Source organism: Neomonachus schauinslandi, chromosome 5 (assembly GCF_002201575.2).
Source record: "Neomonachus schauinslandi chromosome 5, ASM220157v2, whole genome shotgun sequence".
In the NCBI taxonomy this organism is placed as follows: domain Eukaryota; kingdom Metazoa; phylum Chordata; class Mammalia; order Carnivora; family Phocidae; genus Neomonachus; species Neomonachus schauinslandi.
In genome coordinates, this window is record NC_058407.1 from 89,313,350 (window position 1) to 89,457,528 (window position 144,179).

General features: G+C 40.0%; 1 protein-coding gene across 1 annotated transcript; it reads right to left on the reverse strand.

The window, feature by feature from the left end:
• Positions 1 to 4,532: 4,532 nt before the first annotated feature.
• PTPRO (protein tyrosine phosphatase receptor type O) lies at positions 4,533 to 119,339 on the reverse strand. The gene is made up of 26 exons (XM_021690456.1): positions 119,319 to 119,339; positions 108,681 to 108,954; positions 92,040 to 92,198; positions 90,098 to 90,250; positions 87,786 to 88,229; positions 85,768 to 85,929; positions 82,014 to 82,210; positions 74,954 to 75,074; positions 74,413 to 74,606; positions 73,145 to 73,256; positions 68,627 to 68,778; positions 66,811 to 66,931; positions 50,163 to 50,302; positions 46,992 to 47,124; positions 44,964 to 45,084; positions 40,756 to 40,824; positions 38,308 to 38,391; positions 32,176 to 32,211; positions 28,646 to 28,727; positions 19,417 to 19,507; positions 18,242 to 18,318; positions 17,532 to 17,666; positions 17,184 to 17,306; positions 12,252 to 12,406; positions 11,038 to 11,173; positions 4,533 to 4,637 (listed from the first exon to the last, which is right to left on the reverse strand). The coding sequence occupies exons 1-26, from the start codon at positions 119,337 to 119,339 to the stop codon at positions 4,533 to 4,535; spliced, it is 3,597 nt and encodes a 1,198-aa protein (XP_021546131.1).
• Between the last annotated feature and the right edge of the window lie 24,840 nt (positions 119,340 to 144,179).

Below are 144,179 nucleotides of genomic sequence, written 5' to 3' on the forward strand. Positions count from 1 at the left end.
TACACATCACACTCCGTCTTTCATCGAGTGAACCCACCAGGATCAGGCCTGGCCATAGCATTGGCTGAAACCGAAAGCGAAACTTGCTGTTCTGAAGGACCAGGTGTCCGAGATACCATAGCTCACGTTTTTTGTTTTGTTTTTTTTTTTTCCAAATGCATACGAATGGGGCTGTGAAAAACTAGGGGTAGAAATCTGCATGTGTTCTGTTTTTGTTGCTTTTTACCCTTTTGGCCAAAGGAGACGTTCTATTTAGTCCCCGGGCATGGCCTCTGCACTTGGGGCCTGCGCCAAGTACCCGGCTAGAAAGCTGTGAGCCAGGAAGCGAGCCAGCTCGTTTGAAGCACATTATATCAGACATTTCCTGAGGTGGAAAGGAAGGCCTGCTTGCTAGAAAGCGGGGAGGATTTTGGCTCTTAGAGATTGGATTCAGTAACTTTAACTCCTTGGCTAAGGGCCAATCCTCCAGCAAGCAGCTATCATATGGTCTGTAAAAAAATTCAGATCCAACGTCTCCAGCCCCTGCCTTCTGTGTTGACACCACAGCCTTCTTTGAGAGATGTATCGCCTTTTGGGGTGGGGTGCGGGGGGGGTGGGAGGGGAAGCTTTTAGAACAGGAGAGACATTAGAAAATCCGATTAAAGATTTTATAAGAGATTAAAATAATCTTACTAACTTCTCTCAATTTGAGGGGTCACGTTGACTTTGTAGTGGCAAATGATAAGCCTTGAATTAAAATGCTGTCCAAAAAAATGTTGTCATCCATCACTTTTTTTTTCCCTTTTCAAGTTAAATAAAATCATATAATGTGTAGTGAGGGATATATTGGTATTAAATATTAAATTTATAAATTAGGCCCTCATGGTAGTTTCTCAATTAACTTTAGAAATTGACTTTTGCAGTGAAGAAATTGGATCTCCACACACTGAAAGTTAAATATTTTGTGATTCCAAAGTCTTCCTCTCTTTCCATGCACCATGTAGGCTGTATGTGCCAGCACCTCTGAGTTCAGAACATTGTAGCACGACTCAGATGATTAAACCAACAACAACAACGACAATAACCTTATTAATAATACAGAGGCCCTGGCAACCTCCCCTCTGAATGCTCACATTGAGTCCTGGAGTGGAAGTGGTTTTAGGGTACATGAGAGGACAAGATGCGAAGCACCTTTGGGTGAATTGTCATACTGATACTCTTCATATCTGAAAAATCTGGAGCTATGGTAAGACATTCTACAGTTCGTGAATGGAGACTCAGGAGAGAGAAGTCCCAAAGGCATCTGTTGGGATGAAAATCCAAGCCTTCTGACAGATGGATGCTTTCCTCACTATAAATTCTACAGCCTCAGGAGCACCCGTGTCCCAGTGAACAAAGTGACTGCTCTGGAGACCCCTGAAGGAAGGATCTGGTAGAATGCTTTTGTGGGAACTTTCTGTGGTCTCAGCTCGGAGCCTTCAGTCTAAACTCTGGATACTTTATCTTCTCTTTTGGGAAAACTGATCTGGTACCATTTGATCCCGACATTGAAGGGGGTGCTCAAGAAAAAACATGAAATATTTACGAAGTGCTTTAAGTTTCAGGGGAAGTAATAGTCCAGTCTGCGAAGCCAAAACGAATTCCACCTTACCCACTCCATCTTATCGGCCCCTTCCGAGGTTGCCCGTGTCCCTCCTGACCTGTCCTTGTGTGAAAATCTAAGAATGTCACACAACCCTTTGCCACCTTTCTTTAGCCCCGTGTGTTCCTGAGAATGGAGTGATACCTTATGAACATGTCCAAGAAGGGAAATGGAACAGGTAGGGGTGAGAAGAGGAGGTGGCAGCAGGGAGGCGAGAAGGGGAGGAAGGGAGGTGAGTGAGAACTCACAACGCCTGAGGAGCCCAAGCTGTTAAGCCACAGGGTCTGGGTGTCCTCTGCCATTCCCCCTGCAAGGTGAACCTGAGACTCACTGACCAGCTCTTGCAGAGACCTGTGCCAAGGTCCGCTGTGGCCAAGCCTTCTCAGTGGCAGGAGACGGCGGGGTGCGGAGCTGTTCGCTTGGCATCCTTTGCCACCACTAAGGTCACTGATAAATTATTAAGCTGCTCCTAGGTACATGGCTTCGTGAAGATGATCAGGAGTGAAGGGAAGCCAGGGCAAGGGGTGATGATCAGATACACAGAGAAGAGCAAAGCCTGCGGAAGCACACACGGGAAGGCGGGACAGCCACATTGCCACAGTGAAGCAGTCAGCTTGTGTTTACTCTCAGCTCCAAATGTTTTCCTTTGTATCTCCATACCATCACCTCTTATTTTTAAGGAAGTGACACAAAGTAACAGGCTTCACGATGCTGTCAGAGTCCATCTTGACAGCATGAAGGTCACAATACACAATCACGTACTGTAATTATACAAAATCCGAAGAAGAAAATGTTACTAGTTACACTGGTTAAAATGAAACCGACAACCCGAAAGAAAACAAAACCAAAAGAAACCTCTGTTGGAATCCATAGAGACGCTTGACAATAGCCAAATTATCGTCCTAGCATGCTGCAGTTCGTTGCCATAACTTCATAAATCCCCAGCTCTTTGGGGGAAAGAAAGTGCGTTTTTCACAGCCTATATAGTTCTCAAAGAAATAGCTTTCACATGTATGCAGATCCACAGAAAAAGGAATGCAAAGTCTAGGCACCAAGGTTGCTCAGACAGCAATGGAGTCTTAAAAGTCCTTCTTCAAACTGTTCCGAACCAGATCTGGTTTGGTGAAAAAAGAATCTGGACAGTGACATTAGTTCAAGAGGGCCCAGGAAAAAACAACACTTAACTGTTAATAAGGAAGAAAACCATCAAGAACTAGAACAATAAGACTTAAATATTTTTTCTACTCTACTTTGCAGCTGGATTACAGCTTTTCATATTTGGAAAACATATGCAGTTGATCTGTGGGTAGAACCCTTCTCTCTTCCCCCCGCCCCCTCCGCCCACCCCACTCCTGATCCAGCAGCTTAATGTTGGAGGACAGATATCGCTAGTTCAGTTTCCTTGGAGCGGAATTAACATTTCCTCATGTGTGACCAGGCCACTTTTTAACAACGAGGTATAATTTGATACTAACCATTCCTGTTCCCTCTTGGGCTACGGGCTTGGTCGGTCGTGTGGGTAAAAACAATTCAACTTCCTGATAAAATCACACATACAAAAATTATTGCACTTAAAAACAACAACAACAAAAAACTCAGCCCAACCAGCCAAGGGCCAAGGAAACTGTTCGGAAGTGCTGTGCTTCCTGCCCTTTGCAGAGCGTCTGGACCTTTGTGGTGTTCAGTTGAATTTGGTCCGTTATTAAATGTCCAGAAGTAAAGGAGTCCAAAAGACACTGTAGGCTCTTTAAGGCTAAGTCTTCCCGGTGCTTCGGTGAGATAGATTATCTCCTTGGCCACAGACTACAAAGCAGGGGCCCTTCTTAGCAAAATGGCCAGCAGGGCCCCTGAAAAACTCTGGAAGCAAGGGAGGCATGTCCTGTCCTGTGGATGAAAGAGAGAGAGAGAGAGGGAGACAGTAAGCAGCTTGGCAGGGACAAGGCACACACTGACAGGTCGGGGGCTAGAAGTAGAGCATCTTCCTCCCGATTCCACTACTTGCTCTCTTCACACTCAACCCCATAGCCCATGTGGACACAGGCTTATCTGTGCATCTTTTCCCCTTGAAGTCCCTTTTGTGGATCTAAATATCTTTCCCTCTTTGGCAAATTTTTTTCTTAGTCTTTACCCTTCCTGCCTCCTTGGGCTTTCTATGTTTTGATAGATATAGAGGCAGAATACTAATCCTATCCTGCTATCCACTTATCCATATGCTATTTATCCTTCCATATGAATCCTACAATGCACCCCTGTCCTCTCCCAACACTGCGTATGGTCCCCCCACCCCCATTTCACACTGTTTACTGACTTGAATTGGCATATTGTTACTTCGGCTAAGAGTATAACACCTCCAAAATCAGATCTCCTGGTCGAAGTTGAGCACAAGGCATTGAATATGTTACTAATGTTTTCAGGAAGCTCTCAACTAAGTGTTCCCATAAGGGGCGGAAGCAAGGCATTCCTTGACTTCACCATTCCGAGACTAGTGTTAATATTGTTTCTCTTCTTTGGGGTGTGTACTCCAGCTCATATCTCCTTTGTAACCCCTTGTATGACCCTTGTAATCCATAAAATATTTGCACAAAATATTGAGATAAACAGAGTGGGAGGGTGGCATCCTGCTATCTCAGGCACAGATCCAATATCAGAACAATTGAAAGTTCTGGATGCAGGGAAGGAAGGTCAAATCATAATGAGTTGCCGAAGCTCCTGCCTGTCATCCCCCAGCCAAGGAGCACTGAAGCTCTAAGATCTGTATGGTATTACTGTCTCCCTATAACCACATTTGGGGGGTCAGAATCAATACAACTGGTGACTGCTGCCTTCTGTTGTATCCCATCACGTCCCCTTCCATGGTTCGAAGACAGAGTGCCCACGATGGCCTCGTCTACTTACTGCTCTGGATCCTGAACTAGGACTTGCTAACATTTTCATAGATGACATCGCTGATGCAGAACTGCTGCTTCTTCTTCATCCACATCAGTTGCACACACTGATGGATAAAAATGTACTGCTCCTGGAGCAAAAGACCAAAGCAAGGTTCAGAGCAAGGTATTGTGCAAACACATGCCAAGATTTAGTATTTTCATACTACGGCAGGATTAGATACTATGATCTGATGTCAAAGGAAACAATATCCATTATTCATGAGATAATTTTATAACTAGAAAATCCAAGAGAATCGACTGTAAAAATACTTTGATTAATAATAGAGCTTAGGTCACCACAATGTAACGCTAAAGGCAATGACTATCCAATCAATAAATCATGGGCCTATTTTGAAAAAAAAAAAATAGTGTATCATCTCATAATACACCAAAATGAATTCTGGGAAGTTTAACAAATTAAGCCATAAAATGGGGGAGGAGGGAAATACAGGTGAGTTTTTCTCTGACTACTTTTAGGAAGGACTTTCTAAACTTCAAAGCAATGTAATCACAAATGAAAATTTCAAACTACCGTTTTTAAAACAAAGTAAAATGAATAAAATCAAGGGTAAATTGGAAAATGGGAGGGAAAATTATTTTCTAAAATTATGACAAAATGTTGATACCACTTAAAAAAATTTATTCAGTATCAAGATCAGACTATCACCTTTAGAAATCAACAGCATGGGTACAAAGAAAGAAAAAAGTCTACATTAAAACCCCTTGTTGGGATGCTTTACACTTTCCACAGAACAGAAACTAAAATAACCTGTTATACAATTAGTCACAAATCCAGTCCTCGAGTTTTTTGCCCATGCATGTGAGTATTGTCTAAAACGTGTCTTCTGTGTAGCAGCTCAGCCCTGCCACCACTGTGCTTGGCTGAGGTAACAAATCTGTTGTAACCTGTAGCTTCCCTGTCACGTCTCTGGCTCTCCGCTCCTGCTAAGCCTTGTTTCCTGGCAGTCATGAAAACCATCGCTTCTGCTGCTGCCGTAGCTACTGCTGCTGCTGGAACCGCCACAGCCACCTGAGGGGTTTGGTGAAGTACTGGCCCCCACCACCAAGGGGCCAGAGCATCAGCCTCCAAAATTTCCTCCTTTCATGGGTCCAAAATTTGAAGATTGACTGTTGTAGGTGTCCAAATCATGATAGCTTCTGCCTCCTCCAAAACTGCTTCCATCATTATCAATCCATGATAGCCATCCTCACCACCACCATATCCACCACCACCACCAAAGCCACCTCACCGGTTTCCTCGTGACCAAAGCTGTCATTCCCACCAAAACCACCTCCACAACCACCACCAAAGTTTCCAGCCCTCTCTTGCTTAGCTAGGGCTTTCCTTACTTCACAGATGTGGACATTCATGGTACGGGATTTTTTTTTTTTTTAAAGATTTTATTTATTTATTTGAGACAGAGAGAATGAGAGACAGCACGAGAGGGAAGAGGGCAGAGGGCAGAGGGAGAAGCAGACCCCCTGCTGAGCAGGGAGCCCGATGCGGGACTCGATCCCGGGACTCCAGGATCATGACCTGAGCCGAAGGCAGTCGCCTAACCAACTGAGCCACCCAGGCGCCCCGGTACGGGATTTTTGAATGACAATCTTGTCTACAGAATCATGGTCATCAAATGTTACAAAAGCAAAGCCTCTCTTTTTGCCACTGTCTCGGTCAGTCATGATTTCAACCGCTTCAATTTTCCCATACTGTTCGAAGTAATCTCTTAGATGATGTTCTTCGGAGTCTTCTTTAATGCCACCAACAAAAATCCTTTTCACAATTAAGTGGGCACCAGGTCTTTGAGAATCTTCTCTTGAGACAGCCCTCTTTGGTTGCACAACTCTTCCATCCACTTTGTGTGGCCTTGCATTCATGGCTGCATCCACTCCTCCACAGGGGCATACGTGACAAACCCAGAGCCTCTGGAGCGCTTGGTGTTTGGATCTCTCATGACCACACAGCCCGTGAGCTCATTTCTCATTGCTCAAAATGGCTCCTCAGACTCTCATCAGTTGTTTCAAAGCTCAAACCTCCAATGAAGAGCTTCCGCCCCTGTTCAGGCTCTTGGGAAACTGACTTAGATATAATGGCGGTGGGAAGGGAGACTTTAATGACGCTTACTCGGTGGGCATCCACGGGCAGGAAGGAGTAACCTAACGAATGCATCTCAATACCTTTATTTTTGTTTAAAATTCCTCCAGTCAGTAACACACACACTTAAATTGGCCAATAAAATATATCGGCAATTAGACCAAATATTCCCAGAAGGCAGGGACTATATCTTTTTATTCCTCATGCCTAGCACTCAGTTTGTGCTTATGAAAGGTTTTCTGAAGTAAACTGAGGAAATATTAAAACAGACGCAAAAGATGGTGACATAATAAAAAATGTAAGTTGAAACAATTGTGTTTCATCCATGATATGAGCAAAGCTAAAGGAAAATGGTAACGCTCGAAGATGAGTTTGTTGAAGCTGTCATTTTTATCTGTTTTGGGTGGAGGTATTATTACTAAGGTGCTAGTAAATGACCTTGTGTACACAGATAGTAAACAAGTGGAAAAGGATCCAATTTAATGTTCTATAAAAAGTAGAATGGTTTAAATAAGGCACAGCAGATCTATACTGAAATATTAGTGTCTTTAAAATGAGATTTATAGAGTTTTGGACGATTTGGGATGATATGTATAGCAAACTGTTAAGTGGAAAATTACAGTGTAAAGTTAGTATATGTACATATAGCATGTAAGCATAATAGTATAAAAGTTATACTTGAATGAAGATGGAGATGAAATACATCAAAATATTGAGGAAGCTGTCTTGGTGCCATGAAATCCAAGTAACTTCATGATCTTTCACCTTTTTTCTTTATTTCCTAGAGCCTCTCTGTAATACCATTAGAAATAAACTTGACACAAAATCCAGTCATGATAGTCAAAGGATTTAAGGGGTCTTTTGTATGACAACTTTATAAAGGTTAGGTTAATACTTAAAGGTTGATACCTCAGCCTAATCTGTATTTTTCAACAAGCTCTGAAGAAAATATATTCCCTTATTTTGTGATAGTATCACATCCGTAACTGACTACCTCTTCTCATTATCACACATCACTCCATTGTTTCTGGTGTTATCAAGCACCGAGCACGGTTCAGGCCAGAGAGTGCCTTGTTTTTCAATTCAGAACGACTCGGTGGCCAAACTTTGTGTCACAAAGAAAAAAAAAGTAGCTGAACCACAGGAAAAGTAAATGAGAGACTATTTACAGACATATCCTTGAGAGCCCCTGAGAAGTCTAAGCTGCTGATCAGGATGAGGGCTGCTCAAAGCAAAGCCCTAACTGACCTCCAGGGAAAGCCTATTAGAGGAAAACTAAACAAAACATTTGATAGAAATAGAAGAGAGCCCAGAAGAGGTGAATGCCACCCATATAGAGCGCTGTATGGTTTCAAAGTGTACAGAGGCCATAAGTGATACAGGCCGACTCACAGCGTCTGGCCTGCGGACCCGGACTCTCTAACTACCCCTTGCTGCTCCTCTGGAGAGGTTCATACCATGTGCCAGTCAGTTGAGAAAAGGGAAGAGAACATGTCAAAATGCAGCCCATGCAGTGTGTTGCTGTGACCCGAAATGTGCATCTCAGGACAGGCTGTTTTAATCAGTTAGTCCTGCTATTTCTAGACTGGGGCAGGGTGGTAGAATTGAGATGGCGGGTGGTAGAATCGAGGAGGTAGGAAAATTAGAAAACCAGCCATGGGAGGGGACCTGGTCCACAGCACACAGGTGGTTTATATAGAGAATCGGAAGTCAGCTGGAGAATCACTCTGGCCTCTTGAAAATCATTAGTGTCAAAGGAGTACTGTGGGATGAAAAAGCTGAAGAAAATAATTTGTTTATTCCGCTCCTTACTTGTTAACATCAGTAAGGTCAAAGGCAGCAGGACTGGGGTATTATGATTGGGCTCGAGGAGGATGTTAGGAAAACCCTAACATTCAGAATCCAGGTTGAACCATGAAAAGCACAGGAACCAGGAAAATACGAAGGTAAACGGACAAGATGTTCCAGACATAACTAACAAAACAGACATAAATAAATAACTCGAGCTAGAGAGCCTCCACTGCAGAATCCCGAGGGAACTCAAGAGTGAAGCTGGAACGGTTGGAAAAAAATCAGTAACCTGTGGTGACCTCCGCCTCTTTTGCTGACTTTGAGTTTTCCCACCAGAGTTCAGAGAAGGGATATTGTACTTTAAAAAGACTGTTTCCCTGGAGATGGAAACTTAAAAATGCTGCCATAAACAAAGAAGCCAAACAACCAAAATTTGGGACCAGAAAGTTAGGGAGAACACAAAACACTTCCTCAGCTCTTCTGAGAGGCACACGGTGGCTGCTGTAGTTTGGTGTGATTACCACACTTGAGGAGAGATAATGGTGTTGAAAATTGGACGGAGGGTCTGCCATGTGTAGGTAGTTTTTTGTTTTTTTGTTTTTTTTAAGATTGTATTCATCCATTTGACAGAGAGAGAGAGCACAAGTAGGGGGAGTGGGAGAAGGAGAAGCAGGCTCCCGCTGAGCAAGGAGCCCCACTCAGGGCTTGATCCCAGGACCCTGGGACCACGACCTGAGCAGAAGGCAGACACGCTTAACGACTGAGCCACCCAGGCGCCCCGTGTAGGTAGTTTTTAAAAAAAGGCATTAGGGGGGCGCCTGGGTGGCTCAGTTGGTTAAGCGACTGCCTTCGGCTCAGGTCATGATTCTGGAGTCCCGGGATCGAGTCCCACATCGGGCTCCCTGCTCAGCGGGGGGTCTGCTTCTCCCTCTGACCCTCTCCCCTCTCGTGCTCTCTGTCTCCCATTCTCTCTCTCAGATAAATAAATAAAATCTTAAAAAAAAAAAAAAAGGCATTAGGATTCTGTAATTGGGAAAGCCAAAGGCAACCAGGCTATAATCAAAGTCCATAAAGTTATAAGAGGCATAAATTAAGTCAGTGGGGCAGACAATTCATCACATCCAAAATAATTAAAATAAGGAGAAGCCCTTTGAAGGCTGGGGATTAATAGACATAATGGGGAGTTTTAACCACATATTAGGATGTCAGTTTACGGCAGTGAAAATCAAAAATATGGACTGATTCATAAAGCACTGTTTAATCACTAGGTAGTGGGCTTCTCTGGGAAAGCAGAACATTTTGAGCTTACGCGAATGAGGTCATGTTAACGTCCCCACCGCCGTAATTCCAAGGCAGTAGGGCTGGGATGTGAGTGGGCTCCAGGAAGTGAGCAAACAAACACATCATCAATGGGACACCTGCATGTGAATGGGTCACTCTTTCCAAAGTGGTATGATCTTGCTGGAGCGCAGAAATAAATCCCTTGGGCTGGCTGTGTGGAGCCTTGGTCAGAGGGGAGTGGGGAAGCAGGAGAGAAAAGTAAAGGGGCGGGGGAGGGGGAACCGGAAGCGCAAACAGATAGCAGCCATTACTGCAGGCTCTTTGAGTTATACTGACACCTAGTGGCGCTTAGTAGGAAAAGCATGGGGAAGACGAAGGCAGCATTTAATCTCCTGGAAATTGAGTAAGAGGACAGCCTAGGTTGTTTTCTACTCTACAAGCGTTCCTCCCACACACACTCCTTGAGCAAAAAGGATTACTGTACGCTCGAAGCTGAGAAGTCGCAGTAGGGCATGGTGACGAGGATTATGAGCCAGCTATTGTGCGTAGGTTTAGGGGCTCACCCAGGTGCCCACCCGCTGCTGCTCAGAGGCGGTGTGATGCTGTGTGTGGGCAGCAAGCAGCCCAGGGCTAACCACTCTGGCAGGAGTGCATTCTGAGGCTTCCAGGCAGGAGAGGACTCGGTGGGAGAGGAGGAAGAGGGAGCACATAACACTGGTGGATATTTCTGGGGATGCTCCCATGTTGTTACAGTGATAATCCCATTCCTTTAGATCAAGGGCACTGGCAGCACTGCCTGGATGGGAGCTGGAAATCCGTAAAATCATAAGGGGGACAGAAAGCATAAATCCAACCCCTGATCATCATCCAAAGTGCGTTGGGACAGAGAATCACATGGAGGACGAACTAATGCCAAACTTATTGAATCAAATCTAGCATTTCAAATATAAATTAAATCACATCAGTTCCACAGTCTCCACTTGGTGGCATTTACCCAGATTGGCTGTCACCTTCACCGAACTCTCAGTCTGTTCAAAGAGGTTTTATTCTATTATAGATAATATAGATACATCCATGTGCTCTGGATTACTAAAGGACATATGAAACCACAGTGCAAGCGCTATACACTGAATGGATTTCTAGAGGCTAAGATCTATTTTTTTTAATACCTTGAAGCAGTTTGAACATGCACACTGAGAAACTGGGAAGAGCAGAGGCAGAAAAATAAAAATTGAGACAACTGTTTTGAAACATGAGACTGAATCATGGGAAGTTTCTCAGTCCAGGGCATATTTGAAAATACATTTTGATTCCGTTCCTACCTCGGTCTGCACCATAGACATCCGGTAGGATCGCATTTCAGACACCAGCCCTAAGATGTCGACAAACTCATGATCCCGAATGTGCTGCAAGAGCCTGTCCAGGGCAATGAATGTTCCCGTCCGGCCGACTCCGGCACTGCAAAAGAGTGTTTGGACAGCATATTCCTCAGACAGTCCTTTTACACGGTTGCAAACACATCGGCCGCTAGAAAAGCCCCAAACTACAGGTAGCACCACTCAGAAAAAAAGAAGAAATACTCCTGACAATATTTTCCTGATTTTGAAGTACATGATTGTGGTTGGTATTTTTTTTTCGTTTTTAAAGATTTTATTTATTTATTTATTTGAGAGTGAGAACACGAGTGGGGAGGGCCAGAGGCAGAGGGAGAAGCAGACTCCCCGCTGAGCAGGGAGCCTGATGCGGGTTCAATCCCGCGACTCCAGGATCATGACCTGAGCCGAAGACAGACCCTTAACCGACTGAGTCTTTCAGTGTCACATTTCTGACTCACCCTGCTGCCTCCCTCAAAGAGGTGCACGGGTGCACAGCCTTAGCCCCACCCCGGTCCAGCTACAGGGCACCCTGCTTCCTGAGGAAGGTAAGGATTCCAGAGGGAGCCGGCTGGAGAGTCGCTTCCTGCTCTCAGCGGATACACAGAAAACAAATCCAGTTTTCTGTGTAGCCTCAGAGTTCGGTGCACACCCCCTGCTGGAAAGTCGGCTTGAGAGGCCACACACTAGTTCTAGCTCTGGGGCTGCAGCCATTTGCAGGCGGGCAATAATATTTATATTATTCAGGGCTGTGATGAGCTATTTTTAATCTGACTTTGTATTTGGCCATGTTATAAGCCACTCAGAATCACTGAGAGGCTAGGGTACTATCCCACAGCACCTAAAGGCAAGGATTTGAGCCCTAATCCCTCCCCATGCTAGCTGCCTGAATTTGTGTGAATCCCTTTACCTCCCCTCTTCTCAGTTTGTTTTTCATCTGAAAATGAGAATAATAACATCTACCTCATAGGCTATGGGAGATAAGAAAAGCCATAATATAAGTAAATCATGTATCAGGTAAGATATCAATTGTAAATTTTAAAAAAAGGCATAGTTTACATAATGGCAAATTCAGTGTGACAGGGAATATGGAACGGTGGGCTCTTTGCTTGGTAAAGCAGAGCCCGTGGGACCCTAACAGAAGATAAGGCTGATGAGGTTACCTGCAGTGCACGATCATGGGGCCTTTGCTCTTGGTAGCTTGCTGTCGAACCACGTGTACAAACTGCAGGATGCTCTCCGCAGCATTTGCCGTGGGCACCCCGTGATCAGGCCACGCCGTGTAGTTGAAATGCATCACATCCTGCATCTCATCAGCCTTTAGGGGAAAAAGCCAACACAAGCATGAGTGTCTCAGTGCGCCGGCCCGATGGCCTAGGCCTCCACGGCAGCTCACAGGTTAATGGCTTCAAAAGTTCAAGCCACGTTCCCCTCCTGGCCAGTCCCCTTCCCTTCCCAGCTCTGAGGATGGTGTCTGGCCCAAAGCAGGCCCTGAAAAAAAAAATACTAATTGTGTAAAACTTCGAAGAGTAGGATAAATAGGCAAATCTATGCCTTTGTAGAGATAAGAGCTCAAGCCGATCAGGGTGTGCCTCCTGGCTCGGCCACTTGGCAGTTACATCAGCGTTGGTCCAAGAATCCCGTGGAAGGTGCTATTGGTTCCTGCCTGCCCCTGGGTCCCCTTTGCCAGGCTGATGCACCCCCTTTCCAGCGGCTGCTAACAGCATATGGCTGTGTCCTCCTCATAGCTGTCCTCCACAGAGGGAACTGCCTGCCTTTCTGGAGCGTGCCCGAGGGGATGTGTTCTCCTGATGAGGGCAGTGCATAGCTAAGGAATGACGGATACTGGGGTACAAATGCCTGCCCCCTTACGTCAGGGGGCACAGCTAACAGCACAGTGCCATTCACTGCCCTGGCCATCTCCGTGGGACCCAGCCGAGGCCAGAATTCAGCGGAACCCACAGCTGTGTGTAGCTCCTTCCCTGCCCTGGCCTATCCTGATTCCCTTGTTCCCTTAGAGATTTGACCCAAGACTGTACTTTCAAAAAGTCACCAATATGACAATCCCTGTCTTGTGCTCTGACCCAAGACAAACTTGCTGAACATGTTTTCTCATGCTTAAAATGAGCCCTTTTAAATGTTATAGGATAAAATAACCCATCACAAGGGTGGTTGTGAGGACTCAGTGTGCTCATGTCTGTGAAGGATGGGACCTGGTAGATATGGTCATCACTACTACCTAATTACCACCACTCTCTCCCAGCTCAGTGCAGGCTTATGGTTGGTTCTGGGAATCCCCGTGGGTCGGTATGTTTTGTATATTTATCTCATTCATATTAACGCATATGTCAAATGTGTTCTTGTCCCCTCTGAACTGAGAATTATCAGTTAGGGTGTGGGCCTTCAAGATTCACCCTTTTTTTCTTTCTTCTTTCTTTCTTTCTTTTTTTTTTTTTTAAGATTTATTTATTTGAGAGAACGTAAGGGAGAGGGGCAGGGAGAAGGAGAGTCTCAAGCAGACGCCACACTGAGCACAGAGCCCCATGCGGGGCTCGATCTCACGGCCCTGAGGTCATGACCTGAGCCAAAACCAAGAGTCGGATGCTTAACCAACTGCACCACCCAGGCGCCCCAAGACTCACTCTTTTTAGTCTCTACTAATTTGTAAGCATAAAGATTTATTCTGTTCTTATTATCAACTATCAGAAATAGTCCAAATCCAGGCCTCACAAAGATCTAATTCATCCCCTCCCCTCAAACTTGCTAAGAGCCTAGGATGTGCTTGGTGAATGGAATACTGTATCATAATTTGGAAGAATTTGGCCTGGTTATGAAACTAAAGCCAGGTTCAGGTATTGAAGAGAAATGAATTCCAAAGAGCCAGTGGCCGTGGGTGGAGTAAAATTTGTATAAATGTAAGTAAAGCATATACGTAAATACCTAATAAGATACATAATAAGATCTGTGTAAACATAAGTAAATCAGCACTTCGACTGGACCCCCTGTCCCCTAGGCACTCAAGGCTATCCACCCCCAGCCACACGCAGTGCCTCCCTCACTGCCTTCAAGGGCTCTTTCTTAGACACATGGAGCATGGGTGCAAAAGTCTGCAAAGATGCTGGCGACTCTCACTGCTGTGTTCAGGAAGTATGGCAAGGAAGTAACCCAAGCATAATAAATTGTGCAGAATGACTCCATTACTCAGCACCATGAGGATTTAAGCATACTCAATCACTAGATAACTTCGGTTGCCCAGAAAAGCTCACAAAAAATGTTAACTCTTTTCCAAGGCTGATTACAGGCTTTGCTCAAAGACTTGTACATGGTAGGCAATACATATGTGTGTATAGATATATATACATATATATAATTGATCTGAAAATGTATCCAGCTAAAATATGCAAAGTGGTTCAAAACTGGGAAACACTTAAATTGTCATTAGTCTCTATCAGGGTGATCCCTGTCAGCTGAATAGTAAGGCACGCGTCGATGGGAACAAACACATTTTTGCTGGTTTCAATCTCCAGTTCCTACGCAGTTCAGGCCAAGTTTTCAAGCCCTGGAAGGTGGCAAATTATGTGTTATGGTCATTTTCCTCCTTTCTTATTAAATGAGAAAACCATCCTTGTTCATCTTAGCCATTTCAAAATTTCTCTTACCCCGATGTCCTCATTCATGTACTTTTATCTGGTTGTACTCTGAAAGCTCCCATATATCAATATGGAAGGAATAAAGAAGAGTGTGAGCAAAAATTGAAACAAATAGAAAAACATGCGCATGAGCACAGCACAATATTCTTTCGCAATACAACCTTCATCCAGGAAGCATAAAACTTAGATTCGGTTTATGGCCAAAAGGGGGCACTCTAGGACCGAATGCTTGTGACTACTGAATAGGCATCTTACCAGAACATACTATTATTCAATGTTTTATTTCAGTGTTTCGAGCCCTTGACACGATTATCATTGAAAGATAGGTCACGGGCGCCTGGGTGGCTCAGTTGGTTAAGCGACTGCCTTTGGCTCAGGTCATGATCCCGGAGTCCCGGGATCGAGTCCCGCATCGGGCTCCCTGCTCAGTGGGGGGGGTCTGCTTCTCCCTCTGACCCTCCCCCACTCATGTGCGCTCTCTCTCTCTCTCTCTCTCTCATTCTCGCTCTCTCAAATAAATAAATAAATCTTAAAAAAAAAAAAAAGAAAGAAAGAAAGAAAGAAAGATAGGTCAGCATTTAAGACCAAGGACGAGAAGCATAGGACTGACCAGACACTGCTCTATGTGACTCTTCTCTGTCAAGGAAACAGGCGTGGAACAGACCCTATTTTGTGCTCCGCAGTCTCTTTTCTCCTGAATGCAAACTCAGGGAATTATTTGTTCTACGTTTACCCAGCAGTTTACACTGGCTTTCCGGCTGAAACAGCCAAGAAACAAAGCCGGATTCAAACGGCATTCGGGCTGTCAAATATTTTCCCTGAGGAACGTCTGTGAGATTTCCAAGTGTTTTATTATTTTTGAAATCGTTCATTCATTCACTCATTTATTCATCCCACAAAGATTTTATAAATGGCAAAGGGTTGTGATTACAAAGCTTATTACAACAGGGTACGTGCTTCCCAAACTCACAGCACGCTGGGGGAAGAGGACATGAAGAGAGACAGTTATAAGCATCTCTGGTGTCCCGTGATAGAATAATCTAGATGAGACTAGAGCAGAGGGGGAAGGAATAAAGCTGTCTGGAGACTAGGGAAAGCTTAACAAAGGAGGTGACCTTTGAATTGAAACTCTGAGGGGGAAGTGTTTAGGGAACAGGCAGACATGGCCATTTCAAAAGTATGGAACAGTCTGCTAAGGATTTGCCTAAATTCCCCTGTAGCAAAAGCCGTTTTGTTAACTACCAGTGATTAAGAAGTGATTAAACTTGCAAATATCAATAAATATCAATAAATGACGAATTAATGAGTACTTCTGCTGTATTGATACGGACAATCTTTGTTTCCATTGTCCACATTAAGGGTCAGCAGATGTTTTCTGTGAAGGGCAGACAGTAAATATTTTAGGTGTTATGGGTCATAGGGTCTCTGTTGCAACTACTAGAGCTTGATGTAGCACAAAAATGCTCATCGGTAACATGTAAGCAAATGTGTGTGTGGCTCTGTCTCAATAAAATGGTATTTGTGAACACTGAAATGTGAATTTCATATGATTTCCATATTTTGTGAGAAATATTATTTTTCTTTTTTTTTTCCACCCACTTAAAAATTAAAACTCATTCTTGGCTCACAGGCTTTACAAAACAAGCAGTGGTCCATCGGTCCACAGCCCAGTCTACCATCCCCTGACCTATACGTTTAGGAAGTGCTGTTTCTAAGCAGAGAACATTGCAATGAGAATGTTCCTATTCAATGTTGTCCTCAACAGAGAGCATGTTCAAGTGACTACTAGTAAAAATGCCCTCCCCTCTTCTGGGACTGCCATGTGTGAAGAAGGCAACAGGGTGACTGGTTGTTGTCAGCCCCTAAGCAGCACATAAACATTCAGCATAAGCTCAAAGGCTAATCATCAGAGAGGTAGCAGGTCCGGGAAAAGGAGACTTTTCCTGGACATGCTAATATTCAGAAATCAATAGCATTTTAAAAGAGGTATGGAACCATGGTTAAAAAGGCCTGAAGTAGCTTTGACATAGTAAAAACCAAACCAGAACAAAAGTAAGGAAAAAAGCCAAACAAAACCAAACCCAAACTACTAAGTTATGGTCTAAGTGTTTAAAGTTTAAGTGTGTCTTATATATCCTAATTATTCGCACATGGAATTTAGTATAAGTACTGAGAACTTCTCTCCTCAGTCATAACTGGTGAGCGGGTGATTCCCCGAGTCTCCTCTTGCCCTGGGCTAAACTGAGATGGAACCATGAGGACTTTTCATCCCATCTCTTCGGGCTCTCCAAATACATTCAGAAAGTGGGATTTATCTTTTTATCTCTTGAAGAAAGCACTGTTGCAAAGCCCGAAGAGCTCACAGTCTGAGGTGACGGTGGGTTGGCCTCTGACACGTGGGTGTCCCCTCAGCATGAGGACCTGAAAATGTGCTTCGTGACTTACATAGTTGATCCGGAAGTGTCTGCAGGCCCAGTCATCCCTCTCTTCCTCCGAGATCATCTCCACGGTGATGTCTCCGTAAGCTATGGGTTCTTCCGTGAACGGCCAGTAATGGTCACATTTCACCTGAGGGGACAATGGCATAACCTTTTAAAACAAACAGGCTATGGAAGAAAGTCTGTGCTCACTTAGGGAAAACAGAAGTCCTTGCCTCTGAAGAACCGTATCGTACTATTGTGAGGAGGAAAAATGGAGCAAGTGGAAGTTTCTGGTATACAGTAAGCACTCAAGCCATGACCACGGCTAGTACAGGTTGTGCTGCCAGTGGGGACAGCCCCCTTGGGCACTTACCCTTCTTTTCTCGTTACACTGCGTGAGCATGACAATGATCTGGGACTTCTGTTGTAGAACCATCTTCCAAAAGTCATTTCTGGTCTCAGGCAGTGGTCCCTGTGTGGCAATATACTCCTGGGGTGAGTTGTATCCCTGAAAGATGAAGTCACCAAGTTGTCACCTAAGGAGCCCCAGTCAACACCAAATGCTGGTCCACACGAAAGAGGAAAACCTGAGAATTTACTGGGGGATGAGCCTGGCAAAGGATCACATACCTGGGTCGTGTTCTTTCCCTTTTACATCAAAGAGGTAGTCAGAGTAATGGACCCGTGTAGGTCAGCGTGATTGTAAGCCTTGTTCTCACACCTTTTTAATGAGAACAGCCACTATTTTTAAAGAACAGGGGCTCAGGTGGAGCCCTTTGAGTTGAGTTGCCGAAACTGAAAGCTAAACCCGACACAGATGATCTTTAGTGTAATTATTTACTTTCACTTTCACCAGCTTTTACAAAGAAATCCGAACATTACTCATCTAGGGGCTTTTCCCCCCATTCCTTATTCTGAAGAGGAATAATGGGAAGTGTTCCTGAGAGTCGGGTGGCTAGGTGGAGAATGGCTCTCTTTACAACTGTTGGATGCATCCCCGGAGCCTGAATTGTCCTCCTCTGGCTGAGCTAGAATTTGGATGCCTGGTTAAAAAAATTTTTTTTTTTACTGTGTTTTACTCACAGGAATGTAGTTGGCATTGATATAGTCCGTGCCTTCCTCTTCATTCATGGAGACTAATCTCACTCGGCTAAAGTCATCTGTAAAGAACGAGAAGAAAAGAAATATTAAAAATGTGAGCAGAAAGAATTGTCTTGACCTTCTCTAACCAAACAGCAAGTCAGATCAGCCCGTGACAGAGTAGGTCGAGTTTATTTTAGCCTGATATTTCAGCCACACCTCAATCTTTGTTTCTTGTTTAAATAAATATAGAAACACATCTCAATCACTGTTTCCTCTCCATCAGCTCCCCTGTGCTTGTCTCAAGCTTGTGGGGTCATTGTCCAGGACATTTAGAGGAACTAAAGTATCTGGTGGGTTGTATGGAAGGCTAGAGGATATAGCCTAAATCCATGAATTCCATGTCACCTAGCACATCCAGAAAATCCACTACCTTTGGGAAATCTAGAGAAGATGGAGTTGCACAGACTTTGTGTAAACAGATTTCAGATGAGAAAAGTACATTCTGGAACGTGTACAGATGAAAAGTGTTATAATGATGACACTATGCAGTTTTATTAAGAAGGCCGATCAAGGAGAAAGTTCTCCTTCTAGAGCTTTTTCAGCTCCCCTCCTCCCCCTTCTCCATTTCTCCCAGCCCTACCCGCCCCCCCGACCTCTATCCACTGTGGCAGAGAAGAAAGTTAAATTTATATTGGAATGTATTTTATTTGTCCGTTAAATGCTTCATGTTACTTTTTTCTCGAATGTTGCTTTTATTACAAAATGCTAAGCAACAAGAGAACCTACCAGAGGTAAGAAAGAGGAGGCATTTTAGTACATTGCACTCCTTCCCTTGTCAGGGAGTTGACTGAAAATAGTTTATGAAGAGCTCAGATTATCTTATCCTAATTTGGCTAAGATTTCTGATCTCTGAAGAGCCAAATGGTCAGTCTTTCCTGATCACCAGACACAATTCAGTTGAAAGCAAAGAAGTTCAGTATTCCTACATAGGATGGTATCCTATGTTATTTAAAAACATCAAAGCATGAATGGGACCAATGCAATAGCAGAGATGGCCTTGAGGATCCAGACCGCAGCTGGGCTTGGCCAGAGATTGGGGAAAATGATGAATCTGCAGTAACAGTCTGTCAGCCTTTGAGAGACGTGAACAGGATAGGCTCTAGTGAGAATCTTACACGGTAGAATGTTTGTGTAACGATTTTTACATCGGTTCAGTGGAAGGTCTGCCGCAAAGTGTGGGATGTCCAGTCCAATCAATTTCAACTCCTGTAAATGACAAGAGAATAGAGTTGAGATTTCGGTAGTTGGTGTGGATTGGATTATTGTTCACACTGTATTTTTTCCTCACTCCCTGCCTGTAATAGAATTATCACACCCCATCTTCCACACGATGTTCCCGTTGCTCCCTTTTGGGACAGAGTGCACTTCTCCACTCCACTCTTCTCAACTTTCTTTGGCCAATGAACTTGGGTAGCAATCATTCCGATCAGAAGCTTTAAGTGTGCTTGCTCAGTTTGGTTTTCCTTTCATCTGCCATGAAAAGAACATGCCCAGGGAGGCTGCTGGCTCCAGAATGAGGAGATGCTTAGAACAGACCTGACTCTGTCCTACAGACCCTTGAAGGAGGAAAATAAATAAATGTTGTTGCTGCTCATTGAGATTTTGAGATTAACCCTATAGGATGCTTCTATAGCATTATTGCAGGAATAGGGCTAATATAATACATAAATACCCTGGATAGCTTAGTGATCACATGGAGAAGGTAAGAATTATGTGTATCACTCAAGGTATGGAAAATTTGAAAACAGAGACACATTTCAGATTTTTGGAGGTATATGTTAACTGAAATGTACGCAATATGTGTAAACATTTCTATTCTATGGGGAAATGTAGGTGTTTGTCCTCTAGGCAATAGGCCTTAGAGAAAGTAGTAAGAGAGTGAGGAACAAGTGGGGAATATTCCCCATGTTACAAGAAGTAAGATCCACAGGCACTAAGTATCTGGTAATAAATTGGAGAGTGAAGATGAATCAGTAGTGGGCAGGCAAACCTTTCAGTGAAAATAGGAACAACCAAATATCTGCCTGTATGTACATATCAGTACTCCTATAAAACCTATAATCCAATTGCATTGGTAGGGCAATTTTTATATAAACAGACAACCATCACACTTCAACAAGATTATGTGATGGGCTAGGGGGGCTTCTAAGTGTTCATCTCATGTGTCTTCTAGGAAACAAGCTGGTACGGTCAGGCCACCTGGATTTCCCAGGAGGTATCATTGATGGTGTGGTCGGTGTGAATAGCTCCCTGGAGTTGGGCAGTGCACAACCAGTGCAGCAGATCTGGTTATGTTCCTGTACAAAGTTCAGGGAAATATTAGTAAACAGCATATACAGCCATCTACAGATGGAATGATCTATATAGTATGCACTTCTCTGTGAGACTACTAGCTGAGGCTGTAATTGTTTTTACTCAGATAGGACATTAATGTTGTGCACACACTTTACTCTTCATAATTCCTCCCAATTTTTACTCCATCGAATCATAATCGAGAGGAATACATAGCTGGGGGTAGAGTTTGGGAGCATCTTTGAAAGACTTTTGAAGGGGGCTGGAGACATTGGTGATGTTTTGAGAGACCAAACAGGCACATCTCTTTCATGGCCTTTCTATCTTGATATAAGCATTCTTTGCAAAGCATATGCTTTAAAGAGACCAAGTTCTTGAGTCTTCTCTTGTTTCCACATAGAAGTTCCTTGACAACTAACTGGGATGCAACACTGTGGTCCACACGGATGGACTCACTTGAATCACTCAGATCTCTCTCCTCCTTCCGTTCTGCAACACTTTGGGCTTTTTAAGATCATGAAATCCCAAGCTCTGGGGCCCAAGTGGAAGCCAACCTTAAAGACAAGCTATGCTGACTTTGATCCTCAATTCACAAAGGGAGTTTTTCTGTTTCAGGCAAAATCCTTGCTTGCTAAATGCCTTTAACCAGAAGCATGTCACTGTCACTTTATAAGTGGTTTTTTCGTTTTAAAGGGTTTTCAAAGACTACATTGTTCTTATAAGTAACAAAGTTTATTTTTAGCAAACTTCAACCAAATCAGTGTTATTTTTAGGTTAGTTCCTCTCGGAAGCTAGAAGCTAATTTAAATGATGCTCCCATTGCTTAAAATATTTTGTAAGTCTACCTCCTTTAGAGAGTGTCTTTAGAGATAGTTGGTCAAAACATCTGGCTTCTTTTGGTGTACCACTCCTTAACTGTAGGGTCTTGGAAAAGTAGTTCAACTCTTGGTAACATCAGTTTAGTTATCTGTAAGATAAGGCTAACAACATTTCCATCCCTCAGTCACGTATAGTGACTCTCCAAGGGAACGACTAAACTCAACAAATATGAATACAGCACTATTGATAATGGCGATGAAATGCTTCTGTTCGGATTCTTTGTTTTGCTTTGCCTGGATGCATCACTTCTCCGTCTTCTGCCATTGGCACTAACAGACCGACAACTTGCCCCACAAATCCCCCGCTTTGAGGACAGACTGAGGAGCCACAGGAAGAGGCCTCGGTGACGAAAGAAAAGTGTGGAAACAGATTGGAGCTGGGAGCTGGAGCACATATGGAAGCTGACTAACTGACAGAACTTTAATTGTGTGTTGCCTCCCTGCTGTAAATGCCCTAAGTTGATAAGAGAGGTTTAATTGGCTGAACACTGTACATGTAACTTGCCAAGGCTGAACCACGGCAGAGCGGGAACGGCGGGTGTACACAAAATGCTCTGCAATCTTTTGTAATTTAGCCTGTCACTCAGTGGAAAATCAAATACTAAGTTTCCGGATCAGTAGCTTTGCAGTTGTTCTCTTTGCAGCCATATGGAAACTCCAGAGGCTTAAATCTTCATAAAGGCAAAGGACGAGGTGATGGCCTGAAACTGACATAAATCATTTTTGAATTTTCAGTGTTGTTTCTATTATGATTTATCACTCTCTGTGTTTTTCCCTGGGCCACGGAGTCATCCACAGCGGGTTGAGTGGTGGCTCCCCAAAAGATGTGTCCACATGCTAACCCGCAGAACCTGTGAATGTGGCCTTATTAAAAAAGAGGCTGTGCAGATGTAATTAAGTTAAGGATCATAAGATGAGATTATTCTGTATTATCTGGGTGGGTCCTGTATCTAAGAACAAGTGTCTTTCTAAGAGAGAGAAGAGAAGGCCATATAAAGACAGAGAAATAGATTGGAGTCATGCAGCTGTAAGCCAGGAGCACCTGGAGCCTCCAGAAGCTGGAGGAAGCAAAGAAGGATTCTCCCCTAGAGCCTTCAAAGCAAACATGGCCCTGATAACACTGATTTTGGACTTCCGGGCTCTAGAATTCTGAGAGAATAAATTTCTGTTGTTTTAAGTGACCAAGACTGTGGTAATTTGTTTCGGCAGCCCTAGAAATCTAATACAGTCCCCAAAGCCCAGTGGCAGTCTACGTTGGGCTGGCTGAGTTTGAAGCACGCAAGTCGGGGAAAGCAAAGCACAAACATATGCACTGCGTCGGTCTGTTCAGGCTGCCATTGCAAAACTCCATAGACTGGGTGGTTTAAACAATGGAAATGTATTCCTCACAGCTGTGGAGGCTGGGCAGGCTAAGATCAACGTGCTGACAAGGTAGACGTCATTCTGGGGCTTCTCTTGGCCTGCCTGTGACCATCGTCTTGCTGTGTGCTCACGTGACCTTTCTTGTCTAGCCCTACTTACCTTCCCAAGCCTCCATCTCATCAGCATACCAATTTTGGGAGGACACAGGCAGCCCATAACATGCACAGTCATCTTCTGAGAAGAGTGCAAACTCTAATCTGGCTCTAGAGTCTGTAACAATGTCAGCAGGGGCTAAGTATTTGGGACAGGTTGGACATCAGAGTCAGGCGGGTTCGATTACTAGACCACGGAACAAGTGAGGAGACACGACGTCACCAGTGGTGTTGACAGTAGAGATGCCAAATGTGGCAGGGTACAAGACTCGGTGGAATTGGGCCAGGTCTGGCTCGTTTTCAGGAAAACCCTAAAGGAGATGGGATTTAGAAGAGGTGTTTAGTGAGGCTCTGTATTCATTTCTGAGGGCTGCCGTAACAAAGTACCACAAGCTCGGGGGCTTCGAGCAACAGAAATTCATTGTCTTATAGTTCTGGAGGCTATATGTCTGAAATTGAGGTGCTAGCAGGGACTTCTGACGTCTGTCACTTATAGAGGAATATTAGGGCATCCTTCCCGCCTCTTCCCAGCGTCTGTGGTTTGCTGGCAACCTCTGGTATTCCGTCACTTGCAGCTCTATAACTCCGATCTCTGCCTTTGTCACCACATGGTGTTCTCCCTGTTCGTCTCTGTGTCTTCGCACAGCTGTGTTTCCATAGGGACACCAGTCAGACTCAGAGCCCACACCACTCCAGTATGACCTCATCTTCACTAATTACATCTGCAATGACCCTGTTTCCAAATAAGGTCATATTCTGAGGTACTGAGTGCTTAGGGCTTCAACATATCTTTTGAGGGATACAATTCAACCCAGGACAGGTACTCTAAAGGAAGAATGGGGTGCAGTAATAATGGGCATCTTGGGGAGGTGATGGAGGACTGGAGGAGAAGGACACCAACCTCAGGGGAGTCTAGCAGGGGCTGGCAGGGCCCTGGCCCACTAGGACGGGATTGAGGGGCCACACTCCAGCTGCTGGACAGATCGCTAGTATAGACACCTAGAAACAGAGACCCAAACTAGAAGAGGAGGGAAAACTCAGGTCTGGGAACCAAGCAAGACCCCCGGAGTAAGCACTGCTGGAGAGAGTTCAAGGTGACTTATTTCAACAAAGGCTGCAGGTAGGTCTCCAGTGAACTGGACCGGAACACAAGTAAAAAGAGCTGTCAATGGGAGCTACTAGCAGAAATCAAGGCTCATCTCTCATGAACTACGTGGCAAGGAATACAGTCCGTTTTGGCATTTGCAGCCACATTTCTGAACAAAGATGGTGAGAGCTTTCATTAGCCTCCTGATCAAACAAATACAAAACACAGAAATTAACGGCAGAATGAGCAATATATGGTATATCTCGTGGGCTCTCCAATTTCAAGCTCTAAAGTCTGGCTCTTCAAAACCTTTCCATACGAGACATACAAAACGAGGAACTGAATCTAATCCCTGAGTCCCAAACCTCCTTAAGAAAAGATGCACATTTTCATCAGAAGGATAATCAATCTTTCCAGCAGATCCAAAATCAGATGCAGAGTGAAAAAGGAATGTATTTAGTGAGTGCAAATTAGCAAGTCATAGAGCTTCATGTATGACTTACAGCTGTATTGGTAATATATGTAAATCCAGACATTAGTTTCAATTTGCATAATGCTTATAAATGATGTAATGTCTCAGTATGAGTGTGATCTTTCAATGTCAGTATCAAAATGAATACAAGTATTAAGCATTCATACAAACAGAACAAATAACTGTTCAGCTACTGAATTTAGCTAGACCAGCTGATTGGGCCATTTTAATACCCTCTTGGGTTCTTATTAGAGCAGGAAACCTTTTTTTTTTTTCCCCTTAAGTTTTGATTAATTACCAACTTCAGGAAAATTTGATGGCTGCCATGTGAAAGGTCTGACATACATCATAAAATCAGGTATGAGTATGAGTCTTTGAAAACAGATGAGGGTACCGGGACATGGAACCTGAGGGAGTGGAGGCAGGGGGTCGGGGGTGTTGTTGGAGGCTGGTGGTGCCTGAGGGCTGGTGAACAAAAAAGGAAGTGAGTCACACCCATGGGTCACTGCTTGGGCAAATGTTAAAAAATACAGTCTGAGCCTATGACTTAAAGCAGACTTCTGGAGAATAATTTATATTTTCTCACCAGAGCAAGGATACAGTATCAGGACTCGGCACCAAATAAATTACATACAGGATCAACAATGTTCTAAGAACAAAGATAGAGAAGAAAAGCTTCAGAATAAATAAAGATACTAAATGCTCCTTCAAATCATGGTGTGATGGGTAATTTTATGTGTCAGCCTGGTGAGCCTAGATAGTGCTTAGTCAAACATCAGTCTAGATGTTGCAAGAAGGGTTTATTTTTTAGATGTGATTAACAAAGCAGATTACTCTCCATAATGTTGGTGGGCCTGATCCATCAGGTGAAGACCCTAAGAGAAATGACTGAGGTGCCCTGAGGAGGAAGACATTCTGCTTCCTGGTTGCTTTTGGATTGAGCAGCAACATCATTTTTTCCCTGGGTCCAGAGTCTGCCCTGCAGTTTTCAGACTTGTGAGCTCTCACGACTGTGTGAGCTCGTTCCTTAAAATAAGACTGTCTCTTGGGTGCCTGGGTGGCTCAGTCGTTAAGCGTCTGCCTTCGGCTCAGGTCATGATCCCAGGGTCCTGGGATCGAGTCCCACATCGGGCTCCCTGCTCGGCAGGAAGCCCGCTTCTCCCTCTCCTACTCCCCCTGCTTGTGTTCCTGCTCTCGCTATCTCTCTGTCAAATAAATAAATAAAATCTAAAAAAAAAAATAATAATAATAAATAAGACTGTCTCTTTATATATATATATTTCTTCAATTATATTATAGTATATAGGCTATGCATCTTATAATAATTACATAAGAATTCTATAATTATATAAGAAATATATAATGTAATGAACTTATGGATGAATTATATGATTACATTATATTGTATTAGTGTTTATACATGTATATATTTCCTATTGGTCTGTTTCTCTGGAGAACTCTAATACACGTGAGTTAGAAAGCTTGGATGTACCCTCGTCCCACATTTAGTCCAGGGTCTCTCAATGGAATACTATTGGCCTGGAACAATTCTTTATTGTGCAGGACTGTCCTACTCATCACAGAACATTTCTCATCCCTGTCCCTTTCTCCGTTGAATATCACTAGCAGCTTCTTCCCAAGGCATTATGAGAACCAAAAATACTCCCACACACTCCCAAACTCTCCCTAGGGGACTTCCTGGTCCTGGCCCAGTTGAGAACTACTGATTTAGTTCAGCCTACTCATCGGATGAACAAATTGAGGGGATGAGAAATTGTGGCTTTTTTTCAATATTGATTAAAGGCAAAATGGTCATGATAACTAAGGGTTTGGGATCTGTTCTCAAAGACTCATACCCATACCTGATTTTAGGATGTATGTCAGACCTTTAGTACAATCCTACCTCCTTTATAATTCTTTTGGAATAAGCCTGAATGTGTTCATTTATATATTGAATGTACAAAAGCTTTCAACATGCTATAAATTAAACATTTAGCACATAGAATTTATTACCCTACATTTCATATTTTTGAAGCATCTGAAGCTTCAAATCATTTATTGTTAGGTTCTCCAGTATCCTTCCTTTTTTTGGGGAATAGTGCTCCCCATTGATTTAGCCAAGCGGTTCTAGTAAGAACTGTCCTGTTCCTATGTGAGTCTGCTCTCTCGGGCTGCAGTTGGCTTCAGAGGATGTCACAACGCAGGCCTGCAATCAGTATCCTGTCCTGTTAATTTTTAAACTCTGAATAAGAAAGAGAGTCAACAGTTCCCTTTGGAAACTGTGGAAACTCTCAGATGTGATGCTTGGGGGTTGCGCGTGGTAGTGTTTTCCACTGTGAGAAAGAGGTTGGTTTGCAGCGAAAGAGAGAGAGAGGCCAAGACAGAGAGAGAAGCAGAAATGAGAGAAAAAAAAAAAGAGCGGGTCTCTGCAGGGGTGTGGCCCCTGGTTCCAATCATTCCTGACACTGAGCTGCTCCCTTTCCTCCCTCTGGTTTAGCTCTGATTATAAGATTCCTTTGGTTAGATGAGATATCTCAGCATCCTTTGAACAAATGCCCTCTCTCTTTGGTCTAAACTAGTCTGAATGGTGTGTCATTGACAACTAAAATCATCTTCTCTTTTTACCAAAAAATGGCTCACTGAATTTTCTTTATGATGATGCACTTCAGAAGCACAGTAATAATCACACTGGGGCTTGATGGAATAAGCTGGGAGGTACTCCTAACCTTCCCAGCGAGGGCAATGATGCTAACTGTGTCACCAATGAATTTGTAAGTGTATGTACATCATAATTTTCATCACCATTATCAGAGTTATCCAGACATTTATTTTCTGCCTGAGTTTTGGTTTATGTGTTCTTAAAGAAAATCTCCTTTGTTTTTTTCTTCCTGAAATGCCATCCTTGTCATAGATCTCCAGTTCACACCAAAGTTCTATTCTTTGAGGTATAGTATTTGGTGTCACATCTACAACTTCTTGCACACTTGCATGCAATGGATAACAGAGCCGGCTCTGTGTGGAATTTCTCATGACCACAGGTGGGTAGTATTAGGGGGCCTTGTATTTGATCATGAGTAAAGTTCTTCTCATCCTTAAATTCCCTCTTAGATATGCACACCAGGACTCCTGCTGCTTCTTGCAGACCTAAGATATCCTCAGCTGATGAGGGGAAAGAAGAAATGAATATGAATAATGAGGGCAAAGCGGCTACATTCGACAACCTGGTGTTTCACACGAAAGAGCTCCTAAGACCTTTAAGAAAACATTGCCATATTTAGAAGAGTCACTTGATCTCTTTCTTTTCCCTGGTTTCCTTGAATCATGGACCACCCGAGCCTTGCTGTAGGAACCTCAAGGATGAGGCCACCCAGACTGTCTGAGCTGTGAAATATATGGGAAGAAAACCTGAGGACCAGTTACACTGCTGAGATCTGAGGCTGACTCATTTCCGCCTACTCTGACACGTGGTCTTGGACTCAAAGGATACGCGTACTTCAGAGAAAGGAGGTGTTGCCATTTTTTTTTCCCTCCTTCCACATGAACCAGGTATAACTCTCTCCCTAATTCCCCCCCCCAAAAAGTAAGGAAATTGCACAAGGAAATATGAAGCAGAATGCCAGGAGTCCTACAGCTGTAAGAGCCCACCCCCACGCCACCCAGGCTCTTCTGTGTCCAGAAGAGAAAGGGGACCTGTTTCATCCACCACCCCCTTGTTGTGGCCTCAGTGACATAAGGACACACTAAAAATTCCCTGAAAGTGAAATTCTTTTCCGACCTAAATCCTCACCTTGCTTTCTTCCCCACACACTCGATTGCATTGATGTTCAGTGATGGTTTCTCCTGGGACTGTGTTTGTTCACCCCCCTACCCGCATTTGTTCTCTCTTTTCCTCCAGTGGAGCCACCCTAGTCCTGACCGGCAAAGGGTGCACATCCTCACTCTGCATCAGCTGATGAGACATCCCCATCACAGTTACCACACTGCCCATTATGAACCGTATCGCAAGCCCTGCCCAGTGAGCAGGGAAATGACACCAGTCCCAGTCTGGCAAGTCCCATGCCTCATCTACCACAGAAGGTAGGAAATACTTGATCTACGCACCTCAAATTGAAGAGAAAATTTATAGTCAGAGTCTTTGGCCATATCCTTGGTGTAGGCGTCAAAGTCATCCAGTTGAACTGGGCTTTACCAAACACAAAGAAATGTATGTTTCAGAAATCTGGTTGACAGGTATCTATACTGTTTAATGTCATAGTTTTCAAACATGAATGATTTTCTTGGAGAAAAAAGCAAGCTTTACTGCTCCAGGGTCAGCATTCATCTTTTTGTTGTTGTTGTTGTTGTTAAAGTTATCAGTCCCTAATATGTTGTGATTAAAAAGAGGGCCTTATGTATTATACTTCCTTGAGATGGGAGAGAGCTCTAGGTTTTCAGTCAGCTCTTACTCTAGCAATAGAATATTATATACATGGGACGCCTGAGTGGCTCAGTCGGTCCAGCGTCTGCCTTCGGCTCAGGCCATGATCTCAGGGTCCTGGGATCAAGTCCCACATCAGGCTCCTTGCTCAGTGGGGAGCCTGCTTCTCCCTCTGCCTGCCGCTCCCCCTGCTTGTGCTCAGTCTCTTTGACAAATAAATAAAATCTTAAAAAAATATTATATATATATGCATGCTTACATACATACATGTATATATGTTGTTTCTGGAAAATTCTGATTTATGGGAAAGAACAAAGGATTAGAGTCTGAAGAACTGTTTGAGATACGGTTTTATTTTATTTACTGTGTGATCATGGGAAATTGCTCTAACTCTTGTGAGATTCAACATTGTCATCTATAAAATATTATGGTCATACTAGTCTACATACATACATGCTAGCTACACTGTCTCCTCAGAGCAGAGGCAGGGTTGGTGTGATGAAGCACATACCCAGAAAGCTTCTAGAGCCTCACTCTTAAAGAGCCATGTTTGTGTATCTATAAAAGTATCAAAAAGTTTCAAAGGTACAATCAAGTAACGCATCTGAGCTTATGTTTCTGTATCTATACCCGAAGTTCTCACCTCTTTCCTTCTTCTTCTTTTCATGAATAAGAATTATATTTTAGGGTGCCCGGGTGGCCAGTTGGTTAAGCGTCTGCCTTCAGCTCAGTATCATGATCCCAGGGTCCTGGGATCGAGTCCCAAGTCAGACTTCCTGCTCAGTGGGGAGTCTGTTTCCCCCTCCACCCCTCCCCCCTGCTGATGATCTCCCTCCCTCCCTCCCTCCCTCTCTCTCTCTCTCTCGGATAAATAAATAAAATCTTAAAAAAATTATATTTTATTTCCTACAGTTTTCTGTAGCTGCTTATCCTTCCCAGAGTTTACCTATACCAACCTGCTCCCTAAGCTTCTACAAGATGCTCTGCTCTGGCATCTAATCCAAGCCTTTCCACTTTGGCAGGATCCACACAGTGACCTTTCCCTTAGTCTTGCTACAAATTACTCAGCTTATATCATCTACCTGTGGTCTTATGTCCTATTAGCAAATACATAGTATTATTAATAGTTACTTGTTTAAAGTTGTTGATTAGCCAATCCCATAGATTCTGTTAAGATTTTAGTAGAATTTAAAGGGCATTATACCTCCCAGAGGTACACTTGAATTCTAATGGTTTCACTTAATAGCATTAATGACTCATATCCATAAAACACACTGCAGTGCATACATATTCGCATATGTTATATTGCTCGGTTGATCCCTGAAGTAGACCCGGGCAACATCAACCCCATGCTTCAAGTGAGACAGCCAAGGCTAAGAGTCCATTGAATAGTCCAAGATTACGTGGCTACTCAGCAGTAGAATGATGACGAGCACCTGGGAGAATGATTTCTGGTTAAAAGCTATTCCCTGGGTGCCTGGTGGCTCAGTTGGTTAAGCGACTGCCTTCAGCTCAGGTCATGATCCCGGAGTCCTGGGATCGAGTCCCGCATCGGGCTCCCTGCTCGGCGGGGAGTCTGCTTCTCCCTCTCCTGCTCCCCCCTCTTGTGCTCTCTCTCTCTCTCACTCTCTCTCAAATAAATAAATAAAATCTTTAAAAAAAAAATAAAAGCTATTCCCACATCAAACTTGCCATCCTTCCAAAAGAATGGCTAAACGTGGGGCTCCTATCCTAGAAGGAACTCCGTTAGACCTGCCCTCTCCGGCTGTTGTCTCTGAGCAGGGCATTGACCTTAACATTGGATTGAATGATTCCAGTTTTCATCCCATTACCAGAAGAAAGGAAGCACGAATAGGAAAGGCAATCTGAGAAAATATTTATGGGTTAGAAAAAGCAAAAGGAAAAGAGAGACAGAGGAAGGGCCAGGAAACAGAAGAATGAACATCAGGGAGAGGAGGAGGATGGTAAGGAGTAGCAAAAGCAAGCTGGGAGGGAGTAAAGATCGAGAGGATAAAGGTTTAGAGGGAAAAGGGAGAAGAGAAGGTGGAGCAAACGAGGGGTGAAATGAGAATAGGTACAGATAGGAAAGGGGAGCCACGGGGACACGGTGCGGAGTGGGAGGGGGCAGCTTTGGGAGGTAAAGAGAAAGAGTAAAGAGAAAGCAAATGGAAATGTGGGCAGGGGAGCCCCTCAAGAACTGGCTTTTAGAGAAGGAAGGAGAATTAGAAAGAAAACGAGAAGGAAAGAGGAAGCTGGTTTCTTAGTGGTCTCTGCCACCCATATGTGTAAACACACCCACACATAATAGTTTAGCTGTTGAAATATACACCTGCTCTCTTTTTTAAGTTTTATTTATTTATTTATTTATTTTTAAATATTTTATTTATTTATTTGACAGAGAGCGAGAGAGGGAACACAAGCTGGGGGAGTGGGAGAGGGAGAAGCAGGTTTCCTGCTGAGCAGGGAGCCCGATGTGGGACTTGATCCCAGGACCCTGGAATCATGACCTGAGCCGAAGGCAGATGCTTAACAACTGAGCCACCCAGGCGCCCCTAAGTTTTATTTATTTAAGTAATCTCTACACCCAACGTGGGGCTTGAACTCATGACCCTGAGATCAAGAGTCTCATGCTCCTCCGACTGAGCCAGCCAGGTGCCCCTACATTTGCCTCTTTCTTAAGCATCCCTTCCATTTGAAAACAAGCAATCTTTTTTTTTTTTAAGATTATTTATTTATTTATTTATTTGAGAGAGAGAGAATGAGAGAGAGCACATGAGAGGGGGGAGGGTCAGAGGGAGAAGCAGACTCCCTGCCGAGCAGGGAGCCCGATGCGGGACTCGATCCCGGGACTCCAGGATCATGACCTGAGCCGAAGGCAGTCGCTTAACCAACTGAGCCACCCAGGCGCCCAACAAGCAATCATTTTAATAGGCAAAGTGAAGATCATTATGAAGAACTTTTTTTAAATCAAACATTTAAAAAAGAAATATAAGAAAAACTTTCTGTGTTATATACTTCAAAGTTTCTAAGACTAATCTTTAATATTTTCACCACAAAAAGAAACAATAATTATGTGACAGGATAGAGTTGTTGCCTAAGTGTTATGGTGGGAATCATACTGCATTATATCAGTGTATTAAATCAACACATTGCACACCTTAAACTTACACAATGTTATAGGTCAGTTATATCTCAACAATAAAAAACAACTTACTTAGTCAGTTTCCTCTTCTTTAAACCATTTTTACTCCTGAGAATTAAAAAAAAAAAAAAAAGAAAGACAGCTTTATCTGGGCAGAAGAATCGATTGACATAATGATGAAACTTGAAGAGCTTTAAATAATTACATCAGGCACCTCAATTTTATTTAATTTTCATTAACCATACCTCCAGTTTGTTTAATTACTTTTCCTTAAATGAGAAGATAATGGTAATAATTTCAGATACACTTCTTAAAAAGTCTATTAGCTTACAAGAACATACTTGTACTTTACATTTTGGATTTGCCAAATACTAAATTCTAGAAATATAATCTCTTGCTACTAGTGGTTAAGCTGCTGAAGTATTTTATAAATATACAGAAATATCTGTTGCCTGAAAACTCTAGGATCTATAGGCAAGAAGGAAAGATTTGGGGAATAAAAGGGGAGAACGAAGTATCTGGGAGGGTGGATATGTTGGTTGTCAAAGACTCGAAGACTCAAAGCATCTTCTCTGGGAATGTGAGTTTGTGCTAAGAGTGTTGGCATGTATCTTTTTTTTTTTAAGATTTTATTTATTTATTTGACAGAGAGAGAGCCAGAGCGCACAAGCATGGGAAACAGTAAAGGGAGCGGGAGAAGCACGATCCCTAATGAGCAGGGAGCCCGGATGCCGGACTTGATCCCAGGACCCTGGGATCATGACCCGAGCTGAAGGCAGACGCTGAACCAACTGAGCCACCCAGGTGCCCCTCTTTTTTTTTTTTTTTAAGATTTATTTATTTATTTGAGAGAGAGAGAGTATTGCAAGCAGGAGGGGCAGAGGGAGAGGCAGAGAAAATCTCAAGCAGGCTCTGTGCTGAGCACAGAGCCCAATGCGGGGCTCGATCTCATAATCCTAAGATCATGACCTGAGTTGAAACCAAGAGTTGGATGCTTAACTGACGGCGCCACCCAGGTGCCCTGGTGTGTGTCTTATAGAATTCTATTATGGCATTGTTCTTATTCAATTTTGAACTAGTTTTTTAAGCTATCTGAAGAATTATACCTATTACTAGTTCTTAATTCATTACTATTCTGTAAGCTCGAACACATGTAATGCTAATATATGTTACAGTTAATTACATTTTTAGGGGGTATTTAGGGTAATTGTTTTCAACCAACAAATAAGGTAACTGACCTAAGTTAGTGAATGAGAATATGCTCTCTGCTGAAACACTTCATTACTGTATTTTTATTGTTTTATATAAATGATAAATATTGATACGATTGTAAGTGACAATTTTTACAAATAGTTTCCCAAAGTCTTTAAATATTGATGGAAGCACACAAACTTTCAGAAAATAAACCATCTGTAGTAAATAACCAGTGTGATCTGAGTGCTCTCATGTGCCAGAATATTTATTTATATTAAAAATTGTGGAGGCGACTGGGTGGCTCAGTCGCTTAAGGCACTCAACTCTTGCTTTCGGCTCAGGTTGTGATCTCAGGGTCATAGGATCAAGCCCCCATTTGGGCTCCGTGCTCAGCTCAGTCTGCTTGAGAGTCTCTCCCCCCAACCCCCGCTTGCGCTCGTTCTCTCTAAATAAATAAATAAAATCTTTAAAAAAAATAAAAATTAGAATTGTGAATATCCGGGTACCTTCATTTCTAGAAAGGCTGTAGCAGAATGAAGCACTGCTTCCTCTGTGCTCTCGTAGCACTTTGTTCATGGAATGTTTCTCCTGGTATCCATCAGTTGCTTCTGTGCTCCTTGCTACACAGTCCTTCCCCCCCCCCCACCCCAGAGCTGAGCATAGTTAATAGGACACATGGTGGTGCTCAATAAATGCTTAGTGAATTGGGTTGAAACAAACACGTTTGCCATGTTGCCCCCACAATTTTACTTAATGATTCAATGAGGAGTTTGATACTAGACTCAGGAAGTGGAACTGGTGGATGGACAGGAAGTTACGAGGGCAGGGAATACAGGGAAATATCCATTAAGGCAAGAGGTGTTTCGGTTTTCATTTCCTGGTTTCAGTTTTTACTTCAGTTTTACTTCTTCCTACTTCTGAGTGATGACAGTTCACTCAATAGCTCCCTTCTTATTTGTTCTCCCTCATCCTCTGTCCTCCATGTTTGAGATTTAGAGGGAATAGACATTCCGGTTTTTACTTTGCTTCTCCCTCACCCCCTCAAAACACCACTGTAATGTTGGACAGGGCTGTATCATCTAGGCATTTGGGAATCTAAAAGAACATCTTTTGAATAATTTTTACTCAGCTCTTGTGGGGGTAATGTAGTTAACTTTAGGAATTCCACATTCACTTTGTATCGTGGGAGCTGATGATGGTGCTTTATGACAGAGGAATGTTCGCTGAGATAACAGTTTGGTGAAGTCAGGAGGCTGCCAACATATTTTGTGATTGGGAGTGGGGAAAAAAAAAAAAAAAAAAAAACCAAATCTTTCCTATCCAAACAGACTTTGAGGGAAACTGGGAAGAAACAAATGTATGTGGGAGAGTAACACTGAATAAATTCAGTGTTGAAATATTAAGCTGCTACTATTCAACAGCTGTGTAGAAACCTGATTACTGGAAGACAGGCACTTTTTTTCTTTCATTCTCATTCATTGATTGAATGAACTTTACATAGAATGTAAAATTCCACCACATGTTTTCAATGACTTATTGCCAAAAGTGTATGTTTAAGTGTATGTCTTCATGATTTGTATACAACCTTTATGTTCTGCTAGATTTTGCAGAATTGATTCCAAGGGGTTCTCACATCTGTAGGCTGTGGGACAAGGACAGGACTGAATTATGAGACTCCACAGCCACACGGATGGAATTTTCCTACGTTTTCAATTGCTGTACTAATTCTAAGACGAAAATCAGGGGACATTTCACTTTTAAACATGTAAGTGGAGGTTCCGCCAGCCCTTTGGTTGTCAGTGCATTATGGAAAGAGCTAGTGTGTGCGCCTGTTACCATGAACATTTGAGGTGATGTGTAGGGTGTCATCTTGTCATTGCAAAAGATTTTTTCAGTAATTGATAACACTCATCAGACAAACAGTATATATGCATACATGATCATGCACATCTTCCAATTTTCTCTTTTACTTATATCAGTTAGGTAAGGTTCAAAATCCTAATGACTTCAAGAAGTTAAGATGCATAAGTTCTTCATGGTTGTGAGATCTTGGGAAGCCAGCCAGACTGGAATTCATTGTGAAAAGGAACATGAAAAGAGGCAATGGCAGAAGCATGGGATTTACAAAGACTAAAAACAAACAAACCCCCCCTGAAACAACCCCCAATACTCTAAATGTCCCCAATTTCATAAGCGCCACTTACTCTTTCATGAGCTAGCTGGAGATCATCCCAAATCTTAAAAAGGCGTTTAGAGTTATATCATCCTCTGAATAAAATATGCAATAACCAGGAGGAAAGCTGAGCAGTTTAAACTAAATGTTGCTTCATGCTTAAAATGACAACTCTTGCAGATTTCGAGCAGGCAGATGAATACTTGAGCAGAGCATGAGGTGAGTACGGTGTTAATAAAAAGAGTAGTAACAATGAATCCAGATAGAGCTGGTCCGAATGAAATGGTTTTCTCTGATTAGGAAACCTGATCTGAGATGATGGTAACCAGAAATCCTGGCAGAATACCATCTTGAGACTAAGCCACCTGGGCACTGGTGATCGGCTCTGGTTTTGCTATCGTCCTGGGAGAAGATTCGAGCAACACTATGAGAGAGAAAGAGTCTCCTGGTTTCCACACGAACCACTCACCAGGAAGATTTTACAAAATTAAGGGGAACATCTATTCGCCTGAACTTGGCAATTCAGAGAAGAAACCAGGCCGTGTGTGAGGAAGGAGGTAGGGTGGGCGGCTCTGTTATTTCTAGTGGTTGTTAACAGACTAGGTGAACTATGAAGACAAACACATCTGGAGGAGGATTAAAAATGGCTATCTGCAAATGAAAGCAGGGGAGAACATCCACGAGTTACTAGATGAAGAGAAAAGTAGCAAACAGTAGGGACCTCGGGTGGCTTTGTGAGTGCTAAGCTAGCTGTACCTGAAAAAAAGCAAGGATCATGTATTTTACTTCTGTTATATCTGACCTAGCACAAGCCTAGGGCGGAAAACAGAGTTTATGTTCAGTCTATTCTCATTGGTTGATAAGTGTATGGTTTACCGAAAGTGACAGAAAGCCTGGGGCTCTATGTTTTGCCTTCTCTTCTCAGCTGGAGATAACCATTTACATCTCAAGACAATTCTTCTAAAAAAGACTGAAGCGTTTTTAAAAACAAACAAACAAACAAAACCCCGAAACAAAAAACAAACAAACACAACTACTGAAGGGTTTTTTCCCCCCTGACTTGGGTCTCATGCTATTTGATCAATACTATAAATAGCAGACCTTGAAGGAGTTGTTGGAATTTGAAGATGTGTTCATCAGGGGGACCCAGTAAGAAATACATGCAAAAAAAGCACAGCCCTGATATAAGCTTAGAAACCAAACTGTGGGAAAGTCAGAGAATTAAGCAGAAAAATTAATACGATACTATATGTATCTTTCTTTCTTCTGTTTGAATTGAGATCTATGGTGGGTACTTGAAGGGTATTGGGTACAAGTATTCTGATGATAGGTAGAATACTTGAGAATGATTAGTAGATGTTGAGTGAAAAGTGATGCATATTTGGAAGGTCAAAATGGAATATATATGCACTACTCATACCTGAATACTATCTGATGTTAAATACTTAAAATATTGTGTTGGCTATGGTGAAGCCCTATACTCAAAACTGTTATTAAAACCAACTTGGAATAACAGCGAATGGGTCCTTATCATCCGAGACATTCTTGTGGGTTCATTACTTAACACCTCAGTGTCTACCATGTTTCAACAGTTTTCCTCTAGTCTTTCTTTAAAACAAACAAACAAACAAACAAACAAACAAAAAACCCCCAAACAACCCCATTGCTGGTATTAATCTCTACTGGTATTAATGCTGGTATTAATCTCTACTGTGAGAAAGTCCTTTCTGGTATTTCTTCCATTGCAACTTGAAGTCCTAACCTTGCCAACTGTATTTATTCTGTCCTTGGAGGAGCTGAAGAACATTTGATCAACTGTCTTTTTGAATAAATAACTCTACAGATTGCTTTTCGTCTTTCACTCTTCCCCTCACAAAAAAGCGCCATTTTTCCAGTTCATGAACTATCTTTATTGTTTTTTCTGAGTTCTGAAGTTGTCCATGTATCTGAATCTGTCTGTACATAATTTAGTACCTAAACACCTTGGATTTTTCAGGACAATGATGTTTTGTTTTTGGTCAGGAAACCACTACCTTTTTTCCTGCTGCTCAGGAAAGGAAATAGTCCTTCTAGATATGTTAGTCCCAGATTTCAAAATTATTGTTATTAGATTTTATACAAGCTGAAAAGGATACTCTCTGAGATTTGATTATTAAAATGATTTAAAAGTTAAGAAAAGGAGAATTTAAAGGAAGCTGCTTTTTACAGAGGAAAGAATAGATTTTGGAGACACCTGGGGTTGGAACCTGGATTTTCTATAGAGTAGTATGATGTTAATATAATCTCCTTAAGCCTCTATTTCCATGTCTCTAGGATGGGGCTCTGCAGAGTTGTGGGGACAATTAAATAAGATAATTATACAAAGAGGCTTGCACTTAGTTGTTCAATATTGATTGAGTTAGCATTACTGTGAAAACACTAACACCTCAAACACAGAGTACAGTATTCTGGGCTTCTCTACCTGAAAGCATTTCTTCTTTCTTGGAAATATGGAGCTCTCTAATGGATGGAGATAGTAAGGAAAATGGGAAGCATCATTTACAAAGATGAGAAGCCAATGCATTGACTGAATGAAGAAACAAATGACTAGTAATTCATGGAAGAAAAGCTTGCCAAGAACATCCCAAGAAGAAAATTTTAATTGGAAAAACATTATACTTAGTTAGCATCTTGGTACCATGAACTATTTTAATCCATTTCAATACCTGATCAATAATTTTAGAGGTTGCCCAAACACATCAGATAATTAAAGAGAATTTTTCCTTTTGGTTTTACTTCTGGAGAGCTAACCTTATAGACTTTTTGTTAGGTAAACAGTAAAAAAAAAAATCACTTACCAAGGATTAATATAAAATGCCAAAAGATAATCAGTCCAAAGACATGAGGGTAGCAGGGTTAAGAAAGCAAATATACTCCTACGCCTGTGAGCATTAATAGATATAACAGATGTAAAGATGAAAAAGTGGCAAGAGTTAGTAACATAAACTGTGAACGGATATCAGTAAATTACCTACTGGGATCAATTAAAATGACAAGCATCTTAATTACAATTACATATTATTCCATTCTGTGAAATTGAAACGCGAAGGCTTACGTGCTATCATATTGCCAACACCAGTTTTATTCGCACACATACATATTGTAATCAGATATATTCCTTTCAACTTATTTTGTGTCGATTAGTCTGCTATTAAGTGATTACATTTTACATTCAGTTAAATGAGGCTCTTAAATGCCTCATTAGTTGTCTCTTATTCTTGGATATTATTACCTTTGCCACGCTTGAACCTATTTTAAGGAACCATTATAACATCATTCGATCGCCAACAGCGGCTTGTGTGAGGCAATATCAACCAATGGTCAATTTCTGCCTATACCAATTCTGGTAGAGACCCCAAGCTTCTGGGATGCATTCTTACAAAGCTGCACTCCTAGGTGTGACTTTCTATATTACTTCTAGTTTAAGTTCATACACCATCGCTGAAAAATAACCCTTAAAACAGAGCTACGGAAGGACGCTCAGGTATCAATGATTCAAGACAAGTAGCTCATGAAACTGCCTGGTCCATAATCTGATTAATACTGACCTGAGTGGGAGCAAAATTATTGCGTTGTACTTTACTTCTAATTCAGTCTGCTGATTTAAAAAGCGTGGTGTGAATGCAATTTCAGGTATTTAAACCACGTGCAAAATAGAACGTTCATTAACGAAGATTTTAACATGTCCTATGGCTGTGTCTGTAGCTACACTGAGAACTAGGAGGGGAAATGCTGTCGCCTTGTCACTTTAATTACTACAGTTTCCCAGGGATGTATCTGTTCTGTCAGCCAGTACATGCCGGTACTGGCAAAACCATCTTTGCCAAGAGCAGGAGGAGAATTTTCTAGATTTTTCTAGAAAATTCCTGAAGTGAATTCTCTTTTGCCTTAGCTCTCCCATAACTGACGTCCCATATTCTATCAGTTGTGACTGATTGTGCAGTTAGTCAATACATAGCTGCCCTGAGTCCCAGGTATAATTGGATCAATTCCTAGATGGGCTATTCTTCACTGTTTTGTGACTGGGCCTTTTTAAAGGGTGAGCCAGACAAGAAACAAAGATCAGTGAATTAGTCTCTTAATCTTGGCAAGAGTGTTAATATATCTGAACAAACCTAGAAATGTTTACTAACTTTCCACCGTCAAGGGGTTATGGGTTTTCTTTCTTCACAGTTGGATTAATTGTAGTTTAATAGCAAAATTCCATTCAGGCTAAAATTTAAAAATAGTACAACATCTGTCTTATTGAAAAGAATCCTATTTCAACTAGACTTCCCACTGCTAGATGCCCATTCAGGGAAGCCGAAGTTATATTCCAATTAAAGCCCTCCCTCCCTCATTGATTCTGTAAAGTTTCTAGTCTCACCTATCTATTTCTTGAAGATCACCATTTTGGGGGATTAGGAAAACAAGAAGAAGAAAAAAAGACCATTTACCAAGGATTAACATGAAATGTATACATTTAAATAAATGTGCTTTGCATTGTGGCCTGCAAAAGAAACAAACCTGATCATGTAAGCAGTGCCAGCTTTGTATTAAATGGTTACTTCATTAGCAATTTTGTTGGGTCTCCATTGTAGCTGATAGCATTGTTAATTCTCATGTATCAGTGTTAAGGTATAATGTCAAACAATTTAATCTCCTGACAATGCTTTCTCAATTCTCCAAATACCTCCTCCCTCTAGGTCCTTAAGATTCAAGCATGGGGAAAAAAATAAGGCCAGGTTTTCCCATGGGACCTCACTGCCTTTGATATTTATTTACCCATAAGTGTAAGAGCTGAGAGGCCTGGGCTGAATACGTCTACTCGATTCTGACCAGAAGTGGGGCTCATATTCTCAGGCACTGAAATGTCAGTTTGAAATAGAGATGCTTCTCTCTCTCCTGTTGCTTTGCTGGGGTCTGTCCTGTGCCTTCGCCACCACTTACGCGTTCAGTGTGACTCCTGCACTGAAGCCCTTCTTCAGCACGGTTTGGGGCTACATCCATGCCTGTGTTAGTCCTTTGGTTAATATAGTAACAACTCAGCCGACTAAGACATTTTCTCTACTTCGTAACTGCAGTAAACCTATATAAACTAATACATTCAGGGAAGAAAATCTAACCTTGGAAAGTCCACTCTCACCAAAATTGTGAAAGGACAATCAGACAAAACCATGTATCCCCCAAAAAGAGTAAAATAAAGTTTGGAGCACACACACAGCATAGATAAGCTCTCTAGAGCCTTGTTGCAAAGTAATGCTCACCAGTTGTATGGAAGCTTTCCATCCCTCTCCAAAGAAGCAAAATTGACAAAAGTTCCTGCTCCACATTCCCTGTTTGAAAGGAACCACAAAATCAAGGTTACTGCTTGATGGAGCACTCTTTTACCTTGATATAAAAGAAAGCCTTTACTGGCTTATCATCACAGCATTAAATTAAAAGAAAAAAAGCTAATATAAGTTCCACGTGTTCCTCTTTCACATGCAATACAAAATAGAAAAATAAAAAAGTTTTTCATAAGGTTGCACATGCTCTAATCAAGTTATTTGAAGCCAAGAGGATTTGGCTTACAATCCTTTCCAAAGGGCACTCGTGATCCTAACATAAATCTTTGAACTATTGGGGGTATAGTATTTTTCACAAAGCCTCCTAGCCTGAGGGTTTTCTGTTTTTAGCACCTATTCTTTGTGGGGTTGTTTTTAAAGCATTTTGATTTCCTCTCTAAAATGATGGTGGATCAATTTGGATTATTTTCTTCCTCCAAAGTTTTCCCCTCATGTCGGGATGCCCATGTGATTTATCACTTGAGATAAGAGTAAAAAGAGTGAGACATATGGAAACAGATTGGCTTAGCAGTGCCTCTTATCCAAAAGGTTGCCTATTAATCTGTCAGTGGAAAATATTGTTGAAGTTTTTTTTTTTCCAGAAGTGGAAGACAAAGGTAAACATATTCCCATGCCTTCTCCACCTTTACCTAATGTCATGGATAAACAACACAGCTCATGGGGGTTCATGCATCTCATTTCCCCCCTAGATGAAATTGATGGACTTACTCAGAATTGAAGCAGAGATTTTGACATTAATTGGCACATCTGCTAATAACTTTGGTGATCTCCCTGTTCTTATTACTGTGTTCTAAGAACAGTTTTCTTCTTTCAAAAATGCACTAATACATTGTTATGTCACGCTGTGTTATAAATTACACATCATCAATTAATTTTCCTCTGTCAATTTCCCATATATAGGATTTATTTTATCCTGTAATTCAAGGGTTCTTACCTGGGGCTCAAGGATAGAATTTAGAGCTCCGTGAACACAGTGGGGGGAAAGTACTCTTGTTTTCACAACCTCTAACTGAAATTTAGCAATTTTTAAAATTATTAAAGTAGGCAACAAGCCAAAATAATATCATCAGTACTGGCAAGATTGCTAACCACAGAAACTGCAGATGTTTTTCTATAATGAACCTGCTGCAGATATGGAAGTATTGTTCCTATTCATTACTCTGATGAAATTATGAGAGTTATTAGACACCCTACTAAATATTATCTAAATATATTAATAAAGGAGGATGTAATGCATTTGTTTTTTAAATACTCTGATTACCATGTTTTCATATAATTCATTTCTTTTTAATCTTATGTATTTTATTTTTTGCACTTAAAAAGAAAGCATTATTCTTGGGAGAGATCCACAGGCTTAATCAGATTGCCAGAAAGGATCATGGCACAAAAAATGTGAAGAATCTCTGCTCTAATGGTCAGCTGGCTGAAGTAGAACCACTTCTCCTAAGCATCTTGCTGTATGCACCACAGAGAATGCTCCTGGAATTGTACCCATTACCACACCTGCTACCACCCCCTCCACCATTACTATTATGAGCTAACATTTATTGCATGCTTCCCAATTATGGCATTATTGCTCCTAACCAGCCACTAATGTAGGGGCTAGTCTCATCTCTTCTCGATATACATTCTTTCCCTTGCTTCCAGGCTACACACTTTCTTAGTTTTTCTTGCACTCCACTGGATGCCTCTGGCCAGTTTCCTTTGCTCTTATCTTTTTTTTCCTCCCTGAAAATCTTAATATTAGATTGTTCTGGTGCTTAGTGCAGGGCCCTCTTCTCTCATTTACTCACACTCCCTCTGGTAAAGGAGAATTTCATCCAGTCTATTGCTTTAATACCACGTATATGCTAACAACTCCCAAACTTATATCTTCAGTCCAGACTTCGCTCCTGAACATCAGACTTTTATATTCAATTGCCTACTCCACACCTGCGCTTGCAGTCATCTCAAACATAACATTTCCAAGACTGAAGTCTTGACGCTTCCCCAACTCTGAAATCTTCACCTGGAATCCTATTTCTGTTGATGGCAACTCCATCCTTTCAGTTGCTAGGACCAAAACCCTTGGAGTCATCTGTGGCCCTTACTCATTTCCATTTCAAGTGCGATCTGTTAGCAAATCCCCTCAGCAAATGCCTCTGTTTTCAAAATATATCCAGAATCTGATCATTTCTCCCCACCTTTATTGCTGTGACCTTGGACTAAACCACTACCATCTCTAGCCTGGGTTACTGTAATGGCTGCCCGCATTAATACGCCTGCTTTGCCTCAATACAGACTGTTTTCTAGTGTAAGTCGGCTCTTTTGCCCCAAGTCCTTCAATGGCTTGACTCAGAATAAAAGCAAGAAGTCTTTACAATGGCTTACAAAGCTCTATGTGATCTGACATCATCTCCTGCTGCTCCTCCCTCTGTTTCCTCTGTGTTAGCTGCACTAACCTTCCTGCTACTGTTTGAACATGTTCCTGCCTCAGGGCCTTTGCACTGGCTCTTCCCGCTACTGGGCATACTCTTCTGCCAGAAAACAAATGGCTAGCTCCATCATATCCTTCACATCTTTTCTCAAGTATTATCCTTTCAGTGAGATCTATCCACCTCCCAGAGCTCCTGTCCGTATAATCCGCACACCTGTACTGCTAATTTCCCTTACTCTGCTCTATTGTTTTTCTCTTACTGTCTGCTCACATACAACACGGTTTTTATTGTCTATCTCCTCCGCTAGAATACGAGCTCCATGAAGGCAGAAATTCTTGTCTATTTTATATACTATCATATCTCAAGCATCTGGAAGAGTCTGACACATAGCAGGTGTCTATTAATATTTATCAAAATATCCACTAATATTTATTCAAACTACTGAATGAAGTTTCAGTAAACTGCACAAAGTTACATAGATTACAAGTTAGGATCTGATCCCAAGGAGTGTAATTTCAGAGATCTCTATGCTAGCCACAATGTGGTGCCACCTTCCTCCCTATCCTTCTAAGATTTGTTTAAATGCCAACAGTCATAAAGCTTGATTTTTATATTCAGAACTAATCTCTTTTCTCTACATTCATGGATTCTCATTTTTATCTCCTTTCCGGGGCAGGTCAGTTTATACCTTTAAATATATTTCTTTATGTGCATATCTCCAGCTACGTTCTAGTTTCCTAGTGGACAGCTTGGGTATCTGATTTTTATTTAATTGTGCCAGATAAGACACTGATTAGATCACTATTGGATGGATAAATTTATTTATGACTAGGCAACTGAGAGAACTCTGAGAAAGAAGAAGGATGTTGATTGACAATTCAGCAGGCTAACGTTGGGTAAATATAATTTGAGCCAAATTTCCCAAACCCAACAGTATTCAACGAGGCAACAATTTTAAAGAGAATTGATGGATTGTTCTGATAATATAGGGGACCACTGAAAGTACTTGAGAATGTGCTTTGATAAAAAATGCATCAGTGGTCAAAGGAATAGGGAGTCACCAAAATCATAAATCAAAAGTCTTTTCTAGCTGCAAGAAAAATGAAAACTGCCTGAACTCTGAGTAGTAGAAACAAAACTAATACGAGACTTCAAATGGACCTAATCATAAACTCTTCAAATGTTTTCTGATAAAACAGCTTTGGCAGAACTGATGAGGAGAGGGACTTTTTTTCTTTCTTGTGGTCTCTCCATACATTCACTCCTTTCATTAATCATAGTGAGTAGCCAGAAATCTTTATTTTACTCCAAAGTATGCTTGAAAGTATCCAAATGTCATTAATGGATTCCTTTGTGTGGGTTTCTTAAAATGACAAGACTGATAGTAAGAGGTCTGGATTTGTGTAAACCATCCTTTGCTTTGTCATTTCAATGGTCATGTTTTCTAAAATAACATTTAGAAGTCTACTTAGAAAACACACAAAACAGACACTGAAAACTGAAATCAAACTTACGGCTATACAATTTAGATATTAAATTAAAACATTTTAATATTATTAAAATAATTATAAATTACATTTACAAATTAAAGTATAAATTAAAATACTTTAAAAGCCCTGCTATACTATTTCGATCTGCAAAAGCAGACCTATAGGATAAATTAAAATATTTTAAAGCCCTTGGGTAAAAGGTCAACCAAACTGAACTTACCTTGCCATCTGGAGGTGCTTTTTCCTCAGAATGATAAGGGTCACGAGCAGCAGTCCAATTAACAGTGTACTGAGGATGGCCAGTACCGAGATGACTACCACATTGGGGTTCATCTCTGTAACTGAAGAGAAAAGCCATGCATTTTCATTATAACTTCCATTACACAAAACTAACAGAACCACTCATCATTTTCCATTGATTTTTAACAGCACTGAACGTATAATGATGACAATAACAGCAACAATAATGTTTCTCCTAGCCGACAATGACCTCCTGCTGGTCAAATACAACCTAGTAAAGCAGATTGATAAATGGCGTTCAGGTACCTAGCAGAGTTGTGTCCATCATGAGGGCTTACATTCAGAATGCTCTTAGCCAGGAGAACTATACACTGAATAAATCAAAGCCTGGACCATGGTTTAAATTCCTTTGAAAATTAAAAAAATCTAGAGGTCATCTTATTACTGTTTAAGGTTTTCAGAAGTTTAGAGAGAGAGTGGCAGGTTTTCATTTTACGCCCATGACTTTAAAGTCAGAAACCACAACTGTGTATTTCGCTCACAACTAATATCGTATATGAAAAAGGCATTAGCAAGCTACCATCTGCTGCAGCACTTAACACGTCTCTACAAGCAGGCGTTCTGATGATCTGTAACCATATGTCGAGTGGTTTTCCATCTGCACAACTCAAGAGATTAAACCTATTAATAAGTCGTGGGCCCTTTAAGAACAGCGGCTGTGTCCCTTCCCTATACTTTATATGGGGACTGCTCTGGCACATGCACACTAAAAGTGGGAATACATATATCAAATGTTTTTATGAAACTCTTAACCAGAGACCGACTAGAGCAGGGGAGAATGACACACCATCCTCCGCTTTGATCATAAAATCACAGAACTGGCCGGCGCGTTCCATCCCTAAGACGCTGTGCGTTTGCCACTTCCCACTGGGGCCAGCATGACTCCTACTCATGGGCAGAGTGACTGAACAGAAAGAACATTAGACTTAGGGTCAGGAGACCTTCAGTTTCGTTTGACTACTAACTGCCATTCGGAGAAGCTATTTTATCTGTCTCTCTGGGCTTCATTTTCCTCACTTGTAAATAAGTTGAATGCTATACCTGTTTTCACCAGGTTGCCGTAGCTATGACAAGGAATAGTGAACAGGAAAGGCTGCTTGGAATGGTGTACAGGCCATAGAACTGAGAGACCATTAATATACTTTGCGGGTCCATCTTTGGTGCCCTCTTCCGGAAAAATAAAAATTTAAAACAGAAAACAAACAAAAGGCCACTCTAGTCAACACCGAATAGAGCGGCTGCATATACGATGAATGCAACAGAAATGAAAATGCCCCCAGTAAAGGGATCATGTGACACTGCGAGCGGCTGTATTACAGGTGGCTTCGTGGCGGGTCTCAGACCGCAGGATCAGCCTCCAACAAACAGGGCAGTAACACATATAACTCAGAAGGAAAAAAAAAAAAAAAAAAGAAAGCACCATTATTCTAGAGCTTCCATTAATTTCTAATTTCCCCCCTTATAGTTTGGCTTCATTGGGAACTTCCCCGCTTTGACCCAGGAATTTAGTGTTGTCATTGCTTGACCAGGGACGGCTAAGGGCCAAGGCGACAACAGACGACCCGAGTGGATCAGGGTACTGTGGCCATCGCTGGGGAGGAGGATGAGGCCGGTGGCGTGGACAGGAGCCACTATGACTCATACGGCGTGTGTTAGGGCTTTAGGCACTTCATTTCCATGCCTCATTACAGCTCAACAGGGGACATATATTACGATTCCAGTTTTGCAGATGAGAAAACAGAGGTTCAGAGATGGTAAATGTCTTTCCCTCAATCACACAGCTAGTAAGCGCAGTGAAGGGCCCCCCTGCCCCCAGAGCCTGGAATGTTTCCGTGGAACATGGTTCTATTAAAAGGATAGAGTACCTATATTTGAAAGGAAAACAGAAGGAGAATCGAGAGTGCTAAAACCTCCAAAGACAGCGGATTCCACGAACGCAAGTAATTACCCATTGTTGAGACGGCTATGAACGCGGGGACGCTGGGGCTGTCGTGGCTGAAGCTGGTGACGCTACAGTTGTAGGCAGTGGCGGGAAGGAGGCTGGAGATGGTCACAACGTGAGAGGAAACAGAAATCGGCTCCTGGAGACGCAGAACATAAGACAGGCGTCATAGTATCTTCATCTGTTTTGTGTTTTTTTTAGGCTGTTTTTCAGAGTTGAGTGGGGAATACACAAACAGAGTAAAACATTTAAAAGATGCGAGAGGGTAACAGTGAAAAATAAGTTTCCTTCTTTCCCTACTTTCTATCTACCCAGTTCTCTTCCACGGAAGGAGCCGTTGTTGTCAGGGATTTTTCTTTTTTTCCTTCCGATCTGTATTTTATGGATGTGAAAACGTAAGATACAGCTAAGCGAAACTTAAGTGATAAAGTGGCTTACACATCATGCTGCTTATGTTTTACTTGGTTATCAGTATATTTTGGTGCTCTTCTTATATCAGCACAGAAAAAGCTGATTTATTCTTCCTAAGGGCTGTGTAGAAATTCACTGAAAGGACCTACTTTTTTTTTTTTTTTAAGATTTTTATTTATTTATGTGACAGAGAGAGAGACAGCGAGAGCAGGAACACAAGCAGGGGGAGAGGGAGAGGGAGAAGCAGGCTTCCCGCGGAGCAGGGAGCCCGATGCGGGGCTCGATCCCAGGACCCTGGGACGGTGACCTGAGCCGAAGGCAGACGCTTAATGACCGAGCCACCCAGGCGCCCCTGTTGCCTCTGATTTTTTGCTATTGTGAACAGTGCTACAGCGAACAAAATTTTAAATTATGGGAACAAACATATATGGACAGACACTCACTTAACACATGGATGTGTGTATGCATGTATACACATACGTACTTATACACAAAACCTGTGTGTGTGTATTCATATGTGTGAATGTACATGCATATATGGATACTCATATTTCCAGCAGCTGAATGGTGGGTCCAAAAGTGGAATATTTTTCAAAATTTTGAAAGTGACTGACAAATTGTCTTCTTTTAGATTTTTCCTTTTTTAAAGATTTTATTTGTTTATTTGAGAGAGAGAAAGAGAGCATGACTGGTGGGGGGAGAGGCAGAGGGAGAGGGAGAGGCAGGTTCCCCACTGAGCAGGGACCCCCCGAAGGGGGGCTCAATCCCAGGAACCCGGGATCATGACTTGAGCCAAAGGCAGACACTTAATCCACCGAGTCACCCAGGTCCCCCAACAAATTGTCTTCCATAGACATTTTCCAAGTTATCCTGCTGCTCTCAGTGTGTGACAACATCTCTTCTCCTACACTCCTTCCAATCCAATATATTTGTAAACTCTTTGAGTTTTTCCAGTCTTATTAATGGAAATTGCACCTCATTGTAGATTCATTTTGCATTTCTTTTACTGTGAGTGAACTTGATCATCTTTTCATATGTTTAAGTGTCTTTTGTGTATATTTTTATTTATTTATTTTTAAAGATTTTATTTATTTACTTGCCAGAGAGAGAGAGAGAGAGTATAAGCAGGGGGAGTGGCAAGGAGAGGGAGAAGTAGACTCCCTGCTGAAGAAGGAGCCTGATGCGGGGCTCGATCCCAGGATCCTGGGGGTGTGACCGGAGCCGAAGGCAGACACTTAAGTATCTGAGCCACCCAGGTGTCCCTTGTGTTTATTTTCTATGAAATATTTGTTTTGGGCTATTGGTCTTCATTCTTTTCTATTTGTAGTTGTTCTTTGTATATTAAGGACACTACCCCCTTTGTCTGCATTCTCAGCTTTTAAATCACATCCACCCAAGGCACAGCAACTTTGTGTTCTCACAAACATTTAACATTAACCTATCCTTGAGTAGAACAAATTGTTAATTTGGTGGGCCAGTGGTTAGACCAGTGGCAAGTACCACAGTACAATATAAAAATATGAGCCAGCATAACATTCTTTTTCAAAACAGGTATCTGAAACACTCCTGCCTAAAGAGATGAGAGCCGTCAGCACTTATTTGCAATTCCACCTCTTTCACTGTTCTATAAAAGAATGGTTCTAAGGAAAGACTTCTGCTAGCAAGACTGTTACAGTAAGTGGCTGCATAACCATTGTTTTCTTAAGGGGGGGGGGTTTACTATAGGTGCAGAGAAGAAAATCCACTACCTGCAAAATAGTTATTTCCAAAAAGGATTCTTAGAAGAGAAAAAGAAAAAGATGAGCTCTTCAGTATAAATCAAAAAGAGATACGTTTGTACGAGAGAATATCAAAAGGAGAAAGAAATCAAAGCAAATTATCTTAACACTCATATGAAAAGATTCCCACTCCCAGAAATCCTTTCTTCTTTTCAATCTCATGAACTGCATTATTTAAAAAGCATCAATTATTCATGTGCATAGAATTAGTCTGTACACTGCATTTTGTGGCATCCCTCACAAACCTGACCTTTCCCTTCCATGTCTGGCTGTAATATATTTCTTTTCTTGTGGTTTTGTTACCCTTGGAGCTACTGGTTCATCTCCCTCCTTCCCTTCGGTTTGACCCGGTGAATAACTCAGCAGTCACTCTACCTGCTATTTGCGATTCTAAAGCTTTAATAATCTCCTCTCTCAACCTTCATTTTCCCAAGCAAAATTGTCCTCCTTACTAACTAGAAATAGTCCCTTCTTTAAATTCTCTTAGTAGAATGGATCTCTCTATGGCACCTGCGTTTCACCTTAGTTATCTCTAGACGGATGCAATATCCATAACTACATGAAAACAATTTTAAAGGCAAGTATTGATTCTAACATTTGTATCACACACAGAACCTTCCACATAGCTGGCAATCAGTTCATATTTGTTAAGTTATATTTTATATGACAGTGTCTATCCCTTTGATCGATCTAATGGCAATAGGAAAAATGAACCCCTTCCAGTCCTCAGTATGACCCAGGGTGACTAAGGATTAGGGACAAAAGATACATGCAAAGATGAAAATCAACTTGGCAATTTGGCAAATTGGTTCTTATATTTACGGCTTGCCCTAAGCCGATTGCTAATTTCTATCCTTGAAACACAAAAGTGCAAGTGAACTTTTGTTTTCATTTTCTGTAGTTTAAACAAATAAAGGACTTTAATTTACTTAGATTATTAGCCTTAATCAAAATGAACTCAGACAAGGACAATCAAAAAGCAAAGTACCTGGAGTTTTGTTTCTTGACTCGAGCCAACTGGTTGACAGAAGACTTCAAAGAAATCAGCTACTCCCTCTTCCACCCACAGCAAAGTCACCGAAGTCTGGGTTTTATTCACGGCAAACAGTGATTTTGGGGGAGCTGGTTCTGAGCAAAGGCAGAGTTTTAAAAAATTTCATTTAATTTAATACATTCTTTCTTCTTCCCCTGATTGGCAGGATAAGACAGGCAAAAAAAAAAAATTCCCAAATACAGGTAGTTAAGAGCACCATCGAAATGTTACATTATTGCTTTTGAAATATGTCCCAACATAGTTGTCATCTAACTTGGGAGGCAGACTATTTTGCCTTTTTCTCCCCCTTCCATTTTATACCTCCCTCTTTGGATCACTTCTGTTTTCTACTTCAGCTTTATTATAGCCATAATCTATTAATAGCTTTTGTGTCATCTGCACTGGAACTAATAGAGAACTTTCTGCAGGAGAAACAAAAATCTGTACTTAGAGGGCTGAGAAAATGAAAGTAGTTTGCTCCCATCTAATGGAGACATTCAGTCTGGTACTTAGCCAAAAACCTGTCTTTCTTTTCTGGAGACTATTTGGCATAGTTTAGTCCGAGGAATGGCTTCTTGAAAATTCAGTCGAAATTAGGAGGGGTAAAGCTAAACAGATAGGATTTTTTTTTTTTTAAGAAAAGGATTAATGGGGGGCGCCTGGGTGGCTCAGTCGTTAAGCGTCTGCCTTCGGCTCAGGTCATGATCTCAGGGTCCTGGGATCGAGCCCCGCATTGGGCTCCCTGCTCAGTGGGAAGCCTGCTTCTCCCTCTCCCACTCCCCCTGCTTGTGTTCCCTCTCTCGCTGTGACTCTCTCTGTCAAATAAATAAATAAAATCTTAAAAAAAAAAGAAAAGAAAAGGATTAATGGAAGGGGACTGGATGGTTAACAAAATATTAGAGGACTGATTCCTTTATCTTCTTCTTTTAGACATTTAATCTAGATCAATAAATTAATCCATTAGTCAAGTAAACTGTGCCCCTTCGTACTCATTTCCAGTAAATGAGTCACGGGATTTGTTAGCTTCAGACCAAACCCCTGTCTGTTCCCCAGTTTTAGGAAGTGGTCTTGTGTCTTGTTCCCCCATTCCTGAATCTCTCCTACCCTCCTCCCTGTCGTTTGGGTGTTGTCTTTCCCTTGAATTCCTCCAATACACAAAGCCCTACGCCTGAACCCCGGTGCTTCAGCCAGAGTCCCTGCTACCCTGGGTCAGACGTCTTTAACATTGCTTATTTGAACATACTATAGCTAGCTATCGGGTTCACGGAACATCAGACTCTGCCCACGTGTGGGTCCCTGTCGGACAACATGCTGTGTGCTTGTTACTTGGATTTCTTTTTATTATTTGTCCCATGCTCCGAAGTCTGTTCTCTAGCTCCTGGATTTTAGCAGTGCTTGAAGAAGCCCTTGAAGCCTTTGACATGTCCATGATCCTTGCGTGGGAAGGTTTGGATCTTCTTTCTAGAGTATCATCATCATGGCCCTATTCAGAACCAGGCAGTATGTCAGAACCGTCCTTCATGTGATTTATCACAGGCAACTTAAATTTGTGTCCAACTAAAAAGAAAGCCGTTTTCTTTCCAGAGACAACTCGACGAGGCTGGGCAGAAGAGTTGAAGGAGGAAAGGGGGGTGGGGTTCAACTTGCGCAGGCGTAATTCACAACAGATGTCAGGACCCCTTTCTCATTTGCACTGAATCGTCCACTCCCGCAAACGTTGTACTGTTGTACTGTCTCACTTCCCCTCTGATGAAAACTGTTGATGAAACATGGGGGCAGCTTCCACTGTCCACATCCTTTATAACTGTCACTGTGAATAGGTATGAGTCAGAGGGTAGGTCCTCCAGTGATTCTGACTGGTGCAGAGCTTGAATCTTTGGAGGCAAGTATGAGGTTGTCTGGGGCAGAGATGGATGATTTTTAGGCTGAACCTTGGTTTTTTTCTCTTTACAAAACACACATGAGAGAATTGCCCTTCACAGTGAGTCTCCTGCACTGATTAGATTCCTTAGGACAGCTATGTATTTTTTTTTTCTCCTGATGGGTAGGTAAACTCAGGTTAGCTATCCAACATGAACATTGCCCAAGTCCTGATCTCCAGCTCCAACTTTTTACACATGCCTTTCCAATCACCTACCCTCCATGTTTCCTAATGAGCACCCCCATTCGTTCCCTTGTCTGGGCTGACAAGCTTGAGGCTCTTCTCTGGCTTCTCAAGTGCCAGAGAGCGTATCTTTAAAGAATTCTTGTCATCTCTTCATTGTGTCTATTCCTTTTATTATATTGCATGTTCAGGCTTTTGTCATCACACTTTATCAATCATTATAACAGCCTCTTCATTCTTTTTTCCTGCTCTTAATCAGTTCTTTCTTCATTTGTCAATGAGGGCTTAAATCATCTTGAAACACCACTTTGCTCACGTTAAGTCCTATCTGTGTAATCATCTATTGTGATCAACGACTATTGCATCAAATCCAAATATGCCAAGTGTTAAAGATCCTACTTACATAGGCCACATATTACCCATCCAGCTTCACCACCATCCCTCCCGCACAGAAATGCTTCCCCTGGTAAAGCCAGTTTTCTCACTGACTATCATACAAGCAGTACTCTTTTTTTTTTTTTAAAGATTTTATTTATTTATTTGACAGAGAGAGACACAGCGAGAGAGGGAACACAAGCAGGGGGAGGGGAGAGGGAGAAGCAGGCTTCCCGCCGAGCAGGGAGCCCGATGCAGGGCTCGATCCCAGGACCCTGGGATCATGACCTGAGCCGAAGGCAGACGCTTAATGACTGAGCCACCCAGGCGCCCCCAAGCAGTACTCTTTCTTAACTCAGTGTACTTTTTCTTCTACTTGGATCATCCTAAGATCAGGAAAAAGTCTTCTTCTCCCTGAAGCCTTGTCTGTTAACTCTATCTCAATGATCTATCCCTTCTCTGACCTTCTATTACCCTATTTGATCTATGTGAGTAAAGTCCTGATTCTTCTAGGTCCTACTAAATGCTTTAAGAACAGGGGCCATGTGTTATAAATTATTTTGTTTTCACCTTGAACTAGCCACCTGCAATTGTTCAATAAATCTTCTCTACTGGCTGATTTAAACCATAAGTCAAGATTCATTAATCAGAGGTATTAGGATTTAAGCATCAGGCAAGATCAGACACATTGGGGCTATATTTTGATGCTCTCTGTCTTTTTAAAGTGATCATATTGGTAAAATTATCAGCTTTGGTGGCTGAGTCAAAGACGGTCATGAATTACAAGTGTTTTCAGTGGTCCAAAGAGTATGACTTGAATACTGGAGTAGCGGTTTCTTTGGGTCTCACTAAAAATGTGGATCTAGGTGATAAGTAGGATCCTCAGGAAAATCTCCAAAGGGCCTGGGACCTTTGAGCAGCCACGTAATAAAATTTTCTTTTCAGGTGGTATATAGGGGCAATAGATTATTCCAAGGTCACTGTACCCATTATCACTGTATCCTTTTCTGGAAGACATATGCATATTAGCTCTCTAGGTCAATGAGTAACATACACAGATCGCCTGCTTGAGGACTGTTTAGGATCTCTGTGACAGGTATATTTCCTTAGATATACTGGAGAGAAATTTCACCTGTTATTCCAAAGGAAACAAAGAAAGTCATTGCAATATTTCATAAGTGGAGGTGTAATTGGATTGGAAAGGGCTTCTAATTAAATTTCACTACTCAAGACAACATCTGCCCCAGGAAATGTATTAAAGTTTTAGAACTGTACTGTCCAACACAGTAGCTATTAGCCACATGTAGCTACTGAGTACTTGAAATGTGGCTAGTCAACATTGAGAGTTGCTGCAAGAGGGAAATATGGATTGAATTTTGAAGACTTAGTATAAAATAAGAATAAAGATATTTCATTTAGAATTCTTTATATCAATTCCATGTTAGGATGATACTACGTTGATAGATTTGGTTAAATAAGGTATATTAAACTCAATGTCACCTATCTCTTTTTAGTATTTTGTAATGTGGCTATTAGAAAATTTAAAATTACATCTTTGGCTCTCATTATATTTCAGTTATACAGTACAGGGCTAGAACACTCTTTCCTGTTTGGTAGAGCAGAAGTGTGGAAATTCTTGGCAGAAGCTGGTTGGAGGTTCCCCCATTCTATTATCTAGCTCCTCTCATAAGAAGGCAAAGTCAGCTAAACTCCATAGCCTAACATGACTTAGATGATTCCTCTTTCCCATCCTCAGGCACAAAACCAAAAGGGAGTAGTGGCTAAATATATTTTTTTAAGATTTTATTTATTTATTTGACAGAGAGAGAGAGAACACAAGCAGGGTGTGCAGCAGAGGGAGAGGGAGAAGCAGACTCTCCGCTGTGCAGGGAGCCTGATGTGGGGCTCGATCCCAGGACCCTGGGATCCTGACCTAAGCCGAAGGCAGACGCTTAATGACTGAGCCACCCAGGTGCCCCAGTAGTGTCTAAATATTGTTCAGGCAATTTCGTATGATTATGAATACAATGACATGGAAAAGCCTTTTTATTGGTCTCTTATCTCTGTTGTGGGCTGAATTCTGTTCACCCAAATTCCTAGGTTGAAGTCCTAAGACCCAGCACCTCAAAAATGTGAATGTGGTTGGAGATAGGGCCTTTAGGGAGGTAAGTTAAAATGAGGCCCTTAGGGTGGACCTCAATCCAATCTGACCGGTGTTCTTATAAGAACAGGAAATTTGGGCAGACAAGGAGAAACCAAAGACAAATGGGAAGAGAGACGAACCATGTGAGGACACAGCTGGAAGGTGAGGTCACCTGTAAGCCCGGGAGAAAGGCCTCAGAGAAAGCAAACCTGCTGATACCTGCATCTTGGACTTCTCGCCTCCAGAACTCTGAGAAAATAAGTTTCTGTAGATTAAGCCACCCAATCTGTGATATTTTGTCATGGCAGCTCTAGCAAACTAATGTAGTTCTCTTACTCTTCAAAACATCAAATCCAGTCCAGTTCATAAAAGGGAGGGAGAGGAAGGCCTTAATGATGTTTTGAAGAGCAAACGAGCTTTAAGATAACACACACAAAAACACTTTCTAGAATATAAAGAGCCAGGCAGACATTAGTTATAGAACATCCCCTGGCTAGCACTTCCTACTTCTCAAAATGACATTTTAAACCTTCGCTTCTTCAAAATACCCTGGCTTCATAATGTCAGATTTCCTTTTGTTTAAAATCACTTCGGAGTCCACAATATTTGAGGGGAAAACCTGTGGATATGGGGAAAGGATACAGATGGACTCTTTACAAAACAAGGTACAGATACGGGGTTGTTGGCTTTAAAATATTCTCTAAGAGCTTTCTAACATTGTCAGTGTTATACTCAACTGTTCAGCCCTCTTCTTTTCCTTCTCTTCTTTCCTTTTCAATGCCTCTCCTATTTGAGTGGGAAATCCAACTTAATTTTATAAGGAAATTAAGTACAAGGCACAGAACATGGGCAGAAAGGAAAGCTGTAAGGCTATTTCTACGTTTAATTTTGATTGGCTTATGAGAGGCTCAAGCTGTTCCCTAGGATCTCAGGGGAGTGAAGGTGACCTTGGGTAAAGGATGGGCTGGTGCCTGACTCTTATTCTTTGCTCTGGCAGCAAATTTCTTCCTTTCCTAGGGAATCCCAAAGGGAGTCAGGTTGTAATATTTCACGTTGGAGCAGAAGAGAATGTATTTATTGTCTCAAATCCATCTTTTTTCTGACAATTATTACCTTGTTTCTTATTTTAATAGGACCCATCAGTTTAGCTGCCAATAGAATGATGTTAATGAGGCCAAGATTATATCCACAAGGGCCCACTAGTTTCATTCTGTTTATAGTTTATACCTCTAAAGCTGGTGAGTCCTTTTACAAATGTGTGACATTGGTGATAAGGGGAATTCAATAGAAAAAAACATTGTAAAAAATGATCGATATGATAAAATCTGTTTTCAATCCTCAGCATCACTGACAGCAATTTGCGAGTGTCCTTTTCATACATAAAGGATGGCCTTTAACGTCTATATTATTATCGGTCTTTTAAAAATAAATATATTTTTTATTTTCCTCACAGGAGGCCGTTCTACCTTAAGGAGTGTAAGCCTAACTTATATTCAACTAGGTCAAAGAAACATTTGTGACTTTTACAGTGCAAGCCACATAAATTACGTTCAGCTTGGTCAAAAACAACATCCGCAAAAGAAAGCACTATTTGAAAGGGGAAAAAAAAGTGTTAGAGAAATTATTCATAGTGGGTTGAGATTGGTAGGCAGTGAAATTAAGAAGATGAAAATATACATTAAATAACAGAAACCTGGGTTAGATCCAAAGTTTACTAAACCTATACTAAGCCTATTCTCTTGTCAGTTTAGGGAGATTCTTTTAATAAGTAATGAGAAAATTTAAAAACAACATGGGGAACTATTTAAAAAATTCAGGCAAATATTACATTATAATCAGGCCCTTTCCATATGCAAAACATAGGATTTTCTCAGGAATTAGAAATACCCACGGGCGCCTGGGTGGCTCAGTCGTTAAGCGCCTGCCTTCGGCTCAGGTCATGATCCTGGGGTCCCGGGATCGAGTCCCACATCGGGCTCCCTGCTCGGCAAGAAGCCTGCTTCTCCCTCTCCCACTCCCCCTGCTTGTGTTCCTGCTCTCGCTGTCTCTCTCTGTCAAATAAATAAAATCTTAAAAAAAAAAAAAAGAAATACCTGTGATTTCTATCACATTTTAAATAAATTCTTTATGCCTTAATGATAGCAAGTGTAATATCCCCTTCTGTGAGTCACTGGGTGTTTTTATGATTTCACCAGCTCTGGTAACTTCTAAAGATCAGTAAAATTTTTCAAAGAAAGCTCTCATTTAACCTTACTTAGTTTCAAAACAACATTTCCGACTTCCTCCTTTTTGGGTTCCAAGAATATGGTTTTTTACCTAGCATTTTTATTTAGTTAGGAGTTATTTTTGCCAAATTCTTAGAAAAAGGTCACTACTCTTATTGTATCATTAGCCTTGTTGCCTTTACTCTGAACTCAGGTATGAACTAAATTCTGAAACTGGAAGAGACATTAAAGATCATTTAGTTCAGACCCTCACTTTACAGACGAGGCAACTGAAACCCAGAGGCCCTAACCCACTTTCTTTTTTTTTTTTTTTTTTTAAAGATTTTATTTATTTACTTGACAGAGAGATAGAGTAGCAGAGGGTGAGGGAGAAGCAAACTCCCTGTTGAGCAGGGAGCCCAACATGGGGCTCGATCCCAGGACCCTGGGATCATGACCTGAGCTGAAGGCAGCTGCTTAACCCACTGAGCCACCCAGGCGCACCCCTAACCCACTTTCTAAGGTAACACAACTTGCCTGTGAGAGCAAGAACTGGGATCCAGACCTCTGTACGCCTAGTTAACGATCTTTTCTATACCTGGATTCCTCCCTAAAAATGTGGGTATTTGCCATTCATTTCCATATAACTGAGGATGATGGGGCCTCCTGAAAAGTTCCTCTTTCTAGAAGACCAGCTTTTCCAGAGTGGGCACTTGCTTATACATTGAGATCAGTGCCAAACATCACAGTCATGGCCCTATCTGTCCATCATCCAGATTCTTCCAATATGTTGAACAGAAACCTACAAACTCTGCAAGTCACTTTATGGTATATAGGAGAAGTGCTTTTAAGGAAGTGCTGAAGTTGTGTGGCTTGGCTGTGGGCAGCTGACAAATGGCTGTGAAACTCAGAAGACCACAGTGAGAAATGGGAGAGAAAGAGATCGAGAAGGGGCATCAGTTAGTCTTGGGATGAGATGGAGCCATGGAACAGTGACATGCCTGGCAGCCCAACCCAGAAGATAAAGCTGGCACGAGGCTGTTGGGCATGGAGGACTCTACAAGAAGGGTAGCATGGCAGTCATGATCCTCTGAAAACCTAAAGAACACGTTTGTAAGAAGTCAGTAGCCGAAGTCTTCCACAAGCTTCCATCATCGCCCCCACCTGACTCGCCTACCCCATTGGTGCCCATATACTCTGTCACTCTTCCTTACTACAGATTCACCCAGTCTCGGGCTGCCCCCTCCAGTGGCACCCACGGTCCTGCCACTTTTGGCCCAAGCAAGGACATCATTTTAACGAGTGTCATCTCTAACCATCCTGCCCCATCAATTTTCCCTGTTCTGTTGAATCATTCTGATCAGCCCATTGAAAAGCTGTTTCCACCCACTTCAAAAAATACAAAGAAAAAGAAAACAAATCCAACAAAAAAGATAAAAACTCTTGGATTCTGTCTTCAGCTCCTGCTCATTTTTTCTCCTCTTTATAATCACACCCCTCAAAAGTTTTGTTATTCCAGCTGTCTTCAGTTGTTCTCCTTTTATTCTCTCTTGAATTACTTTTAATATTTGAAATATTTTGTCTTCACTACACTCCACCCAAAAGACTTCTCCCCAAATCACCAATGACTTCTGCGTTGCTCACATCAGCAGTCAATTCTCGTTCCACATCTTACTTGACTTACCAGCAGGCTCGACAAGTTGATCAATCAAGCACTTTCTTTGCTTGGTTCTTTGGACATCACACTGCTTTGTGTTCTTTCTTACTTCACGGGCATTCCTTCTCAGGCTCTTTTACTGGTTCCCTCACACCACCTCCATTTCTTAAAGCTGGAGTGCCAGAGCTCAGTCCATAGATAGCATTCTTTTTCCTTAATTCATTCCCTGATGACCTCATCAAGTCTGTTTCCTGACTACCTTCAAATTTATACTTCCCAGTTCTGAAATCTCCCAGAATCCAAGCTCCTTTAACTGCCCACTCAACATCTGTTCTTTAATGCTTAACAGACACCTTCAAATATTGATGCATCCAAACCTCAGCTTCTGGTCTTTCACCCAAATCTGCCTCTCCCATAATTTTCCTTTCTGACTGCTCAGGACCCATATCTTGGCATCTCTCAAGACTTAACTTCATTCATTCATAGACAACATCTAAATCCAGCAGTGGACTCTCTCAGCTTCATCTTCAAGATAAATTTTGAATCTGATCACTGTTCATCACCTTCACAGCTACCACCCTGGTGCAGGCAAGAATAATCCCTTATTTGGATAGATGCAATAGCCTCCTAACTTTCAGTTAACTATGTAATTTATCAGAAGTGTCCAAATTGAAATACTTTTGGGGGAAGAAAAGGATTGCAAAAGAGGGTGACTGGCCTTTAACTGATCCATAGCAGGTGTAAACTGGTATTATCTGTGGTAACTCGAATGTATGGTCACCTTATCTACCTGGTTTCCCATTTTACCTCGATTCCTGAACACTCTATTCGTACCAAAGTGATCTTGTGAAACTTGTCAGGTCATGTGAGTCTGTCACTTGAACCATCCAGTGGAGTACCATCTCACTTGGAATGAAACGTCTATTCAATGACCCTACATGATCTGTTCCCTTGTTACCTCTCTGTCCTTTTATCTATTACTCTTCCCCTTGTTCCTTCCACTTCAGCCATACTGTCTTCCTGAGTTTTCCTTGAACCTTCCAGGTACACTACTGCTTCTGGAGCTTTGCACCTGTGGTTCCCTCTGCCTACAAAACCTCCCAGTTATCTGTTTGGCTCACTGCCTCACCTCCTTCAGGTTTTGACTGAAATACCACCTTCACCATGAAGCTTAACCTATGCCACCCCCTACAAAAATTGCACCCTACTCCCCATAACACTTTTTTCACTGCTTCATTTTTTCTCCATAACATGTGTAACCATCTGGCATCCTTATATTTATGTTTATTGTCTCTTTTTCTCCACTAGAATGTAGGTAGAAATTTTTATCAGTTTTGTTCATTTCTGTATTCTCAGCACCTAGATTAGTATGTAGCGCATAGTAAATGCTAAATAAATATTTGTTGATGTATAGAATGAATTAATTTTTTATTTTTTTATTTTTATTTTTTAAAATTTATTTGAGAGAGAGAGAGAGAGCATGAGCAGGGAGAGAGGGAGAGGGAGAAGCAGACTCCCCACTGAGAGGGGAGCTCAACGTGGGGCTTGAGCTGAATTAATTTTTTAAAAGTACAGTATCTTAATTTATTAGCTTTTTTCTGACTGGCAGCCCATAAGTAAGTAAGTAAATAAATATAGATGGATGGATGGATAGAATGGATATGCATATTTTCTTTCTTCTTTCACTTTCTCCTTCCCTTCCCTTCCATGCATTCATTCATCCAACTTTCTTTCCTTTTCTCGGTGCTACATTGACACAATTTAGTCACATTTGTATCTTATTAAATTCGTTTCTTTTTGGTGGGGGGTGAGAGGGATAACAAGGTAGTCCCTTACTAAGAGAGGATCTGAGAAAAGGGCACGGGTGGATAGGGAGAGGTACTTTAGACTTCAGTGTGTTCTGACTTGCAACACTTAACTCACTTCCTGCGAAAAATAAGGACTGCATATATCCAAGCAACTATTTCTAAAATTGTAAACTCAATGATTTCAACATAAGAATAAACAAATTTTCTCAACTGAGAGTGAGATCATGAAGGGCAGCACTGTGTAATAGCTGGGCTTTTATAAAGTCAGAAATTACTTTTCATCAAAGTGTAAATAATTATTTGTAACCTACTGAAATATTATGAAAGAGAAAGAGAGAGAGAGATTGTAATATGCCCCAAATTCCTAACATCTAAAAGTATTTTGATTCTTTTTTATTTATAATCAAACTATGTTTTAAAGATTTCTAATTTATATAAAACCTTTCGTGATTGAGATTAAGAAAATCAAACTAATGTTATTAATACCCAAATTCCCAAAGAGGAACAGAGAAAGCCACCCAAGTGGGTGTGAAACACCTCCCAGCTCTGTTAGAAGGGTTCACTAAAAAATAAAGTTTTTAGAAAAAAAAAATACACTCCAAATCCAGGAAGACATAAGCAGCAGGTGGATAAAAAGGGCTGAATCACTGTTTCTCCACCCAGACTCAACAATGTGTAAAGTCAAACTTCTCTAGGTTCCAAGTTGCTCAAATGAAGGCATTGTACTGAATTATCTCCAAATCTCTCCTAGCACCTCAAAGGACTGAAGTTACCTGATTCCTTATCTTGAACCTGTCTGAACACAACTGCGGTCAGGATACTGCAGAATTTTGACAGTGGTGGTGTATACATTCTGTTTCTGGTTTTCTCTGACCTCATTGGCTGTACCATCCCAGTGTCTCTTGCTGACTCCTGCTCTGCTCAATGTCTAAGTGCTGGAGTGGTTCTTTTCTATTTCTGCTTACTAGTTAGTGATCTCATCCAGACACTCCAAAATTTCTATCTCCAGTCCAGAATTCTCCCCTGATCTCATCTCTAGACACATAACAATAATCGTTTTATTTGACAACTGTACTTGGATGTCCTCTCAATTTTTTTATGTCCAAAGAAGAATCTGTGCTTCTCACCGTACCCTCAATTTATTCCTCTTCTAGTTTCTCTAGTCCTCAACCTCAGTGAATTGTATCACCATCCACCCTAATTGCTCAAGAGCAAAGCCTGAAAGTCATTCTTAATTTCCCTTTCTCTTATTTCCTATTTTCACCCCACCAGAAAGCTCTGTGGACACAAGGTCCAAAATAACTCCTGCATTCTGTCCATTTTCCTCCATTATTACCACTTAAGCCACAGTTGCCTTAATTTCCCATGGAACTTATTGAATTAGAATGCTATTTTTAAAGATTTATTTATTTATTTGAGAGAGAGAGAGAGAGAGAAACAGAGAGGCGGAGGGGCAGAGGGAGAGAGAATCTCAAGCAGACTCCACACTGAGCACAGAGCCCAACATGGGGCTTGTTCCCATGACCCTAAGATCATGTCCTGAGCCAAAATCAAGAGTTGGCTGCCCAACCGACTGAGCCATCCAGGTGCCCCTAGAGTGCTATTTTTAAGCTTAAGACACATGGTCCCTTAATTGGTCTCCCTGTCTTCATTGGTGACCCAACAATCATTCCTCCCTTGAGCAACCAGAAGGATTATTTTAAATATGTTAGATTGTTTATTTTTAATTCTCTCCATGCTCTCTTATTGCATTCAAAATAAAATCTCAACTCCATCTTCTTAGAAATCCTATATAATCTGGCCTCTGCTTATTCTCTCTGCTTAGCATGCCTTTTTCCAAACTTTTCATGGCAGATCCTTTCTTGTTATTCATATCTCTCATCATTGCATTCTCAGAGAAAGGTTTTGCTGCATATGCAATCTGTCCCACACTGCCCTGTTTTAATACAGTACACAGCAGATCATAAATTCCTTGAAACTGAAAGTAGCCCTTTGAATTCACTACTACAAGTAGTCTGGCAACTGGACAATTCTTACAAGGTTCTCTGTATGTATTCATTAAATGAATGAATGAATGGATATTCCACTACCATAGAGCTATTTTGTGATCTGCCCAACACTCCCCCTCCTTATTTCTTTCCCTTTCTTTTTTTCCTTTTTTTTTTTTTTTAATGGTTGATCATCTGATGTAAACTTACCAAATCCTCTTCGGGTTGGCTCAGAGTTTTAAGTGGATTCACCAAGACCAGAAGTTATGACTGGTTGCTGGTTGAAGCCACAGTTGCATGTCAACCAATAAGTTCTTGTAAAATGACACGTCTTAGTGCAGATTTGATTGACATTTGTATTGACTGCCAAAAAGAGCTGTCATCACACACCACCATGATACCGTGAGACTCCTGGCAACCTAAATTCTTAATAGGATGACTGGCTCAATGCCCTGCAAACAGCACCACTGTTGGTAGGGTCTTCTCGTCGATGCTTATTGATGATATAATAGTTGAAAATCCTTGGCAATTGTTTGAGGGCTCTCTATCCTTGTACATGCCATCTTGGATTAATTTATATTATACTGGATTCATCAGTAGCCTGTTTTTTTCCCACAGATGTCAATTCTGCCCTCCATGATGGCAAGTAGAACAAAGAGGCTTTTATCACAGTGAAACTGAACGAAAGGTTAGCCCAACCAGTTTGTTTGTTTGTTTGTTTAGAGAGGGAGGGGGGAGAGTAGAGGGAGAGGGAGAGAAAGAATCTTAAGCAGGCTCCACACCCAGCTCGGAGCCGGACACAGGGCTTGATCTCACAGCCTTGAGATCATGACCGGAGCCGAAATCAAGAGTTGGATGCTTAACCGACTTCGCCACCCAGATGCCCCAGCCCAGCCAGCTTTGGTCCCAGCTCTAACAACATCATTCTGATTCAAACAAGCCCTAACAATCTGTGTGCCAAAGCTGCATGTTTCTGTAAAGTAGAATTAATATGACTTCTCCGTATACCACATGAATGCCATAAGGAAACATAAAGTGACTAGAATGAAAGTTTTGTGAAATACAAAATACCTGCAATCAGTTATTACTAAGGTGAAATGTTATTTTACTTCTCTGAAAGGTAAAACTTGCAATATTATTTTCAACTTTGAGGTCTGTGGTTGCAGTGTGGTTTGATGAGTATCTATTGAACATCTGAAGTAGGCAAGGCCTTGTGTGTTATGAGAAATTGGAAGAGCTGAAAAATGCAATAATGCGATTAGTAGAATAGAAAATAGACTTTTAGACAAATGGATAAAAAGTGAGGTTATTTAGTTTTCGGGGGGAAAAAAGGCTGAGTTCAGGCCCAGTATATATACATTGTCTTAGTTTCAGAGAGGAACAATAGAGAGGCAATATTTCACCTGATATTTAGATCACAAAAGGGAAAACCTTGCTGATTCCAAGAAATAATTTCTATGGAAACTTGCCTTCTCTTCTTGAAAAGTTTAAAGGGCCTTTCTAAAGTGGTTTAGGTAGTTCCATCTATTAACAGGGAGACATGGAGGCTCGAAAGCTCATGATAAATTTAGGAACTATCATGATTTTCACTCCTACTCCTTTGTAGTGTGAGTATAATTGTATCAGCTCATGATTTTAACTCATACTCCTGATCATATATCAGCCATAATGTAAAAAATAAAAAATAAAAAATAAAAAAAAACAGTGAAGCTCGCAATAGGTTCACTGAATGCTACTTTGGTAAGACCTAGCTTTGAACTTTGAGGAAGACTAAAAAAGACCAAATGAGTTAGAGAAATCAGCTAGGACCCAAGAAACACTTACAGATTCCTGTCATCATGAAGCTGGGGAAAAGAAAGGCATGGGGAAAGTGAGCATAATCTTTAAGCAATTCCAGTTACCTAGAAACAAATTTTGAACTGATTTTTATGTCCACGGAGGACAAAATCAGACATAACAGTTGGAATGGTTAGGCAGGCAATTTTTTCTTAATAGAAAGATCATACAAGGTTGGAAGCTGATGATCTTTGCATTCCTAGAATTGAAGTATAGATAGTTGGGGAAGAAGAGCAGATTGCCTGCAGTGAATGAAATTGAACTTGTGGTTCTCAGTGGGAAGGTGTTTGTAAGTTTGCAGGAATGTTTTTAATAGTCACAGGGAAGGTTGCTAACTGGCCTTCTGTGGGCAGGAAGCAGAAGTGCTAGATGTCCTGAAATGATCAAGAAAGCTCCAAACGGAAAAACTGTCCCATGTCCCACATCTCACATACCTTTGTAATGTCACACCAGTTATAGATACGCTATAAATATAACTGCAAGTACTTTACCACATGATAATCTTGGGAATTTTTTTCAAGAAGTTAGGTAAAATAATTTAGAAGAAAGTTGTCATGAAGAAGAATTAGGTGTTATTTACAAATTATTCAATAATTTGCTTTTTCTGCCCATAGTATCTATTTAACGTGTTATATATTTCCAACTACCTATTTAATTTTAAAGGGTTCCAGTGCAAGGATTTAATTTTTCCAATGGCAAATATGAGGCACACACACACACACAAAGATTTAAGACCTAGTGTCTTATGCACTGAATTACAGTGAAACACAACTATTGGGGAAACTAAGGAAAGACTGTGTTTTGTTTTGTTTGGGATTTTCTAAGAGTTTTCTAAAGGTACATCACTGCCAGCAAATGCTACTCAGGGTGTCTGAGCTGCTTATAAAACACCCTGGATCAGACTTTTCTTCTTTTTTAAAAAAGATTTTATTTATTTGTTTGAGAGAGAGAGAGGGAGTGAGAGTGCACGTGTAGGGAGGAGGGACAGAGGAAGAAGGAGAGACTCTGAAGCAGACTCCATGCTGAGGGCAGAACCCAACGTGGGGCTTGATCTCATGACCCTGAGATCATGATCTGAGCCAAAACCACGAGTCGGCTGCTTAACTGACCGAGCCACCCAGGCGGCCCTCCCCCTGGATCCATCTTTACTTACAGCTGCACATCTGAACATATGTAGTAACCGTGACAATTTGACACTCTTATGAATAGGCTTAGATACAGAGTCTAAATTAGCAGACGTCTGAAGCAGTGATGTCAGTAAGTTGCATTAAGTGTTTTGAAAATATTTGTATTGCTATTCTCTATACTTTTCATTTTCGAAATATGAAGAGGAGATCTCTGCTGTGAAAATGACACATTGAAGTGCATTTGTTTCCAGCTTGCCCATCGTACACTGAAACTACCCCACAACAGTTTGCCAATCTATTCTCTTTTGCCTGCTGCTGATCATGGACTCTTATCTCTGAGGTCCCTTTATGTATCAGAAACTAAATGTATACCTCGCTACATGGAAGACTGTTGAATGTAGAAGATGCGTTTTGTGTTAAACAGTGTCACTTCCTAGTTGTATTTCATAATATAAATAATTTTGACACGACACTACACAATAATTTCTAGCTCATTTGCAAGAATATTATACTTTCCTCATTTTCCATCATCCACAGCCCATTATTTTTCTTGGCATGTTCTCTTTTACTTTAATTAAGGTTATTTTCCTCTTTCTCTCATCATATGCAAATATACCTAGTCTCTTATCATAACACTAGGTTTTATTCAAGGGTCCACCTGTACTTATGCTTGCTCAGTTATTTTATTCACTTTTTCATTTACTTTTATACTTGTACGGAAGGACTACTGATTCCTTTGCGTCTTGTAAACTCAAGCTTGTTCATTTTAATTATTTGTAGTCACAGGCAATTTCATTATGACTTACAGAAGAACTGTATCTGAACAAGTACATAGGGGATCCATACAATTTTGTTATATATTTTTTAAATTTTATCTTGGTTTTAGATTAGAGTTAGGACATTATATCAACATAAAAAATCAATATGTGGGTTATTTTATGTATGAATTTCAATTTGAGTTATTAAAGAGGGCATCACATAATGCTCCTATGAGAAGGAATGGTGTCTGATAGGGTTGAGAACACCATATTAGATAATCTCTAAAATCTTGTCTCCTCTAAATTCCTCAGACTCCTTGGTTTCTCTAATCTCACTAATGATGGTGAATACTCCTGTCTTTCAGCAGAGTAAAAATTTCTTTCATGGAAACTCATAATAAGTTGAACTTAACTCATTTAGTAGTATACATATTTATTTTACATTTACAAAAGAGAGTGAACCATTTTTCTGTTATTTCACTGAATTGAGAAGACATGACAAATCAAGAGATGCAAACACCAGTTCTCTGGACATGACTATTGTCAACACACACACACACACACACACACATACACACTCACGCGCATGTGCATTCTTCTTACCTAGCTTGACAAGCTGGAGCATGGAGGTATTACTTCCTCGTTCTGTGCAAGCGGTTACTGAGAGGTTGTAGATATCTCCCGGAGGTAGGCTGAGAATTGCAGTCATGACATTGCGTGTGACCTGCAAGATCCATCAAAATCAAGGGTTTAAACTTCTAATGAACTTGAACTAGAATACCACTCCAAACAACGACAGGGCTATAGCAGGCATTCCCTCTCTGTTCTGTGTAATCAATCTACAGTTGATCACAACCTTATGGATACTTTGTTTCCTTTGAAAATGTTATAAATTCCTCAACTGAGCCAAATGCAAGGTAGCTCTAAAAATGCATAATACCTATCAGAATATTTTTTGCAATTAGTTTTCTTTTTTCTTTTTTTTTTTTAAGATTTTATTTATTTAATTGAAAGAGAGAGAATGAAAGAGAGAGCACGAGAGGGGAGAGGGTCAGAGGGAGAAGCAGACTCCCTGCCGAGCAGGGAGCCCGATGCGGGACTCGATCCCGGGACTCCAGGATCATGACCTGAGCCTAAGGAAGTCGCTTAACCAACTGAGCCATCCAGGCACCCTGCAATTAATTTTCTATTTGGAATAGGTATTCCTCTGATATTTTTCCTCATCTTCACAGCAAATTTTAGAAAAGGCATTTGCTGGGTTGCTACTGATGTGTACATTACTCAGCCCTAGCTGGGAAGCTCCGAAGAAACCTAGTCATGTCTATAGCCACCTGGCTTCTTAATGAAAGACGGAATTTCCCAGTCTCCCCTATAGCTAGAGGGGACCATGTGATCCACCTCTGACCAATCGATTGTCAGTGGAAGTCACACGGGCAGCTTATAATTTTGTCCACACCCAGTAAGTGCTGGGCTACCACACCTTCTCTTTTCCTCTCCCCACAGGCTAGAATATGGATCTAATAACTGTGCAGGTTCACCCATGCAAATGAAGACTACACCGTGGTAGATGGAACAACAGGATAGAAAGAATCTGGACCCCTGGATGATTGATCCCTTACAGCAAAGGTGCCCTGATAGTCCTGTGCCCGCACGAGAGAAACAAACTTTTATTTTCTTTGAGCCACAATCTTCGAGTTTTGTTTTTTGTTGTTTTTTTTTTTTTCAGTAATTTAGTCTGTACCTTAACTAATGTAATGTCAAATAGTTTAATAAAGCAGAAGAAAAGAAATCAGTATTTCCAACGTACTCAAATATTTAGGCATTGGTGATACATGGAGAAAATTTTAAAACATATTCACTGTGGTTTTCTTGAAAATGTTTGACATCCTAAAGGAAAAGCTCAAATCCTAACTTTAAATATAAATGAGTTACTATGGGGCACCTGGGTGGCTCAGATGGTTAAGCGTCTGCCTTCAGCTCAGGTCATGATCCCAGGGTCCTGGGACCGAGCCCCGCATTGGGCTCCCTGCTCCTCGGGAGGCCTGCTTCTCCCCCTCCCTCTGCCACTCCCCTTGCTTGTGTTCCCTCTCTCGCTTTGTCTCTCTCTGTCAAATAAATAAATAAAATCTTTAAAAAAAAAAAAGTTTGACATCCTGAAGGAAAAGCTCAAATCCGAACTTTAAATATAAATGAATTACTAGTTATAACTAGTACAGCTCACTATTTAAAGAGTAAAAGGTAAACTCTCTGAAAGGAAGAATTCAAATTTTTCTTCACTGTCCTATCATCGGAGCCCAAAACAGTGCCAACAAGCATAAGACATTTGTTTAATGTTTCAATAAATGTCTGCTTAATGGTTTTCAATAGTTTATGTAAATGAATGTTCAGATGCCCCATACTGGGATTCAAAGAAACATACACTCTTTTTAATTTTCTTCTTTCCTTCTGCAACAACCATCCAGTGTAGCATTCTAGAATGGGAGAGGTCAGTTTTGTCATCACCATATGTCCAACTGATATATAACAGACTGTTGAAATACTCCACAGATATGATTTCCGGAGCAACTGGGGCTAAAGGAAAGAAAGAGGTGCACTTTAGTTTAAGAGACTAACAATAATTAAAGTACTTCTCAACAGAGCATGAAATCTCATGTGGAGTTAATTTAGAGAATTGAAGTTCACACCATATGATGGTCCTGGGGATCCCTGGACGTCAGAGTAGTATGTGAAGGTTGGTGGTAAAAGGTGGACACTTGTTTCCTGGGGCCCCACCTTATATGGCTCGGACACAAGGCAGCCAGACCCATCTGTACCTGAGGATATCGGGTCTTTATACAAATTTCATGGTTAAAGATTCCTGAAATGTTCACTTCTTTGAGTACACTTGTTGTATCAATAAATTAATAGTATAAGGCATGGCTGAACTTATTTTCCAAGCAGTACTGGAAAATTTGGGGTCCTATAAGAGTAAATTTTTACTTGTGGTGCAGCAAAGATGTTTATGGAAATAAAGGACAGTAGGGTCAACAATTAGAGGGACAGAAAATAATTATTGTTTCTATAAAATAATAAGGCAATATCATTGATCGTGTCTAACCAACGCTTTGCAAAAAGTGGGCTCTAACTAAATGTTGCTGAAGCAAGTAACAAGGGAAGGCCGGAAGGGCTCTTTGCTAAATTCTAACACTGAGTTTATTAATTTTTTAATTTTCTCACACATTTAAATTATTTATTTAAATGTGTGAGAAAATTTAAATTAATTTATTTAAATTATTTCTAGTGGGGAGGAGAGTTCTTTACAAGATTTATAATTTATGAGCTCTGAAGGCGTATTTTAATTATTTTTTAAACTAACTGATAATTCTGAAGATTTTTAGGAAACACATTCACAGTTGAATTTAAAGTCCATGTGTATGTTGGTTTGAAGACAAACAGGTGTTCCATTCTGAAAGACAGCACAAAACCAGCTGAAATATTTGGAGGAGAATTTCCATAAACCATGAAGATTCATTTTCCTCAAGATGCTACAAGTACTCATAACAAGCACTCATAACTATGCTTTCAAGAACAATTATTCACTGAAGAGATTTGTAATATATAGAGTAAAAAACATTTCTGTTTCAGGGCGCCTGGGTGGCTCAGTTGGTTAAGTGTCTGTCTTGGGCTCAGGTTATGATCCCGGGGTCCTGGGATCCAGCTCCGCGTTGGGCTCCCTGCTCAGTGGGGAGCCTGCTTCTCCCTCTCCCTCTGCTCCTCCTTCCCACTCGTGCTCTCTTTCTCTCTCTCTCTCAAGTAAATAAATAAAATCTTAAAAAAAAATTCTGTTTCATGTGAAATTAGAGTAGTATTTCTATATGTTTGACAATAAAATCTTGAAATACCAGTAATGTATCTAGCAAGTAACACAAAACTGCATCCTATTTCAGAATAGTCTAATAAAAAGAATAATACCTTTGGCTTCTTTTCTCTTAATATATTTCTCTGTACTTCATTATATGTATGTATCTATACTTACATTTCTTCAAAGGATATTTTCTCATGTCCTAATTCTAGTAAGGGCGAGAAATGTATTTAAAATTGCGAACCCAGAAGTGTATAGCTCCCCTCACAGGTATTAACCAAGTTTTTAGATTTTTATACTCCGTATGGTCGCTTTAAAATGCAGCATAGTGCTGAAAGGCCACAAGATGTCACTATTTGTTTATTAAACATTATTTGGTACACTAGCATGATTACTGTGCATTTGACTTGCAGACAAAGTTGCCTAACAAAGACAGGGGACCTGAGGTCCTAATAAATCACACCTTATTCAGATATTTTATTCCTATATCCTTTTTTTTTTTAATTTATTTATTAGAGAGAGAGAGAGTGAGAGAGAGAGAGCGCAAGAGGGGGTAGGGTTAGAGGGAGAAGCAGACTCCCCGCCGAGCAGGGAGCTCCTATATCCTTTTATATCACACGATTTGGCATTTTGGCTCAGAACTAAAAACATAGGGGGGCGCCTGGGTGGCTCAGTCGTTAAGTGTCTGCCTTTGGCTCGAGTCGTGATCCCAGGGTCCTGGGATCGAGCCCCGCGTTGGGCTCCCTGCTCCGCGGGAAGCTGCTTCTCCCTCTCCCACTCCCCCTGCTTGTGTTCCTGCTCTCGCTGTCTCTCTCTCTGTCAAATAAATAAATAAAAATCTTAAAAAAAAAAAAACCATACATAAGAGAAGTATGCTATCCTTGTTTGCTTTAAACTTGAAATGAGGGAAGAAAAACAAAACGAGACAAAGCTAAAATTTCAACCGGTTTTTAAAAATAAGTATAAAAATAAAAGTCAGCCACCATATATATTTTAATAGTGATTTTATTGCATAATTTCTCACACTACCTGTGAAATTCCATTATACCCATTTTATAGATGTGAGAATTGAGACTGTCTGTGTTAATATGCTTAGAGGAGACCATGAACTACCAATGTCAGCATGCCTTAGGAGATTGTCCCAGGAAAAGATAAGAAATTCCCAGAGATCAATTTATTGGAGATAATAGACTGCTCACCCAGGCAAGTAGCTCACTTATTGACCTTATAACTATCCAGATTTGCTGGGTCCATCACCTTTGCCAGATCCTGGTCAGTTCCCAGCTTTGAAAGGCATACCCCCACCACTTGAGTCCAGAACTCCAAATCCTGTTAATTTTTCATTTCTGATGTCCCCCTTCAGAGACACTGCAAAGAGCCCATCAAGGCAGTTTTCTGCCTTATTGCAGTGAGTTCTAATAAACTTGATTTTGCTCTATTAGCCAGTTGTTAGGTAGCATTTTGAATCCCGCCAATGAGAAAAGAGAAGTCCAGGATCATTAAGATAATTTGCTCTGAGTTCGACTGCTAGAATTTTGCAGAGCCCGGTCTGCTCAAATCAAGTGTTCAGATGCAAAGTCTGGGCTTTTTCCAGACATCTGCTCTGTCTGAGAAGGAAAGAATATTCTCAGAGAGGCAATGTCAATGAAGTTAAGCTGTATGAATTATTTATATGGTAAAATTTAATTAAATTTAAGTACGCAATTATTAATATAGTCAAGAAGCTAACACAGTACTTGTCACATAGTTGGTATTTTCTACCTTTTTGGTGTTTTTTCACTTTTCTACTCTAGCATTACTGTTAACATCTGGAACACAGGGAGCTCTAGACATTGGCTATTAAAAGAAGGGGATGTTCTATGTACGTGGATAGTGTAAGAATTCACATGATTAATTTTTTTTTAAGATTTTATTTTTAATAGAATCATCTCTATGCCCAATGTGGGGCTTGAACTCACAACCCCAAGATCAAAAGTCACATGTTCTACCAACTGAGCCAGCCAGGTGCCCTCACATGATTAATTTCTTTCCATTTTCTTTCATTTTGGTAAAGTTTGATGGAGTAAAACTAAATGCCCAGAGAAGAATATATTTTGCTAACATTATCTTTCACCTAGACATGTTTTTCTCGTTTCTTCTCTCAGCATAACACTGATTAGAGCCTTGTAGTCCAACCAAAAGTTCCTGAAAAATCTTAGTGCAAATAGGGTTCAAAAAGGATTAATGTTTCTTTGATGAATTTCCCCTTCTCGTTGTCTTCTCTGACCACCTCTGCTATCTCTGTTATATGATAATGAGCTAACAGTTGTTTAAGTACTTAAACTTTGTGCCACATATTTCACTAAGTAATGTATTTTTTTTTTTAAGAGGGAGGGGTGAGGGGAGGGGCAGAGGGAGAGGGAGAGAGAGAATCCTAAGCAGGCTCCATGCCCAGAGTGGAGCTCGATGCAGGGTTTGATCTCACAACCCTGAGATCATGACCTGACCCCAAATCAAGAGTGAGATGCCTAACCGACTGAGCCACTCAGGTGTCCCCTAAGGGACATATTTAAATGGAAAAGAATAATAGGTATCATTGTCATATCCATTTAACACTTTAAAAAGCTGAGGCTTAGGAAAGTTAACATGCACAGGTTACACAGTGTAGATGGCCGATCCGTGATTCAAACCCAGGTCCACCTGTCTCCAAAGCCTATTTTCACTCCTGCAATGGACAACACTGCCATCAGTCTGTGACCTTAAAAATGGCTTAATTAATAAGGAGATGAAGGCACTCTAGCAAATATCATCATGGAATGGCTACAATCAATTCATCTCAGTGTGAAGCTAAAAGCTCTGTCTGCTACAACTCTATTCTCATCAATTCCGAATGGAGCACATAAAGGACAGTAACTCAGAATAAAGACATATTTTAATGTTTAAAGACTATCATTTAAACAAATAATGAATTTGCAGAATCAAGCATACTGTCGTCCGTGGAACTGATGCTCGATCAGTGCCGGGTGAACAACTCGAAATTTCTGGAGGTGCATCTCTTCAGAAACCCCTCAAAACAGCCCTCTCTCCCCCTGGAAGCAGTTCCCACACACCACTCACCTGTTATGAAGCTGATGGTGGAGCTGTCACAGCAGCTCAATTCCGGGTCTCCCCATGTGACCATGGTAACTCGAAAGTTGTAGTACCATGCTGGCAACAGATTGGCTATCCTCTAAAAAGAGCAAGGAGACAAAAGACTAAGGGGGAAAAAAATCATATTTTTGGAGTACAGTTATTTTTATTAGGTCATGAAAATAATCAACTTTTTTGATTTTATTTATTTTTTATTTTTTTTTATTATTTTTATTTCTGTGCCTTTTTGTATTTCCCAAATTTTCCATTTCCGGACTGAGGTAAGGTGTAAATAGAATGATACGCAAACATAATTTTTTTAAAGATTTTATTTATTTATTTTTTAGAGAGAGAGAGAGAGAAAGAGAGAGAGAGCACAAGCAGAGGGGAGGGGTAGAGGGAGAGGGGGAAGCAGACTCCCCGCTGAGCAGGGAGCCCGATGAGGGCCTCGATCCCAGGACCCTGGGATCATGACCTGAGCTGAAGGCAGACGCTTAACCATCTGAGCCACCCAGGTGCCCTACAAACATAGTTTTGAAGAAGTGATTCATAGGTACAGTCAAATATTTCCAATATTGGTTTCGTTTTGCAGTCTCCCAAGTTGTGTTACACATATGAAATACTACTTATTTGTAAATGACCGTACATACGCATCCCCCTATTTCTAAGAAAATTGGCCTCTCACAACTCTGTGTTCTCCCAATTTGGACTAGAAGCATGCATCCTTGTTGGGTGGCAAATATCAGAGTCTTCAGCTGGGTAGAGGACAATTGTGTACTTCATGCATGACCTGTAGGAACCTGCACTTTAGAAATTATTCCAGTCTCAGAAAGAGCAATCTTCACCTGCTCTCTTGAAAAGCATCTTCTAATGACCTGACATTAGAGGTATTTAAAGGACGTGTAGATATTAAGAATAGTCATCATTAGCGTTAAACAGTGTCAACTCATTATCGAATGACTAAAGGAAATGTTTTTGTGTGTTTTCCTCCTGGGGAGTAGAGAGAAACAATAAGCACTTGATAGCTCCAGTAGAATGTGGATATGCTCAATTAGGGGTGAAAGCTTGCTTCACATAATTATTTTTTTTCTCTCTCTCTATCTCTCCCCAAAACAAAAATAGTCCAGAAAGCAAAAACAACTAGAAAAATCTTGAAAGCAGCAAGCCCCCCGTATGTATTTACAGGTAACTTTTTCTGGTACATTCGGTAGGGAAAGGCACATCTGTTTACACAGGGACGTGTGACAGCTACTTACCACGGATGCAGTCAAGGAGATAGTTGCTGCGATTTCATAGTACGTTGTCCACTCTGATGTCATTGTTGCAGGGTTGAAATAAAACATTTCAACTACGTATTTTCTGAACACTCCTAAGTAAGGTCTGCTCCAGCTCAGGACCACTGCCGTAGGACCCAAGGGATAGAGCATTAAATCCTTTATCCCCGTTGGAACTAAGAAGAAGGGGGGAGGGATGAAAAAAAAAAAAAAAAAGAGCCAGGAAGGAATGTTTAATATCTTAGCAATGGCTTCAAATTCTTAATAGCTAGAGTTTTCGCTCTTCCAATACCATCACTGAATAAATCATATTCGCCTCTGATGTTATTTTTCCTGAGCCGTAGATGCTAACGATATCCCCCTGGTATACAATAGTAGTCATTTATTACTCTGAGTGTAGAATATTGGGTGAACAAGTAGGGCCCCCCATATATGATGATAATGACTTGGACCTGGGCATTGGACCCCTGCCTCCCCCCCCAATAGTACTCTGATAAAGTTATTCTGGAGGCTGGCAGCTTACCGATAGCAAATGTGACAGGATCTGAAGGGGGTCCAATCAAAGGGCCTTTTCTTAGGTACATCACGACCTGGTACTGGGCACCAGGAACCAGATTTTCAATAATAGATTTGCTTGAGTTCACCTTTAAACCAAACACCCGATATGATTTATTTAGAGCTGGGCTTTCATAATGTGACACAAAAGCTGATATCATATTCAGGGCTCTTTGTGGAGCCACAGATGCCTTTGAAATCCAGAAGCCTTTGCTCGTTCTGGGGAAGGTCAGATTTCAGAATTAGGATGATTTATAGTTTATGTGAACACTGAAGGGAACCCAGAACATTCAAATTCTATGGCTGGATTTAATAAGCCCCGTGAACTGCTTTATAGCCATCACTGTCAATTTTAACTATATACACTAGAGACACATCAGCCTCTAACCATAATCAAATCAGCAATACCATAAGGGGAGTCTGACATCCTAAACCGTAGTGTCAGCTAAAACCGTACAAAGATCAGTGCAACAATGTCTTCAGCCTCTCGTCACTTAGAAGCATATAATATCTAATTATAGAGATGGAAATGACCTCAGAGATCATCTGCTCTAAATCTCTCATTTAATAGATCAAGAAAGTAAAGCCAGGAAATGGCCAAGGTCACATATTTAGATTCAGCGCTGGGGCTGGAAGCCTAGTGTTGTGACCTCTACAGCCTGCTACGGGCAAGTCATGGGACTTAGCGTGGGGGGACAGCAGGAAGCGCTTCTCCAGGCTATTGTGACCCCATAAAATAATGTTGTAGGAAATATTTCTCATTTAGATGAGCTCTTTGCTGTTCTTTAAAAAAAAAGGGGGGGGGGCGCTTGGGTGGCTCAGCCGGTTGGGTGTCTGCCTTTGGCTCGGGTCATGATCCCAGGGTCCAGGGATCGAGTCCTGCATCAGGCTCCCTGCTCAGTGGGGAGTCTGCTTCTCTCTCTCTCTCCCTCTGCTGCTCCCCCTGCTTGTGCTCTCTCTCTCTTTCTCTCTCTGTCAAATGAATAAATAAAATCTTAAAAAAAGAAAACTTTTGGGTCAGTAACAAATGCAATATAGAGAACAATAGAACAGATAGATGAATGAAATGTTCTTACTAAGGTTAAATGTTGGTGTGCACGAGGATTGATGCTTCAGCTTACGGGTCAAGAAGTGTGCGACTTTGACCTTAAGTGCCTCTGTAGTTAAGACAGTCTTGCTTAGTAGAAAGAACACAGGCTCTCTATTCAGACTGCCTGAAATCAAATCCTGACTCTACTCCCTTGTAAGAATGGGAATTTATTTATAATTTGCTTTTAATTCTTACCTTGGCTTCCTGATTGGTAAACTATAGATAATGCTATTCTATACCTCACAGAGTGGCAAGGATGCTTAAACTAGAGTATCAATAAAGTTAACTCATTACTCAGCAATTCTTTGGCCTCTGGGGTACATAACATAAAATTGCTGTGGAAAGGAGCATAAATCAATGAAGAACAGTATTGTTGGCAGTTTACGTATGCTATAAGTTTTTGTTTATTAAGCTTCGTTATGATTTTAAGAATGAACACAGAATTGGTGATATGATATGAACTTTAAACCTTTCTGATACCAGAAACTGATTCTACACAACTGAAATTGTGGAATTTGAATCGGTAGAACTTGCTCTAAATGTAAGTGGAGAGACAGGCACACCATAATTTCTTTACCAATAACTTGAGCAAAATAAAATTAAGTTGAATGACTACATTAGCATTTCCCTCCTTTCTTTCCTATTTACACTGATATCAGAATTTTTTTGCCCATGTTTTCGAAGGTGAATTCTGCTGGAAGCCATCTAGACAAAGTTGGCCAACTAGATATCCTCATCTGACGGAGCATTTCCTGAAGAGACAAACCACGAGCAAGACATGCATGCTGTGCAAAACTAAGTAACACTGTCTTATTTCTTTAAAATAATTTTTTAAATGAGAAAACTAATAATGCTCACAGTAGAAGAGCAAATGGCGTAAACCGGCAATTTTTCTGTCCTCCTCCCCTCATTTCAAACATTTTGGTGGGCAATGTTCCAGACCCTCCTGGATACATATAGACATAAATAATATGATATAGAACCATATAGGTGTTACATTATTAACATCGCTCCCAACTTTTCTTTAAAACTTAACAACACATCAGAGACACCTAGGCATATCCGTGAATGCTAACTTAGCTCATTAATCACTCTTTTAGAATACTTAGAATAGCAGGACAGAAAACGTGTAGACTGCTTTAGGGTGGTGTTAAAGATTCTTTGGTTGGATAATATTTTAAGCAAGTAGTTGATTCTGATTATTCAAATGACTATGTGAAATCAGAGCCACTTAAATATGCCATCATATTTAATACCCTGAGGGTATCATGCTAGTGAAATAAGTCGGAGAAAGACAAATACTGTATGATTTCACTATGTGGAAACTAAAAAGCAAAACAAATGAACAAACAAAACAGAATAAAACTTGTAGGTACGGGGAACAGAATGGTGGTTGCCAGAGGGGAGGGGTTTTGGGAGGTGGATGGTATGGGTGAAGGGGCTCAAGAGGTACAAACTCGCGGTTATAAAATAAACAGGTCACGGGGATGTCATGTACAGCTCGGTGACTATAGTCAGTAATATTGTGTTGCATATTTGAAAATTGCTAAGAGAGTAAATCTTAAAAGTTCTCATCACAAGAAAAAAGATTTTGTAACTTTGAATGGTGATGGATGGCAACTAGGCTTATTGTGATGATCATTTCACAATGTATACAATGATTGAATCATGTTGTTGTTACCCTGAAAATATGTTCTACATCAATTATACCTCAATACAAAAAATACGCCATCATAACAAATTCACCCTAGGGACATTATACTCCTTTTTAAAAAGATTTTATTAATTTATTTGCAAGAGAGAGAGCATGAGTGGGGTGAGGAGCAGAGGGAGAGGGACAAGCAGACTCCCCACTGAGAACGGAGCCATCACCTCTGACCTGGAGCTCAAGGTGGGGCTAAAGGTAGGGCTCTTCATAGGACTCCATATGGGGCTCCACCCCAGGACCGCAGGATTAAGACCTGAACCGAACTCAGACTGATGCTTAACTGACTGAGACACCCAGGCGCCCCTACTTTTTTTTTAATAAAGAAGCAACTATGTGTATATACATCAGACTATTTCAAAAAATGACCTTGGTAATAAATAACAAATAATAAACACCAACTCCTTCCTGCTACCTCGTTTTTGAATATTTGCTGAGCCACCAGCCTGTACCTAATGCTTCTACGCTTCCATGCCCCTTGCTTTTATCCTGGATCGCCTTGGGGCAAGTAGACTGTAGGCAGGCAGGAGAAACGCCCCTGAATACGACTTACTAAATAATATGTATTTTATTCTCCAGAGGATCATCCCACATCCCCTCCCCCAGTTTTCATCCCATTTTTGCATTCCACTATTTCCTCTCTCCCATTCCCAATGGGCTTCGTCTCCGTTTAAGAGAATTCAGTTCGGGCGCCTGGGTGGCTCAGTCGGTTGAGCGTCTGCCTTCGGCTCAGGTCATGATCCCAGGGTCCTGGGATCGAGTGCCACATCGGGCTCCCTGCTCAGCGGGAAGCCTGCTTCTCCCTCTCCCACTCCCCCTGCTTGTGTTCCCTCTCTCGCTGTGTCTCTCTCTGTCAAATAAATAAATAAAATCTTTAAAAAAAAAAATAAGAGAATTCAGTTCAGCCCAATGCCCCTCCGATGAAGCACCAGTCCTGTTTCTCCCCAGCTAAAGAAATAGGAGGAAAGATGTCCTAGGGAGCATAGGAAATACATGACAGACTGCTAAATCATAGGGTATGTACACTGTCGGAAAACACTTAGGGACCAAGGCAGATCACATGTAAAAATAAATATATATACATATATGACTTTTTTAATCCTGAAATTTATGATTGTGTGTGAGTCTTTGGAGAAAGTACTGAAAGCACATTTGCACAATTTGAAGAATTGACCGGGTCCTTTATGTATAACGCTGATGGAGCCCACACTTGATGTTCAATATATATTTATTAACGAATAGCACTGAGATGGTTGTTAGGAGGCGTACAACACAAAACACCCTTTTCTACAAACATTTGCATGCAAACTCACACACGAAACAGCAACCAGACATGAAGAGGATACACATGATGAGGACAAATTCAAATTAGCGGGTACGATGTACCTACACGGAAGGCTAGACTCTAAGCGTGTGAACTCAAGGTTCAAGTCAAATTTGTTTTATTTCTAAGATGTGGCACAGAAGTCAGTGGTCGTGTCAGAAAGAGTAGTGGCACTAGCATTGGGTCTCATAGATGGTCTAGGTGGTACATAAAGCAAGGATGCTTTGGTATACTCAGTGGTAGAGGCAAAGTAGGGAGAGTGAAAGTATAAAATGGCGGAACATTATATTAATCGTTAATACCATAGTCCCCGCTTACCTGCAAGGGATATGTTCTAAGACCCCCGGTGGATGCCTGAATCCATGGGTAGTACCGAACCCTATGCGGACTATGTTTTTTCCCTATACATACATACCTACTGTAAAGTTTAACTTATAAATTAGACAGAGTAAGAGACTAACAATAACCGGTAATGAAAACAATTACGACCCTATACTGTAATAAAAGTTATGTGAACATGGCCTCTCTCAAAATACCTTGTTGTACTACACTCACCCTTCTTGTGATGATGTCAGATGATAAAATACCTATGTGATGAGATGAAGTGAGGTGAATGACGTAGGCGCTGTGACCTAGTGTTAGGCTATTATTGACCGGCTGCCCACATGTTGGAGGAGGATCATCCGCTTCTGGCCCACGGGTGACCAAGGGAAACTTGAATCCGTGGAAAGCGAAACCATGAATGGGGGAGGGCACTACTGTATGTGTTTAGCTTTAGAATCACTCTTATTTTTGAGCTGCGTCTTGAATATTAATTCAAGAATTAAAGAAATATTATTACTTTTTCTTTTTGGATAATGGTTGCTTTGGGAAATAAGCCCAAATCAGACTGATACTGGTGATAATATCTTCCGGATTCTTTTGATTAATGGCCACATGATTACAGGCCAGTTTTTGAGGCTTCTTTTTTTTTTTTTTTAAAGATCTACTTATTTATTTGAGGGTGGGGGGAAGAGAGAGAGGGATAGAGAGAATCCCGAGCTGACTCTGCACTGAGCGAGGAGCCTGATGAGGGGCTCCATCTCACAGCCCTGAGATCATGATCTGAACCCAAACCATGAGTCAGAAACTTCACCGACTATGCCACCCAGGCACCACTGCTTTTCAGACTTTTTAAACTGATGTTTCCTCATCTAAAAATGTGTGCGTGCATCTGTGTGTGTGTGTGTGTGTGTAGTGGGGCAATGGATAATGTTGGTATAATAACAAATCTTCAAAATAGTCTTGTAATTGAGATAACACCTCACACAGTGGTCTAGATCCTGCCCTCCACTTTAAATATTGGCCTCTTTGCCTATAACCCTTAACAATTTCATGTTTGCATTTCAAGAAAGCATTGTCAAAGTGCACTGAGCCCAGCCTTTTCTGGCTCATTTATAATTTACAATTTTTATCTGTACTGTTAGCCTTTGGCTTCGATGCAAAAGATACATAATTTGTACATTAGATGAGGGGTGATGAAATGTGCCTTGGAGCAGTCAAGTTCTGTGTCATGTTCTGTAAGAGAAACACATTTTTCTACCAATATAACGAGTCAGCTGTCTTTCCTATGCTCAGGAAGGGAAACTTCTAAGCTGCACTGTGAGTTGTGATTACATTAATCGGTTTAGCCTATGTACTCCTTACTTTAAGTCAAGGGGTAGCCTCATCTGCAAGTAAGGGCTTATCTCAACACTCTTAAGCCTTTCTAGCACTCCAAAGGCCATGATTCCTGAATTCCTCTTATCAACTTTAAAGTTTCTCACTCTTTGAACTTCCCTAAATGCCTAATTTTTGTGGGATAAATGGAAACATTCCAAAAAGCTTTCATATAGTAAACATTGTCCTTGAGTATTATATTTCCAGTGTATGACACATGAGTTGATAATGTAATTTTTTGCCTTTAGGGAAGGAAATTTGTGTTTGCAAGACACCACGAATCAGTACATTCGATCCTATGAAAAAATAAAACCAGGTTTTAGGAAAATAGTGCTGGGCTCCAGGCTCCCTGTGGATACTCCGGGCGATGGAAAGCACGGTCTGCCCTGGGGCCCATGTGGCAGGCATTCACTCAGGACTGATGGCTGGGTGCATGAGCTCATTCTGGTAACCATTCCCAGAACTACTGATTTGCACCCCATTTCCGAGTGCCCCTTTATGCCCCCTTGGAGCCCAGCTAACTTCTATTTATCCTTCAAAGCTCTTCTCAATTGTGATTAGTGAACGGGGAGTTTTTTACTTTAGTACTTTTAATTTTTAATTATTTTTTCAGTGAGCATGAATTACTTTTATAGTTCAAGCAACAAAAAAAGAATAGAAAAAGTAAAACAAACAAACAAACAAACAAACAAACACAAATTCCCCAGAACCTTCTGCTTTCTCATCTCCTTCTCTGGGAAAAGTTTTTCTGGCCAGTTTCCAAATCCTCTTGCCCCAGTCCATATTTACTCATGCTCAGCTCTTTCTTCCCATGAACTCATAGGGCCTCTCGATCATTTACTTTTAGCCTCGGCCTGATTTTATACTCTGCGGTAATTATATGCTCACTTATGCGTTGTTCTCCCTAGATTATAAACTCTGCAAGAGGCAGATACGTAGCAATTATCTAGAATCCCAACATCTGTCCTATCTGAATTCCTGGCACATCACAGGTGTCTTGAATGAGGTGTGAAAATAAAAGGAAGATGCTAGTGCTCAGAGGGGGAGGGAGGAAGAGTGTAACTGAAGAACCAGGCACACTCATTTCCTGCTCACAAACCACACCCCCCCCCCCCCCCCCCCCCGGGGAGACCCCAGGGCAGCCTCTTGCAAATGGCCTCCTGCAGGCCTTGAGTGAACAAGCCCATCAGCATTTTTTCCTGTTCCTTTACCTGAGTGCAGTACTGCTTTTCTAGCCTCTGGCTCTCCTTCTGTTTCTGGCAGGTGAGCGACACCACAGACACGATGGTGCCATTGTAGTTCTCCTGGGAAGATGTCCAGGACATCAACGCAGTGGTTGAGCTTAGAACGTGGACACTCACATGCTGGGGCTTCTCAGTCAGTTCTTCCATCCACTCTCCTGAAGGGCCTAAACATGTCAAATAAGAGCACAAGGGAGGTTTCATGCTGAGCTGGTGGAGATAAAAGAGTCGAGTTTTAAAAAATCATGATATTTTCCTTTCGCCTTTACACAGACAGTCAAGGTTAAGACGGGCAGGTGGACCGGCACGGCTCTCTGTCCCCTGCCTCTGAGTTTATTCCAGTAGATTCTTCTCCAGAGAGAATCTACTTCTCTTTTAACGCAGAGCGGGTGTGGAAGTGGGGGCATTTCAGCGTGTTTAGAATTCCTTTGCTGTTAGGATCTTTGGTCTCTAGAAACAATGACTTTGAGATTCAAATTAGCCTTGACTGCCATCATACGAAAAGATTTTAAATTTGGTAGCAGCGGGATCAAAGAGGCGGAGTGCGACTATATTGAGAGAAGAAATAGGCAACAGCCTGGCTCAATTACAGAAGCTGCCTGAGATCTGGGTGATAATTTGAGGGACACGGTCGGTTCCTCATTATAAAGTATCTCGTCAGAAGTGCCCACCATTTGCTTTGTTTTCTTAAGTTTCTGAAGTGGTTATTAGCACTGTGCCTGACACATAGTAAGGACTCAAGAAGCGTTGAGGTGGTTATTATCTACAGAAGTTCCTTGTTGAAATGCACATGTGCAACGTTCCTTTATTTGCTTAGGATACACTTCTCAGTGTCTTAATAGGGAGCTGTATTCCTGGGCTGGAACCCAGGAGGGGGAAAGAAGCAAGCGGATCTCCTGGGGAGAGCAGTCTCAGGCTCACAGCCAATGGGGCCAGGGAGATAATGACAATAAAAAATGACAATAATAATGATGGCAAAGAGATAGAGCATTCGGCAGGTTGGCAGGTCGTAGGCTCTGCTTTAGGCTTGTATATGTTTACATATGTTAATCCTTTAATTTTCATAACAGACCTATGAGATAAGTACAAGTATTAATCCCACTTTCAGATGAGGGCACTGAGGCCTCTACAGGATAAGTAGATTCACCCACAGGAAGGCTGGTTCCAGAATCCACGCTCTTAACCCCTGCAGGAAACCGCTGGGGGCACTAGGAACTGTGAAAAGCGCTGGTTTGGAGATAGGAAAGTTGACCAAAACTCGGCTTTGCTCATTATTAGTGACACAAACTTGGGCGAACGGTTTAACTTCTCTGAATCTCTGGCAATGCACCGGCCAAATGGATTAAACCATAGAATGTTAGAATTGAAAACTTGAGAGATCCAATACCTCATTTAACTGATGAGAAAACTGAGGCCCAGAGATGTGTATGACCTTCCAATGTCACACAGCTAGTAAGTGCTTGGGGCCCAACCCAGACCTCCGGCCTCCTGGCTCAGTGCTTTGTGACAATTTCTCATGATGCCTTCTGTCACTGGGATCAAATGAGATCAGAGATGTTAGAGAACTCTGTCTGTAATTGTGAAGTGTTTTCATCGCCGTTAGGAAGAGGTAGCAGAGGCACAGAGAGCCAAAGTGAGAGGAAGTAAAACAAATTCACTTGTTCAATGGTTTTACATTAGGACTGACCTGATGATCAAGCCAAGGTAAAGGGTCACTGCACGCGACGTGGAAATGGACTTTGCTATCAAATATTCCTAGGTTCTAGTCCTCATTCAGACACTTGGGAAAGTTACTAAACTTTCTGTGCCTCAGGTTTTTTTTTTCCACCTGAAACATGGGGATCACTGAAATGTGAGGCTGTTGGGGATGAATGTAAATGTCTACCTTTCCTCTCATCTCTGAGGAAAGCCTTCAAAACCACAGAAGTAAAAATCATAATGCAATACGAGAAATATAAATCTTAATGGAATTTAATAAATATTAATGTTCTAGCTTAACACTGGAACAGTTTGGTCAGGAAAACGGGCTGTGAATATCGTTTAGCTGGTATGAGTCTGTACTATGTTGAGGGGGCTTACTCAGTTCCAGTATAGTATTTATATCTATAGTTTCCTGTTTTAAACTAAAGGTGTATATACAGTACGCCTGAATAACTCATCACTGCAGAGCGGAATATCCTAAGCACTAAAAATAGTATTCTTTTATTGGCAGAGAAAAAACCAGAATTTTTAGTGCCCTATATTTTCTAGATGAATATTGAGATGCATCTCTTTGAAATAATCATATTTTTGAGCAATTCTGACACATTCTCAACAGCGCTAGTCAATTTGGATACTCTAGAGCAGAGCGCTGGACACATGAAAGTTGTTCAGTGAATATTTGTCGAATGTACAACAGAATTAATAAATAAGTAGTATAACCCCAGGCTAGGATTTTATAATTTGGTATGAGAAGTAAGATGTACACAAATAAAACAAATCTAGAAAAATATTATACACAAATAAGCTCTGTATTTTGTGTTGTGCACTATGAAACACAGTAGAAATTCAGAGAAGGGAAGGACCAGTTTGGCCAGAATAGCTGAGGGAGATTTCCCGGAAGCTGTTGACACTTGGGGTGATCTCTACTGACAGACAGGGAAACCTTCTAGTTAATGAAACATTTTAAGCTTCACGGAAGAACTGAATACTAAACTTCATTCTCAAGTGACCTCATGTCAGAGATCTTCCATAACTGAAAACCAGGCAAGCAAAATTATGACTATTCTTTCTGTATATCTCATGGATCTTTAGGCCTCTTATCAGCGGCAACATTTTTGATTTCTTAAAGTAGAAATGCTACATGGGGCATTTTCAACATTTTTTCAGCTGTTAAATAAATGGATCTCTTCCCTCTGCCCCCCTTCTCATTCTCCCATCCACCCTTTTGAGGCTTATTTGGGGAAAGGAGGTATTTTGCCTTTGGAGAAGGTGATAAAGTGTGTGGTGGTCATCTTTTCTGAAGAGCCATTTTTATCCATTGCCATCTGGCTTTTTCTTTCTGCTGATGGGAGGCACACGTAACTGCTGATAAACCAGGTAACTGATTTTTGGCCTTGAAACCTCTGGTGAGCACATTCAGATTAGCTCAAAACATTACAGACATACACCATTCATGCAGCTTCTAGAGACTAATTATTTGCTCCGTCATTACTCCTCATGGAATCAGTAGAAACTACCAGAAGACTTGACACTGGGGCTTTTAGAATGCTCTAGCTTTGTCTTCTTGGGCCAAATTTATGGTGACCACCTAGGTCCTACGCCACTTAAATCTCTGGTTTTCTTTTGAGCTCTCTCAGCTCAATATTCTAATGAGACTTCTATCCCAGTCCAACAATACCAATTTTCTGTATGGCCTCAAACAAAAGTCATATGTCCTAAACTGTGTGTCTGTGTCCTTGGAGGGTTTGTTATGGTTAGTGTGGAAAGTCAGCTTAATAAATGTTCAATTATCCCAATAATAAAAAAAACCCGTAAGCTAAATCTCTGGGTAGGTTTGCTACTATTAAACATACATATATTTCCTCTGCTGTCAAAATCTCATGGAACCGAGCCTCTTCTGACCTTGACGATTTCTCAGGGTCTCTGAGGTTTGATGAATAATTGATGCCTGAGCATCATTGATCTCCCCAGTTCCATTGTCCTAGCTCCCCTGTAAGTGCAAAATAATCTCTTTGGTACTTACTGATATAAAAACTGAGTGATTTTGCTGACTGACTTTTTCGAGTTTCACAAGATCCTGAGGAACTAAAGGTTGTCACAGATAACTTATATTTCCCAGGCTCCTTCAATTCTGCAACAAATTCATGTGCTTCTTCATCCACTGTCAAATATTCAGTAAAGTTTTCTGAATCATATATAAAAAAGAGAATATATATGAATTGAAACCTGGAAGGGCCCTGAATGTAGACAAGTCAATTAATACAAAAAATAAGTATTTTTTATACGTTTCCTTTCTTTTGTCAAGTTCAATTTTACATCTTCATCAAAGGTACTAGAAAAGAAACATGACCAAGTATTCAAATTGCTTTTCACAACACTTCTAATTTACCAAACTAAAATATGGCATCCAAACCAATAAAGCTTAGGGATGAGTATATACTGCATATTCTTATGTACTATTACCCAACAATGTCATATGCACAGAATAGAAGTAGAATGTCAGGATAAGATTGCAACAGTTGACTTTCTTATCTGGATATAAAGATTAAAAAAATAACCAGCAATCAGTATCTTATCAGTTCTTTGTGGTAGTATTAAATACCCAGAAATGCCTTAAAATCAACTGAATTATTTCTAGTTGGAAATAATTCTCCTGGGCAGATTTTCTGACACTTGTAATACTTGTCCTTGATCTGTCTTCTTCCAGATTTTACTTTCTAAAAGTAAAAATGATTTTGCATTGCTTCAAAGTCCATCTCCTGCTGCTTATTACTCCATTTGAAGTTGTTCTCATCAGTTGGTGACTACGATAGCCTTCAACAGAACACACAGCAGTCAGATGAAAGCATGATTGAACGTTCATGGAAATACCCATTAAAAAAAACAATTGTGAGATACAAGACCCTATTTTCCACAGAATATACTGTGGGACAGGAAAATAAAAGACAAATTAAGGGCAGATGAAGAAAGATATCTTTTATACAAGTAATTCTAGGTAAACGTGAAGACTTTTGAGTCAAATAATTGGAAATAACAAAGGATTTCAATTTTACACAATATTTGGGTATGGTTGATTGCTCTATAATCCAGGATAGAGGAATCCACAGATTTTGGTGTCTTATTCTATAAAATAAAATAAGGGCAAACAACAGTATGCACTGTATGATACTACATGATATTAATGCCCTACCCTGAAAATAAAGCTATTATTTGAAACTTCAAATTCTAACAACTTGACAACTTTTACCACTCAAACCACTAGACTGGAAAGTATAAAATGAAGTGTGTTATTATAGAAACAAAACAAACAGCAAATAACGATAATAACCTAGCAAACAATTTAAACATGATTCATGACCCACATTGACTGCTGGCCAGGGCCCTGTTTTTCATAAGCTAGTGGACTAAAATACGAAGAAAGCTCTGGAATGCTGGATCAATGACTATGATCCATGCTATGGCGAAAATACTAGTTGCTGTGCATTTTCTATTTTACGACCCGCTCCTCTTCAGGCAAATGTGGAGTGGTGCTTGTCCCTGAGGGGCACACCCTGAGGCAAATCAGAGTTGCTAGATGAGCAAGCCCCAGGGCTGACGCTCTTGGGAAGGTAGCCTTCTTGTCAGAAAGATTGTTTTGCTACATGCTTCACAAACTGTGTACTAGAAAACAGAAAATTTCTCCAGGATATTCTGTAATTTGTGATGGTTAGAACTTTAATTCAAAATCTTTCCAAAAGGAAGGTTTTCCTCAGCGGCCCAGAGTACGTGACATGTTGGGCAGTGAAATGTGAGCAAGTTGTGAATACCCGCAACTTAGAAACTACCTAAACCCTGGATTCTGATCCTACCTATTTAATTTTGTTTTCTAGTCTTAGTGGGCATTGCTACTCAATTAAATTCTTCCCTTTCTTGACCATTTTGTCTTTAAATATTAACTGTCTCCCATCAGCCTTTTTTCCTAAATATTTTAGTTGCAACATATGTCAGTGCCCTTTCCTTTGTGCACCATTTCTTATTTTCGCTGATTTCCTGTTACTTTACCTTCTCTTTCTATGTGGATATGGAACCCATCGAAGGCAGTGGGTGGTTTGGGTGGTAACCAATTCAGGATCATTTGTACAGGAAAAAATGAGAGAGAGCCTGCTGTTGATTTCTCAGTCTCACTGAGTGTACTGTTATTTTCATATTCCATGGGAAGGACACTGACAAAGTCATCTTCACTTTCGGGAGTTGCAGATGCGCCGCCCAACCAATAGGGCTGGGATGGAGTTTCGTAGTCACTGCTGTTGAAATCGGGCCAACCAGAAGAAATGTTGCCAGAGGGAATTTCAGGGGTTTCATCCATAAAATGGAAGAGTTTGTCTTTTCCCACTGTATCTTGTGATCTCATGAACGATTCCTCTGGAAAACTGCCACTCTGTTCTTCCCAATTGTTTTTGTTCAAGTTTACAATACGAACCGAGATATTTCGAGGTGGATAAGGGGCTGTAAGAGAGAGAATTTTCATTTTCCAGTAATTTTTAGTTCTATGATAGTGAATACTTAACCTATTAGTAAGTCAAATACACAAGTGGATTTACAAAATAGAGGTTAATTTTACTTCTACTAAAAGATAGTAGAAGATAATCTACATCAAGAACTATTGTGGTGTTAAGTTACACATTTATCTAAGATTTTGTGCACGATGTGTATACATGAGTATATCACCACTCACACTTCAACTACATTAACTAGTGATATGATGCTTGTCCAAGTGGTAATTTAACCATGTCCAAAGCAGAGTTTTGTAAATATTCTGTAGCTTATCAAAATCTCCTTTTATTTCTTTTTTTAAAATTTTTTTATTCTTATGTTAATCCCCATACATCATTAGTTTTAGATGTAGTGTTCCATGATTCATTGTTTGTGCATAACACCCAGTGCTCCATGCAGAATGTGCCCTCCTCAATACCCATCACCAGGCTAACCCATCCTCCCACCCCCCTCCCCTCTAGAACCCTCAACACCCAAAATCTCCTTTTAAAAAACCTGAGTCTCTGCCACTGGATCTTCCTTACAAAAAAAGCAACTCTAGTGTACTCTAGCTATCAAGATAAAAATACTCCCTGTGATATAGTTTCACTTAAGAGAGTTGCATATATGCCTTTGAAACACTAGCACACATGTTAGAAATACTGCTTCACTCCTCACCTCTCCAGAATGAAACATATGAGCACAAAATCCATGTGTGAATTAGGGAAGCATACTTTTCTAGAGGTAGAAAATAATGAAGGCATGCTGTCTGGTCTCTCCCTGCAACTCTTTCTCTACCTATCCTTCAAATAGCAGCTGAAATATCACCCCTTCCATGAACTTTGAATAAAAATTAATCCTTCCCTCCTTTGTGTAGTTACATAACTTTTGTACCTCCTAGGACATGTATGAGTTCTGCCTTGTATGATTGCCATTTGTGTTGTATCTCTACCATTTTTGATGACAGGAAACTATCTCACCAGACTTTGTCTTCATCTCTCTCAGACTTAGCACAACTTCCCGGTAGAAGTCACTCAATTGATAAGGTTTCCTTACTTGAATTGAATAATGAAAAATACAAATAGAATCTTAGATGTTGCCGTGACGTGACTAACTTATTTAGCTGAAATAGTTTCTTTGTCTTGTCCTACTTAATGAAAATCCTGACATCTTAGATTCAGACTGGCAGGGTCTCAGGGGTGATCTATAACAATCCATTCCCAATGTTCATATGAAAGGTATCTCCAACATTCTTAATGAGTAATTTGGACACATTAGGCACAGGCAATGTCAATTACATTGGTATTGGTGACAGGCATTTGGTAGGTGTATATTTCCATCCATTCTTCCATTCATCCATCCATCCATCTATCCATCCATCCATCCATCCTGTAACAGTGCTTCCTATTGGTGATACTACTAAAATTAAACACTGCAAGTTTTAGACACATCTGAATCCCAATATTTTCCTCTAATAATCTGAAATTCTTTACTAGAACATCTCTTATCATTTTTACTGCCATGTGGGAATTTTGCCAGGTTATAGAATACTTGGTCAAGTTAAGTTACTTAATTATAACTTTTGGTAGTATCACGTACTTTTTTTCCATTCAAAGATTATAAATCTATGATTACATTGATATATTTTAGATTTTTCTTTTGAATATTTTACTCAGTTCTTTTACATTGATAGAGAATTTGTTTTAGACTATTACAAATATATATTTATTTTATTTCTTAGCTCTAGAACATAATTTTTCTAGGAATGATAGAATGTATACATGCAACAAACATATAATTTAATTATTTTTTAACTAAATTTGATTCTTCAGAAGACTTACCAGTTCTATGCTGTTTAGGTTCATGACTGACACCACTGTACTCCACAAGAGTACTTTTATTAAAAGTTGCCTCAGATACCAGCTGAAAAGTGATGTTACTATAACATATTCCTGGCAGCCAGTGATTAAATACTGTTTTTCCCTTAAAGAAATCTGAGAATAAAAACAATTATATTAAAATTTTGATCTCCTAAATGCCACATATTTCTAGAAAGTTCTAAACAATTATGATTAAATAGCCCTAAGATATTATTTCCTGCAACTTTTGGCATGGTCAGTAATACAAAATTAGAATAAGACTAGAGATGAAAATTTGGATCTTTATATCCAAAATCCTGAAAAGCTTTTTTTCTGCAGGAATTGGATACAATGGAATTAAATTTTTATTATAGGAACATTTTGTGTATTAAATGGAGAAGATAACATATAGAAATTATAGATTCAGTTTATGCTAACCATTTATTTTATGATAAAAATCAAAGATATTTTGCCACCTTATGACTTAGGAAAAAGTAATTTTATAAGACATGGTTTCACTAGGCTTACTTGTAAAAATGGCCTTAAAAGTAGAATGGTTTATCTGCCAGTTGGCAGCACCTGATTAAAAAAAAAGAAAGAAAGAAAGAAAAGAAGGATTTGGATTTAATTTGAAAAACACTGAAGAAAATAATAAAATTAAGATTCCAATTCAAATTAGAAGGAAATGTGGGAAAGAAACCAAAAGTACCACTTACTGAACTAAAAGCCAAAATAAATTTAAAAATTAATTAACTTAAAAAGGAGAGCATATTTATTGATTTATTTTAAAACTCCTGGCTTTTAGTTCCACAAAAATTCCAGAGAATGCTTTTCAATTATTCATGAACTTGTATTTGCATGTGATCAATAAGCAAATAAGGCCCCATTTATTAGTTTGCAGATAATCTGTTTTCATTGACAATTTAAAAATGCGGTAATTTGTGGAGTCTATGTTTATATTTATTTGATGTTTTAAAGCTTCAAAAACTATAAATTCACTGCATTGTTTTAAACCATGTCTCATAAAAAAGAAATCCATGGAAGAAATGAGTTTATAAAAGCAGCAAGTCAAAATGACACTTTTCTGGCTATCATGACCTGTGTGCCTCAGTATCCATTCTTCACCTCACCAGTACCTATTTCCAGTTACAACCAGTCAACTTTGATAACCATCATCTAAGTCCTCAGAGAGAAATGTTACAGTTTTGTTTCCTGAGACTATCTAAGTTCCTTTCCTTCCCAGTTCACTCCCAATGGAGCTAAATACCCTCCCTCCATTCCTTCCCCCCCCCCACCTTCTCCCCAACAGTCCACTCAGAGAAGGTGACCAGGTTCTTTGAAATGATTGATTCCCATAGGATCTCTTTTTCTCCTTTCCCCACAGGGTCCCCATCAGGCCAGTATAAACAATGAAACCAATTTTTGTATATTAATGCAATCATTTCACTGGTCATACAGATAAATATATCCAAAGGAACAAAAAAGCATTATTATTCACAGTTGAGAATAATCTTGGACCACCTCCAAGCGAAACTTGGTAGAAGGTGCCTTTTGAACTTCTTAGTTCTAGAAATGCCCTTCTAACACACCCAGAAGGAAATGGTTAAGTGAGGTGCTTCTAAGTTTAAGTTTGAATTTATTTCTTGTACCAGACATGCTGCCTTTGGCAAGACTAACAAACAAACGATAATAATTTGAGTATTTCTTATGCTTTTGCATTGCATGTGACTCTAGCAAACCAGATGTTCTAAGATTCCTCATGACAAGATTTTCATAAATTAATAACTATTTTTAATGGTTCTTCCATGGGCAGGTAGAGAATCATAAGACCTCTTTAGAGGAAGACAGAAGTCCAATTACCAGACATCATGTAAAAAGGAGTATTTTAAAGATGATATTTATCACCCTTCCTTTTGCTTCTTACCTTTATATAGCATTGTTCGGAAGTCTTTACCTTCCCAGTAGCTTATGTTTACTCTTGTGAAAACATTATATTTTTCTGGATAATGAATTTCAAATAGGACTCCTGTTTCAGGAGAAGGTTTATAGTCATATATTGAAACACTGGTTACAGGTAGGGGTTCTGCAGAAGGGAAGTAAATGGACAAAGGGGAAGTGGATAAAAAGGGAGAAAGGCCATTATCAGTATTTGGAAGTACCAAAAATTACACCTGTCAGAACACTTTCCACACTTTTATTATCCCATAAACATTAAACTCCCCCATACTCATGAGTTGACTGTTCTCCAGAGCAGTAATTAACAAAGTACATTTATGTGGTGTTTTGTGTCTTTCAAAGAACTTTCATATTCATTTTTCCATTTACCTTTTGCAACAACCCTGAGATCTAGGACAAGCAAATATGAATATTGCCATTCAACAGATAAAAATGATGATGACTCAGAGACTTTAAATTATTTGTCAAAAGTAATTTAACAAGTACATGGCAGAGTCTGTATCTCCAAATTCCTAGTTCATTTTTCTTTTTTCCAAGCCAAGAAAACTTGATATTAATAACAGACCAGTAACAGAAAATACATTTTGGCTCTGACCAAGGATAAATGTTTATGTGATTATTTATTTCTTTGTATAAACTTAGTAGTTATTTTTCTATATTAAGATTGCAAACCACCCTATGTTGTGAGAATTATAGTTTATGGTGTTTATCAAACCACTTTTCCTGCAGAAGCTTAAAAAATGTTTATTTCTATTTTGCTTGAGTTGTTAACTCATTACAAAACTTTTTAAATACTCATTTTTTAAAACTACAATTTGATGCACATCTGTATCTCCTCCATATCCCATTCTTCAGCAAAATTCTTGTAAAAATGACTGCGCTCCCTCACTCTTCTGAAGGAGCTGTTGGATTAGTTTTACTTGCATTCATTTGATTTGAGAAAATCATTTTAAATAATTTGGTTTGGAGTCAACTATTGTATTACAGACAAAAATAATTTTGATTCAAAGTTTTATCATTAGAGGATTCTCAGACATCATCTACAGCCTAAATGAAATCAATATCCTTACTTTAAATTTTACACTTTTAAAATTTCAGTTTCAATACCCTAGGACACCAAAATTTGATTTAATTTATTCCACAAGTCTTAATCTGTAGGTAAATGTTTTTCATTTTGCCCTCCAGGATCGTGACCTAGTTTAGCTTTTGCTTTTGATTGACAAGATCCAGGAAGGATTGAAGCAACATGTTAAAGCTTTGATTTTTCCTGGAATTTTCTTAAAAGCCAAGCCAACATCTAGCAAAAAAGTCAGGAAGGACGTTCAGATTACAGCATATATTGTGATCATGTCCCCGTAGACTACATGCTGTATTCTCTGGCTGAAATGTTTCTATTTTATCTTTGACTTGTCCTTGGTCTTCTTGCTTAAAGGTAACATTTACAAAGTGAACACACTTGTGTCACGTAAACCAACCAACCAACCAACCCAGCAAGACTCTTGTGTATTTCTCTTTGATTAATCCCCCAAAAGTTTTGAACTATTTGGAGGTCTTTCTTTCAACCCAGTCTAATTACTAACCCACGGAGTCTACCAAATCCACCTACTGCTTCTGGATCTAAGGGAACCAAAATGAAAGCTAACAACAAAAAGCAGCCACAGAGCAGGGACTCTTCCATTCCTGCTGTCCAGTATCTCATTCTCACCAGGGTTCTGTCTCCTGAAAAGAGAAGTGAGAGGTCCACCCAATCTTTCATGCCCTGAGGCATGACATCTGCACATCAAAGCCACAGTCAAACTTTGAAATTCAAGAGATAGATGAGGATTACAGCATAGATATTTTATTTTGTGATTTTTTTTTTTTTTTGGCTGCTGCAAACTACTTGTATTTAAACTAAGAATTTTTTTTTTTTTTTAAGATTTTATTTATTCATTTGAACAGGGAGAGACACAGCGAAAGAGGGAACACAAGCAGGGGGGAGTGGGAGAGGGAGAAGCGGGCTTCCCACTGAGCAGGGAGCCTGACGCGGGGCTCGATCCCAGGATGCTGGGATCGTGACCTGAGCCGAAGGCAGACGCTTAAGGACTGAGCCACCCAGGCGCCCCTAAACTAAGAATTTTTTAAATGCCTACTTGCCTGTTTGCTTCTTATGGTTCTCTTGGCTTCAATCTAAGTGACCCGGGTCAGCTGTAAATTCTAAAGTCTAAGCCCAGCCATTACTGAGGCACATTCAGTCTATTTTCAGTAGAACGCAAATGCATTCTCTAAAAATATTTTACTGTGTCTCCAGTGACTTCCCTCATTATTTTTCTTTTTAGAAATTAAGTGATGTGGATGTGTTATAAACCAGAGCTGCTATTATTCAAGTGTTTTTCAGTGATGACAAGGTTAAATCTTGATCTAATTCAATATTCCTTTCTCTGCAAGCCACACTTCACCCGTAGGAACCAGGCAGGACAGGATAGAAACATAGAGTTGTTAGAAAATGTGAATCATTTATTACTTTTGTTCGTTTGTTCCTTTTTTGTCCTCAGGTCTTTTTATTTTTCAAAAAGCTAAGCACTATAAAATATATTTGAAATTCCCTCATATAACTCACTCAGATCCCCTTTGCCTCCCACCACGGCCAGAGATAAATTAGTACTCTGAATTTGGTGGTTATCTTCTGATGTGTTTTTTACTTTGATATTTATATGTGTCCAACATCCATACAAAATGTTATTTTGCATGTTTTAAAATATGTTAATGGTATCATAGTACATGAATTTTTTTGCAGCTTATGCTTTTATCAACTATCATGCTTTTGAGATTTCTCCATCTTGATGCAAGTATCTCTAGAAACTGTTTTAGTGTTCGCTTTAGAATTATACAGACTCTACTGTTTATCTGTTATTTTGTTAGATAGATGGTTTTCAATCATCCACTTTTGCAAATAAAGTTGCAATAAATGTCTTGAGATATGTTTCTGGACTAAATCTTGGATAGCAGGGTATGCACATCTTCCATTGTATGAGATATTGTAAAAATGTGTTCTAACTCTATGTCAATTTACATTTCCATCAGCAGTGTATGATAGTTCCTCTTTCTCCATATTCTTATTCAACACTTGTTCGTATCAACCTTTTCAGTTTTTGCCACTCTGAGACATATGAAATTTTGTCTCTGTTTTAATTTCCTGTTCACAAAAGAGGTTGATTATCTTTTCTTATGTTTATTGGTCATTCAGCTTTTCTTTTCTTAAAATCGTTTGGTTCTTTTGCCTGTTTCGTGGGTTCATTTTCCATATTCTCCTGTTAATTTGTAATGCACCTTCTGTCATATACTGCATTCCCACTGTCATTTTTTTTTGTGTGTGTCCTATGCCTTCCTTCTGGATTCACCTTCCTTGTTAAAACATATCACTTAGTAGTTATTTAAGTTAGAGTCTCGGTGTTAAATTCTCCTAGGCTTTGTATTCTAGAAAAGTTCTTTATCTTTATTCTTTATATTTTATTATTTTTTTATTTTTTTAAAGATTTTATTTATTTATTTGAGAGAGAGAGTGCGCATGAGTGGTGAGGAGGGGCAGAGGGAGAGGGAGAAGCAGGATCCTCACTGAGCAGGGAGCCGGACGTGGGACTGGATCCCAGGACCCCGGGATCATGACCTGAGCCGAAGGCAGACGCTTAACCCACTGAGCCACCCAGGTGTCCCTTTATCTTTATTCTTGATGTAGTTTAGCTGGATATGAAATTATAAGATTTCCTCTCAGGATTTTGAAGCTATTGCTCCATTGTCTTCTTGAATCAATCGTTGTGGAAGAGAAAACTTCTGTGAGCCTAACAGTTACTCCTTTGTACATATTACGTTTTTTTTCCCTTTGATACCTTCTAAGCTTTTTATTTGTCCTTGGTAATCTAAGATTTCACCATCACATATGTAGATACAGACTTATTTTTGAATTACCCTATAAGTATTTGGAATGCTTTGTCAATCTGTGGATTCATGTCACTCTCCAAGTCTTGGACGTTTTCATAATCAGCTCTTGAAACAGTGTGCCCATTATTCCCTTCATTCTCTTTTTCTTGAAGTCTTAACCTCCTTAGTTAGAGCCTCTCCCACCTTCATATCTAAGAATTGTGCTAAATAATGGGCAATCACAAAGAATACCTTTCAATTTATTATTTAAATGCTATCAGTACAGAATTTATCCCATCAGCTGAAGTTTTTTGATTGAATCTAAATTTGACTAAGTGAATTTTGCCTAGTCTAACCAACTAAATTTTAAATTAAATAATTGTATTTTTCACTTCTAAAAAATTCTAATTTATGTTTATTTGATTCATTTGTATTTAATTTCTGCCAATCTTTGCTTCATTATGTTTTAATCCTTTTAAATGGATGGAATTCTTATATATATCTCTTTGAACATCACAACATACTGTAAATTTGTTATCAAATTGCTATACAAGGGGTGCCTGGGTGGCTCAGTCATTAAGCATCTGCCTTCAGCTCAGGTCATGGTCCCAGGGTCCTGGGATCGAGCCCCGCATCGGGCTCCCTGCTCCGCGGGAAGCCTGCTTCTCCCTCTCCCACTCCCCCTGCTTGTGTTCCCTCTCTCACTGTGTCTCTCTCTGTCAAATAAATAAATAAAAATCTTAAAAAAAAATTACTATACAAAATATAATCTGCAGTGTTATGGTTGTTGTTTTGATGTCTATCTTTTTTAGCATAGATTTCATTGTGTGTTTTGAAATACAAGCCCTAGGCTAACTTTGTGTCTTCTTATTGCCCTGTTTCTTGCTTATTCTTGCTGTTGAGACAATTTAGCCATTGCTTCCGTTCAGCTCACCACAGTGCCCAGTCTAGAACCAGGGCATATAATATTATTCTGAGGTTCTTGATATTATGGATGATATAGTGGCTATCACAGATTCATTCCCTGAGTCAGAAGGTAACTAAGCTTGGTCCTTGAGAGTAAGATTGACTGTGTGTTCCCTGCATCCCAAGGCCTCCACCTATAATTTTATCACAGGCAGAAAGAATCTCTGCTCCAAACAGAAAGCCTGGCTCTGTGCCCTACTTGGTATGGAGGATTCCAATCCTTACTGTACTGGGGCCCAAGATCAGGGCTGTGTTCTTCCAGATGCAGAGCACAGAGGCCCCAGGACTTTAGCTTACCTCCCCCCTTGCAGTTTCTGTTTTGTTTCTGATTTATAAAGACAACGATTTTATTTTTGAGCCTACCAATATACTTCTGGTTTTCTTTTTGCTTTGTGGTAGGAGCAAAGAGTGTGTCACAAGCAGATATTTACTGCATTATGTTTGCAAGAAATCCTAACATGAAATTCCCATTTTTTTCTTTTAATAAAAACATTTTAAATGACATTTAATATGATTGGTTTTTTTTTTTCTCATTTAGGTGTCCCACATAATTAAATCTGATGTCTAATCGAAGACTGTTTTATGTCCTTTAAGTACCTTTGAATCATTCATGACAATCATGAATAGGAAGTTTCTTAAAGTTCTGGAAGTAACTATCTGAGACAGAAGATAAAGGAACAAAACAAATGTAGAGCAAATACTGTTTAAAAAAAGCAGAGTTAACCCTGTGCTTGTTGGTAACTGGTAAGAGCCGAGAGGCACTTCTTTCTGAGATTGCTCTGTTTTGATGGACTAAAACTAAAGGAGCTGTTGGATCAGTGACCAGTGTCCTTGCCTTTGATGTGACCAACCTAAGAATGTGTCTGTTCTGACACAGTCCTCTTGAGAGAGAGAAACCTGTGATTAGGCTCTCAGGTTTTTTGTTTGTTTTTGTTTTTGTTTTGAGAGAGAGAGAGCATGAGTGGGGTGGGGCTGAGGGAGAGGGAGAGAGAGAATCTTAAGCAGGCTCCCCACTCAGTGTAGAGCTGGTGCTGGGCTTGATCTCATGACCCTGAGATCATAACCTGAGCTGAAATCAAGAGTCAGACATTTCACTGACTGAGCCGCCCAGATGCCCCAAGACTCACTTCTGATGGCAGAAGCAGAAAAAAGGGACTGATCCCAGGTCCCAGGCCAGAGCTCCTAAACTTATGTTGAGATAGACAGCTCAGCTCTATCCACGCAAGCCACTGAGGTGAGCTGACAGCAGCTGCGCCCATGGTCCAAGCGCCATGGTCACTATCAAACCCATGAACTTAATTCAAGTCTTTACCACTTCCTTCCTGGAATATTTCAACAGCTCTCTAAATTATTCTCCTTGCCTCCAATCTCACCTTAATTTTTTCTACTTGTTTCTGCTCAAAACCTCTAAGCCTGCAGGCTACTTGATACTCTCAGTTCATTAGAGTCTCTGTCACTTGCACCTCACTGACTTTGCCCTGCCTGATCTGTTTTGACTCTCCTTTGCTTCCAACTCCTCGAGTAACTTTCTGTCTAATGCCATGGGTATTGTTTATATTTATTGATCTTATATGAAGTGCTACACATTTTGTTAAGGAGTGTATTTTAATATTTTTCACATTACAAAATATTACCCTCTACCAAATCAGCAAACTCACAGCCCCCAAGACAAGACTGGCCTGCCACTTGCTTTTGTACGACTTTTGAGTTAAGTCTTAATCTCAGGAAACAAACTGAGGGTTGCTGGAGTGGGGGGTGGGGTGGGAGGGATGGGGTGGCTGGGTGATGGACATTGGGGAGGGTATGTGCTATGGTGAGCACTGTGAAGTGTGCAAGACTGTTGAATCACAGATCTGTACCTCTGAAACAAATAATACATTATATGTTAAAAAAAAAAAAAGAAGAAGATAGCAAGAGGGGAAGAATGAAGCAGGGGAAATCGGAGGGAGAGATGAACCATGAGAGACGATGGACTCTGAAGAACAAACTGAGGTTTCTAGGGGGGAGGGGGGTGGGAGGATGGGTTAGCCTGGTGATGGGTGTTAAGGAGGGCACGTTCTGCATGGAGCACTGGGTGTTATACACAAACAACGAATCATGGAACATTACACCAAAAACTAATGATGTAATGTATGGTGATTAACATACAATAAAAAATAAAAAAAAAAGAATGGCCTTTACATTGTTAAGTGGTTGACAAAAATTAACAGAGGAACAATATTGAAATGAAATATATGAAATTCAAATATTGGTGTCTTTAAATAAAGTTTTATTAGAACGCAGCCATGCTTGTTCGCTCATGTATTGCCTATAGTTGCTTTTGTGTGGCAACACTAGAGTTAAATCACTGCAACAGACTGTACAGCCCCCAGAACCTAAAATATCTGTCATCTAAGAAAAAGCTTGCTCACCCCCGGGTTAGATTAAAAAAGTAATAACCTGCCTAATGCTACACATATGGTTTCTAGATTTCTTTGTTGGCTCTAAAGTTCATACTTTGAACCACTACTCAAAATACCTGCTTGATAATTTGCCCATTGCAATGCAGGATTCAGGATCTTACGACTTACAGCTCTAAGAAGGAGCTTTCCTCAATAAAATCTTATTATGTCGTTTCTTTGTATCTGTCAGCATTCCTCATCACTTCTGGATTAAAGTCTAAACTCTTGTAAGGTAGTCAAGGTTCCTGCCAATTTTTCTAGCTACCTCTCTTATTATTTTCTGGATTCATACATGCTAGCCATGTTAACTCCTTGCAATTCAGAAGAAGGTCCAGTCTTTGCAAATAGGATTCCCTTTGACTCTGTTGTAACACTTTCCATTCTTTATTCATTTAGCAAATTTTCACTATATTCTCAATGATTGTTTCTTCTGAGGTGCCTTCCCAATGTTTGTTAAGGAAGGCTGGGCAATCCCTCTCACATAATTTTCTTACAGCATTTATCATGTTTTCGTACTAGTTTGTTTATTTGTCTTTTACACTATAGCATATGATCTTTCAGTGTGGGTATGAAGGATGTGACATACAGAATGTAAACAATAAATAAAATAAAAATTTGTGCATTGTTATTTATAATACATGAATTTGTATTTGCATAATGTATGAATGCATGTTTATATTTGTACAATATGTTATAGAATACATAATATTATATTTGTATATTCTCCAAAGTGTTCTGTAATGTTTACAACTACTACATCTCATATTTTACTAACACATGAGACAGCGGTGTGTAAATAACATTTCTCCAATTTTTAAGCAATTGTTTTCATGTGTTATTTTATCTGTTAAGAAATGACTTCTCTCTAAAGTGCAGACAATATACTGATGGTTCTTAATCAATTAAATATTAATCAGATGTCAGTGCCTAAGGGTTGTGAAACTCCTTTGGGCTGGCCAAATGACTTATTTGTGCTGAATTTATTTTTTGCCATGTTTCTCAGCATTCTCTAAGAACACCAGACTTGGAACAACTATAGGGAACTATGAAAGGATGGCCCTGGGGCCAATTGCTTTGTCACTGCTTATTTCATCAAGACAAGCATCTAACACACAGTAAATGACTGCAACAAATGTACCCTTTTATTCTCAAGAGCAATGTGTCATCTCCTTGAGCAGATACTATTAATGTTTCCTAAACTTTAAAAAAAGCTCCCATTATGAAAATAAAGATGGCAAAAATACATCATTCACTGACAAATAGTGGTAATTTTAGAGCTCAAAACTAATCTTAGTCATCACGTACTTTAATTCCGTCTTTTTTAAAGGAGGAAGCTGAAACCAAATGTCACCTAATGTTGCCTCATGCCTAAGGTCACAGAAATATTTGTGCCTTAATTCCCGATTCTTATATTCTGAACCTATTATCCCTTTTAAAATCTGGGATGATGTAATTGAGTCTTTATAAATGAGATAGAGTATGAGAGACAAGAAACCATCATTAATTAATTTTTGCTCTTTAGAAATCAATGCAGATTTCCCCTTCCACTTAGGATGTAGAAAGCTACAAGTCAATGTCACTGTCTCAACCCTCAACAAGAAGAAAAAGCCAAATAATCCATGAGATCATGATTTTTCTTGAGTCTATCAGAGTTCTGAGATTGCAAGGCAACCAAATGAACTAAATACCCAAGAGTGACAAGCCCCCTGTAAAACAGGAGGGACATTAACTGCTTCACCTTTAGCAGAGCATAACAGGAAGAGGGGGGGCTCCATTAAAACAGGAAAGAAGATAGATTTTAATAAATTCATAAAGGCTGGTTGTGTTTTCAATGACAGTTTAGAACTATTCTATCCAATAAAATAGTTATTAGCCACCTGTGGCTATTTTAATTAAACTTAGAATTAATCAAAATTAAATAAAATTAAAAATTAGTGGCTACTATAATGGACAATGCAGATATAGAACATTTCCATCATCCAAAAGTTCTAGGACAACACTTGTTTAGAATGATTGGAGTGGAGTCCACACTTTCTTTCTAGCTCTTATTGTGGGCTTTAATCAGGTGCTCATGAGAATATTGAGGGAAAGAGGCGGTAATTTGCACCACTGATAGATCAGGTTGAAACCTTACTCAAGTCCCTGGATCTTTCTTGAATACAAAACAGAATCCTTGGGAGGGGCAGAAATATCTTTCCCTCCAAGTTCTCAGGAAAATATACCCCCTTCTGAGGGGTGGGTAGAAGTGAAAGAGTCTGTTCCTAGGAGAGGGGCACAGACTCTTTTGGACCTATGGTTACACACTCATACAAAGTAGAATTCTACTGCTACTGGGGAAAAGGCAGGAAACTCCAACCCAAGACTTTCCACAGATTTGAGCTCCACTGGTTGTCAGTGTAAAGTGAGGGGCAGGAATGCTGATAGTTCCCCACTTAGGATCACAGAGTCTGCCTAAGCCTGAGGCTGGACCAGGAGAACCAAGAACCTCGCCTATCCTCACCAAAAGCTTAACATTAGTAAAAACCAACAGCAATCCATTGGGAGGGAAGGGGCAAAATCATGGAGACCTTCTGTGGTGCAGGTGTTCAGGACTTGCTGATACTGAAGGTAGAATTGGAACACTGAGAAATACACTCTACCATTGCTGACAGGCAACACTGGAAACATTTGATATCTGTGTGAACTGAAAGTGACCAATACCTGAAGCCCAGCTCGACTCATTCTCCCATACTACCACCTTAGCAATCTGGTAGATTTAAATTAAATACAATGGTAGGGGCGCCTGGGTGGCTCAGTCGGTTAAGCGCCTGCGTTGGGCTCAGGTCACGATCCCAGGATCCTGGGATCACCCTGCTCATCAGGTAGCCTACTACTCCTTCTCCTCCCCACTACTCCTTCTCCTCCCCACTACTCCTTCTCCTCCCCACTACTCCTTCTCCTCCCCACTACTCCTTCTCCTCCCCACTACTCCTTCTCCTCCCCACTAGTGCTCCCATCTCTCGGTTGTTTCCTCTCTCTCTCAAATAAATAAATAAAATCTCTAAATCCAATGGAATAAATAATTACAGAAGTATAAATGCCCTAAACTAGCACTGTCAAAATTGGTATCCACTAGCCATATATGCTATTGAGCACTTAAAATGAGGCTAGTGCAACTGAGAAACTGAATTTTAAACTTAATTAAATTAAATTAATTAATTAATTAATTTTATTTTTTTAAGATTTTATTTATTCATTAGACAGAGAGAGACACAGCGAGAGAGGGAACACAAGCAGGGGGAGTGGGAGAGGGAGAAGCAGGCTCCCCGCCGAGCAGGCAGCCCGATGTGGGGTTCGATCCCAGGACCCTGGGACCATGACCTGAGTTGAAGGCAGGCGCTTAACGACTGGGAGCCACCAAGGCACCCTAAAATTTATTTAATTTTAATAAACTTATGCTTAAAAGTTACAAATGTGTAAACTTTCGTATTGACTATATACTGAAATAGTAATATTTTAAATGGAATGGATTAAATAAGCTTATTAAAATTAATTTCATAGTTTCAGAAGCTTTTCTAATGTGTCTATCCCAAAATGTAATATGCATATATGGTTAACATCCTGTTTTAGTTGGATAGTGCTGGTCTAAACACTTCAATTAAAAGGCAGAGATTTTCAAAAGAATAAAAAATAAAAGGCAGAGATTTTCAGATTGGAAGAAAAGCAAAATCCAGCTCTATACTGAATACAAGAAACCCATTTACATATAAAGACATAAGTAGGTTGAAAATAAAAAGGGTAAAACAAGTATACCATGAAAAGACTTAATGGAAGAAAATGAAAATATCTATATTAATAGCAGACAGAATAGACTTCAACACAAGGCATATTTCCTGGGATAAAGAGGGCCATTGCATATAGATAAAAATGTCATGAGTCACTAAAGCTGGTGCATGTGCCTCCACCCTGTGCTTCCTCACTGCCTAGTGAGCTCATCCACCTGGCTCCGGTGACCAGGGGGCTTGTGTGGGTCCCACAGAACGTAACAATTGGAGAATCAGCCCTTGGCAGGTTACCAACCTCAAGGCACTGCACAGACAGTAAACTGCAACACACCAGCAGACTTTCTGTGAAAAAGGCCTATTTACTTGTCCTGGAGCTTCTGCCTGAGAGGCAGGCTTCAGGTTTGCCACACATGTAGAAGCTGTGGAGGTGCTTTTAGGGAACTTAGGTCAGGTAACACTCTTTTTGTAATCTCCCTCGGTCGTGCTACAGCTTGCTAGGCCAGAAAGGAGCTTATACACTTGTTTGGAGCCCCAATTTTTGCAACTGTTGTCCAGGGGACACTTCCAGATCACCTGGTCTGGAGGCCAGCAGGGTTTACAATTGTGGCCCCTCAGGACTGTACATACTTGCGTAATTTAAAAGCTATTGCCTGAGGACATGTCTTCCAATCAGCCTGAAACTAGGTGCTGCCTGAGATCCCTCCCTTTGGAACACTGACAGGTCTTAGCGTACCCTTACCAACGGGGACTTATCAAGAATAAATCAGGTTGCTTAGACAATCACAAAGGTTCAAGAGACAGCCAAGAGCTAAGGCAAGGTTGAACAATAATGTTTACCTCCTACACAAGGCCACTTCTTTCAGACTGCAAGAGGTAGCTGTTTCACTTGATACATAGAAACAAATACAGAGTCAAGCAAAATGAGAAAACAGAGGAATATGTTCCAAACAAAAGAACAAGATAAAATTCCAGAAAAAAATCTTAATGAATGATAAGTAATTTACCTGAAAAAAAGTTCGAAGTAACCATCATAAAGATGTTCACTGAACTCAAGAGAATGAATGAACACAGTGAAAATTTTAATGAAGAAATAGAAAATATAAGAAATTACCAAACAGAAGTTACAGAGCTGAAAGAGACAATAACTGAACTGAAAAATACACTACAAGAATTCAACATCAGACTAGCAAAAATGGAAGAAAGGATCAGTGGAAGACACAGGGGTGGAACTCATCTAAACAGAGCAACAAAAAGAAAAAACAATTTTAAAAAATGAAGACAGCTTAAGGAACATGTAAGACAGCATCAAGTGGAATAACATCTGCGTTCTAGGGGTCCCAGAAGAAGACAAAAGAAAGGCAATCATTAGAAGAAATAATGGCTGAAAGCTTCTTTTTTTTAACTTAAAGAAGAAAAAAGACATTCGGATCCAGAAAGCTCAGAGTTCCAAATAAGACGAACCCAAAGACATCCACTCAAGACACATTATGATTAAAATGTCAAAAGTTAAAGATAAAGAGAGAAACTTAAAAGGAGCAAGAGAAGTCACATACAAGGGAAACCCCATAAGAATATTAGCATATGGTAGCCTGGGTGGCTCAGTTGGTTAACCATCTGCCTTCAGCTCAGGTCATGATCCCAGGGTCCTGGGATCGAGTCCTACATCCGGCTCCTTGCTAAGTGGGAAGCCTGCTTTTCCCTCTGCCTGCCGCTCCGCCTGCTTGTGCTCACTCTCTCTCTCTCTCTCTTGCAAATAACTAAAAAAATCTAAAAAAAAGAAAACTAGCATATTTTTCAGCAAAAACTTTACAGACCAGAAGAGGGTGGCAAATATATTCAAAGTGCTGAAAGGAAAAAGCTTCCAGCAAAGAATACTCTATCTGTCAAGGTTATCATTCAGATTTGAAAAAGAAAAAAAATTTTCAGACAAGCAAAAGCTAAAGGAATTCATCACTACCAAACTGTCCTTACAAGAATTTTTTAAACCAGACCTTCACTTTTATTTTTATTTTATTTTTTTATATTATTTATTTTATTATGTTCAGTTAGCCACTGTATAGTACATCATTAGTTTTTGATGTAGTGTTCAATGATTCATTAGTTTCGAATAACACCCAGTGCTCATCACAACACGTGCCCTCCTTAATACCCATCACCCTGTTACTCCATCCTCCACCCCCCTCCCCTCTGAAACCCTCAGTTGGTTTCCTGGGGTCCATAGTCTCTCATGGTTTGTCTCCCTCTCTGATTTCTCCCCCTTCAGATTTCTTTCCCTTCCCCTATGATCCTCCATGCTATTGCTTATGTTCCACATATGAGTGAAACCATGTGATAATTGTTCAATGTTAAAGGGACTTCTCTAAGCTGAAAAGGAAGGACACCACTTAGTGTATGTATGTATATCACTAATTATTATGTATATAACTAATTATTATATTACTAATTATTATTTTTATAATCAGAGGCTATGACTAGACATTTTTCCAAAGAAGACATACAGATGACCAAAAAGCACATGAAAAGATACTCAATATCACTAAGCATCAGGGAAATGCATATTCAAACCACCATGGGATATCACCTCACATCTGTTAGAATGGTTATTATCAAAAAGACAAGAAGTAACAAGTATTGGTATGAATGTGGAGAAAGGAACTCTTGTGCACTGTTGGTAGGAACGTAAACTAGGATAGCCACTACGGAAAGCAGTAGGGAGATTTCTCAAAAAATTAAAAACAGTACTACCACATGATCCAGCAATTCCACTTCTGGATATTTAGCCAAAGGAAAAAAAAACCCTGTTAATTTGAAAAGATATATATGATATGTATAAGATAGATATACCTCCATGTTCATTGCAGCATTATTTACAATAGCCAAGATCTGAAAACAACCTAATCATCCACCAATGGACGAATGCATAAAGAAGATGTGCCGTATCTATGTGCAATAGAATACTACTCAACCGTAAAAAAGAATGAAATCTTGCCATTTGCAACAACTTGATGGAACTTAAGGGTATTTTGCTAAGTGAAATAAGTTAGACAGAAATAGACAGATACTGTATGATCCCACTTATATGTGGAATCTAAAAAACAAACAAACAAACAAAATAAAGCAAAACTCATAGATGCAGAGAACAGAATGGTGGTTTTCAGAGGAAAGGGGGTGGTGGGGTGGGCAAAATAGGTGAAGGCGGTCAAGAGGTACAGACTTCCAGTTATAAAATAAATAAGTCATGGGGATGTAATGTACAATATGGTGACTATAGTCAAGAATACTGTATTGCATATTTGAAAGTTGTCAAGAGAGTAAATCACTGCAAGAAAAAAAATAGAGACTGAATGGTGACAATGGTAACTTGACTTATTGTGGTGATTGTCTTGCAGTATATACAAATACCAAATCATTGTGTTGTATACCTGAAACTAACATAATGTTATATGTCAATTACACCTCAATAAAAAAGAAGACATAGTAATCTTAAAAGTGTAAAGATGAAAAGCTTCAAACTTCACGTAAAGTTCAAAATATGTAAAGCATAAACTAAAAGAGGTACAAGGAGAAATAGACAACATAGATATAGCTGGAGACTTTCACATACCACTATCCATCATTATTAGAACAAGTAGACCTAAAATTAGTAAGGGTAAAAAAGACTTGAACAACCAACCTGACCTAATTGACATTTGTCTACACTTCACCAACAAGTGCTCACAGAATACACACCAAGACAGACCACATTTGGGGCCCTAAAACAAATTGCAATGATTTTAAAGTAATTGAAACCATATAAAGTATGTTCTCTGATTACAACATTTACCTAGAAATTAATAAAAAGATCTCTGAAAAATTGCAAAATTTTGGATATTCAGCAACACACTTCCAAGCCCACATGTCAAAAAAGAAATCACAAAAGAAAATAAAAAAATATTTTGAACACAACTCATTGCATACACTAAAATGTCAATGAGATATTATGGAAATCTCTTATCATGTACCTATTATCATTTACTTATCATTCACTTACTTATCAAATGTCTTTATGAACCATTAGCTAAAGGGCTGACTGCTAGAGTTTTTTTCTGATCTGGAGTGGCTAAGTGCATGCTAATGAATGTTAGGTCAGCAACAGTAACTATACTTTTATCTTGCTTTGTGCCTTAGTCTTTTCTCCCCCTGGTTCTTTCTCCTGTTACTTGCTCAACTGAATTTAATTAATATTTATTGATCACTTATTGAGTGTAAAGTTCATGTTAGGTGCTTATGAGATTATGAAGATGAGGAAGGCAGAGCTTCTGATTTCAAGGAATTGTATTATAACCATTGTTTACCTAGATCTGCTGCCTGGACCTATTAACTCCCAGTTCAACTCTCTCTGCAACTTATTTAAAACAGTCCTTTAGAACAGGCAGGTTCTTCCTTTAATTCTACTAGGTCCTAGATTTGCTCATTATATCTATAAACCTTGAAGGTCTTGGGTTTATGCCATTCCACTCCTAATTTTTAGGATTCAGTGCTGATTCTGGGACTCTGCCAAGGGAAACTTCAATTAATTTTTGACAGACATATTAAAAATACGCCTTCTAGCTTGATTCTGAGTTCTTGCTTCTTGATGTTTCTCTTTCCTTTTATCCCGAGAGAACAACATCACTATGTCCTTTTCCTTAATTGTGCCAAAAATGACTGCAAGTAGCTGGCATTTAAAAAATCACAGCCATTGGAAAATTTGCACTGAGGAACAAAAAGCAAAAAGAACTTCACTGAGCCATTAAATTGCTCTAGTGGTAAACTCTGCCATCTTATAGATAACAGTTTTTCTTCTAACATATACATCAACATATACAGTAAAGTTGCATCTTACTTTGAGATTAGGTATTAAAGTCCCAGAGAGAAAAGTGAAAATCACATATAGTTACAATTACTCCTAAAAATTCCTAATATCAGCATTAATGTTTTAAGACATGATATACTGAAGGTTAAAATGCCAATGATTTGTTTTTTTCTTGGTATTTTTCTTGGGCAGTGGAAGCCAAGGGTATTTGGAGGGTGAGTTCAAGAATAGAAACCGATAAATAATATCTTTTTCTCTCTCCCAGCTAAAAATGTATAATCAATTTTTAGCTGGCTAAATATGAGTATAAATTCTTTGTCTCAAAACCCAAATGGCTTAATATGAGAGTATGTGTTCTGGAAAAAAAAAAAGCTTAGTTATGATCATACTATTCAGTTATATAGCAAAAAATTACATGGTCCAATCATGAATATAAAATTATTATTCAGTCTGAAAATATACTATCTCATAGAGGTTTACTTTTTTGGGTTTAAAATAGATTTTTCTTTAACAAAAGGTAACAGTTAAACACTATCAAACGTTGGCAAGAAACCGTATTCTCAATATAAAGCAAAACTTTGAATTTATGTCACTTGACTTCAGGGTGATTGGTCTTGCCATCCTGGGCTGACTTTCTCTCAATGAGAGCCCCATGAGAATATACCCAAAGAAGAAACACAGAGGACAATATTACAAATGATGCTTACTTGTTAACACAGTGATTGATCTGGATGGCTTGGTAACCACATTTCCATTTACCACTACCAGAGTGATTATATAATAAAGGCCATGGTAATTAGCCTTAAAGGTAACAGGAGGAGGCAAAGTGCTGTTGAATTCCTCAAATTCGAAGAAGTAATTTTTTGATTCCCCAGTTATCTTCACAACATACACAGATGATGGGCTCATGACATCTGAAGCTTCTAAAGAGACAACGATGCTATTATCATCTTGAACAGTTACATGGAATGTTGTGGCATTCTGTTTAAGAAAAGAGAAAAACAAAAGGAAATGACGGTCAAATTGAGATCATTGGCAATAAAATTATGCTGAGCTCATTTTCCCAAAACTAATGTTTGTGATAAGCACCACACAGGTATTTTAGTGTTCAAGGAAAAGCAGAACGAAAGAGATTGACCCTCTTATGACTAAGGATCTTCTCAGGCTTTTACTTTTGATTCTTCTCCATTGAAAAACTGCTCCCAGGGCGCCTGGGTGGCTCAGTTGGTTAAGCGACTGCCTTCGGCTCAGGTCATGATCCTGGAGTCCCTGGATCGAGTCCCACATCGGGCTCCCTGCTCGGCAGGGAGTCTGCTTCTCCCTCTCCCACTCCCCCTGCTTGTGTTCCCTCTCTCGCTGTGTCTTTCTCTGTCAAGTAAATAAATAAAATCTTTAAAAAAAAAAAAAAAAAAAAAAAAAGAAAAACTGCTCCCAACTCATGGATTGTGTCATGTAATAAACACAAAATAAACATCGTGGAAATGAGGAAAGAATGAAATGAATGAAAATCATCTTGGCACTCGATTTGCAGAGAAATTCTTGGTTTTAGCTATGCTGGAGAAAGTATATGGATGGAGCACTCCATTTTACTTAAGCTGTGGGGGTCCTAGGAGAATTCTAGAAGAATGTCACAAAGCAGTTATTTCCTCACTCACTTGCACCTGTCAGTTCTGAAAAAAAAGAAAGAAAGAAAAAAGTCGAGACTGAGAATCCTATGACAATCCTCCTCACTGGAGGTTTGCCAATCTTTTTTTTTTTTTTTTTAAGATTTTATTTATTTATTTGAGAGAGAGAATGAGAGAGAGAGAGAGAGCACATGAGAGGGGGGAGGGTCAGAGGGAGAAGCAGACTCCCTGCTGAGCAGGGAGCCCGATGCGGGACTCGATCCCGGGACTCCAGGATCATGACCTGAGCCGAAGGCAGTCGCTCAACCAACTGAGCCACCCAGGCGCCCAGCCAATCTTTAATAAGAGAAGCTAACATGCTCTTTGAAGAAGGAACCAGACTGAGGATCACTGGCATCTATGGTAAAGGCAGCGATGAAGGGGAATGAAAACTGCTCTAAGTGTCTAGATCAGTGTTTATGGACAGTATACTTGAAAAGTCATGGTGTGGCTGGTGTAAATATTCCTTCCTGATTCTTTCCCATACTGTATAGGCAGAATAGTCCTGCTGCTCTCTGGTCTCACACAAGACTCGTATACTTTGTATCACTGCTGCTTTGCTTTTAATTCATCTTCTGGGTATATGGGGTCCAGGAAAGTTGTTTCACTGCTCTGAGCTTCAGACCTCTCTTCCGTGAAAGGGGGACAGAACAATTTTTTAAAACATGCTTAGGACTTACCAGGATCCAGATACGAAGCTAGGCAGGCTGTAAACACAGTCATCTCATTTAATATGCAAAATGACCCGATGAGATAGGTATTTTTTTTTTTCAATCTCAGTTTGTAGTTAAGGAAACCAAGGCTCAGAAGGACTGGGTCACCTGCCCAAGGTCACACATCTAGTTTGGACTCTTAAACACTGAACTACACAAGTACCAAAATTGAGCTTCATTACGTCCACGTGTCTGTTTCTCTTCCCTTCTTGACTTGTTTTCCTAACACTCAGTCTGACACGCGGTATAAACTGGTAAGTCTCTGTTAAATGAATGAAAGAATTGCTGATTGCATTAATTACATGTGGACACTTGCTTCTTGGAATTAACCTAATGGTACCTCTTATGCTGTCAGAAGCCAAATCAAGCATACAGTACATATCAGTATCCTAAAGGAGGCCAAAATGTACCTAAAAATGTACTGATTTTTTTTTATTATTTAGTTGTTTTAGAAATCTAATTTAATTTTTACAGGTCCTAGTATTTGTAAAGACTATCTGGCCCTTAATAGAAATTTAATTCTATGTTAACATTTAGTAGACTTAATTGTGTTAACCGTATGAGACCCTAAGTTCTTTAAGGACGGGGACTGTATCTTATTTCTAGCTGCACCTCTAGCTCCAGGACCACTGCCTGGCATATGTTAGCTACTCTGTGATCTGGATAGTCCGAGGCCGGTCTCTATAATATGGATCAGTCAGTACGGATTGCCTTTTAAAATGTCCTTTTCTTCACATTGTCTCTCATCGTCAGACACATGGGTAGGTTTTTAAAATTGTGTACTTTTGGGAAACATAACAAACATACAGAACATATGACCCACTATTATTGCCAGTGGTCCAGGTGGAACTGTGAGGCTTAACCAAGCATCCAATATCCAATAACATTGAACTCTAGCTTTTATTTATTATTGGTTACAGAAACAGATTCACTAACTCAGAAAACAGTAAGGATACAAACATCAGCTTCAGAATTATTAAGAATTTTTTGCTCTATGTTTTAATAGCCAATAACAAAATTTTGTGATAATGAAAAGAGGGTTACATAGACTCAATTTTGCAAACTGTTGAAGAAATATGTATCTAATGGGTCATGAGGCTTCATAGACAGCGCAGTCTTCCAGGGAAAGGGTCTAATCTTCCAAAATCTAAAGACAGCTTTGGGGATGATTGTATCAGCCATGAAAATAAGCATTGACCCATGTGCTCCCAGGTCACCAAAAATAAATCAGGGTAGGCTAATCAGATTCAGTCAGTCGAACTAATGAGAATAAGGCAGCAGGCCAAGTGAGTCTAGGCAGTGAGCCTAAAGAAATGTCATCACGCTATTTCTTCTCTGTCCTCTGTGCTTCAGCTTTTCCTGGAATCTATATTCAGGAGAAGATTCTGAATGCATGCTGCAGGCATGCAATCCCTGCCGAGATGTACAGCAAGAAGGAAGAGTTAAAAGTTACAGAAATGGATTTAAGCTTAGGCAAGTCCAACGTGGATTTGTTTGGTGGATAGAGAAATATTTAAAATTATTTTTTTTGAAACCGGGTAGTAATATTGCTTGACTCTGCGATGAAAATATTTTTACTGAAATTTCCTTTGCATAATACAATTTAATATAGAAATCTCTCCGCTCCAACACTCTCATTTCACACTTGAAAGCACAGAGGTACAAATATCACCCAGCTAATTGATGTCAGAACAAAGTCTAGGATCCACACATCCTTACGTCTCCCGGTAGTGCTCTTTCCTGAACTAGAGTTGGCTGTTTGAGGCAGCAAAGGAAGGCTGGGTGCTTGGCTTCAGCAAGGAAGGGGGAGCCCAGGAGCTTGTAAACTGCTCTATGGCCAGTCCTAAAGGGACAGAAGCTCTCGGAGGCAGAGTGGGCTGCACTAAAGAGGAGAAAAATGCAAGATGAGTCCCTGGAATGTGGGACAAGGAGAGAATTTGTCTCATATATTCCAGTCTGACATCATAAGAAATTGTCCACCATCTCTGACAAATATAACAACTGTTATCTATCGATCCTCTAATCTAGACTACACTTTGCACTTGGCATTTTATGTCTTTTTCTTTTTTTCCTTGCAACAATCTTTAGAAATAAGTGTCTTTCTCCCCATTTTACTCAGAGAGTTTAAATAATCTGCTTAAGAACACAGCACTAGACTTGGAATCAGAGGGCCTGAGTTTCTACTCCTTTGCTGCAGCCTATTATCTGACAACATGGGAAAACACAAGGATCTCTTAACTTCATCTGTTTAATTTCTTTTTTTTAAAAAAGATTTTATTTATTTATTTGTCAGAGACAGAGAGAGCACAAAGCAGGGGGTAGCGGCAGGGAGAGGGAGCTGCAGATTCCCCACTGAGCAGGGAGCCCGATGCGGGACTAGATCCCAGGACCCTGGGATCATGACTCGAGCTGAAGGCAGACAGTTAACCCACTGAGCCACCCAGGCGTCCCCATCTGCTTAATTTCTAAAATAGGGGTGGTTCCTATAAACTCATGGGATTTGGGTAAGAATTAAGTGGCTTTTATAAAAATGCTAATAGGGTGGACCCAATAAGTATTAGCTCTATCTCAAAGATTCTCGTGTTTTAATTAAATTGAATCCCTCAATGACCTGTCAACTAAAGAGGTCCCTTAAACATCCATTTAACTAACTTCACAACCCTATGGAATTCTGTGATCACGTTTACTGGATGTTGTATTCACACTGTAGAGGTATCCATTCTATCATTTCAACAACAAAAAAACATTAGCGGAGTACCAACTTGGCATCAGGTATCTCGCTGGGTGGTGGCGACAGGCTCTGAGAAAGATGGGGCACTTGACCTCCTAGAGCTCAGACTCTAGTCAGAAAGGCTCACCCAAATGCATAATTACAACACCATGTGAGTGTTACTAGTTACAGACTTTGAAAAACTGTTTGATGCTTGTTTTTTCTGCCTGTCTGGGATCCCTTCTTTGATTATATCTTCTTGTTTTGGAGCACTGCTTCTTTTCCACCATAAAGCCAAGAAGGGGTCCCGATGGGGGTTCCTAATACTAGTGTGCTACTCCCAGATTAGAGCAGGAGGTACTTTGACTCAGTCTGGGTGAATCATAATGCCCAGTTCTCCCTTCATGGAGAGAGCCAGGGGGATGCCACTGGGGACCCAGCCAGCCAACTAGAATGCTTTGTCTGAAATTTTATAACTGGAATTAGTGGGGAAGAGTTTTTTTCTCCTCTGGTTCCAAGTATGTATGGATGCAAATCCAGAGAAGTCAGTGTCTATCATTTCTGCCCCACAAAGACAATTGCTTGAGGGAAAATCCCTGATGTGGTCCGAGGCCCTGGTCTCAGTCACCCTAAGGCCCAGCCCCTGTGCAGTCTGGCAACCTGAGTGAATAAATCCCAGTTTATGGCTTAAGTCAGTTAAGCTGGACTTCCAAAACTGACAGCCAAAGGTCCTGGTCAATACAAGAGAATTGTTCAGTGCTCTAGACTTGTAGAGAAGAAAACAATTAAATCTGCTTCTGCAAGGGGTATGAGAAAGGGTTTCAAGTTGGAAGTGATGCTTGAAAGACACTCAGGAATTTCCCAGGGGAATGAAGGTCAGTGCATCATCTGGAGAAATGGGAAGAAGACCCCACAGGCCTCCAGAGTGGTTAGATCATGGTAGGACTTTCAGAGAGGAGGGTTGATAGCCAAGTCCAAGATGTGAATTTGGGTATTTTTTAGGCCAAAAGAAATCATGGTCTGTTTTAATGCAGAAAAGTGACATAGTTAGATCACAGCTTACAAAGATCAATACAATTAGGAACATGGACTAGTATAGTTAGGGATTGCCCGACTGCACCCACCGAAGGCCAGTAGATGGTAAGGAGACTGTTGCAGCCCTTCAGGTAAGACCCGATGAAAGTCTGAGCAAATGCTGGTTACACCAGATCTCCTGTGGGACATGCACTTAGAACATTATTAATGCTCCAGCTGGCAACCTAATCAATGATTAGACTTATTAGAAGGCATTTTAGAGGGAATAAGTAGAAAATTCTGCTGTGCTAAGGTTACCACATAAGAAGTAATGGGATGCTCAGTTCTTTTCAATAATAATATCAATGGTGTCCATTGTTTCTATAGCACTTATGGCCAGACACGCTATGGAATTCATCCACTTAGCCTCCTGTCCAGCTGCGGGAAAACGTTTCCAGCAAGATCTTCTTTCCTTTCTGTTCCTTCAGGAAGATCAAGTTCCCAGAGCTGTCCTGACAGGGCAGAGATCCCTTCCTGACCCTTTCTCAGAATTATTCACAGGTCTCTTTCAGAAATTGTCAGAACAGAATTTGGATGTTGATCTCAAAGGTTAGGGATGATGGCCTCCCTCTCATTTTCCATGATGCATGCATGCAATCTTTAGATATGTCTTGAGCAGCCAGCACGTATCAGGAACCGTGCCAGATGCTGGGGATTCACTCTATTTAGGAGTGAAGAGGAAGACTGGTATTATGTGCCTTTGTCCTACCTAGCATTGTGTCTGACCAATTATAGCGATGATGATGATAAGGAAGATGCTATCATCGTAAAGGACACTAACTTACATAATGGTTATAATGTGTCGCCAGAAACTTCTCTGAAGCTCATCCAGCAAGCTGTTGATACATGCCTGCTGAGTGAATATAGTTACAATCTGCTGTGTAATACCAGACTTCTATGTAAGTGTCCTAAATGTATCCTTTCAGGTAGAGCCTGTGGGTTCTCTCTCCATGCCTGAGTCCACATCGACACCAGGTCAACCTTTCATGTTTTAAATGCCTAGATACTTTCACTTCTGTTTTTATGACTTCATGATACAGAGTCCTCATTTCTTTTGCCTCTTTTTGGTAAAGGAGTTCAAACTCACATGTCAGGCAGGTCATATAAATGAGAGAAGCGAAATAGTATAACAGGATTGATTGATGAAATAGTTAGCCAATGGGAGGGTGCATGCATTACCTAAAAGCATCATTAAAAAGCACAATTATAACAAAATAAAACAATGCTGGCCAAAGAAAACACCTTTGCAGGCCAATCTCTGCCCAGAGGCTGCCACATTACAACACCTGAATTTGTTGCACTGCCATTTCCTTGATCAAACACCTTATCTTTGGACCTTCAGCTTCTGATCATACCCTTTGCTCTGCCCAGCCAGAATGCAGAAATGATAACTGAAGTCTGGTACCCCCTATGCATTCATTTAAAATAAATACAGATGGCATTTCCTTATCAAGTTACCGGGTATGCATGTGTGTGTGTGTGTGCGCGCTAAATGGCATTTTATTATATATATTAATGCAGTAATTATTTCCTGATTCCTAATAAGGACTTGTAGTAGAAGCTCTGCAGAATTCTTAATTCAGGAGATTAAACAAAACATGCTTAAGAAAAGAATTTAACCTGGCATCTTTAAGTAGAGAGAAGCCACTCTGCTGAATAGATATGCCAGAAAAATTCGATGTGCTATTTAGGAAAATAATAATAGCCATATATCACATTTTATATTTTTTAAAACACTTTCGAACCCATTTTCTCATTTGATTCTCAAAACATCCCATTAAGTTATTATCTCACTTCCTGGATGAAAACACTGAGGTGCAAAGAAATCAAATGAGTTTCTCAAGGCTATTCTGTGATGACGTGGAGGGGCTGGTACTCAAGGCAATTCTTTAACTACAAGTTTTATGACTCTATTATACCACTCCTCCCAGACGATCAGATCCTGGAGCCAGAATGATCTCCCAGATGCTACTTTTCATATCTGTATTTAATTGGTGGTGAACTTCCTCAGCACAAACTATGACTTATCCCTCTAGGTTATGATTGATAGATGCTCCAAAAGGGTGTTGTCACGAAAAAAGGCAATTTTGAGAGATAAAAAGAAATTCTGGGGCACCTGGCTGGCTCTGTCAGTTGAGCGTCTGACTCTTGGTTTCAGCTCAGGGTCCTGGGATCAAAAGAGCCCTCTATGGGCTCCACGCTCAACTGGGAGTCTGCCTGAGATTCTCTCTCCCCTCTGCCCCGCCCCCAGCTCGCACTTTCTCTCTGTCTCTCTCTCAAATAAATAAATCAATCTTAACTAATTAGTTAGTTAATTAATTAATTCTGGAAACAGGCACACCTGGGTGCAAGTCCCACTTAAGTGATACTCTCTCATTGTGATTCTTTGAGCCTCAGTTGCTTCAGGTGAATCATGGAAATACTAAAATACCTGTTTTTGAGGGGAACCAAATGAGATTATATGTGTACATTACTTAACCCGATGCTTAATATTTAGTAGATTCTCTGAACGCAGTAACTGATTGTTACTTCAAAATTTATGACCTATGCTTTCACACTGATTTTCTTTGGGACATACAGGTTGTAGAAGTCGTATCTTTTTAGGACACTAACAACATGATTCATATATGGTTCAAAAGCTCTTCTGCCTTTCAGTCTATTTATCCAGTAATCAGTTTTACCCCTTTTTGTGGCATCATGAGGGAAAGCAGCCAGTATTTCTGTTTCTATTATGCCTGCGTACGACAGCCTGAGCTGCCCTATTTGACTGAAGGTTACCATGGGAACAGTTTCCAGAACCTACTGCGCTGAGCAGTTCTGAGACCTGGGAAGCTGTGCCTGGCTGATGATTGACTCAGGAGGAGGTGGGTCCACAATCCAGGAAACCACAAAATAAATTTGTCCTCAACAGTTCAATGATCAGGCCACTTCTAAAAATACGCAACATTCTTCTGGTTTAATGTGTTATGAAAAATAGGGCTTCCTGGCAGGTGGATTCTGTCTGTGAAATAAGTGTTATTTTAATAAAATCAAGCACTCACAAATAGAATTTTGCCTGAATTTTTTTATTCCCCAAACCTCTTTTTCTACCCTTTCCAGTATTTATAGTTTTGAAATAGTTTTTACCTCAGAAAGATGCTTAGGAAAACGCATCTGTCCCACTTATTGAAAGCTAATGTGGAAGATGATGGTGTTAATCATTTTTTATTTTAGAATGGATGAGTTCAGTCAAATTTCCCCCCGGGCCTGAAGTGTCTCTCCAACTGTGACACCAGTTAATTAAATCCTGATGATAGATAACAAAGAGGGCAGTCGAGTTACCCAACATGTAGTTCACAGCATATTTAGGTGCCACCCTCGTGACCTTTTGGGAGCACTGACCTTTAATTCCCCTGAGCTGTTAACATCCTTAACAACAAAACTGCCAGACCTTCAACGTGTATAGTCTCTTATGCCCTCCACCATCACTGAGATTTTATGGTTTTCCTAAAAGACTGATCCGTCTGTGCCAGGTAAATTTAAGCCCAGAAGTTCAGGGAGATGAGGTGCAATACTTTACATATGAACTTTGCTCAATGTTTACCTTCATGTAGTTTTAAAAAATGGTGTGCTTACTGTATACCTGGTGCTAAGGATGTAAAGGTTGAGAAAAGAAATTTGGTCACTGTCCCAATGGTCTTTGGAGTCTACAGCAAAAGAGAGGAAATATACCATTTTAAGTAATTAAATAATTACAAGTGGAAAAGGCATTGTTCAGGGGACCTTAGGAGGAGGATCTAACCTGGAGGAAGTAAGAGTCTACACATGTAAGGACAGGCATCAGTAAGACTTAGCCTGATGAGGAGCTGGAGAAAGAATAGGATCTCTGAAGAACAATGTATTTGAAGACTTGGGGGCCAGAGAAAGCACAGTGTATTTGAGAAACCAGAATAACATCAAAATGGCCAGTACTAGAGACTGGATCATGGGATACTTTGTTGGGTCCTTCTAAAAAAGTTGAATGCTAAAGGAAATGGGAAGCCACTTATGGGTTATTAGGGGCATGAAATGATCAGATTTGCATCTGTAATAGAAGTAAGATAGTGTGTTAACTACTGGCTCTCAAGTTCCTATTGGTGGAACTTTTAATGGAAAAGTGCTTGATAATGAACCACTTGGGATAGAAGGGAACACTCTAACAGTGTGAGAAGAGGCATCTAGGGAAACAAACAAAAACAAGAACAAAAAACCAGTCAAACTAGTATTCGAGTTACAAAGAAAAGAATGGCTTTATTCCAGAAAGGAAGAGGGAGAGATAAGAGGGAAGGGGCTAGGAAAAACATGGAGAGAAGAGCCAGCAAGATGGTGTGATGCTGAGAGAGAGAAGGGCAATCAGCCAGTGGAAATATCCAGATGGAGGAGGTCAAAGAGCATTTTAAAACTGGAAATGCCTAGGTGCCTGGGTGGCTCAGTCGTTAAGCGTCTGCCTTCGGCTCAGGTCATGATCCCAGAGTCCTGGGATTGAGCCCCACATTGGGCTCCCTGCTCTGCGGGAAGCCTGCTTCTCCCTCTCCCACTCCCCTTGCTTGTGTTCCTGCTCTCGCTATGTCTCTCTCTGTCAAAAAAATAAATAAAATCTTTAAAACAAAACAAAACAAAAAAACACAAAACTGGAAATGCCTAATGTTCCACTTGAAGTTAGCATTTTGAATAGTAAACACTTATCCATCTTACCAAATTCCAATCTTCAATAATATTTGCTATACTCACAAATGCTTTGCGTGAGTGGGTCATTTGTGAAACTTGCTAAAGGGGCTGCATTTCATGTCCAAGTGCTGGGGCATGGAAGCGCTCTTTGTGCAACTTGGTGTCTGGGGGGGGAGGAAGTGAGAACATGCAAACGTCCTCCAAAATGGCAAAAATCCCAAGGGAACATGAACTTCCGTCAGAGATGGTAAGGGATTTAAGGCCAATTTCATTTGGGTCTCAAGGGTGCAGGAAGCTCCTTCTGAGTATAGAGCGGATTGCTCCTTGGTGAAGATAGGCAGAAGTAGGTGTGATCGAACTACTCTTGGAGAGAAATGAAGGAGGCTAGGACCAGGGCGATGTCAGCAGAAATTCAGAGGTTATGTTCCCCAGAACTCAGTGACCTGAGATTTGACTTGGTTGTGGGCTGGTTGTGGGACTGATTTCATACACACTTACCATCGTCATCACCATCGTCATCATCTACAGGAAAGACTGCAGATATTAGCAGGGTCAGAAAAAGAGTGATGTGTATCATTCTTTCAGTTCATTTTGATACCTAACGAGTATGAGATGCCTGTGGGACATCCAAGAGCAAATGCCAAGTAGGTGGTAAGATATATGGATCCAGAATTCAGAAGAGAAGTCTGCACCAAATATTTGGAACAGATTGTATCACAGATGGCAGCTGGGGCCCTGGAAATCAAGGAAATACCAACCACTACTATTAATAGAGCTGACTTCTTTTAAGAATGTACTTTGTGCTAAGAACTTTTTAGGCATTACTTAGCTTAATCTTCTTAACCACCCTCTGAAATAGGTATTATTATTTGCATTTTCCAGATTGGTAATTGCGCCTCAGAAAGATTAAGTAACACATCTAAGGTCACATAGCTTTTAAGAGGTAGACAAGAGAATTAGATCCACATTCTTTTGATTCCAAAGTTTGTGTTCCTGCCATGAGCTGCATTTTAGATTTTACTTAATTTCTTTGCAACCAAGAGGCATGAATGTCACTTTAACTAATCACTCATCTTTTTTTTTTTTTAAGATTTTATTTATTTATTTGAGAGAGAGAGAACATGAGCAGGGGGAGGGGCAGAGAGAGAAGCAGGCTCCCCACTGAGCAGGGAGCCCAATGTAGGACTTGATCCCAGGACCCTGAGATCATGACCTGGGCGGAAGGCAGACACTTAACGACTGAACCACCCAGGCGCCCCTAATCACTCATCTTTATTACATGGGGAGTTACAGGGCATTTGGCTGTAGTAGGACGAGTAGTGACTTAAAGGCAAATAAAGTTGAATATGAATATCTGTGCCATCACACACAGAACTCTCTGAACCTTAGTTTCTTTTTCTATAAAATGGGAAAAGGGTGCTCACTTTACAGGGTTGTTATGAGAATACAATGAAAAAAATGTAGTTAAGATACTTGCCATATTTTATGCCTTACACATACTAAGTGCTTAATTTTGATGGTTTAAAGAAGTGGAAATTACACCTAATGAATCTGGCTAAGGAAACTCTTGTTAGCTGCATTGCAAAGCTTTCTGATTATCATAGGAAACCTCACAGATCACAAAAGGGATTTAAGTTTGCCCTTGTATAAGAACCCTCAATATCAAATAAAGCCCTAAATTAATAATCATGCAATTTCTCAGTGTGCATTTTTCAGGAACAATGGTAGCTCAGATTTGATGCTACTTGAACTAGTGACAGACATAATTCAATTAGAAATATTGTTTCTTATTGTTTTATTAAAATGGCCTCTAAACTAGTCTTTCTTCCATTTTCTCTCTTCTTCAAAATACCAAGTTATGAATAGTAACAGAATTGTGAAGTTACAAGATCTTGGTTAAACAATAAAATTATGAAAATAGGATGATGAAGAGTAAGGACATAAAATTTAGCGTAAAAAGTTTTGCTTATTAGATTGTTGAACACGGACAAGTTACGTAGCCTCTCTGAGACAGTTTTTCATCTGTAAAATGGAGTTGCTCATCTTCTTGCAGCTGTACTTTTGTGGTGACTATACTGGGTAATGTTTGTAGACTACCTGGCAGAGCTGGGTGCATTCTAAGCACCCCCAAAACAGCACAGTTCTGATCGTGTGAATGTTTTGGGTTAAAAACTCGGGGGAAGAATCACTGAGCTTAATATTCACTACCAAATAAGAACCAGGTTCGGTTGCTTGACACTCAACCCCCTCCACAGTCTGTCCCCAAATTTTCTATCCCATCTAATCTGTTGCCACTTCTCTGTCGGGAATTCCGTGAACCCCACACACTAGTCAAACTCCCCACTCCATATGCCCCAGGTGCCTTCCTGCCTCTGTGGTTCTATTTATGTGTTCCTTCTGCCTGAAATACCCTTTCTCCCCCACTTCAAATATCCAGTTCTATTTGGCACTGACATCTCTATCAAATTCCACTTTTTTTTTTTTTAGTTTCAGGGGTAGAGTTTAGTGATTCATCAGTTGCATACAGCATCCAGTGCTCATTACCTCAAGTGCCCATCGCCCAGTTACCCCATCCCCCCTCACCTACCCTCCAGCAACCTTCAGTTTGTTTCCTAGAGTTAAGAGTCTCTTACGGTTTGTCTCCCTCTCTGATTTCGTCTTATTTTATTTTTCCTTCTCTTCTCCTATGCTCATCTGTTTTGTTTCTTAAATTCCACATATGAGTGAAATCGTATGATATTTGTCTTTCTCTGACTTATTTTGCTTAACATAATACCCTTCAGTTCCATGCATGTCATTGCAAATGGCAAGATTTCATTCTTTTTGATGGCTGAGTAGTATTCCATTGTACATATATACCACCTCTTCTTTATCCATTCAGCTGTTGATGGACATCTGGGCTCTTTGCATAGTTTGGTTATTGTGGACATTGCTGCTATAAACATTGGGGTGCACGTACCCCTTCGGATCACTACATTTGTATCTTTGGGGTAAATACCCAGTAGTGCAATTGCTGGGTCATGGGGTAGCTCTATTTTTAACTTGTTGAGGAAACTCTATGCAGTTTTCCAGAGTGGCTGCACCAGTTTGCATTCCCACCAATAGTGTAAGAGTTTCCTCTTTCTCCGCATCTTCACCAACATCTGCTGTTTCCTGTGTTGTTAATTTTAGCCATTCAGACCGGCATGAGGTGATATCTCATTCTGGTTTTGATTTGTATTTCCCTGATGATGACTGATGTGGAGCATTTTTTCATGTGTCTGTTGGCCAAATGCCACCTTCTTTGAGAAGTCTTTATGACCATCTCAGAAAAATGGTCTCTCTCTTCCTGTCACCTCACAGCCCAATATCTACATCTCTCCCAGGACACATTACTTTGTACTTAGAATCATACACATCTAGTAGCAGGTAGATTGTTCCTGCAGGAAGAAGTAGAAATAATTTCAAATGGCTCTTCTTTACCAAGATCCTGCTATCCTCACGTTAAGTATTTATAACATCTACTTAAATCATTTGAAGTGAACATTTCACATATTCATCTTCATTTCACAATGTTAGTTTTAAATTGTCACCATTTCTTACTTTCCACGGTATGAGTAATATGTTCAGCCAGCACTGATGCTATTTTGAATTACACGAAGGCTAAAACAACAATCTGATATTTATGTTTTATAAATGAAGCTCAAAAATATCTTTGTCTTTCAGAACAGCTGTAAAAAGACAGTATGCAATTTACTGCATCAAGTGAAAGGATTCTATTCTTTGGGAAAGGATGGCATTTATATAAATCATTCTGTGCTATTTGGTAAGGAAAGAGCCTTGCTTTTACTTGACATACTGCACTTGTTGCTAATTGGTGTTTCATCATTAAATATTTTCTTATTGCCGTCTATAATATGTATCTTAAAAGGTGAAAAGTAGAAATATTTGCATCGAGATAATTTTGAAAAGTGGTTTTTATCATTAGAAAGCTTGGATGGTACAGAATCTAATGGCAACTGTGAAAATTTTTCATAGGATTCTTTACAGAAGTGTTTAAATCTCTTTCCACATCTTTACCTATTATATTAAGGTTTCTGTTCTTGAAGGCGGAAGCTGTTCTGGTCACCTGATACATGTACCTTATGTCAATTTACAATAATCTTCATTGTTTGCATTAACAAAAGATCTTTATTCACAAAGTGTTTATTCAGTTCATAATAAAGATTTAATAAAGTCATAGCATGCAGTACTTTTATCAAATGGCTGAGTTTGGGATCTGTATGATTTTTATTGATTTTATTTATTTATTTATTTAGAGAGCATGAGAGTGGGGAGGGGTGGAGGGAGAGGGAGAGAGAGAATCTTAAGCAGGCTCCATCCCCAGCACGGAGTCCAGTGTGGGGCTTGTTCTCATGACCCGGAGATCATGACCTGAGCTGAAATCAAGAGTCAGATGCTCAACCAACTGGGCCACACAGGTGGCCCTGAGTTTTAGAATTAATATCAATATACTTTAAGTTCTGAAACATGCCTTTCTTATTTTAAATACCTTGAAATATAATACTTATGATCAACATTAATTTTCCATTTACCAATTACTGTTTCTATTTCCTCCTCCCTGAATAATATTCCCCTTCTCTCTAGTTCTGCACCTATTTTTTTTTTCATTCCTTATTTTCCTCTCTTGTATTGCTTCTCATGGTCTGCTTTGTGCTGTGTTTGGTTAGTTCTGTCTATAAATTTCCTGCTAGATTTTAACTTTCTAAAGACAGGCATTCAGATTTCACTTGTTATCTATCACAGTGTGTTACTATTTGGAACTTAACAGATATTTGTAAACCTAAATAATCCATTCATCCATCTACTCGTCATTTATTGAGCCTTTAATGACATATTCTTACTGTGTCTGTCTAGCCTATTCTTAATATGTCTGAATATATAGAACTATAGTTCAGTTTCTGGATTATTAAACCCAAATCATATCTTCATATTATAGAAATAAAAGAATATTTGGCTAAACAAAGAGAGGTATTAGGGAAATAAGCAAGGAGGCAGGTGGAGAGAAAAGAGGCATCAGATGAAGAGGAACGATTAAAAAACAGAAGGGAAGAATGGGTGGGAGACTGTGAAAAACATTTGTAAACTGGGAAAGAGCATAAGAGTGAACAATAAACCAGGGATACAAAACATTCATATTTGGATCTTTGCTGGTCATGACTTTTACCTCTGTCATTATTTAATACTTGACAGAGGAAGAGAATCAAGCTGAATTTCTATTAATATCTCAACTGTTTCCTTATCCACTGTCCACCTTCCTTTTCTCTCCTATGACTATTCTGTAATCTGTTTCTGATTTGCAGAGAATATATTCTATAGACTCATAGATAAACCATTAATAAATCCTACGTTGCTATGGGATCTAATAGAGACTTAATGGCCTAATTGCTCAGGCAGAGACCGTCCATCCACTTGGCAAGGATGGTGCCACAAAGATTCAAATACTGGATGGGAGACTGGACTTTAGGACCCCTTTCAATTCATAACTTTGAAGAGTTATAAATTAATAAAGGCTGAACCTATGAGTAATTTCTAAGAATATTAAGAGATGCATGCCAGATTTCCTTTTAGGTTATAAGTACCCAGGATCTGTTTTCTTCAAAATGACAATTTCTCCCAGGCCTTTTCCATTAGCTTAAGCTTCAAGGAAACAAATCATACAACATTTACTGGAAGAATTAAATCATAGTTTAAGATAATTCAATACAATATTTTCCAAATATATTGCTGCATAATTTATAATAAATATGATTAATTATATATATTTAGTACATAACAATATGATTCTCTATTTCGTTGGAATAAAAAAATACCATTAATCTGATCCATTTGTGTAGTTGATTAATGTGTCTTCTTCTTTGTCTATTCCCTTTAGCATTCAAAGTAAGAGAGAGACTTTTAGTTATCAGGTGATTATAATTAAGCCCATACTAAGTGCTATAATTAAAGAAAGAAAAGAATGACAATAGTAAGAGTGTGTCTTAAGTGCCTAATATATGCCAGGGTTTATTCTAGGTGCTTTAGATTAATTAGGCCTCATCCTTAGAACAACGTTTAGAATTCATTATTATTATTATTTGATCAATAACTAGGAAGTAGAAGACCAGGAATTCAAGTAAGAGTAATTCAAACAATAATTCACAGGGCTTGCTTGGTGTTAGCTACAAGAGCATGATTGTGAGCAGGGGAGACTGGATTCAGACCTCACGAGGATTCATTCTAATGGGCAATAACAGTAAGAAGCATCAAATATTATGACAAGAAGCACAAAGTACTCCAGAAACAGGAACCCCTTACCCAGTAATGGCAATGTTGACGCTTGGACAATAAACAGGACTCAGCTGGTAAAGAGGCTGGAGTGCCGGGGATATTTCAGGCAAGAGGGCTTGGAAACCCGGGATGGAGGACAGCACAGCACCTTCACGGAACAGGAAGGGCCTTCAAGGCCATGTCCAGGTGTTTGGGCATTACCTCAGGGTCGCTGAAATGTGGTAAGCATGAGATGGCCATGAGTAGATTTTCTTTTGAGAACAGAACTAATGGTGGTGTGGACCTGGATTGGGGCAGGGCAGCGTGAAGCAGGAGATCAATTAGAAGGCCCTCATAATAACTGAAGCAAGACTGACTTGGGCTTCACAGTGGTAAAGGAGATGAGGGAGACAAGGAGAGATCTAGTCAGGAAGTAGTGGTAGAGTGCCTACAAGTGTTCAGAATGGGAAAGAGCTTTAGACTATGTTGTAATCCAAAATTGATAGAGATGAGGAAACCCAAGGCCCAGAGGTGGGAAGGGGCCTGCCTAAGGCTATCTGGCTGGTTAGAGGAAGACAATTTCTTTTTTGAGTACAGTTGACACACGACGCTACATTCATTTCAGGTGTACGACTTAGTGCTTTGACAAGTTTATACATGATGCTATCTATGTTCACAAATGTACCTACCATCTGTCCCTATGACATCGCTATTACAACATCAGTGACTGTATTCCTTATGCTGGGCCTTTTATTCCTGTGACTTATTCAGTCCACAACTAGGAGCCTGTATCTCTCATACCCCATCCCCCATTTTGCCCAACTCTTTGCTCCCTTCCCATCTGGCAGCCACCAGGTCTCTGTATTTATTGGTCTGACTCTGCTTTTTGTTTGTTTTTCTTTGTTTTGTTTTTTTTTTAAGATTCCACTTGTGAATGGAATCATATGGTATGTGGCTTTCTCAGGCTGACTTATTTCACTTAGCATAATATCTTCTAGGTCCATCCATGTTGTCTCAGATGGCACGATCTCATCCTTTTTTACGGCTCTGTAATATTCCAGTGTGTGTATACACATGCATTTATACACAGCACAGTTTCCTTATCTATTTGTCTATTGATGGATGCTTAGATTGCTTCCATATCTTGGCTATTGTCAATAAAGCTGCAATAAACATAGGGGTGCCTATATCTTTTTGAAATAGTGTTTTCATTTTCCTTGGGTAAAGACCCAATAGTGGAATTATTGGATCATATGGTATTTCTGTTTTTAATTTTTTTGAGGAGCCTCCATACTGTTTTCCTCAGTGGCTGTACCAATTTACATTCCCACCAACAGTGCACAGAGGGTTCCTTTTTCTCTACATCTTTGCCAGCACTTGTTATTTCTTGTCATTTTAATTTTAGCCATCTTCACAGGTATGAGGTGATATCTCATTGTGATTTTGATTTGCACTTCCCTGATGATCAGTGATGTTGAGCATCTTTTCATGTGTCTTTTGGTCATCTACATGTCTTCTTTTATTTTTTTTTTTTACTTCATTTTTTATTGTTACGTTAATCACCATACATTACATCATCAGTTTTTGATGTAGTGTTCCATGATTCATTGTTTGTGCATAACACCCAGTGCTCCATGCAGAACGTGCCCTCTTTAATAACCATCACCAGGCTAACCCATCCTCCCACCCCCCTCCCCTCTAGAACCCTCAGTTTGTTTTGCAGAGTCCATCGTCTCTCATGGTTCGTCTCCCCCTCCGATTTCCCCCGCTTCATTCTTCCCCTCCTACTATTGTCTTCTTTTTTTTTTTCTTAACATATATTGCATTATTTGTTTCAGAGGTACAGATCTGTGATTCAACAGTCTTGCACACTTCACAGCGCTCACCATAGCACATACCCTCCCCAATGTCTATCACCCAGCCACCCCATCCCTCCCACCTCCCCCAATCAAACAACCCTCAATTTGTTTCCTGAGATTAAGAATTCCTCATATCAGTGAGGTCATATGCATATGATACATGTCTTTTTCTGATGACTTATTTCGCTCAGCATAACACCCTCTAGTTCTATCCATGTCATTGCAAATGGCAAGATCTCATTCCTTTTGATGGCTGCATAATATTCCATTTTATATATATACCACATCTTCTTTATCCATTCAGCTGTCGATGGACATCTTGGCTCTTTCCACAGTTTGGCTATTGTGGACATTGCTGCTATAAACATCGGGGTGCACGTACCCCTTCGGATCCCTGCATTTGTATCTTTGGGGTAAATACCCAGTAGTGCAATTGCTGGATCGTATGGTAGCTCTATTTTCAACTTTTTGAGGAACCTCCATGCTGTTTTCCAGAGTGGTTGCACCAGGTTGCATTCCCACTAACAGTGTAGGAGGATTCCCCTTTCTCCACATCCCTGCCAACATCTGTCATTTCCTGACTTGTTAAAATTAGCCATTCTGACTGGTGTGAGGTGGTATCTCATTGAGGTTTTGATTTGGATTTCCCTGATGCCGAGCGATGTTGAACACTTTTTCATGTGTCTGTTGGCCATTTGGATGCATTCTTTGGAAAAATGTCTGTTCACATCTACATGTCTTCTTTGGGAAAATTTCTATTCAGGTCCTCTGCCCATTTTTTAATCAGGTTGTTTGTTTTCTTTTTCAGTGTTGAGTTGCATAAGTTCTTTATATATTTTGGATATTGACCCTTTATCAGATATAACATTTGCAAATATCTTCTCCCATGCAGGAGGTTGTCTTTTAGTTGTTGATGATTTCCTTTGCTATGCAGAAGCTTTTTATTTTGATGTAGTTCCAATAGTTTATTTTTGCTTCTTTTTCTCTTGCCCCAGGAGACATGTCTGGAGAAATGTTGCTATGGCCAGAGGAAGACTCTTTACATGCACATCTTCTTGAACCGTCTCCAGTGATATTTCCATTAGAATATTCTGCCTCCCAAACCTACCAAATCAATTGATTTTTTTTTTCTCTTTCTGCCATAAGAAAGTTGACTTAGATGGGCTTTCTGTGCATGCTGTAGAGGTCCAAGTCAAATCTGGCACACTTAGGTTGTAAGGCTATTGTAAAGTGAGTGCTTGCCAAGAGGCAATGAAGACTGCCTTCAGAGTTTATAATTTTTTTCTTTATAACAAATGAATAAATTAAGAACAAAAACCAAGAAATTGAGAATGTTTTGATTGCCTTTAGTCACAAACATACTAAAGATATCATTATATCATAAAGGAAGTATCTTAAATGCATATAGTGCTCTAGGGTAGGGCTTTTCAAACTTAAAAGGCATATGAGTTCAGGTGGTCTGGGATGGGGCCCAAGCGTCTGCATTTCCAACAAGCTCCCAGTTGGTGTTAATGTTGCTGGTCCACAGAACACACTGCATAGTAAGGGCTTACTTTTCAGTTTTTATTCACTGGTAACAGGCATGAATAGTTAATCAGCAAGGCCAGGAGCCATCTAGGTTAAGCAGAAGCTCTGACTGGGAGGCGTTTGGAGTGTGAAATATCTTCCTGGGTGGACAAGGCAATTCGCTGATATTCCATTGTGAAGCCATCTTCAGGAAGGGGTGATTCCCATCACTGGAGCAGCACACAGATGAGGCTCAGGGGCTCTAAGTGAACCAGGGGAAGAACTAGCCATGTGTCACCACAGCTGACACATCTTGACTCCCTGGGTGTCACCCTGGGAGTGCTAGACTCTGCCTTAAGGTGCTTATTCCTAGCTTTATGACCTACATTATGAGCCTTGGTTTTATTCCATTTTACATCTCAAGCTTCTGTTTTTGTCATCTTTATGTTTAGAATTATTCAAAGAAGCTAATAAGATAATATGCATGGAAACCTGTACATAGTACCAAAGCATTAGAGGGATGGATGTTTGAAAATCGTGTGAGCAAATCTTTAAGCCTTGGAACTAGTCTTTTTCCCATTCCAGCTCTGGGAAATTCATCAGCCATTCTGTATCAGTTAAGTTAAGTATAATTCTTTACACACGGCAATGGTCTATCAAAGAGTCAGAAAAGAGGGGTGCGCGTGTACGTTTCCAGGGATGTATGGGTTTCGAATCAGATTTAGGTCTAGAAAGAGAAGGTAAATCTGATGAACGCCATGTGGCAGAGGCAGAAAGCTCAGGCTTTAAGAACTCAATTAAGCAATTATGGACAGAAAGACTTATAATTGGTGTATTTGGTGCAACAGCAAAGTTTCTGTAAGGCAGTTACATCATCATGGTCAACAAGAGCAGAAGGGCTGAGTGGCAAAGGCAGGAGAGGAAGTGGATCAGGACCGGAAAACAGCCCTCTCCTTGAGCTACTTTGGGCAGAGGGTTTCCAATACACAGGAGAGGAAAAGCTGTTAAATAAGCCATCATATAAAACTCCCATATTGACGAGGATGTTGCTTAGTACTCACTGTAGTTCAATAATTAGCAATATCCTGAAAGCTGGGTACTGTCATGGGGCTATTGGAGATACAAGGTAAAAAAAATGCAGCATTGCTTAGAGAACTTGCAAATGCAGCAGGGGATACGGACACGGATACAGATAGGTAACATACAGAACGTGAATGAACAATAAGAGCGGGGAACAAAGCCAGAGAGATTATATTCAGCCTGGGGAAGCGAAGGATGTTTCAAGCAGGAAGTAGTACTTCTTCGAATCATAAGTCATTACATTTAAAATTAGAAGGGATCTTGGAAGTAATTTAGTCTGATCCTTAGGGCTGGTGAAAATGGTGAGGAAAGTTTGTTCGAGACAGCCAGTGTGAAGAATAGGACTTTTTCAGAGAGAGTCCAAGGTTTTATGCAGTGATAGCACTCGGCACATGAGAATGAGAGACAAGGCAAAGGGCCAGATTAGAACAAATGAAGCCAAGCCTTGAATGCCAGGCTAAGAACTTGAACACTGTTGACAAGAAACCATTCAAACAAGTGTTTGATGAGAACCTACTGTTCAAGGCCTGCCTATATGTGCAGGCAGGTGGTGCCAAATCTCTATTCCTTACCATGGTTCCTGCATAATCAGAAGGGGAAGATTGAATACACAAAACTATGACCCTGGATAGGTCCTTTTACATACGATCCCATGAGGAGCACTCCTAGTATTAGAAAACATCCTTTTTAACATAAACTGTAACCAAGTTATATTGGGATGGGCTGAGCAGGGAAAATATATATGCATGTAATGTTTGGTATTCCACTATCTTACAGGTAAAGAGATGAGATAATCATCATGTTCCAGAGAAGTTCTATATTTCTACAGCATGGCTATAGATTGGTGACTCTCTTGTCACTCTTGCCACAAGTGAACACAATTTAGAATTTCTGAAAACCGAAACCACCCTTTATCTCGATGACGACAGAAGCAATTTTCACTGGTTTCTGTGAGGCAGCTCAACTGGAATTATACTTCAAAATAAAATAAATATTTCCCGAGAAGACCTTCACAAAATCCACAATTTCTCTCTTATAAATCAAAATACTCTTGAAATGAACCTGACATAAGATACTGAATCACGAGTCTCAAAAGAACCAGAAATCCAACATATCTATACTTGTCTTTTTTTTGTTTAAGACAATAAGATGCAACCCACTCATGTAGCTGGCAAGTTCAACTTTCAAAAATCTGGTTTCCTAGATTCTTCCTTTGTGGAGAACAATAGGTACGAGGCATAGGTTTGTGGCAAGTTCACAATCAAATTCTGGATGCATCCCTCAGGAATTCCACTAGGAATTCATGAACTGTTTTTAAGTTTAGTAATTCCTTCATGGTGGGGTGTGTTATCTTCTTCCTGGTGTTAATTCCGTGTCAGTGCTGTCTTGCTCATCCTAAGTGTCTCCATCTTTCTTGATGGAGGTCAAGTGAGGTCGGGGAAGGCCAATGGTAAAACAGCGAGACTCATAAATTCAGTAGCATTTAAAGCTAAGGTGGCAAATTCCTGCTGAGCCTGCTATCTTGCCTTTCACTCACATTGCTTTGTCTTTTTATTCTCTGCAAATGGGCTGGAATGGAGCAAGAAGTACTCGCTGTGATTTTTTTTTTTTTTTAATTTACTTAAGCACAGTTTTGGACCTGAATGTTCATTTTTTTCTGACATTTATACTTTCTACTGCCTTTCTCCCCTGAAATCCATTAAGAAAGAGAAGAGCATGGCCATTTGATGATATTCCATTTCATTGTCATTCAGAGTTGTGGGGTAAGAACCACCCATCAGTCCATAAGGCTGGTTCTCTAACTAAAATCTTAGGCTTTTTCGGCAGCTCCTTCTGGGGGTTTGATGACTCATATGCTGAACATAGGCTGCAAGAAGCAAATACCAAAGGAGTCACTGGAGGTTGGGCCTGGGTGTCAACACGTGGGAAAGTCAGGACCACATGACGCATGGTCTTTCTGCCAAGCATGAGTAATGCAGGATCCTTGCAGGTGTTACTTTCTGGGATGGTGTTGTTGTTATTTTTGTCTTCTGATGGTAAGAAAAAGAAAAAAAGGGAAGTGCAACTTAGTCTGCTCTTTCCAAACTTGCTTTCCACAGGGGAGTCCCTTCTGCTCTCTCGTATAGAGACGTCTTGGTGGCACCTGAGGGGATCTTTTCTTAACCAACTGAGCCACCCAGGTGCCCTGAGGGGATCTTTTCTTATTTTGCTTTTGGGCCGCAGTTAAATAAGAGATGCATGATTCTCCCACTATTTTAGCTAGTTCAGTACTTGCTGAGTACTTGCTGCATTGAGGACCTCGTGGGTCCTCTTTGCCCCTCATTTCCTTGGTGGGCAGGGGAGGAGAATAGAATGTTTTGAAAAGCAAATAATATATTTTATTCTGCTTCTTCTAATAATGCCCTTTACCCTGACCAGAACCTTTAATTACAGAGATGTGGGCATCTTCATAAAATTTAAGCCTCAAGTAACATAAACTTCTATAATTTAAAATACAAAACCCCAAAGTTTAAGGAAAAAGTTTGGGATAATTGATTCCTTTTCAAGTTGAAGTACACTAGAATAATCTACTGAGGAAGTGCACTGCTATTATGCGTTGTTCTAGTTAGCCTGTCACCATATTGATGAGACATTAGAGTGTTAGATGATCCACTATTTAAAAAAACCTATTAAAATAAACCTTTTATTAATATGCTACAAGTTCTACTTTGCCAATATCAATTTCATAAGTGCTCTCTGTCCCAGATAAATAAATTCTTCTAAGTTGGATTTGGCTGATATGTTTCAGTTGAGCTGTTTCCGTCCCTCCTCTTTTGACATTTGGCTGAGTTTTGTTCCAGACATGTCAAAAGCCTGCCCTAGGGAGATAAGGATTAATTTATTGAAGGAAACTTACAACGCAGAAACCAAGCAGAAATTTGCAGAACCTGTTGTTGATGTCAGTTCAAGTTGGTTCATTTTAGTGAAGCATTTTTTTTTTTTAAAGATTTTATTTATTTGACAGAGAGACACAGCGAGAGAGGGAACACAAGCAGAGGGAGTGGGAGAGGGAGAAGCAGGCTTCCCGCCGAGCAGGGAGCCCGATGCGGGGCTCGATCCCAGGACCCTGGGATCATGACCTAAGCCGAAGGCAGACGCTTAACGACTGAGCCACCCAGGCGCCCTGTGAAGCATTTTTTTTTTTTTTTTACCTTAAATAGAGGTACCAAAGTATATTTTGTTGAATAGAGAAAAGGAATGATTACCCATTTGTTACGGGCATGTGATCAATGGCAAGTTAGAACAGGGTGAGAGAGGCCCTGAATTGAAATTCAAAAATATTGAACAAATGATAAATAAAAAAATCATCAGTTCCATGAGTCCTAATATCTTTTTTTTAAGATTTTATTTATTTATTTGAGAGAGAGAGAGAATGAGAGACAGAGAGCATGAGAGGGAGGAGGGTCAGAGGGAGCAGACTCCCTGCTGAGCAGGGAGCCCGATGTGGGACTCGATCCCGGGACTCCAGGATCATGACCTGAGCCGAAGGCAGTCGCTTAACCAACTGAGCCACCCAGGCGCCCCTGAGTCCTAATATTTTAATAAAAGAAATACATGATCCTGATACCAAAATTAGGTCAAATAAATAAGAAAATGTTAACAACAAAGGAAAAAAAAACTGTCATAAGTCTATCACCCAGAGGTAACCATTGTACACTTGACTTGCTGACTCCTTTACTGTGACATTGTTCTTTAATAAAAATGAGATCATACTACTTTATGACATGCTTTTCTGAATAAATATAGGGGAAAAACTCTGCCCATCAATAGATATTCCCTGTCTGCATTTGTTTTAAGTGACTGTATCGTATTCCGCTTTCCAGTGCTTGAAACTTTATAGTGTTTGCCAATTACAGAGCCCATGGTGAAACAAGCTGTCTTATGCATCTTGGTCATTACTAGTCAGAGTGGTCTGTAGAACAGTGCTGGTCTGAAACTGTGTATTAATAATCTGTGACAAAGAAAGCACATCAGTTGAGGGTAAGCACTGAAGTTTTTTATGGCCCAAGGATGGTGTGTCTGCTGACATGTAATAATAAAAACCGAATTGGGGCTTGCATTTTATATGCCTGCTTTAATGTAATTCTTCATACTCTTATTTCTGATGAAATATTGGTTCATGTAAATTGGGGGCAGGGAAGGGGATAACCTTGGTCTTTTACTAGATAGCTCAAAAAACTGAGGCCAATCTGGCTAGTCTGACTAGAACTTCTTGGTCCAGAAATCATAGTCTGAGCCAATGGCTGGCTAATAAGAATATTTTCAGTGATATAGCAACAAAGATTTGAGGTTATATGAATTAGTATTTGGGAAGCAGGTAGGCCACCACTCATGTGACTGGGCCATCATTTCTCACTAGGGCCTGGTTATTTCTTCTAACCTTGGAATGCTGGTTACTCCAGACCAGCCTTTCTCAGAAATTCTGAATCAAGAGAGAAGAAACAGTGGTGATAGAGAAAAATTGAAAGAGGTAAAGAGGAATTATATGGAGAAATTGCCAAGAAGAAAAGGAGATGCTTTGCTAATTCATTTCCTAAGAAACTATAGTCAACCTTATTTGAAATTTCAAAAGAACAACAGATGTATATCCATGAAGTGCAAAGCTGCATTGGTGTTGACATTAGTAAATAAATTATTTTTGAAAGAATGACAAAATACCAACCAAGCAGAGACTCCGTGTGTCATGTCAGTTGGGGGACACAAAAATTTTTAGTTTTTCTTTGCTTTAGTTTTTAAGATAGCCGAAAATTGTGTTTTGTAAAACTATCCCAAATCATAGAAAATCATGCCTTATGAGCCATTATTTGAATGGCTAAATTCACATACTTCTGAAAGCTCTGTTATATTTTTGATGGTTACAGTTACTCTCATCCTCTGATAGTTGAGAAGGTCGATAACCTCATTTCAGCTTCCTATCTACAAGTTATGATGATGGAGGATGCTCTGTATATGGTTTTGATTGAATAAACTGATCAGATCTTCTCAGCTTATGGCAGGTGAATTGGAAAGAACCTAGGAACACAGGTTTCCATGCTATCCAAAAGTAGAGCATGCCTATGAAACCTTTTGCAACCTGAAATCGCATAAAGTGAAGAAGCAATTAACATTTATATGGAAAGTTTTTTTTTTCAGCATTCCCAGACTCCCAAAATAACCTCTCTTATGCTTTTCTGCTACCTCAGGACACATCTTGCTAATGGATGCACAAAATAAAGGGAAATAAGGCACAGATGCTCACAGACACAGTTCAGTGTTCTGTTGGCTTGGTGCTGAGATGCTGAGATGCTGAGATTCTGAGTGTGGCTCCTGGGAAAGAAAGTTCGCGGGGCCCCGCTAGAAAACTCACGCTGTGTGCTGTCTCTACAGCAGATCGCAGGGAAACAAACACTGAATGCTATTTTTGCTTTCTGCCTTTTTATGTAAGAGTGAGAATTCTCTTCAAATTTCTTTTGGTTAGCGAAAACAGGTATTAATGTAGGTCTTTGTAAAAGCAATTGGCAAAACGTGAACTTTTGAAAATTAGGGGATACCAGCAATAGCTTTTATGTTTCTGTGAACAGTGCTTGATGATCAAATGGATTTGCACACCCCTTGCAAAAGGTTTCCCCCTTTTCCTGGAAATATTGATCTTTGTGACTTTACTATTTACTTGAGAGAAAATAAAGCACTTACTTGCCCTCAGTTGCTTTACTGTTACTTGAAAGATATGCCACCCAAATCAGTTTACATTTAGTTACTTTTGTTGCTTGTGAATCAAAACCCAAATGCTGAATTGAGGCCAACATGTATTTTGAAATTTGATGTGAAATGGGAAATTCATGCATTTGAATATCAGATATTTCATCTGGGGCCACATCTGTTTTCACCTGATAAGGCAATAATTTTTAAATTGTTTGCAGCCTCTAGCAGTTATGCTAAAATTTGATAGGATTTGTAATAGAAATAAAGGAAGTAATTCTGCGAAGGACATTTTTACCGAAGTACTCATTTGCAAATAAGCAACCTTTCTGCAAAGTGGTAAAAAGAAGGACCCGTGGTCCAGGCACACACAGGGAATTCAGTGGCTATACTGGGACCCCAAGGACAGAGAGTTCTGGAGGAATTTGAAACTTAATATACAGGACAATATTTAGTCTTAAAAAAAGAAAAGAAAAGAAGGTTCTGTGCTCAAGATCACAACGAACATTAATGTAAACACACTAAAGATGCTTACATGGTCCTAGAATACTGGTGAAGATCGCCATGTGGTACTATGTAGCCCTAATAAGGAGAGAAACTGTACATGCTCCTCTAGGTTGAGAAAGCAGGTTTATTTTTATTTATTTATTTATTTATTTATTTATTTATTTATTTATTTATTCATTCATTCATTTACTTACTCATTTTTAAGTGGGCTCCACGCGGGGCTTGAACTCACAACCCTGAGATCAAGACTCAGGTGCTTAACCGACTGAGCCACCCAGGTGCCCCAAGAAAGCAGATTTAAAATAAATGACTAAATATCAGGAAACAGTTATTGAAATAATATATGAGGGGTTTTTTGGTGAAGAATATAACTCCCCACTCAAAGTTTTTCTAATATTAATACTTTTTTTCTAAAGTAAAAAGCCAAATAAAAGAGAAAAAAAATCCCTTTGAAAAGTATCTGAATTTGTAGCAATATAGAAAAACTATGAATTTCTTATTGTATTTTCATTTGTTTTGATAGTTGCATCTCTTTTGGGGATACCTGGGTGGCACAGTTGGTTAAATGTCTGACTCTTGATTTCGGCTCAAGTCATGATCTCAGCATCGTGAGATCCAGCCCCAAGTTGGGCTTCTCGCTCAGTGCAGAGTCTGCTTGAGATTCTCTCCCTCTCCCTCTGCTCCTCTCCCTGCTCGTGCACATGCACGAGTTCTCTGTCTCTCTCAACTAAAATAAATACATAAAATCTTTTTTTTAAAGATTTATTTATTTATTTGAGAGAGAGAAACAGAGAGAGCATGAGCAGGAGGTGCAGAGGGAGAGGGAGAGAAAATCTCTAGCAAACTCCACGCTGGGTGGGGAGCCCCACAGGGGGCTTGATCTCACAACCCTGAGATCACGACCTGAGCTGAAACCAAGAGGTGGGTGCATAACTGACTGGGCCCTCCAAGCACCCCAAAATAAATAAAATCTTTTTTAAAAAAAGAAAAAAAGACCTATTTTGTTGAATGATAATTATTGGAACCACTACAATTATAATTGTTTGTTAAAATAACTATAGGTCTTTCTTAGTTTAGCAGTTATGTTGCTCACCCACTAAAATATTTTAATTTTAAAAAGGGATCACTTAACATGGCTCCTTATTGTAAAATCTTTGAAAAATTCGGGCACCTAGGTGGCTCAGTTGGTTAAGCAACTGCCTTCGGCTCAGGTCACGATCCTGGAGTCCGGGGATCGAGTCCCGCATCGGGCTCCCTGCTCGGCGGGGAGTCTGCTTCTCCCTCTGACCCTCCCCCTCTCATGCTTTCTGTCTCCCATTCTCTCCCAGATAAATAAATAAAATCTTTAAAAAAAAAAGAAAAGAAAAGAAAAATTGAAGTGAGAAGAAAATTAAATACTTTATGATATTTTGAGTGGAGAGAAATGAATAAGTGGTTTTCATGGCTTTTCAAAAGGTACAATTTTTGAAGGCAAATTCTTCCAATGTGAGTGAAATAACTAATTAATCCTTTCTGAGATGATGAGGGGATAACAGTACAATCCCCCCTCTCAAACCCAGTTCCATGCTTTGGGAGGCTGAAGGCAAAGTCTTAGTGGACCATAATTTTGGTTTTTAGAGTCTCATGTGTTATCCAGGCAGTGTCAGTGAGGGAAATAACCACTTTTTTTTAGTCAAGAACCAACTAGTGGCTCGACGGCCAAACTCCTAGGGCGTCTTGCCCTAGGACTGGGAACAGTAGCCATTTGTCCCCTGAGTGACTGGAAATTCATAAATTGATTAAACATTGTGTTATTGAAGCCAACATCAAAATATTGAGCAGTTTAAAAAAAAACTAATGACTTTACTATTTCCATTTACTCTATGGAGAGGCCGTCCTCAACAAAGCTAAATCTTTACTAGGATCATTGGAGCATCATCTTCAGAGCAGTCCCAATATTAATGCAGAACACCCACACCCCACCCCACACCCCAATGACTTGAAAAGATATTTGTCACACCTTATCCTTGCCGTAACATTTCAGAACCCTCTTGTCTGAAATTTGACTTTCTGTCCTTGTCTTCCTTGACTGCTCTGCAGAATGGGATTCTGTTACGTGCTCCCGAGTGCTCCTCCCTTGGCTTCTACCACACTACCAAATCCTGACTCAGCTTCCACCTGCCCAGCTACTCTTCTGTCTCCTTTGCCATCCTCCTTTTGCCTGGTTTTTTGTTTTGTTTTGTTTTTTTAATATTCAAGTTCTAAACTCTCCTGTTATCTCCGTAGGTGATCTCATCTGGGACTGTGGTTTCTTTACCAACTATCTGTGTGCCAAACACTCTAGAATCTGTTTTTCTAGTCCTGACATTTCCTCTGAGCTCCAGACCTGTATATGTAACTGCCTCCCCGAAATACCTGCTTGGATGTCTGAAAGCCATTTCAAACTCAGGGCTCTTAAAACAAACTGAAAATCAAAACCTTGCCCCTAAACCTAACCTTTATTTGGTATTCCCCTGTGTCAGAAAATGTCTCACCAGCCATCTAGAAATGCACAATCTGGAAATGTGGGGTCACCTTCAACTTCTTTCCCCCGTCACCCTCTCTTACCGAATCTAAATTATCATGTCCTGAGGTTTTTATCTCCTGAACATGTCTTGATTCTGCCCATATTTCCTTCTCTCTTATTTTGCATGGATTTCTAGAGTTTATTATGTTCTTACACTCTTCCAAACTATTCTCTACACTGTATTCAGAAAATCCTTCCAATATATAAAACTGGTCATGTTGCTCTCTGCCTCAAACCCTTCAGGGGGTTCCTATTACACAAGTAACTTTATGGGCCTGCCTTAGTGCCCATATTATTTTAACCTTGATAGTCTTTCCAGCTTCATCTCTTGCCTCTTACCATCTGGCTTTCTGTATTCCAACCAGACAGATCTTTCAGTGTCTTAACTGGAATATTCTCCCTCCCACCTCGAGACTTGTGCATATGCTCTTTTCTCTAAGTGGTCTTTCTGCTTCAGCCCCTTCTTCGAATAATTTACCCTCACCCATCCTTTAGACTGGAATATGTGTCTGTTCTCATCATTCTGATCTCAAATCCTAGTGCAGTGCCTGGTACGTGGTAAGCACTCAAGAGATATCTTTGGAATGGATGAATGGATGAATGAATGAGCAGTTCATGAGATTCAAAAAAACTTGAAAAAAATCTGAACTGACCCATTCAAATGGTGTGTCAGATACTCCTCATTATCCTCAATATCCAATTTCTACAATAACCCCTGATTTTTAGTGAGTATATGAATGTGGAGAAGTAAGGTTGTATATATGGTGCAGCCATATACGGTTGGTTATAGGACCAGTTCCTAGTTACTGGGATGTAAGTGAGAAGTGCAATCCTTAGAAAGTGTTCTGAAAGGAAAGGAATATGCTTTTTTTCAGTTTTCTTCTTCCTTCTGGCTGAAATGCCAAAATTCCAGCATTTATCTTGGATCATGAGGTGACTGGGAAAATAGAAGTCATGAACGGAGAAACAAGATAGAAGGAGTCTGCATTCCTGGCACCAGGAGGCGCCATTCCAGTCTCAGACGAGCATACCTATGTGAGCAAGATGTAAACTTCTTGCTTATTTGAAGCCCTAGCCCTTTGTGTTTTCTGTGGCATTAAGTCAAACCTAAACCTGATTAAGTTTTTCTTAGAACCCTTGATTTTAAAAAACTTTTTTTATTATAAAATAATTTTCACTCATAAAAAGATTACAAGCATAGTATAAAAGAATCCCAGAGACTGTTTACTCAGATTTACCAATTGTTAACATTTTGCATTTTGCTTTATTTGTTCTGCCTGTCTGTCCATCTACCTCTTTATCTACTATCTATCTATCCATGTATATAATTTTATTATATATATAATTTTTATTATCCATCCATGTATATATAATTTTATTATAAAATAATTTTTTATAAAATATTAAAAATTTAAAAAAAGAATTATAAAAAATATTTATTATAAAATTTATAAAATGTATTTTTTAAAAACTTAAACCATTTAAGAGTAAATCATGACCTCTCTTACTTCTTAACATGTGCATATTTACTCAATAAGAAAGACATTCTCTTATATAACCACAACATAGTTACCAAGTTTAGGACATTTAATACTGACACAATACTATTATGTAAAACTCAGCCCATATTTCAGTTTCACCCATGGTACCAATAATTTTTCTATAGTAAATTATTTTTCACGTCTAGAATCTTATTCAGAATCACACATGCATTTAGTGATCATGTCTCTTTTGTTTCCTTGAATCTGGAACAGAGATCATTGGTTTTGAACTGGGGACCCGGACACCTGGAATAAGGACTCCATTTCCCAGCTTTCCTTGCAGCAAGGTGTACCATGTGACTAAATTCCATTCAGTGGCAATAAGTTCAATGTAGATATTGAGAAATTTCCTTTAAAAAAAAGGCAGCATGTGCCCTTCATCTTTTCCTACCCTTTGGTGCTTAGAATGTAGAGTGATGGCTAGAGCTTCATTTTGAACCATAAACAGGTGGGTCGTACCCTAATGACAGCAAATAGAAAGATGCAAGCTTTCTCGTCTTTGACATCACAAAGCACCATTTCAGCTTCAGAGAAATACTCAGAATGTATTTTGAATTTGAAAATTTTGTTTAAAAAAAAAGACAAAAACAAGGAAGGAAAGTAGTTGCATGAAATAAAAAAAATTTAAACTTAAAATATTCTGTGTGTAAACTGCATCGTATAGTTTAAAAGTGTGGTGTAATCCAACCCTTTGATAGGAAGATATTTGAAAGTGCAAACACACTCTTTTCAGAACTTTGGCTCTACTTCCATATATAATCCTTTTATAAGAAACTCAATAGTAAGTTTCTGTATTTTCAATTTGATCACTAATTATTTTCTGTTGAATATCAAAATAAGAGAAGAGATTCTACTCCCGCAAATGGAAAATAGCACAATGCATGATCCATTCTGCTGAGCACAAAGTGAGTGTGCTAAGGATCACTATGTTATTTTAAGTATCATGTACCCTTGCAACACAATCATTTGTAGTAATGGCTCGAAATCAACTTGTTCTAAAAACGGTGTTGTTGTTTTCTTAAATTTCGCATGGTCCTTTGTTAAAGCACTTGATCTTAAAAGTGTTACCCAGAGGAACACTTGCTTTGACACTAATGAAAGGGTCCAACATCTCTGCCTCCTCCTGCTTATCTAAGGAAAGAAATCCACCATCCCCAGACTTCATTCCCAGAAACCCTAAATTTCCCTCTCCTATCAGGGTTCGAGAAGTTTACTGCAAAACAGGTTTTTACAGCTATTGTGAGAATCACTCTGGTTACCTATATTGATAAGCCCTATCCTTCATTTATAAACATGAATGTATAAAAATAAGAATGGATAATCAAGGGCTACCAGAAGTTGAAGAAAACCAATGCCTTCACGTATAAGGAGAAAGCTGATTAAATAGAATTAATCCTAGAGGAATCCAAAATAATGCAACAAAAGAGAATTTAAAAAGACACAGTGGGAGAACAAATTGCTATGAAAAAGGAATAATGTGAGATCAAGAAAACATTCTTAGAAATTAAAACCATGATAGCTAAAATTTAGCACTTTAATGGAAGGTCTAAGAATTAATTTGGCTGACAACATCTCCCAAAACAAGACATAAAAGACAAAGAAATATAAATTTAATAGAAAAGTTATGAGAAATAGAGAATAAATTCAGGATATTCAGTATCCATTTTTCCAGAAAATAAGAACAGAGAGACGAAAGGAGAAACCCCCCCCCCACCATTTTCGTTCTATTCTATCATGTGAACATCTAAAGAGCCTAAGACACACAACCAAATTAAGAAAAATTTGTCTGGGGAATAAAGGTAATACTATATTCAATATACACAATGATTTTTTAAGAACCAGTTTTCTGACACAGCACAAAGTGTCAAAGAAATAACAAAAAAAATATTTCTCTGAGCTGAAAAAGGACTTAAATATTCTGCAAGGATTGTTAGATTTAGCAAATAAAAATACATGCATTTGAGACAGAGAGAGTTTTAATTCATTGTTTATCTGAAATTAAATTAGCCTGGGTGTCTGGTACCTTGTCTAGCCACCTTAACTCCCAATCTACATACATTTAGATGAAACTCATTTGAACTCCAAGGATGAAACAATTCTAGAAACTAGCATGGAAAGGTGTGGCGAACCCTAATGAGTCACCACAATGGAATGACTCTCACATTAGTATCAGACTTGTCCTCTGAAACATAGGATGCTGCATTTGGAAAGATCTAGAACGTTGAGACAAAGGATTGGGAATCTAAAGTCCTGTACTGGACAGTGTCATTTAAATGTGAGGGTGAATACTCCAGGAATAAAAACCAAACTTCTATGTAAGAACATCATAATGATGAAACATTGGAAACATTTCAATTAAAACAGGAACTAGAAAATTAAGAATACTATCACCAATAATTCTCATTATATACATACAAAAGGAGACAATATAATTAAAAAGTGTAAATACTGCAGAGGACGAGATAAAGCTAACAATTTTCATAGGTATGACTGTCTAAGAAAAATTCTAAGATAACTAATTAAGAAACTACTAGAACTAAGATAAGAATTTAATACAGTGATTATATAAAGAAAGACATGCAAATATTAACAGTTTTTCAACACATCAGCAGGATCCAATTAGAAATTTTAATGGAATTTGAGATCTCATTAAAAGTGGAAAACAGTGAAAAATAAACTCAGCAGTAAGCTCAGCAAATATTGTGTAAGACCTTTCAGAAGAAAAGTGTAAAATTGCTATGATGTATAAAAAAGACTTCAATAGGGGCGCCTGGGTGACTCAGTCGTTAAGCGTCTGCCTTCGGCTCAGGTCATGATCCCGGAGTCCTGGGATCGAGCCCCGCATCCGGCTCCCTGCTCATCGGGAAGCCGGCTTCTCCCTCTCCCACTCCCCCTGCTTGTGTTCCCTCTCTCGCTGTGACTCTCTCTGTCAAATAAATAAATAAAATCTTTAATAAAAATAAAATAAAATAAAAAAAATAAAATCTTTAAAAAAAATAGAAGACTTCAACAAATGGAAAGCTACCATATTGTAGCATGAAAAATAATCATTTTGATGATGTCAGTTTTCTTCAAATTAATTTAAAAGTACATTATGTCACAAGTCAAAATCCACTCCCCCCTCCAAAGAAAGTTCATAGAATTTAAGAAGCTGGTTCTTTGTATTTCTTTGGAGGGATAAATGCATGGGAAGAGTGACAAATATCTCAAAAAAAGAGGACACTTGCTCTAACATTTATTAGCGCCAGTGGTGTAAAGTTACAATTAGAACAATGTGGTAGCAGCGAAGGAAGTAACAAACCGAACAATAAAGCAGAATCAAGGAGCTATAAAGAAACCCATATAGATATCAACATCTACTTTAGAATAAATTTATTATTTCAAATCAATCCAGGAAATAGTAGCTAGTACAACAAATGATGTCACATTCAAGGGGAAGAGACTTCTTTTTTTTTTTTTTAAAGATTTTATTTATTTATTTGAGACAGAGAGAATGAGAGAGAGAGCACATGAGAGGGGGGAGGGTCAGAGGGAGAAGCAGACTCCCTGCCGAGCAGGGAGCCCGATGCGGGACTCGATCCCGGGACTCCAGGATCATGACCTGAGCCGAAGGCAGTCGCTTAACCAACTGAGCCACCCAGGCGCCCCCTAAATTTTATTTATTTATCTGACAGAGAGAGACACAGCAAAAGAGAGAACACAAGCAGGAGGAGTGGGAGAGAGAGAAGCAGGCTCCCCGCCGAGCGGGGAGCCTGACGCGGGGCTCAATCCCAGGACCCTGGGATCATGACCTGAGCCGAAGGCAGACGCTTAACAACTGAGCCACCCAGGCACCCTGAGACTTCTAACTCAAATTGTGCACCAAATGAATTGCAAATTGATCAAATTTTAAAGAGAGCAGGATAGCATAGCCTCAAATGGGCTCCGGAACATTTCCTGGACTCACGCATACCAAAAAGCTAGGTAACCTCTCATGCTGTGGTTCAGCCTCCTTACTTGTAATTTAAGGATATTCATCCCTTCCCCCTAGAGTTGTTAGGACGAGTAAACGTGTTACCATTTTTTTTTTTTCAGCACGCCCGGTTTTTCCTTCTTTATTGAATATTCCAAGATATAATTGCAATTGAAGGAGATGAGTGAGAATGGGGAGGTGGGCTGAAGGCACTAGGCTGCTCCTAGACTCGGCTCAGCTCTAGAAGGGAGAGGAACGAGGGCTAAAAAAGGCAGGAGCCTTGCAGGCCTTGGGGCGGGTGAGGCGTGGTCCGCAGGAGAGTCCTGTCACGTAGTAAGTGTGTGTTAACTAAACTTTAAAAAT

Excerpts from the sequence above, each read along its gene's own strand:
- PTPRO (XM_021690456.1), bottom strand. The coding sequence starts at position 119,339 with ATGACGATGGTGATGACGATG. Across the intron at positions 82,211-85,767 it reads ATCACTCAGTTTTTATATCA|GCCCTTCAGGAGAGTGGATG; the intron begins GTAAGTACCAAA and ends TGACATGTTTAG. Across the intron at positions 12,407-17,183 it reads GACACTTCCGGATCAACTAT|GCTGATGAGATGCAGGATGT; the intron begins GTAAGTCACGAA and ends TTTCCCCTAAAG.